The sequence below is a fragment of the Microcebus murinus genome, chromosome 14, assembly GCF_040939455.1.
Source record: "Microcebus murinus isolate Inina chromosome 14, M.murinus_Inina_mat1.0, whole genome shotgun sequence".
Classification (NCBI taxonomy): Eukaryota; Metazoa; Chordata; class Mammalia; order Primates; family Cheirogaleidae; genus Microcebus; species Microcebus murinus.
The window spans coordinates 61636031-61759986 of NC_134117.1; the positions used below are offsets into that span (position 1 = coordinate 61636031).

A 123956-nucleotide genomic window follows, 5' to 3' on the forward strand; every position below is an offset into this window, starting at 1 on the left:
GATGATGGAAATGTTCATTCTTTTAATTGTGGTGACAGTTTTACAGGTGTATACATTTGTCAAAATTCCTCAAATTGTACATTTAGTATGTGCAGTTTATGATATGTCAATTATCCTTCGACAAAGCTGTTTTTTAAAGAAATCAAAGGGCATGTGCTCACATGTGGAATCTGAGAGTGTTTCCTCACACCAGTGGTAAGAATAAGCTACAAAATGGAAGAATCCAGAAGGCAGAAGGGAGCTCTACAGGCTTTTAGAGTTAGTTTTCATAAATTTTAATGTCAGAGAACAATAGAACCGGTTCTTGCTTTGGCCATGGTTATGTCATCCTGTTTCTTTGAAGTCAGCCTACACTTGCAGTGTGGAATTGCCCTGGCAGTTTCTGTGGAAAGATGGGGTTATTTGAAAATCAGTCTAGCTTGCTGGGTGAGGCGAAAGGACAGGTTCTGGCTGCGTTGAGCTGTGGAAGAACTGGCCCCTGAGCCTGCCTTGAAAAGGTCCAGGAGGGCCATGTGCAGTGACTGTGGCTTGGCTCCTCCTTGAAGAGAAGATGTGAGGAAAGAGTATTTCCCCTGAGGCTGTGGAAGGGCCGGGAAGCCTAACCCTGACTGTCCTTCCTCACACAGTGTCTCTGCGGCGTCCTGAAAGCCCTGTACCGCAGCAGACACGGAGGTCGCAAGGTACAATCCTGGGCAGAGGAGCTGGCAGGCATCCTCCTGAAGCAGGTGAGTGCCTCGGCAGTAGAGCCATCCTGGACTCCCCTTTCTCTCTGCTTTGGAGGGGACGGCTTCCCCCGACCAGGGCGCCACTCCACACAGCACAGGTGTCTTTCATGTGGGGATCTCAGCCTTACACAGCTCAGGCTTCCCCGGAACAGTGACATGCCTGGATTGTTTTTTTTTTTTTTTTTTTTTTTTTTTTGAGACAGAGTCTCGCTTTGTTGCCCAGGCTAGAGTGAGTGCCGTGGCATCAGCCTAGCTCACAGCAACCTCAAACTCCTGGGCTCAAGCGATCCTCCGGCCTCAGCCTCCCGAGTAGCTGGGACTACAGGCATGTGCCACCATGCCCGGCTAATTTTTTATATATATATCAGTTGGCCAATTAATTTCTTTCTATTTATAGTAGAGACGGGGTCTCGCTCTTGCTCAGGCTGGTTTTGAACTCCTGACCTTGAGCAATCCGCCCGCCTCGGCCTCCCAAGAGCTAGGATTACAGGCGTGAGCCACAGCGCCCGGCCTTATGCCTGGATTCTTGACACACAGTGGGATCTTTCCCATGAGGACAGTTGGACACATCTGCATGATTCTTGGGGTGAAGGGCCTTTGTTGGACCCCCTGATCTCTGGGAAAAAGCCAGAAGCTCGAGCCTCTCCATCTGCCTGTGGGAAATGCCTAGACTTCTCTGTTATGTAGTAGGAGGAGGACCATCGGTGTTCAGCAAAAGGGTGATACTTTCCTAGTATTTAATTTTATGGCCACTGTCTGTCTCCCTATGGGGAGGGGACTGTGGATTGCTCGGTTGTATTTTCCTGTTTTCCTTATAGCCAGGCACCGTGTCTTTCTTGGCTTCATGCCTCAGTTTCCTCAGCTATGCCCAGGGTCCCTGGTTTTAGTCTGAAGGCCTTGTTCTCCCTATAGATGAGTGACAAAGAGAGCCAGCCACCAGCTCTTTGTGATGAGACGGAAACATTATCCCTGAGGGCATTTAACCTGCTGAGTAAGTCAACACCTTTCCCTAGCCCCAGGGGTGTGTGTGTGTGTGTGTGTCTGCATGCACTTGTGTATGAGTATGTATGTGTACTCAGGACCGTTTTGCCTCTTCCAAGACTGGAATGGGGCCAAAGTCTTCCTGGGGGCTTCCATCCTTTTAGATAAGAGGCAAAGGAGTTCCTGAGAGCTCTGTGTGAAATGAAATGGATCTGAAAGGGCACAGGCATTGGCCCCCCACTCCTTTGGTTTCCAATCACATAGCCTGGGACTGACTTCCCTTTCTTCTGTGGGGACCTGCAGCTCAGAATAAAGTCAAATAATGTCACTTCAGCACTAATGAGCACAATGTGCTGGCCTAGGGCAGGGAATGAGGGGGCAGGGGAGGGCCAAGGTCTGGCTCAGGGAGAGCGTCTGGCACACGGTGATGCGGACAGACACTGGTTCTCTACCTTCCTCCTTCCTTTCTCCATCCTGATGGCCCCTTATTTATCCAGCCATGGCCTTAGTGGTTTCTGGGAGCATGATTTCCTCCTACTTATTCCCTGCCACACACACTTCTACAAGTCTCTTGTCTTCACACCCTCCTGATAGGCCACTTATGCCTGGACACCACAGTCCATGTTCTGAAGAGGGCAATAACCGCAGAAGAGGAGCCCACAGTGCTGGCAGCACTTGAGGCCTTCAGGGAGGTGATCCATGGAGGTGAGTGGGATGGGGTGGAGGCCCTGGGTTCCAGGACTTGCTATTTCCTAGGAGATTTGTTTCTCTGGGCAACAGTCAAGTCTACTAGTTAAAAGCACTGTTTTAAACTCAAAGTGAACTCACTGGGTTCAAATCTTGGCTTTGCCTCTTACTAGCTGTGCAGCTTTGGGCAAACCCTTTTTGATTCTGTGCCTCTATGACTTCTTCTGAAAAACGGTGATAAAAAAATTACCTCTCTTTAGGGGGTTTTAGTGAGGTTAAATGAACTGACAGTATGTGGTGTGCTTATAAGTGCCCTAGCCATGCAAGTGGTTATGGTAGTTTATCTATGACTATGGTCTGGAAGAATGGGCTCCACCTGCAGTCACCTGCTTATGTTAAACACTGTGTGTGCGGGCGACACAGTGCTGGGCACTGAGGCACACACATGAGGATGAATCCTTTCCCGCTGTCCATGAGCTCGCTGGTGGACAGGAAGGTGAGGCTGTTCATGCAGGGGAATGATGCCAGGCCACGTGCACTAAGTTGCTGAAACAGGTGCATGATGATGCTGGGCAGGAATGCAAGGAGGGATCCCTCAGGGGCTGGGATGGGCTCATGGAGGGGATGGACCAATGGTAGGTTAAAGAGTTGTCACCATGGCTAGGAGAGGGAGCTCACAGTGAAGAAGAGCCTGGATCAAGGTCTACAGGCTGAAACACAGAGGGTGGGAGCACAGCTTGGTTGCACAGGGGCATCTGTGTGGGCAGCCACGGGAGGCTGGCAAGGGTGGAGGCTCCAATACCAGCTTGCTGAGAGGACCGCTTCAGGGCACATTTCCATCTAGGCTGGTTGATCTCAGTGCAGTTGGCAGGCAGAGGGGTGGCAGAGACAGACACCATGAAGATGCCACCTGGCCTCTGAAGGCCGAGACTGTACCTGGAAGTCCTCCCACCTGTGTGTCTTATGTCACCTGAAGCAGCAGAGGAGGGGGAGGAAGCTGACCTTTGGCTGCATGCCTGTGTTTTCTCTAGCACCACAAGCGGAAACGCTGAAGAGGGAGGTGCTGGCTTCGGTTACTTCAGTGATACAGAAGGATCGAAGACCAGTGAGCTGAAGGGCTGCGTGTTTGTGCTGGGAGGGCCATTGCCTCTGAGACCTTGTGGTCTTGTTCACGGAGGGGGGGCAGTAAAGGAGGAGGAAGGGAGGGTGGGCTGTCCAAGCCTGTCCTAGCCTCAGGACTTTCCCTCGGGATACATTGGAGTTTTCAAAGCCCAGGAAGAGTTTGAGTGCAGAAAGGTGTTTCCCACCTGCCTCCTTCGGAGCCTTTGCTCTGGGCAGCACTGTGGTGTCCTCAGGGGAGCCATGGAGCTCCAGAACACTCCTCAGTGCCTGGATGCACAGTTTGCTGAGGGAGAAGAGCCTCAGGTGTCATGTGTGGGGTGGGGCTGAGCAGCTGTACTTCGAACAAGCTCCACAGCCAGGGTCGCAGACAGTAGGGACTCCCAGCTCTGACTGTGTGGGACAAAGCATAGGGACAGCAAGAAGATGGTACTGTGACTGTGAGCACCAAATGTAGGACAGTGGCATCATCTTGAAAGACAGGGGCCCAAGTCCCGTTCCTGGACTCAGATTCCCTCTATGTAGACACCTAGGACACCATGTAGACACCATGTGGGGCACATGGTGTGGACAAGCCCTGAGCTCAGAGTCCTCCAGGAGGACGGTGGCAGGGATGTCAGTGAGAACTTCAGGGAGCGTTGGAAGTGTTCAGGTTCAGTGACTGTGCTCTGTCATGGCCACAGAGTCCACTGAAGAGTCCCAGTCGACTTGGACTCGGGAGACCTGAGTTCCTTGAAGTCCTCCGTAACGTGCTGAGGTGCTCTGTGTCCTCACTTGGAACCCAAGGGGTCAGATGGTGTCCCTGAGGTCTGTTGTTGTGTTGCATGTGATGCTCTCTGACCCTGCAGGTACGCATGGCCCTCGTGAGGTTCCTGGAGGCGCTGGGGCAGCGTGACTACCTGAGCCTTCCCGAGGGCAGGGTAGTCATAGATTACCTCCTGAAGCTCAGCCAGTGGGACTCCTCGGTGAGCAGGGCCAGCCCTGAGGGTGCCTGAGGCAGCAGAATGGCTGAGGGGAGGGGAGAGAGAAAGGGCAGGGTGCGGAGCAGAGCAGGGACAGGCGGCTGGGCCGGCAGGACTGGGGTCTGGGGACTTTGCCCTTCCCAAACCTGGTCAGTGGCCCCGGGAAACCTTGTCCCATGCAGGTCAGCGGGCATTGCTTCCAGATTTTAGTTCTTTTTTTCTTCCTCCAGGATGAAGCGGACATTGGACTCATGTCTTTGAAAGTCCTGCAGACGGTACAAATAGCTGGGGTCACACAGGCCTCTGCATTCCTCCTCTCCTGGCTCCCAGCCCACTCCTCTGTCCCCCAGACTGCCTTCTTCTCCCTGCCCTCCATCTCCCCCTTGTCCTCTCTCTTCCACTCCTGTCCACTTCCGTCTCTTCCCGCTCCAGGGCCTGGGCCTCCTCAAGAAGGGGTTCAGGGGAGTACATGATTGTCGCTGGGTGGTGAGTCTGGAGTTGGAGTCCCTCTGCCAGCGTCTGGCTGTGACTTCTTGAGCAAATTGCTCTATGGGCTGACTTTCCCCTTATGTACGAAAGGGGGATATGGTATGCCCTGTCTGCTCACAGCAGCCTCCAAGTGTCCCTGGGGGCCCTGGGAGCTGCTGTGCTATGGAGGGGGCAAGAGGCCAGGGAGGGCCCTGCTGGGAGGTCCTGTCCTCCCTGCAGGCAGCCACTTTCCCTCCCATGAAGCCCTGAGTCCTGACCTCTCGTGTTTCTTCTGCCTATGGAATGTTCCCCAGTGAAGGCAATGACAAAGTCATACCATTCAAAATTTCAAGAAAGCCCTCTGTCTGATCAAGTCCTTCCTGGTGTTATTTTAATAAGGACCATGGTGACATTTTACCAAGATGGGGTGAGAGGAGAGAGAGGCAGGGTCAGAGACAGACAGCATAGGCCAGTCTGGGGAAGAGGCGGCTGCAGGCCTCATAGGTTCCTGCAAGACAAGAACCCAAGGTCATGGGGTTGGAGGTCACGTGGTGGTATGAGTCAGGGCTGGCACTGACCTTCTGGCACATCCCCTCCCAGGTGTCCTTGCCCGTTCTTATCAGCATGCTATGTGAGCCCGGCAACATCTCAGCTTTCGTGGTCTTGAGTGACACAGCCACAGAGGTGGCTCTGAGGGAACAAGCGCTGGGGCAGCCCCCCTACCTCAGCAGCTTCTATGTCAGGAGTAAGTACAGGGAGGGGAGACCACGGTGGGGGGTTGGTCGACCACAGGCACTGGGGCTGCCCCAGGCATGGGAGGGGTAGGCCCAGGTGAATCCTGTGAGCATGAGGGTTTGGGTCTGTGCTGTGCTAAGGCTGGGAACCCCACTCCTCAGTCCTGTTTGCAAAGGGTTAGGGCCACAGCCCGAGCCCATTGGCCCTCAGCAGGGGAGGAAAGGAGCCTTCTTTGCAAGATAGCTGCCCCCCACAGGCCCTCTGGCCTTCCCATCTCATTTTGCAACCCTGGAGGCCAGGAGTGGTAATGATCATGTGCCGCAGTGGGTGTACACAGCATCCCCACCTTGGTGCCTCCGGTGCCCCACCTCTGGCCTCACTCTACACTCCCCACCCCTCACCTTTCATCCCAGTGGAGTAAGGGATGGGGTGAGGGTGTCCGCTCCACACTGAGTGGGTGATGGTTTATTCTGTCAGCTGGAATTGCAGTGTTTGTGCTTCAGGCTGAGTGGCAATGTCCGGGTCTCAAGGCTCACCTTCTCCACGGTGCCTGTGCCCCTCCCCTGCCCTGCAGAGGGTGGGCTGCTGGCTGGGAATGGAGGTGGGACCCCTGGAGCTTACATTGACGCTGTCCTCTTCCTTCATCACCTCTTTGATGTAGCGCCTGAGTTCGTCTCCCCACAGCACCTGCTGAGCCATCTGGTGGTAAGTGATGCCAGGATGGACATCTCCCGCTGTCTACCTGTCTACCGGATTGTTCCACAGTAGCTGCATCCTGCGCTGTCCCAGCCATTGCCCTGGGGATAGAATAAGGAGCTGGGGCCAGGGATCCTGGAGGCCCTGGGCAGGGGCAGCCCAGGCTACAGGGCTTGGAGGGGGCACTGGGCACAGGTGCTGGGGCCCGCGGAACCTGAGAGATGGCAGATGGGGAAAGCCCAGCCATCTCCGTTGCGTCCTCCTTGTGAGCTTCTGTCTGTGAACTTGGGCCAATCCCCGTGCCTTTCCAGAGCTCATTTTCTCAGCAAGTACATTTTTAGTTTCTCTACTGGCCCTGCACTGTGCTAGACATTATGAACCCATGGACAGACAAGGGACAGATGGCCCTTGTACTTGCCCTTGAGCTATTCACAGTGTGAGTGAGAGCGGTGACCCTGGGGATGACCTCGCCATCCAGAGTGAGGAGTGACCGTGCACTAACAGAGGAGCCTATCGGGGAAGGGACTCAGCAGAGCAGTTGCTGTCTGGCCCCCACCCATGGTCGGCGGCAGTATCGCAGAGCAGGGACAGCTGAGGGCATGCAGGGAACACGGGCGCAGGTGGAGAAGAACAGGAGTGCTGAGCTTGGGCTCTGCCGTCCCGTGGGTTTGTTCTCATGCTCTTCCTTCCCTCCCCTTCATCCTTCTGCGTCTCCTGGGGCTTCTCTCGCCTGCCAGCTGTATGCTGTGAAGCCCTATCGCGAGAACACATTTGGAGTCAGCTCCCTGAGGCTCCTCCAAGCCCTGGGTCCCATCACCGCCCTGCGCCTTGTCGCCAGCGCAGACGTGGACCAGCTGTGGAGCACGGAGATCCCCCAGATGTTGCAGATGCTGTATGGTGAGGGACAGTGGGAGCTGGAGGAAGGGAGCTGGGCAGTGGGCTCACTCTCGAAAGGCGGGAGTCCTCAGGCATAGGGCGAGACTCCCTGGGGCGGGAGCACTGGGACCAGCCCCTCTGCCCTGGGTGCTGTCTGGATGGGTGTGCGCACGGGAAGGCCAGAGCTCTGTGGCTCCAGAGTTCCCAGACCAACTGCTGCCCCTTCCAGTGCTGGAGGACCAGGGGAGGCTGGGCCTTGGGACCAGAAAGACCCAGATTCGAATCCTTCTTGGACATTAACCAGCTGTGTGTTTGACTTGTGATTGTTGCTCTCACCTTGGGGCCTCTGAGAAGTGGGACAGCAGTTCTGGTGTAGAATTGTGGTGAGAAGGAGCCGAGAGGCTGGGCTTGTGGCCCCCAGTTTAGTGTTCCAGCATGGGCTCTCTTCTTGCTGGGCCCTTGGTTTGGTAGCAGCCATGCTCTCTCCTGTCACAGAACACACAGAGAAGAGCCTGGATCAGGAGGAGTGGGAGGACAGGCTGCTCCAGGTGAGCCCTCCCTGAGACCCCTCACTCCCCCAGTGTGGCTTCCTCCTCAGGGCCCTTAGTGAGGAGAGTCCCTGGGACCCCACCATCAAGGGACCTCCCTTAGCACAGGAACCTCGCTCTGGCACCTGTGCTCCTGGTGCCTTCAGCAGAGTCTCAGACTCTGCTCTCAGCCCCAACCTCCCTCTTCGCTCTCAAGGCCCCTCCTTCCATGGAGAGGGAAGGGAGGAGCCCTGGTGGGGTGTCCTTGGGCAAGCGGTTTCACCTTTCTAGACCTCAGCTACTCCGTCTGTCATATGGGAATGTTCAGTCCTATCACCAGAAGCAAACAGGATAATATGGGAGAGGGGCTTGTCAACTGGAAAGGGGCCTGCCTCCACGTGCGGGTGGCATTACCTTCCTTGTCACTGTATTGTCATTCTCTGTCCTGACCACACCTTTGCCCCTGGTTTTTCAGCTCTTCCCGTTTCTAGAACTCTTTCTCCCTCTTTCCAGATAGCACCCCCTGTTGCTAGATTCTTTCTTCCCCCACTTCCAGGTGCAGAAAGCCCTTCCACAGTTCTGAGTGGGCCTCTTCTCTCTTCCTCTTCCTCAGTTTTATAGCAGGTCACTGGAGGCCATCAGTGATGACAGCTGGCTGGAGCAACAGACTGTGACCACCCTGGAAAGGATAGAAAATGGCAGTGACGAGGAGGAACAGAAGGTGCGTCTGTGTGTGTGGCTGGGGAGGGGAGGGCCGTGCTTGGGTGGAGCGGGTGGTGGAGGCGCCTGGCCCGAAGGGCTGTGGACGTGCTCATGAGGACAGGCTGTGGAGGAAGAGCACAGCGGAGTCCCCGGGCCCCTAGGCACTAAGGGACAGGAGGTCAGGGAGCTGGTGTGTCACCAGGAACATGAGTAAGCTCGAGCGTGTGACATGTGCATGGTGTTTAGGCTTCTTCAAGCACGGTGCCATCTGTCGTCTTCTCTGGCCCCCAGCTGGTGTGGAGCAGAGTGCAGCTGGCGCTTGCGTGACGTGTTAAGGTTATTGCCCCTCAACTCAGATGCGGAAGTTAATCCCTTAATGTTTGAGAGCATCCCATGGATTAGGGATCGTGCTTGGTGTTGGGGGTCCAGGGCTGAGTAAGAAGCTGGGGAACCTCCCTCTGAGAGCTCGAGGTCTGTGTTGGGGAAGGCCTGGGTCCCGTCCCCAGCTCTTCCAAGCGCTCCGGCGGCAAATGTCCTAAGATCTGGGAGGTCTCAGCTGCCTCCCTTGGGAAGAGGCAGAAATAACTGTTCATCTCAGGAGAGTTGACCAGGATGAAACCGGAGGATCCCTGTGCAGGTGCCTTGTAAAGTCCAAAGGCTAAACGACCCTGTCACTGTCACTATCCTCGTGTCCACAGTGAACAGACAGAATCCGGGGGAACTTAGAGTCTGAAGCAAATGCTTGGTGGGACCGGCACTCGGATGCAGGTTTCAGTTCCTAATCTTGTTTTCCTGTCACTGAGCAACACTTCATCTGGGCTTAGGAAGGGTCTCTAGGAAAGAGTCCTCATTTGTAGGACTGGCTGGTTGCTCTCCTGTTGTTGACAAGGATTTATGAATACCTGGTGTATGCAGGCCTTTGTGGAGGGTATGATTAGAAATGCAAAGTAAAGCAAGCAGGATTCCCCATCTAAAAATTCAGCAATTTGAAACATGCACGGAGTGCCCACGGCACAACAGGCACTGTGCTGGGCTCTGGGTAGCGTATGGAAGACCCAGACCCTGCCTTCAGAAGTCCCTCGTCAGCCTGAGTGCATAGCTGAGTAAATGGCCACAGGGAACTGCTCCTGGGCCTCTGTGTGGCGCTGAACAGAGAAGTTTCCTAGAGTAGCTCACCCGTTTACTGAGGACAGTCCTGGCTTTGCACCAAAAGTCTAGCGTTCTGTGCAGCCCCTCAGCACTGGGCAACGTGGGTAGATTGGCCCCCTGCAGAGGAGTCTATCTGTCTGGGAAGATGAACAGGAATTCGCCAGCCCAGCAGAGAAGTAGGAGCTTCAGGTCAGGCTTTGTGGAGGCAGAGCCTGAGGTGGAGATTCCTGTGCAGTGAGGTCTCTGGGGAGCAGCCTCAGAAAGCTGGAGCAGAGGGAAGGAAGCAGGGGAGGAGAGGGCAGAAGCTGAGCGAGGGTGTCTGCTGCCGTGGGAGCTCTGCAGGGAAGTCGCACTGCAGCCTCTCCTGCCTGGAGCCCAGGGAGGGGGTGTTTGTGCCTACCCTCTCGCCCCCACCCCTGAGCCACTGACTTCTGTGGCTGTTCTGGAGCAAGGCGCGGAGAGGGGGGACTCAACTCCCAGGCAGTTCCGGGCAAGGAGGCCGCCATGGACGTGGGGCAGCGCTCTTGGGAAGGCTGCAGCCACCAGAGAGAAGGACCCTCGGGTCTGCAGGGGCACCAGCAGCCTCTCCCAGAGAGGGGAGAGGCGCTCGTGGGCAGCGGCCTTAGGGGCTGAGCTGAGCGCAGGTGAGACGTCATTGAACCACTGGCACGTCCTGTGAGCGCTGTGTCAGACGCTGCCTTGGGCACTGGTGAAGGGCGAGGCACACGGTGCTCCTGAGAAGCGCTTCTGAGCTCCTTTCCGGTCAGAGATGTGGGGTGGAGAGCCAGGAGCTGACATGACAGATGCAGAAGGGAGATGTCAGTGGCTGTGGCGAGGTCTGAAGGAAAGCGCCTTGCGGTTGCTGGAGAGGAGCCGGGAGCCCAGGGGAGGCTCCTAAGGCAGTGTCTGAGCTGTGAGAGGGACATGGCCCTTTGCAGGCCCAGGGACGGGAGAAGCAGGTGGAGAAAACAGGAAACGCCAAGGCCCTGGGGGGCGAGCAGGCACAGCACACACCTCTCAGCAGTGCAGGGTAGACAGGGCACGAAGGCGAAGGCCCGTCAGCAGGGACAGGGTCATGACACTCAGAGGAGGGAGAGAGAGAGGAGGGAGATGCCCTTATTTGATGATGCGGTGGTGACTTCCACGTTATGCGAATGTGAGGCGCTGTTTCCATTTCTGGCTGGACCTGGGCAGAGTGTGGACAAGGGAAGGTTCCTGATGGCACGAGGCCCCTCCCCTGAGAGGCTGAGGAGTTAGAAATGCAGTCTTCTCCTCCCTCTAGCTTGAAACCCTGCCCTGTCACATTGTGACTTATTCAGAGATCCTGTGGAGACCGGGGGAGGGAGGTGGCTGGCATGGAGGACAGGATGCTGGGAGAGTGAGGGCTGAAGGGTGTGGAATCTTAGGGCCCCCCCCAGCTGCCCTGGCCTCATTCCTCACTATCCCTGAACTCCCCCTCCCACCACCCTAGGCCTTCCTCTACAAATTCTTTGCCTTCACCCTGCGGACCTCAAGCAGTCCGGACCTGGTGCGGAGGATGCTCTCTGCAGTGCTGAACGCCTCCCACGAGGAGCCGCAGCAGAGGGAGGTGAGGTGGAGGTCCCTGGCAAAGAGGGTTGCTCAGTGTTGTAGAGGGAGGATGGCCTAGTGGCCAGAGCGGGACCTGGCAAGGCAGACCGCCTGGGTTGGAATCTCAGCTCTGTCACTTACTCGCTGTGCACCCTGGGGGCTGTTCCTGTGTCTGTGTGTGCCTCTGTTTCCTCCACTGCCAAATGAGGCTTCGGGACCTTCCTCATAGAATATTTTCTAAAATGCCTTTATTTCACTGTTGGAGGAAAGTTACAAAACACGAAAACAAGCAACAGCACAAGGAACTTCTGTAACCCTTCCCCAGTTTCCTGAAATCTTTACATTTTCCCATGAGTGCACCCTCTTTCTCTCTCTCCATGTATATGCACGTTATTATTTTCCTTTGTGACTCATTCCCAGAAGTTGCAGCCATGCATGATTTACCTCGAGTGTGTCCGTGAGTGTTACCTAAAAATGAAGGTATTCTCTCATGTAATGTGAGGACAGTGACCAAAATGAGGACCTTAACATTACTACAGTGCGATGATCTAACTTATAGAGCCGATTCAAAAATTCCCAATTGTCCAAGCAGTGTTCTTTAGGGCAAATGGAAAAATGACTTTTCTGGTGCAGGATCTAATTTACAAGTAGGTAGTGCATTTAGTTGTCCTACCTCTTTAATCTTTTCAAACCTGGAACAGTTCCTCTGTCTTCATCTTTTACGATCTTGCCATTTTCAGGTATAAACCATTTATTTTGTAGAAACTGCCTGCTTTCTGGTCTGTCTCCTGGTTCCTCTTGATGAGATGTGTGTTTTGTGGGAGAAACCACAGAAGATCTGCGTGTCCTAGGGCAATTTTGAGGATGAAAGGTGTAAGGGGACTTATAAAAATGCCTGGCATAGCCCTTACTCTGTGTTGGCTGCAGGTGGAGTTGACAGCAACACCCTCTGACCTCTTATCTGCAGGGCCCCCAGAGCACCCTCCCTCACCACACGCTATGGTCAGCTTGTCCTGAGCCCAGGTAGCAGACAGTGTCACTTGGGAGACAAGACATGGACAGGACAAAACTGCTCACTACACAGGAGGGTCTCACAGAAGGTTCCAGGGGGTCCCTGAGAGACAGAGCTTCATGGGCTGGTCCAGGCTCGTGGAGGAGAACGGGGGACGCAGGTCTTCCTTTGTGACAGTGACATTCTGAGCCAAGACAGAGTAGCAAGAAAGTTTGGGGTGTTCCTAGGGAGCAGTGCATGGTCTGCTTGGACTGGAATGCAGAGTTCTGTGACAGGGAAGTCACAGTGAGCCCTCTGCCAGCACTTGGGGCAGACTGCATGCAGGTATGAGGATAAAGGCAGGAGGTGTCCAGATGTGTCCAGGTTTCTGGCATGTTCTGTGGGGAGGACAATGGTATCTCTCCGAGTCAGGAAATCTAGGAGAAAAGGGGCAGGAGCATGATGCCTTCAGTTTTGGACAGGAGGGGTTGGGGTGCCCTGGGACAGCCAGGGGGAGAGATCCATCGCCATGTGGGGCTCAGATGGAGGTGGATGTCTAGGCTTGGGAACCATTATATTTTCAGTGTCTGTGATATTGGGATGAAAATATCTCCCCAGAGCTTTAGCGAGAGGATCAGTGAGATAACAGGTGCGAGGGTGGCACAAAGCCAGCGCTCAGCTGGCAAGTTATTATGATGGTGACAACCAGGCTTCGTGGAAGCCCTCAGCTAAGCAGGGCATGAGAAGATGGACAGAATAGAACCCCGTGTGATGCTCCACTGGTCCTTGCTTCCTAACCTGGCAAAACCTTCCCTTTATCTACGTGGGGGCCAAACGATTCTGAGTCCCACGAGCACCTCTCTTCATCCTGATGACCTGTGTCCTGGGCCGCTATTGCTGTGCCCATTGTCCCCACACTGCCCCCTCCTGCTGCAGAGTCTTCATGGTGCCACCTCCCATGGGAAGAAGACACCATCTGGTGGCAAACACCAGGTGCCGCACCTATGCCATGGGCGTCCTTTAGCTGGGTGCTCAGCTCCCCTGTGCAGGGAGCTCCAGGCACACTTGGCTGACAAACACTCAGGCAAAGCCCCTGCCAGGATGTGGCCGGGCTTGAGTTAAAGGCTGATCCTGTCAGGGCCTGCCCATCCCCAGGCTGCCTCTCGCTAGGTTGTGGATTCCCACATCTGCCCTTGGAGCCCCAGCTTTCAGTCCCGTCAGCCACTGATGTGTCCTGTCCCTGCATCTCACAGGACGCACCCGGGACTCCTGTTGTTCTCTCCCCCGCCCATGACAGGCCCCCTGTTCTCCCTGACCCTGGGATCAGAGCCCCTGCTGTGCCCTGTCCTCCTAGACCAGAAACACTGGCACCGTCTGGAGTCTTCCGTTTGCCATCTCCCCTCCTCTCTCTGAGGCCCCCTGCCCTGCGGAAACACGCCCCGGGTTTGCGCTTCTCTTCCGTTCCCCCTCAGCCGTCCCCTGAGTTCCTGGTGGGAATCAGTGCTCTCCCTTCTGCAGTGCAGGGCTCTCACCTGCAAGGTTCCCACGTCTGTCACTCTGACTTTCAATGTCTGGATTCCCTTGCTTTGAAAATCTCCTCTTGTACAGATGTTGGCTTCTCCATCTGGATTTTACACAGTTCAAGCCCCGGAGCCAAAATCCCCTGCGTGTGTTTTCTTGCCTTTTCCTCCCCCCTCTGGATCCCTGGTTCTGGAAGCACAGCAGGGGCGGGGCTGTCCTTGTTACAGGGCATCGCCGTGGCACTCGCTATCGTGTCCCTGAGACACCTGAGGGTAGCTCTGGACCAGCTGGAAGTGTACGGCGCGAACCTCACCGACAAGGACAGATCGTGTGTCCTGACACTGACCAAGGTGACGGCATTGGCAGGAGTGCTGCCAGCCTCCCGCACACGGCCTTCCAAGGCCTCCCCTCGCCAGAGCCTCTGCCCTTCTCCAGGCCTTTGATTCCCCCAGAAAGCCTCCTGTCTCCCTCTGATTCTCTCCTGCGCCCGCCCTGTCCCGGGCTCCCCCGTGCCCGGGATTCAGGCCCTGTCATTAGCAGCTCCCTGCCCAACAGTCATTCCTGTTCCCCAGCCCTTCCTCCCTTCTGGTCCCCTGGGCAATCCTCTTCCCTCCGAGCCTCCATGTCCCCATCAGGTGAGGAGGATGAGGAAGGAGAAGGCAAGTCCCCCTTCCCCCCACAGGAACATCAGCACAGGGAGTGGGGGCTGGTCTGTAGCACCGTCTACCTAAGCTACAGGAAGATAATCTCAGTGACTGAAGATGCCCTCTCACTACCTCTCGATTCCATTCTGGCCTTGGCCGTGGAACACTACGGCCACTGCATCGTGGAAAAGGTACTTCCTGCTAACTCTGCTTCGCCCACACCCCAGCCCTGCTGTCCCTCTTTCCTCCATGGGAAAGAGGCCCGGCCTGGGATGGAGCTCGGGGGCAGGGCTCTTGCCGACACTGCCACTCCCACCCCTCTGTCCTCTGTGCCTTGATCCTGCCACTCTGATCCTCTGACTGGCCTGAGGGGACACAGTAATTGGAGGTCTGTTGAAAGTGTCTCCTTACCCCTGGGTGCTCTGTGCCCTGGCTTTGTGCTTCTAGGGAGGGAGGAGCAACACCCAAGTCTCCCAACTCGTCATTAGGGAGTAGCATTCAGGGGACACAGAAGGCGCTCCACGCACCTTTCCTGCCTCTGCTGCTTGTCCAGAGCATGTCATGTGTCCCTAGGGCACGGGCAGCCACCGTTCCGACTCCCTGTCTACCTGCCACCCAGCTGGCCATGCTCAGGGTGGAATGTCCTCAGGGGGGAGATGCTGTCTTGAGAGACAAGGAGGCTATTCCCACCCTAGTGTCAGAGCTCCATGGAGGGGAGCTCCCAAGGGTGCCAAGGAGAGGGGTGGCCCATTCCCCCCAGAGCTGCCACAGGCTGTCCCTGTTTCTTACCTGCATTCAGAGGGCAGATGCAGGGCCTCAGGCTAGGGTAGCCCCTGCTGGGCTTTGCTCCTCATCCCCCGATTGCGTGTGGGTGGATGCCCCTGGCCCCAGGGTCATTCTGGCCCTTGGAGGACTCTGAGCACACTGGTTGGTTCAGGATACGACTCTGACTCTGGCCTACCTGGACGCCCTGACGCAGATGACCAGCTTCCTGGGCGAGCGGCCCATGCCCTTGCCATGCGAGGTTCCCCACAAACTAGACCTTGTAGCCTCCATGGTGGTAAGTGCCTCTCAGGAGGAAGGGGGAGAGCAGAGGTCAGGGAGGGTGGTCTTCGTGGAAACCCTCAACAGGGTCCTGAGCTCGGCCTGGAGGAGAGAAGCCCAGATTTTCCAGTTTCCTCTTCCTGCCGTAGTTCTCCCTGTCCTGTCCTCAAGGTAGGGGTGAGTACTGTGGGGCAGGGATGCGTGGGAGTGGGTGGAGCTTCTGTCCTTCTCAGCCTGCTCATTGGAAGGCCCTGAAGGTTTCAGGTCTCACCTTCTTGTGAGCAGGGCATGGGGTGGGAGCAGGTGGTAGGAAGGCAAGATGAACATGTTCATGGTTCCCCTGGTCTTCGGGGTGGGGCTGTCACAGGAGCTGATCAGGGACGAGCCACTGGGCCGCATCTCCAGCCCCATCCGGCAGAAGGCCATGGCCATCATCGCCGACGTCAGGTAGCAGCGTGCCGCTTCTCTGTCTTCCTTGCTCTGGCTTGATTTCCACTCTTGTCCCTGGTCCCTCCTCACCTCTCATTTCCTGCTTCAGCTTCTTGTATGAGAGTCCCCAGTCAGTAGGGGACGTGTCCTGGACAGTGTGTGCCCTTTCTTTTGTGTCGATTTTGTGGGTGGGATTTCATGCGCACTTGCTTCTCCCCTGTCTGCGGGGCCTTGCTGTCCCCTCTGTCCCAGGCTTCATTCTGCTTCCTGGGCTGTCCCCAGCTTGACCCTCCACGTCCATCCCTGCCCCCTGCATTCCCTATGGACATCTGGGGATCCAGAAAGCAATATGTCACGCCCAGCCCAGATGCCATTGCCTCTAATGGCGGTTCCTGCTCTCACTCCCCTGGTTCCTGTCTTTCCTTTCCCTGGTCCTTGTGCCAGTGGCTGTGGTTTGCTCCCTTTTCCTCTTTCAGTGCCCTTTCTTTCCTGAACGTCCCTGGTTCTTGCTCTGCCTACCATTCTGCCCCCACCACCATCTCCCTCTGCATCGTCTGTCTTCCTTTCCTCAACTGTCATTTCTGGCCACTGCTCGCCGGTCACACTCTGCTCTCCCCTGGGCCTTAGGAATCTCAGGCCGGTCTTGGACGCAGACAGCAGAGAAGAGCTCCTCGTCACGTGCTGGGAGAGTGTGCTCTGCCTGCCCGCCTCCGAGGGCCTGGCCGAGGAGGTGTCTGATCCCAGCGAGGGCCGGGCTAACGTGGTAAGGAGCTGTCTGATGGTCGACCCCTTGTGTTTATCATTTGTTTTTGAGAGGGTGCAAAGGATAGGTTTGGCAGTTTTACGGAAGGGTCTTCCCCCACCTTTAACAGAAACAGATCTTGTCCTAGGAGGAGGAGCTGGCCAGGTCAGGCAGTCTGGGTGAGCCAGGGGATTGGCTCCCTCCTTGGGGGCACTCACTCATGGCCACTGCTACCCCTTGAATATTCTGTCCCAAAGGCGCACACTCAGTCCCGCCCTTTATAACTGTCACCCAGTGGAAACCAGTCTGGAAGGTTCAGTGTGGATTTACTCTCAGCCCACGGATACGGGCCTTCCGGGAATGCCAGCAGGAGGAGATCTGACTCCATGTCCCACAGGGCCCGGGTGTTCCCTAGAGGGAGGGAAGCGGGGTGGGCGTTTGCATCTGCAGGCTCGCGCTCCATGCCTGGGAGCTCTGGCCTGTGGTCTGTTCCTTTCTCTTGGCTGCTTGTTCTTATTTTATGGATGCCACAGTCTCTTGAACTTCTCTGAAGATACTCATAAGAATTTTTTGGAACTATGTTTTCTACTGTTTACTGAACTAGATCGTGTCGAGTGGTCACTTGGCCTATGTGACTTGGGCCTTCTTTGTATCAGATGTCTGGTGACCGTTCTTTGTCAGTTCACAGTAATTTGTGTTCTGAAGGGAAGACGGCCACATCTAGAGAGAGCTCAGTGGGATTTCCTCTGGCTGTGCCCCCCGAGGCATTCCTCAGTGCGGTTCCACTTGGGAATGGGGCATTGGGACAGGGCTGGGAATCCCGCTGCCCAGGAGGAATGGCCTCACCTTGGAGTGGATTTCTTTGGAGCACGTCATTCACCAGGGAGCTGCGTTCCCTTCTTGTCAGTGTGGAGGCCTTGGTATCTTGCAGGAGCCCTCGCAGGCAGCTCACCTACTTTCTTTCTAGGGTTTTACCTTAAAGGCAAAGAGGTACTGTTGCTGGGCAGGCCATGCGGTCTGTGTGCGGGGAAAGGGGAAGGGCACTGCTGCTGTTTGTGAATCGGCTGTGCACAGACGGCAAGGCCAGCCCCCTTCCCTCCGTGGGGACAGCTGGCCACCAGTCATGGCTCCAGACCACAGCACCCCTGGGAGCAGAGCCCCAGAATGTGCACAGTTAGGGAGGGGAGAATGGCGGGGTTAGGGAGCTGCGTGTCAGGGAAATCCCATTCCACTAGGACAAACCACACACCGGGCAGACTGTTCTACTCTGGTCAAAAAAGCAGAGGATTTATTCAAGTCCGCGGTAGGCTAGCAGCACCTGGAAATGCAGGGAAAACATGAGCAAGGGGCCTTTCTGGGGGTGGGGGTACTGAGCCGAGTGTAGAAGGAGGGGCAGGCTGCTACCTCAGTAGTCCTGTGAGTCCCTCTTCATCCATCAGGGCCTGTTCAGCATGACCATGCAGTCTCTCCGGAGTCTCCTGGAGGCATTGGTCACGGAGAAGCCCACTGAGATCCAGTCCTGCTTGGAGGTGAGTGAGGAGGAACCCTTGAAAGTTGGTGTGTTTGTTTCCTAGGACTCCCGTAAAATGGCACAACTGGCTGGCTTGTACAGCAGGAATTTATTCTCTCTCAGATGTGAAGGCATCTTCACCTTCCAAATTCAAGGTGCTGGCAGGGTTAGTTCCCACTGCAGATCCTGAGGGAGAGTCTGTTCTTCCATTCTGTGCCTCTCCCCTGCCTTCTGGTGGTTCCTGCCAACCCCCGGCATCCCTTGCGTTGTACACATGTCGCTCCAATCTCTGCCTCCATTTTCACATGGTGTATTCTCCCGTGTGTGTGTGTGTGTGTGTGTGTGTGCATGTGTGTGTCCTGTGGTGTGTGTGTGTGTGTCTTTTCTTTATAAGGATGACAATCATTGGAATTAGTAGGGCCCACCATAATTCAATATGAACTCACCTTATCTTGGTGACATCCACAAAGACGCTATTTCCAAACAGGATCACATTCTGAGGCTTGGGGTGGATGTGAATTTTGTCACCCCAGTATAGCTGGGAACAGAACGATCGGGGACAGGAGAGAGGCAGAACTGAGGATGAAGGCTGGGTGCAGAGCTTTGTGGGAAGGTGATCAGGGCTCTCTAGATGTGGTGTCTCTTAATTGGTGGGTTAAACATTTATGTTTTAGAAAATTATTGATATGCTTTTAGGTCTACCATTTGATTATTTGTGTTCTGTTAGTTCCCTCTTTTCTTCATCTGTTTCCTCTTTCTTACCTTCTTTGGCTTATTTTCCCATTTTTCATATTATATTTTAATTTACCTATTGTGTTTTCAACTGTGTCTCTTTGTATAGCTTTACAGAGGCCCCTCTAGGGATTATAATACACACACATAGCTTTTCACAGCCCGCCTACAATCAGTGCTTTGCTTTTTCAAGTAGAATGTGGAGACTCGCTGAGCATATAGACACCTGGACTCTTCCCCCACTCATGTTGGAATGGGCACACGTGTTACATCTGCACACATTAAAATGCCATCTGACAACATTATAATCTTTTCTTTGAGCCAGTCAACATATTTCACACAGTTCCATGAAAGAGGAGTTACTATTTTACCCAGATATTTACCATTTCTGTGTCTTCCTTTATTCCTGATGTTCCCAATTTCCTTCTGGTATCATATCTCTTCCTTTAACAGTTTAGAGTCCCTATGTTTATGGTTCACAATTTTGCATCCTTAGTGTTTAAGTTTCTTATAAGTCTCAAGCATCTACCAAACTGGAGAGAAAGGGTTCCGAGCCCCGTGTGCCACCGTCAGCTTCAACGGTCAGCCACGGCCTGTGTCATTTTAATTAGACCCCTCACAGTCCCCAACTTCTTTCCCCTGAGTTACTTGGAAGCAAATACCATGTCATTTGATCCATCCGTATTTTTCCTTTTTTATTTCCTCATTTCATCCCAGTAGAGATTGTTCCATTGCCCATAAACATTTTAGTATGTTTATCAAAGATAGGGATCTGTTAAAATATATAAATATGCTGTCATTATTATATTTAAAATGTAACATTGTTTCAATGTCTCAATGTCATCATTATTCAAACAACGTTTAGTTTGGCCTGCTGGTCTTAGAAATATGTTTTTTAAAAGGTCTGTTCACTTGAATCAGATCCTAAAAGGGTACAAACATTCCCATTGACGGTCACTTAAGTCTCTTCATCTGTAGATTCCCCTTTCATCACATTTTCCTGGAAATGTATTTGTTAAAAGAACCAAGTCATTTTGTCTGTAAATTTTCCACATGTGGGTTGCACTGGTTACATCCTTTTAGGGTCCTGCAACAAATTCCTCTGTCCCATGACTTCCTGTAGATTATTAGATCTAGAGGCTTGATGGGATTCAGAATTACTTTTTAGCAAGATTACTTCACAGGTAAGTCCTGTTGTATCATTGGAATCTAAAATGAATTTTTAAGTATTTGATGTGTCTGGATCAATGAGAACTATTTTTCCTATTAATGCTTTAATTGTCCCATCTTTTGTCAGCGGGAGCCTCTTCAAGTTGGCTCCTGAGTCCTTTTAACATGGCTCTAGGAATCTGCAGGAGCTTCTTTTCTTTCCAGTATAATATTTTGTGGACTTTCCTTCCCTGGCCAGGAATGAACTGTTTTCTGAAGGAACTTGAGTTCCTTTTTGTATCAGCTGGTTAGTAGAAACACAGTGTTGGCTCGGGGATGTCATCAGAGTCTGGCCACAAGAACATATGCAGAGCTCCCACTGGAGGGCCTCCTCTCTTCCGGAAGGGTATTTTGTGTTTGCTTGTTTTTAATCAGTGTAGCATCAATATTGTGTGGAGTCGGTTGTGGAGCTTTTCATCTGCTGCTATTCTTCCTTTTCAGTTCTGAGTTGCCTATTGTTTACCTGCATCACTGTCAGATTAGTGGCTTCCAGCGGACAGGGAGTGATGTGTATTTGGATCAGTGGTATTTGGGGCCTGTCATTTTCCGGTGGTGAGACGCTTACGCATTGCCTTTCAAATAGGAACCACCCAGAACTATATTTCTCCAACAAACTCACACATAATTCACCATTGAATTTGTGAATACAGTTGACACTTTCTTGTTATTGCCAAGTTCTTTTTGTACTGACGAGTGGGAAGAAGTAGGTAGGGCAACTGTGGGGCATGTTGACCCATTGCAGTGAGCCCAGGTCAATATCATCTGAGAGTCTCTGCTTTCACCTGGAAGAAAGCGGCACTAGTGGAGAGATTTCTAGCACCTAGAGAAGGGGCAATTGGGGCTGGTGGCAGACCCACGTACAATGTGCCTCTAGGCCATAGAAATCCTACTCTCACAAGTCCAGCCCTGATACTGTGCAGAAGCCAGGCTCAAGGTTCCCTTCCTACCGCTGGGATGCAGCTGACTGGGCTTCTCCTGTCCTCGTCTCCCTCCAGCTTCTAGAGATGTGGCTGAATTCCAGGAACGACCACGAGCGGGAACGGGCCATGTGGTGTGCTACCTGTCTTCTTGGCTTTACTGTCAAAATGAATAACTTCCAAGTGAGTGGCCACCTGCCCCAGAGCCTGCCCTCACCCCTATCCTTGTCCCCAGCTTCATCACATCTGTGCCCTGGCCTCGGTCACTAGGCCTCAACCTCTGCCTCCACTTCCTCCTGTGTATCCCGTCTGTTCTCTCCTTTCTTCGTCTTTCCTCTCCCCCACCCCCACATCTTCCATGTCATCTTTGTCCATCTGCCAAGTCCATGTGACTCCACATGCTTCAGTCTCCATTCTGATCACCAAGCAGTCACTGGAGACTCGCCGTGGCCAGGCACCGTGCCAGGTGCTAGAGCGGAAATGGAGATGACCAGGACAGTTCCCTCAATGCCCTGATGCACGTGCAAGCCCAGGGAGGTGGGAGGAATATATGGAAACACATGATGCAAGTGAGGGAATCATGGAGAACTTGATAGAGGGCAGGTCTGAGCTGGGCTCAAAAAGGATGGGGGTGTGGAGTGGCAGAGAAGGGGCACAGTGTCAGGTCCCGCCCCAGCTGTGTGGGCGAACGCGCTTTCCATCCGGCCCTTAACGCATTCCTTCCCTTTTCCCTCACCTAGTCTCACAGCTCAGGTCTCTGGCACATGCGTCCCCTCCTCCTAGCTTTTCCCCTCTGACAGCCCCGTCTGGAGCAGTGGCTGGGATAACTTGTGACTTCCCGCTCTTGTCCCCAGGTGGAAACTCCGTTCCCCCGGCTGGGGCACCTGGTGCGGATGCTGGCCATGCACTGCCAGGACCCAGTGGACGGCGTCCGCTCCTTGGCCGCCGAGGCCGTCTACAACCTCTACCGTATCCTCCTGCTGCAAAAGCGTACGCACAGCCCTGTCTCGTCCCCTCCAACCTCCGCACATGCTCGTCCAGAAGAGTGAGGGCCTAGAATTTACCTGAGCACATCATTTCCCTGCCGTGACCTGCCTCGAAACACCTGCAGTGACCCTCTTGGGACAAAATACCTGCTCAGGAAAGAGTTCTTTTGGATCAGTTCCTCCATCTGGCTGAGCTCCATGCTCATACCCAGTTCTGTCTCTGCTCTGAGGAAGCAAAGTGGGGACTCCCTACACAGGAGCCATCGGCATTCCTTATGGTGATGTCCCCTCCTCCCCTGCACACCCCACCAATCCCTAAGCCGGCTTAGCTCTGTAGGTGCCTTGGGCCAGGCCAGGCAGCCTGGGAAGCCTTCTGAGTGCCTGAGGGGTGTGCCTGCGGTCTTTGTTTCAGAGATGACGAGGGAAACACAAGGGCCGTTGGAGGGAGAGGGCACGAGTGAAGCCTACAGTCCCCACAGCTTCTATGACAACACCATTCAGATTGGCAAGGTGAGGGCGTGGGGCCAGACACAAACTGGGGAGAGCCTGGGCCTCTCATTTACGTGATGTTCCAGCCCCCTCGGGTGGGACTCTTGTATCCCACCTGCGTTCCCTCTCTGACTGGCTGTGAAGGTTTCCTTTGGGGGACTGTCCCTTTGTGGTAGAAGGTCCAGTCCTGGGGTTCAGAACACTCTCCCTTGAGCATCCTGGGTCCTGGTCGTTTGTCATGGCCTGTCCCCAGAATTATTGGTTTCATTCTCTTGATGCTTCCTGTGCAATGTGTATCCCAACTCCTGCCTCAGAGTGGTGACATTAAGAACCCTAGCGCCAGCCCCTCTCTCCCACTGCTCAGCCTCTGACCTCTGAGCCCTGCATTGCACCTGAGGTCAATGTTTCAGCCTCCCACCCCGAAAGACTCCGGCTTTGGGACAGTGTCCTCTGGAAGCTCGGCAGACAGCACAGGCCTAGGACAGAAGGGCATCTTGCTCCTGAGAGGGGTTCCCCCTCGTCCCCTTGCCAGGAGGGGTGGTCTGGGCCATCTGAGGCAGGCCATCTGGAAGCTCGGCAGACAGCACAGGCCTAGGACAGAAGGGCATCTTGCTCCTGAGAGGGGTTCCCCCTCGTCCCCTTGCCAAGAGGGGTGGTCTGGGCCATCTGAGGCAGGGTGTCCAGGCAAGCCCAGACTGATGGCCTGTGTTGCAGGTGTTTGCAGAGTACTTCACCGAGATCCAGCTCTGCGACCTGGTGCTGGAGGCCATTGAGGGCCTGACCGACGACAAGGCCAAGTTGTCTCTGGCTGCTGCCCAGCTGATGAATGCTGTCATAGAAGAGCGGGGCAGAGACATGATAAAGGTAGTGTGGCATTATAGCAAGAGCTCTGCCCTATAAGTCAGGAGCCCCGGGCTCTCTCCTGGCTCTAGTACTAACCAGATGAAGGGAAGTCCCTTCTCCTCTGTTGGTCTTACTTCACTCACCTATAAAATGTAGGCTTGCACTTGATTTTCTCTGTGGTCGCACTGAGCTGTGACGTTTGTATTCCTGAGCTCAAATCTGCCTCCTGTGTTGGGATCTGGTTCCTCACTTAACACCAGGACATGTAGGGCGGGCTGTATTAGCTGGAGAATCTACTGGATCCTCCATTTCATGGGGAGGCATTGCTGGGGGCATTCACCTGATTCCCTGGGGTATCAGGGATAAGACTGTGGATTGCAAATCAACAAGCTCATGGGGTGACTCTGACCTTTGTATGTATTGTGTTTTTTTCTTTTTTTAGTTTAACAGGAAAATTTTGACATAAAAATGTTACATCTTCCACTTCAACAACAAAAACATTTTTTTTTTTTAAATTTGGCTACCTAGGGTATCTGTCTGAGTGGACACTGTCCCTTTAAAGGTAGGGCCTGGGCTCCCTCAGACCATCCTACTCTCTGAGCCCCTGAACCCGTTGCCCTCACTCAAATATGTGGCTAGCCTGGCTGGGGCCCGGCGCTGAGGGTGTCGAGAGGCACTGCACTGGAGTGGGCTTCCCATCGCTCTATGTCAGGGACTTGAGGGCCAGGACAGAGCCTGGGGTCCCCACCTTCCATGCCACTTGTCCCTGCAGTGTTGAGGATGGAAAGTTGATCCCAGCTGTTAGGGGAACTCCTCAAGTGTCTGCAGGGCCTTTGCCTTCCGTTCTGGTGGACCCGCACCTCCTGAGTAACCTGGGGAGTCACCCACAATCTTCGGGGCTGTGGCAGGCATTTGTTGCAGTGTCCTTGGGCCTTTGCTGCACCATCTTCTGCAGTTTATTCTGTGGCCCCTGCTGGTCTGGCCTCTGGCACCCTAGAACTCTGCCTTGGGAAGGGTATCACTGGCAGGATTGCAAATAGGCCCCTTGGGTTGGGAGTTGGTAGAGGAGGAAGGTGGGAAGGAAGCATGGAAAGAGTTATGGGGACTTCTGGCTCTGTCCTGTAGGTTGAGGCAATTGTGGAGGGCATCCTTGGACAGCTCAACAAGAATCTGGAGGCCAGGACAGAGGAGGAGACCCTGCAGGCCATGTGCTCTCTGACAGGCAGCAACACCCGTGCTGTGGTCTCCGTGTTGCTCAGCAAGCCCTGGCCCTGGGACAGGTACCGCTGCCCTGGCCCAGGGGCACATTCTGCAGCCCAGGAAGCCCCCTGTGCCTGGCCCCAAGCCCAGATGAAAAGTCACTCCGTAAGGATGTTGTTTTCTTCCCTCGCTTCTCTTTGATTCCAAGCGAGCCTCCTCTTCATGTCCTCTGGCCAATTTCTCTTTGGTCTCCCTTCCTCTAGCCCCTGAGGACTGGCTCTTCATGGGCCTGAGACGAGACTAGTCCTAGGACTGTGATCACCAGAGCCCATGACATTGCTGTCCCTGGATCTTGCAGCTCCACTCTGGCAATGTGGAAGGCATTTGGCGCCCAGTGGGACACCATACTCAGTGTCGTGCAGCTGTTCACAGACATCCTGGAAAAGAAACGCTCCAGAGAGGATGCAGAGGAGCTCGATGCCCAGCCTGTGGCGGTCAGTAGAGGGAGGAGGGGACCTAGGACTTCCTGTTCTGGGAGTCTGGGGCAGAGTTAGGGATCACAGGGCTTGACCTCAGGGGCCAAGCAGGTACTGGGGAGGGGCCAAAGGAGAGGGTTCACACTGGCTCCTCACAGGAACACTTTAACCTCCTTTTGGTGCTTTTGGATCTAAGAATGCATGGTGGAGAAAGGGTGGGGAACCAACTCATTGCACAAATGAGGAAACTGCCACCAGTTTGTGCTCTCTCCTGATTCTGTGGTTGGCATTTTACGGGAAGCCTGGGGGTATGGCAAGGGGCATAGGAGAGGAGGAAGTTTGGTTACCTGGAGTTAGTGTGGACACATATGCCAGAAATGATGTTGTGCTGAGCATTTAGAGTCAATTTGTTTTCCATTTTGAATGTCAAGTGAGCAGAAGAGGAGGCAGATTGCATGTGGGTGGCCCCCTCATTTCCCTAGGGGTGAGGTGTGGGTGTTCAGTCTTTGGATGTTTCTTCCAAGCCTGGCTCAGAGTGAGCTGTGCCCGCTGGGCAGTGACAGGGAGGGACAGAGTGGGCTTCTGGCCCAGACTTTCACTGCCCAGGCCTGGTCCATTCTGACTCCCCCTTCCCCAGGTGACATGTGTCTTGTGTGAGATGCTGTCAAGATCCCTGTGCCTGGAGGCTGTCCAGCAAAACTTCCCACGGCTGTTGCTGGCAGTGCTCTATCATCTCTACTGGGTGACTGAGCAAAATGCTCGCCAGAAGATGGCAGTGTCCAGAGAAGAGGGGACCCTGGACAGCGAGAGCGAGTCCTTTGACCCCGCTAGGTGAGCCTCACCTCCAGGCGGTGGAGAAATGCAACAAGTCAAATCCTGAGAGCCCTGGACAACTAGATGCTGATCTCTTAGGGACGCAGGAAGAGAAGTGTATGACACGGTGTGGGGTCGCAGCACTGTGCACTGGCATAGTCTCTCCGATTCTCAGATTGCTCATTACTCCTTTTGTCCTGTGCACTCTTCTACTGACGTACACCCCCGCTCCTCCCCATGTTCATAATTCTACACGCGAAGAGGTTCAGTTGGATGGTAGATGGCAGGGCCAAGACTGTGTCACCGTCTTCACTCAGGGTTGGCCATTTGAATCAGCCTGTTGGCCTCTGCCTTGACTTCCTCACCAGCTGCCCCATCCTGTGCAAGTGCCTCCTGGAATTCAGTTTTCTCACCTGTGCCATGGGGGTTGGACTCCTAAATAGGTGGCTGACATACTTTTTATTAACCTCAGTACATTTTATTCCAATGAAATCTGAAATGAAAATGAGAACAAATGAAACCAATGGAGGAGGGACACTGTGATTATGTGGGTGTGGAGGTGAAGTTTAAGAGCAAAATTCGGGAAGCCCGAGGGAAGTGTCTTTCAGAGGACTCTGAGGTTGGAGGAGAGTCGGGGTAAAGGGGTGAGTGGACGGGCAATTGGAGACGGGGCTATGAAGTCATGACCTCTTGTCAGCTGCAGAGCAGAACCCAGCTACCAGGTCTGAGAACTGTCTCCAACTTGCCAGCACAGGAATGCGACCCCAGACCTAACACCTTGTCTATCTTTCTGTTTCTTCTCTTTTCACAAACCTGATGGCGGTGTCCTTCAGTTGTGCCCTGGAGGTGGTCAAGTTGGTATTGGCAGCTGCGGACGAGCGAGTGGTGTCCCATGCAGATGACCTCCACTGCTGGGACCTTCTTTCCAGCTCCACGTCTTTCCACACTTGGGTCATGGACCTGACAAGGTGGAACCACTTCCCCAGTGTCCCTGGCACTACTCTGACCCCTGACCCTAGTCTCCCAGGTCCCAGCACTCAAATAGAGTAGCATCCACCCTCCCTCCCCACCCCCTAGCCCTCTGCCCTCCTGAGTCCTCAGCCCGCATGTCTTCCCTGTTGTGTGCACACTGGCCCTGGCCAACTTCAGCCCCAGCCCCAGCAACTGTTTGCTTCTTGTGTCCCATCCCAGAGCAATGGTAAAGACGTGTGACCCCTCCCTCCTTCATGAACTGATGGCCCTTGTGCAGAAGTCCCTCCACAGCGTCGATGAGGGTCGGAAAATCCTGGCCAGGGCTGTCTATGCGCAGGTGAGAGCAGGGGAGAGCCCAACGGGGGCAGCTGTCCCATTCCTGTAGCTGAGGGACTGACTCTTTAATGGGATGTTAACTTACTTGTCCCAGGAAGGAGAAAAAAGGAAAATCAAGCCCTCTGAAATGGGGCTCCTTTCCCTGGCATGTCAGGGGACTGGTTCAAGGAGGCCAGGGTACCTGGGAAGGGGTTAGCAGTTCTAGTCCTCCGAGAAGGATTGGGCTCTCAATTGAAGTCTTACCACCATGACCAACCAAGCCCTTCCCTGTAGTCTCCCCCCTATGTGACCAGATATGCCACTGCTCTCTCTGCATACAGTCCTTGCCTGAGCAGGGGCTTAGGGAGGGCTGGGGGAGCACAGGGTCCGCATGACCACTCCTCTATCCATAACCGTGGTGTCCTGCCCCACAGCTCCTGTGGCACCCATCAGTGGGGCACACCCTGATGCCCCAGTCTCTGGGTACTGTCACCGAGTGGTTCAAGGACCCCGACATCAGCATGGTGGAAATCAGCCTGCGGGGCATCACCAACCTGGCCTTGTACCCGGAACTTGTAAGAGTCAGGGAGGGCCCAGAGGGACCCCCTGGGAGTCCCTGAAGCATTTGGTTTACCCCCTTGGGTCCCGCACTTGTCCCAGGGCTAGTACATCCCCCAGCCTCATCCGAGAGCATCGCAACATCCAGTGCGTGGGCCTCCCTAGGCGCGTCCTCAGGCTGCCTGAGCCTTCATTGGCTCGGCATGTCCAGCCCCAGGTCTCCCACGTCTGTTTCCCTTAGGCGCCATCTGCGTGCTCTAAACCCTGTCCCCAGAGTGCTGCCTGACCCCCAGGTGGTGAGTGGTCTCTGCCTTCTTCCAAATAGTCAGAGGCTCTCGGGAGGCTGGTTCCATACTTACGCGGCTTCCTGAGTGCTGAGGCGCGGGTGGCCGTGCAGGCGCTGGAGGGCCTGCAGAACATCATGCAGCACACGCGGGACAAGGACATCCAGGGAATGTTCTGCAGCATCTGCCAGCACCTGCGTCCCCTCATCAGTGATGTATGTGCCTGCAGCGCTAGGAGCCCTTGGGAACAAGATGAGCTGGGGCTGAGGGTGAACCCTGGGGTTTAACTACAGGTTGGGCTAGGCCAAGGGCCTGTGGCCCAAGGCTGAGATGATGGAAGGGCAGACAAAAGGAGACCTGGCCACGTGGAGCCGTGCACAGGACATGTCCCAAGCATGTTCCCACCACATCCAGATGCCCCACACACGTCCAGTTACTCTGCCCTAGAAATTCCCTGGCGGAGCCACTGGACCCACAATGGAAAGTGAAGTTGGGTTTTTCTCTGAGGACCCAGACTCCACTTACAGAGTGAAGAGGGGAGAGAACTGATGGCTCTACCCTTCTGCCAAATCACACAGGACTTTAGAATGCCAAGGTCCTTGTGAGTCAGAAATTTGCACTAATGGACCAATACCAACTCCCCATCTCTCGTCCTCCTTACAGATCATGGCATCTGAGGGCAGGAGGGAACTCCATGTCCCTGAGACACTAGCTGATAGTAGTCCTATTCTGGCATTTGTAACCTTTTCGGATTGGAAGCTAGTGTTGCAAGAATTTTGATATAGGTCTCATCTCCGCTATGACCCTGGAACTCCTGAATGGCTGGGTCACTGTCTCCCTCATCCATATTTCTGTGACCTTTAAAATTCATCATGCTTACTTTTCTTGACCTAAACAGGCCTAAAGGTAGTGTCTTTTCCCTCCATCCAAACAACATCAAGATGGGAATGCTTTAATTCTGATCACACTTTCCCATGTTAGGCATGAATGTTGTCTAGCACTTTAGTTCCACCTTCTTGTTAGATATGCAATTGTGGTCTTTATATCATCATCATGTTCATGGTTGTTATTAATTTATACAGTCAGTACTTATTTAGAATTACCCACATGTTTACAAATCTCCTTGCTCATCTTTCCTTCTTACAGCTCTTTCCTCCCTCCTGGAGTCTGCTTTCCCCTCCCTTTCGGGTTCCTTGATTGAGGGTCTGAAAGAGGAAACATTTTCAGCCTTTGTATGAAGATGTCTTTATTTTGCCTCATAATTGTCTTTAGTTGTTAGCAGTTTACGATGTCAACATCACGCTATTTCTCGAATGTGGTCCCTTTCTTTTGTAGTGCTGGTTTTCCTCACTGTTTGTGGGTCCATTTCATGCTAGAGATTCTTGGGGGACCCTCTGTGAAAGCAACGCCCATCACGCCCGCCCGATTTCAGTAATCGTGGGGAGCATCGAGGGATAAGGGGACAGTCAGATATGCCAATAGCCAGCCTTTCGACTCCAGGGCTCCCTACACTCCTTGGGGGATATGAAACACCCACGGAACTTTCCTCTCTCTGTGGTGTAGACACCACACTCCCTGCTCTGCTGGGGTGTTTCATGCCCTGCTCCTTGGTCATTGATAAGGGGATATCAGGAGGGGGGAAGCGAAGGAGGTGGCTGACTACACCACCAGAACACCAGCTGTTGGCTGCCCAGGATCATCCCTCCCTCCCTATATCCACAGCCCCTGAGCTTAGAGCAGTCCCGGAACCCCTGCCACCTCCTGCAGTAGGATTTTCTTGCCCACACCCTGGGCTATAATTTCTACCTCAATTCCAATTGTGTCTACTGTTCATCTTTCAGGGATACTCTAGTTCTCTGGAGGGGAATGGAGGAACTCCATCTAATACTTCGGACCCATTATGAGTTGTAAAAACATATTTGCACTCTTTCTCCTAGGGATGGCACGACTGTACAACACTCAATTGCCCATTTGAGCTACTGTGCGTGGGACACAGTTCTCTTTGTTTTTGTCCTTAAAGTACTAATAAGGAATCATCTTTCTGTGTAGCTCTTATATATAACATGCACATCCCACTGGTTGAAAAGTCTCTCTCTGTGTTCAGGAAGTATCTGTCTTGTCCTGCTATGCCTCTATTATTTGGCACTGAGCCTAGCTCAGGATAGATGGACAAAAAATATTTGTTTGATTAATATATAGTATCCTCCTGAAAGTGTAGAAAGCTTTGCTCTTTGTGATCATTATAAGTGCACATAGGCTAATATAGACTTCAACAGTTTCATGTGCAACATAACTAGGGTAAAAATATGCATTTAAAAAATCTTGGCATGCTTGAGGTAAATCCTTAGAAGGGATGGCAGTTATGAGCTGTTGATACGGTCCATGGTAGCATTAAAGCTCGGCTGTTGGTTTCCCTGGCACTGAGTCGTCATGAACTGACTTCTCGGCTCTGGGGATCTGAAGAGAGTTACTGCGAGACACAGCACTGTAGTCTCCACAGGGAGGAAGCGGCGTGGCCAGCGCACTCTGGCCACGCTCACCTCGGTGGGGTTGGAAGGAAGCGTGGCCAGGCAGGGCCAGGGCAACCACCACCTCCCCATCTCCGTTCTGTGCTCCGTGGCAGGAGAGGGAGCCGGTGAGGATCGCAGCCACCTCTGCCCTGGGCCACATGCTGAGCCGGGACATGAAGTACAAGCTGGGAGCCACAATGAAAAGGGAACTGTATACATTTCTGGTCCCGTTGCTGCTGAACATGCAGGAGGAAAACAGCGAGGTGGTCAAGGTACACTGGTTGTCTCTGTCCTGCCAACCCTAGGCCCGCTTGATGTCCCTTTTGTGCCTGAGCAGAGCCCCTTCCTTGGGCTCTTTGTTCATGGGCCTGGCTGTGGCCATACACTCTGCAGCCACCACTGGCATCGTCCTCTGTGCTGGCCCTGAGTACTGTCACCCTCTCTTTGTGATGTGTGAGCTCCCACTCAGCCTCTGGCCTGGGCAGTCCTAAGAGTGGGCTTGGGGGGTTCCCTTCTCTCCACCCATAGGCCTGTGGAGGGGCGCTTGCTGAATGGGCAAAGCTGATTGGCTGGGCATCTCTGACCCACACCTTGCAGCACACCACCCTCGGTGACCGCCTCCAGGTGTTACAGGACACATGCGCCTACCTGGTGAGTGAGAGTCTCAACGTTCATCCCGGGGACAGAACAGCGGGCTCTGTGGATAGTGGGGACAGGTGACACGTATGATCCTTCAGTTACCTGATTCTCATTCTTTAGCATCAGTTGCCTCTGAGGACCCTCCCCTGGCCCTGGTTCTCTGCATGTGAACCTCATGGCATCCAGGTCCCTTCCTCAGAGGTTAGGGACATCGTGCGGAGTTACTGGATGGCCAGAGGACAGAGGTCTTCCGGTGAGCAGGGCAGGAAGCCCTGCTCTTTTTCCTGTTTGTTGGCACTATGCATTTCCCTTTTGCTAATGAATAGTCAAGAACAGGCCAGAGGGCAGGAACCGGGTTGGCAAGTAACCGTGTAAGGGGCTGAGCAAGGAGGTGAGGAAGTGGCACGGTAATTCAGGTGTCATGAGTCCCTTCCACAGGTAGAGCATGTCACAAAGCACTTTTACAGCCATTTCCCCACTGACGCCCGACAGTTACAGGAGGGAGGTTGGGCAGGTTTTCCCTCAACTCTACAGACAGAACTGGGAAGCCAGGATGTGCTGGGGCCAGGATTGAAGCCAGCGTCTCCCTTCTCCCGCCTGTGGCCAGGAACAGCGTTCTCTTTATGGTGGTCCTGCCGCGCCTGTGCTGCTGCGGGGCCGGGAGGGGCCGGGGTCTGCTGTGCAGGGCCGAGCAGTCCACACTGCCTGGAGAGGGATGGCTGCTGCTGTGCTTGGGCTGGGGGTGCGGCTGCTAGAAGGTCTTTAGTGGAATCCCCAGTGGCCCCTCTCTCTGGTCAGCACCACCCCCTCTTTGGCTCCGCAGGTCCACGAGGGCAAATACCAGCTGGTGGGGCAGTTACTGTCCCAGAGCTTTGAGTTCCTGGAGAGCCCGCAGACCTCCCTCAGGGCAGCTGCCCTCAATTTCATAGGTAAGCGGAGGCTTCTGGTGATTCCTCCCTCCTCTCTGCAGCAGGGGCACCCTCTGTGACCTTCCGCTAAAGGCCAGGTCATGGCATGATGAAGCAGGTCACCTCCTGTCCCAGCATTGACCTGATGAGGGAGGTTGACCTGTGGCCAGGCCTCAAATCCTGCTTTGGACAGGCTCAGGGAGGAAGAGGAAGCTGTGTGTCCTAGCTCCGTGGGGGTCTCCCCACTGTCTGGGCTCTGCTTGGTGGGCCCACAGCCATAAGCATTGGAAATGGGAAAAACTATTGCTTTAATTGGGGCCCTATGGGCGTTCCAAAATATTTTGATTTCAATTACAGTAGTAGTGAGTATTAATGTCAGAAAAACTAAAAAATTCTGATTTGCAAAAGGAAGAAAATAAACAATGCCTCAATTTCACCATTTGGATGTAACCACTGCTACCATGCTGGAGTTTTTTCTAAGACTATAATTACATACACAAACAAACACATACACATATACATAAGCACTTTGTAACACTGCAGTTTGATGTATTGTTTTGCTACCCTTGCTGGATCAGAAATATATACCATTATATATTCTTCAACATTATCGTTAATGACTGCATATTATTGATTCGATTTCTATGGATAGACTTATGTGTCAATTTATTAAATCAGATCATAATGTTGAATACACAGACTGTGTCGTTTTTTATTTTTATAAGGAGGGATGCAGTGGTTAAGTCTCTGCATGACATGGTGATTATTTTGTTAAGATAAATTTCAAGTAGAATGGCTGGATCCAAAGTGTATGCACAATTTTAAGGCTTGTGATGCCTATTGCCAAATGCTCTCTGCAATGGTTGACTCATGTTCTACACCCACAGTACTGTCCATGAGCATCCGTTTCTGCAGACATCTGCCAAGCCTGGGTAGTATTTTAAAAATCATTACCAGTTCTATAGGTAAAAACAGTCGTTTTGATTGTTAATATTTGTTGTCAGCGGTAAGGTTAAATCATTTTCCTGTTTGTTGGCATCATGTATTTCCCTTTTGCTAATTAATAGGCGTGTGACCTTTGTCCATCATCCCATGGGTGTGGGGGCACCATGCAGTTAGCATCCTGGGCTCATGCTCTACTTGTCACGTGCTGACAACTATGTCTGGGTCGCAGCCACTCTGAGGTTTGTTGTTTTACTAAGATGCTGCTGTCGAGGCTACAAGTCATCTCTGAGGAACCCTCCTTGCTAGGACTTCTTTAAACATGTCCTTATTGACTAGTGGATGTGAGGAAAGAGGCAGCCCAAAGGTGTAGGAGCTGTGGTGTGATGTTACATCTGCCTTATCTGTAGGATGCACACTGAGAAACATTGATAGGAACCGCATCCACGAGGAGGACCTGCAGGTGATCAGGACTGGTGAGTCTGGGCCTGGAGCCAGGCGTCTGCATGGCACACCTGGGTGGGGTGGGAGAGAAGGCAGCGTGGGTTCATTTCCCAAGGACATGTTTTATCCTTTTCTTTTTACCATGACCAATGTAATATAGAAAAGTAGAAAATGAAGAAAAGTAATAGAAAGAGACACATTTTTCCATTGTCCTACTCGTCGAGAAAACACTGCTAATGTTTTGGAGATAGATCCTTTCCGTCAGTGAACACTTATTATGTGCTGTAGCTGCTTACACTGCAATGGTGTTCAAGACAGACACGGTCCCTGCCCCTGAAAATCTGGTAGTTTTTTGTTTTTATTTTACATTAAACTTTTTAAAAGGAGAAATACACAAATAAACTTTTTGTGTCATAAAAATAAGGAATTAGCAGTAAAGGTAAAGTCCCCTTTACACGCCCTGCCATGTCATACCCGTCTCCCCTCCCACACTGGTTTGCTGTAGACGTCTGTATTCTTTTTCTGTGCGTACATTACGTGTGTATGCGAACAGTTTCTGAAACTTGCTTTTTTCTCCACTATTAGATGGGTATTTAGGGAATGCAGATCTACTGTATTCCCTACACTGCAACGTGATCTTCCATAGTATTGATATACTATAGTTCATGAATCTCCCGTATTCATGAACATTTAAGGTGTTACCAATGTTTTGCTATTAAAATAAAATCTCCCGAAACATTCTTATCTATATTCCTTTATATACACACACACACATACACGCACATATACAGATATATACATGTATCTGGAAAAGTTTCTATAGGCTCCATACCAAACATAGACTGTTGTCATGCATATTGAGCTTAACAGAGTGTAAAGTAAAACCACGTTTTAAACTTCCCTCTTGTCTTGACTTTCATTCCAACCCCTGTCCTTCCCAACTTACAGGCTTTTGTTCACTGATATTTTAGTTCCATTTGTTAACTCAGAATTCATATGCTATGATTGTTGCTGTTCTTCTATGCAAACACTCTAGACTTACATCCATCCCTCAATATCCCATTCTGCGTTTCTGACCATCCTTTGGGGACCATTTGTCTTCATCCTGGAGAATATATTTTAGAAGATTCTTCAGTGCTGGTATCTTGAGGTGTGCTCTCTTGGGATTTGTTTGTAATGATGTTATGTTATTCTCCTTCTTTTTTGCATTTTTTTATTTTAGCATATTATGGGGGTAGAGGTATTAAGGTTATAGATATTGCCCATGGCCCTCCTACCCCCTCGAGTAAGAGCTTCAAGCTTTCATTTTTTATTTAATTTGATTTAGGGGGTATAAGTGGTTTTTTTCCTTACATGGATGAATTGTATAGTGGCAAAGTCAGGGCTTTCAGTGTGCCAGTCACCCAAAGTGTATGCGTTGTACCAGATAGGTAGTTTTTGATCCCACCGTCTTCCCACCCTCCCCCCTTATTAGTCTTCAGAGTCCCTTATAACACTCCGTGTGACCATGTATACCCATCATTCAGCTCCCACTTATAAGGGAATATTGGCAGTATTTCTTTTTCCATGCCTGAGATACTTCCCTTAGGATCGTGGCTTCCAGTTGCATCCAATTCACATTGCTGTGAATGACATCCTTTCATTCTGTGTTATAGCTGAGTAGTATTCTATAGGGTGTGTGTGTATATATTGTTGTTATCTCCTCATCGGTTGCTGGGCACCTAGGTTGATTCCATATCTTTGCAATTGTAAATTGTGCTGCAATAAACACAGAGTGAGTGTGTCTTTTTGATATAATGACTTCTTTTCCTTTGGGTAGATACCCAGTAGTGGGATTGCTGGATTGAATGGTAGGTCTACTTTTAATTCTTTCAGGGGTCTCCATACTGTTTCCTATGGACTTTGTACTAGTTTACATTTTGATCAACGGTGAATGCGCATTCCGTTTTTACCACATCCACGCCAACATCTATTGCTTTTGGACTTTTTAATAATGGCCGTTCTGCCAGGGGTAAGGTGGTCTCTCATTGTGGTTTTAGTTTGCATTTCCCTGATGCCTAGTGATGTTGAGCGTTTTTTTAATATTTTATATTTTTGTTGGCCATTTTTTATCTCTTCTTCTGAAAAATATATGTTTATATAATTTGCCTGCTTTATAATAGGGATATTTGGGTTTATTTTCTTGCTTATTTGCTTACATTCTCTTTAGATTCTGGACACGAGCCCTTTGTTGGATGTAGAGTGTGCAAATATTATCTCCTGTTCTTAAGGTTGTCTACTCTGTGCATTATGTCTTTGGCTGTGCAAAACCTTTGTAGTTTAATTAAGTCCCCTTTGTTTATTTTTGTTTTGGTTGCATTTGTTTTGGGTCTTAGTCACAATTCTTTTTCAAGAAAATGTCTGGAAGAATTTTTTCTAAGTTTCCTTCTGGAAATTTTTTGGTGGCAGGTTTTCCATTTAAGTCTTCAATGCATCTTGAGTTAATTTTTCGGTATGGTTAAAGGTAGCAATCAAGGTTCATTCTTCTACATGTGGCTCTCCAATTTTTCCCAGGAGTATTTATTGACTAGGGCTTCTTTTCGCCAATGTATGTTTTTTGTCTGCTTTGTCAAAGATCAGTTGGCTGTAGGTATGTGGTTATATTTCTGGGTTCTCTATTCTCTTCCATTGATTTATGTACCTACTTTTATGCCAGTATGATTCTGTTTTGGTTACTGTAGCCTTGTGATATCACTGGAAATTAGGTAATATGTTACATCCAGATCATTCTTTTTTTCTTTTCTTTCTTTTTTGTTTTTTTTCATAGCATTGCTTTGGCTATTGAAACTCTTTTTGGATTCATATAAAATTTATGATTTTTTTTCTAATGATGTGAAAAGTGTCATTGGTGTTTTGATGGGAATTGCATTGAGTCTGTAGAACACTTTGGGCAGTATGAAATTTTAACAAGATTGTTTTTTCCAATCCATGAGTATGGGAAACTTTTCCATTTGTGTCATCAACAATTTTTTTCATGAGTGTTCTATAGCTCTCCTTGTAGAGATCATTCACCTCCCTGGTTAAGTATGTTCCTAGGTACTTTATTTTTTCTTTTGCAGCTATTTGGAAATGGTATTTAGTTCTTGATTTGATTCTCATGTTGGGTGTTATTAGTATATAGAAATGCTACTGATTTGTATACATAAATTTTGTAACCTGACACTTTGTTGAATTGATTTATCAATTCTAGGAGTCTTTTGATGAAGTCTTTGGGATTTTCTAGATACATGATGGTACCATTGGAAACTAGGGATAGTTGGATCTCTTCTTTTCTGGCTTAGATGTCCTTTGTTTCTTTCCCTTGCCTGATTGTTTGGGCTAGGACTTCCCATATGATCTCAAATAAGTGGTGAAAGTAGAACACTTGTACTGATCCAGTTTATAGGGGGAATGCCTGTCAACTTTACCCCATTCAGTATGAGCTTGGCTGTGGATTTGTCATATATGGCTTTTACTATTTTGAAGAATGTTCCTTCTATCCCTAGTTTGTTAAGGGTTTTTATCATGAAGGGGTGGGGTGCTGGACTTCATTGAATGCTCTTTCCAAAATCTCTTATGATGATCATATGATTTTTGTTTTTAATCTTGTTTTTGTGATGAGTCACATTTATTGATTTGTGAATATGGTGTGATCATTGTATCCCTGAGATGAAACCGACTTGATCGTAGTGAATGATTTTTTTGATGTCTTGTGAGGTTCAATTTGCCAGTATTTGGTTGACTATTTTTATATCTGTCTTCTTGAAGAATATTGGTCTATAGTTTAGTTGTTGTTGTGTCCATCCTGCTTTTGGTTTCAGTGTGATACTGGCTTTGTACAATGAGTTAGGGAGGACTCCCTCCTTTTCAATGTTATGGAATACTTTCAGTGGGATAGGTACCAGTTCTTCTTTGTAGGTCTGGTAAAATTCATCTGTGAATCCATCTAGTCCTGGGCACTTTTTTTCTTGGGAGTTTTTAAATTATTATTGTTATCGCTGATTCAGTCTCTCCACTTGATATTGATCTGTTCAGGATTTCTATTTCTTCCTGATTTAGGCTTGGTGAAATTTTTATAAATTTATGTATTTCCTCTACGTTTTCTAGTTTGTTTGCAAAGAGATATTTGTCATAGTCTTGGAGGATGTTTAATATATTGACAGTATCAGTTGTAATGCCTCCGGGTTCATTCATGACTGAGCTTATTTCAATTCTCAATTTTCTTTCATTGCATAATCTAGCTAGTGGTCACTCAATTTGTTTATCTTTTCAAAGATACAACTTGATCCTTGTGTGTCGTGTGTGTGTGTGTGTGTGTGTGTGTGTAAAATTCATTTAATTTTGCACTGATCTTTGTTCTCTCTTGTCTTGTGCTGGCTTTCTGTTGGGTTTGTTCTTGTTTTTCTAGTTCTCTAAGGTGTGACATTAGGTTGTTAACTTGTGATCCTCCTGTCTTTTTGATGCAGACATTTAGTGCTATGGACTTCCTTCCTAGCACTGTTATAGCTATATCCTAGAGATTTTGGTAGCTTATGTCACCATTGTCATTCAGTTCAAAATGGGTTTGATTTTTATCTGGATCTCATTATTGAACTAAATATCGTTCAGCAGCTGATGGTTAAATTTTCATGTATTTGTATAGTTTTGAGATTTCTGTTTGGAATGGATTTGTTCATTGATTCCACTGTGGTCTGAGAAGATATATGGTATGATTTCCATTTTTTCAAATTTGCTAACACTTGTTTTGTGGTACAACATATGTTGTATCTGGGACACATTCAATATGTGGGTGAGAAGAATGTATATCCTGGACTTTTGTGGTAGAATGTTCTCTAAATGTCTGTTAGATTCATTTCTTCTGGAGTCCCATGTAAGTCTAGGGTGTCTGTTGATTTTCTGCCTCCACAGTCTGTCTAGTTTTGTCAGCGGAGTGTTGAAGTCTCCTACTATTATTGTGTTGCTGTTTATTTCGATTCTTGGGTCTATTAGTATTTGTTTTATGAATCTGGAACTCTAGTGTTGGGTGCATATATGTTTGGAATCATTATCTGTTCTTGTTGAATTGATTCCTTTATCATTATACAATGAGCACCTTTGTCTTTTTTCACTGTTGTTAATTTAAAGTCTATTTTTTTTCTGATATAAGAATAGCTACTGCTACTCTTGCTCACTTCTGGTTTCCATTTCTTGTACCCTTTTATCTTGAGTGTATGGAACTCTTTATGAATTAAATGGGTTTATTGGGCACAGCAGATGTTTGGGCTTTGTTTTTTTTTTCCCCCAGTCCTTTATTCTATATCCTTTACGTGAGACATTTAGAATGTTTAGATTTAATGAGGTACTGTTCTGGTCATCATATTGATTGTTACCTGCTTGCTTTGTATTCTTCCTTGTGATACTGTTTTATAGGAGCTGTGAGTTGCCACTCTTTGGTGTTTATACGCTGATGCATAGCAAACATCCTTTCTGGGGTTTTGAGCACTTTTCAGTATTTCCTGTAGGGCACTTCTAAGGGTGACAAATCCACTTAGAGATTGCTTGTGTGGGTAGGATTTTATCTCTCATTCATGTATGAAACTTAATTTTGTAAAACATGCAATTCTTAGCTGACAGTTATTCTGTTTAAGATTATTAAAGATGGGGTCTGGATGCAGTGGCTCATGCCTGTAATCCTAGCAATTTTAGAGACTGAGGAGGGAGGGTCACTTGAGAGCAGGAGTTCAAGACCATCTGGACAACATAGTGAGAAGTCAGCACTCTAAAACATCTAAAAGAAATTAGCTGGACATGGGAGCACATACCTATACTCCTAGTTCTATCAGTGACTGGCCTTGAGAATGTGGGAACATTACTTAATCTCTATGCCTGAGTTTTTTTCATCTGTATCACAAAGACAATAGTGCTGATCTTGAAAGTTGTTTTAAGTACTGAATAAAAATATACATAAAACACTGAGGTTTGCATGAGACATAGATGTCCCACAATACATTAGTGTTTCATTGCTTCAGGCTTCTGGGCTACCGCAAGGGATAGTGTTGTTAGTGGCAGGTAGGGAACATCCTGATAGCTGTGGTCAAGTAAAAATGAGTTTCCTGGTGGTTTCTCAGAGAGTAGCCATGCTACATCTAGAACACTGAAAACTAGGCAGCAGTATCTTTTTCCTTTGGCCTCTAACTCTGGTTTCAATTATGACCCTTGACCTTTGGAATGCCTCCAGCCTCTAGAAGTCCAATGTGCTATCCATTGCACCATGGATCCACCTTGACCCTTGATATTCTATACCTCTTAAGCCCTCTGGCCTTGGTTTCAAAACTGAGGTCTCTGCTGCATCTTGTAGACCCCTCAGTCCTCCAGAGATTTCACCTTGCCTTCCCATCGCACCCTGCCTCCAATTTAGATTTTCTAAACCACCTGGACAAGGGGAAGACTTTCCCAAAGAAAGCACTTCTAGTTATCCTGTGCCCTGGGGTCAAGAACCCTGGGGTCAAGAAATCTTTTTTCTAATGCCTTACCTCTTTGCTGTTAGATTCGAAGCCCAGCTCATTTCTTGTGATCTAGGTTTAAATTAACAGGATGCTATAGTCGGATGGGTTTGTAGCCTACAAGCAAAAAGTTTTGTTGAGCCAAGATTCTTTCTGTTGTCTTTCTACTCTTCATGCTAATGAATTTTCTGTCTCCATTTACCATGTTCCCATGCCTATGTAACCCACACCACTTTAACAACCTTCCAACACCCTGTTCCTCTTCTCTGCGGTGTTCTCCACATAGCAGCCAGAGTCTCTGTAAAGATGGGACACTGGATCCTGCCCCTCCCTCACTTTAAACCCTCCGTAGCCTCCCACTGCTCTGAGGCTCACAGGCTGGCCCCGGGGGTTCTGGCCTCTGCCTGCCCCCCCCCCACCTCAGCCTGCATCACTGCCTAATTCTCAGAAGCTACAGCCAACTGGAACTTTGTATAGCATGAATACATCCCTCCCCCACTGGGAATGCTTCTGCCCTCAGGCTGCACATGGCAGGCTCTCAGGCTTTAGATCTAGGCTCAAATGCCACTTTCCCAGAGAGGCATTCCCCAACTGGCCTGTCTGAAGGGGTCCTTCCCAGTGATTCTCTCTCATTAGTCCATTCAGCTTCCTTCTCTGGGCTGAATTCATGTTTCCTGATGATTTTTTCTTTCCCCCACCTGTTAACTGCTTGAGGTTGGGGACTCTGTCTCTATGAGTCACCACTCTATTGTCAGCACCTAGCACAGTGCCAGGTGATAAGAAGTACTCAGTAAAGAGTTGATGACTGAATTCATGATTATTTATATTAATAAAAGTGAAAAATTGCAAATAATCTAAGTATTTACTAGTAAAGTATTCATCTAAAAATATATGCTAGAATCATGTGATTGGATTTTATGGTGTTTAGAGTACTATTTTGTGGGAGGAAAAAATGTTAAAGCTATTTTTGTAAATAAATGTTTTATCCATATTAGGTATTTGTCCATATTAGGTATTTAAATATAGGTACCAAGTTATTAGCAATATTATCTCTGGGGGTGAGAGATTTTTCTTCTTTTCCTTTTGTTAAAAAATAATTTTTATTATCCATATTTCCTACAATGAAGCAAGTATGGCTTTGATAGTGATAAAAATGACTATAAATGCAATCATGTGATAATGACCTGGTGTGTGAGGTGGAGAAGGATGAGGTTGGGCCGACGGTCCTCAGGGTCTGGAGCCTTAGTTGACCTCCTTCTTCTTTCAGCTCTAGAACGTGTAGAAGACGATGGGGACCAAACCATAACATCTTTGGCCCAAGCCTTACTGGAAGAAGTTGGGAGCAATCCTGCCTCCCAGTTCCCCACTCCAAGAAAGACCATACTGGGCATCAGAATCCCACAGAGGAAGACACACCTCTTCAAAAAAGGAAAAAACAACCCTCGTCGAAAGAGCTGTCCCCGAAAAATTCGCGCCTTCTTTCACAGGTGGCGCAACAGACGCGTTATGGATGCTCCACCGTGAGAGGCTACAAGAACTGAGGCACAAGAACATCTCAAGGTCCACACGAGGCCAGGCACGGTGGCATGCCCCTGGAGTCCCAGCCACTCAGGAGGCTGAGGCAAGAGGATCGCTTGAGGCCAGGAGTTCCAGCTGCAGTGAACAACCACCACCACCACCACCACCACCAGAACAACAACAACCAAACAGAAACCTACTGTGTCTGCCAAGATCAAATCTGCCTCCTCAATTGTAATCCAAAGCAGCCCCTTGCCTGGGACCAAAACTAGTCTCACTGACATCTGAACAAACAAGTGGGAGCAGCTTTATCGCCCCGATCTCAGTATTCACAGTGACTCACAAATGGCTTTTAAGCACAAGCAATTCTTTAGGTGGACTCTTATCGTTTTTACTGTTTTAAGTGACACAGTGTTGCCCTGTCACCCATGCTGGGACGTGGTGCACTGTCATAGCTTAGTGTAGCCTGGACCTCCTGGCCTCAAGCGATCCTCCCAGCTCAGCCTCCTGAGCAATTGGGACTCCAGGAACACGGCACATGTCCACCTAATATATTTTTCACTTTATTTTCAAGAATGTGTGTGTGGCTATATTGCCCAGGCTGGTGTCAAACTCTTAGCCTCCAGTGATCCACCCATGTCAGCCTCCTGAGTAGTTGGGATGCCCATACCAAGCTAGTTTACTTTTTACATTTTATTTTTTATATTGTTAAAATACTTTTCCAAACCAAAGTGTCATGAACAGCACAAGGCCACAGATAACAAGGCCAGCACACATTTGTGTTTCTCCACAATTGGAACAAACTGGTAAATATTTGTTTCTCTAAACAAATATAGATTCTACATAGTTAATGTAGAAAAGGCATAGTTAAAATACGGTATGAAAGGCTAAAATGTTACACACATTTAGGACATTGTGATATGATGATGTATATATATTTGTTTTTGTCTCTGGTTCCTGGCTTATAACTCCCATAGCCCTTCTACAGTCTTTTGTTATAATGATGGGGGATTTAGGCCCCAGAAGTAGGACTCTGAAAACAGAAATTTCACTTTGACCCTCTCCCGTCCTCCTTTCACTTGCTGGAGAGAGCACTCTAATCTGCTTGTGGGTCACAAGACCCTCATTCCAGAGAGGGTCCTGCCCCATTCCTAGGCAGAAGGAAAGCTGTGCAACGAGTTGAAGAGGGATCTCTGCACAGGGTTTGCTGGGTTTCCCACTCAGTGTAATAGTGTTAGGTCATATCCTTTTTGTCCGATCACATTTCTACGTGGTTGTCAATCATTCCTATCCAATGAAGTCTCCCTAAAAGGCTCAAAAGGACAGGATTCAAGGAGCTCCCAGACAGTTGGACAGCTGGAGTCTTACAGGAAGGTGAGCCAGAACTCATCCACCCACATGCCAGGAGGGTGGTGCACCCCAACTCCACCAGAAGCTTCAGCACTGGGGACCTTTCCACACTGCAGCCTATGTGTCCCTTCATCTGGCAGTTTATTGGCATCATATAAAATGTCCTTTGTAATAAGTCATCAGGGGCACGTGTTTCCCTTAGTCTGTGAGCTGCTCTTGCAAATGAATGAAAATTACTTAAAATTAACAAGAAGTAATGAGAATAGGTAAAACAAAGTATCAAAAAAATGCCAGTGAAAACTAAAACAATGCACAATATATACCTTGGAGATTACAAGTAGTGAAGACAAAGAGCAACACAGAATGTATAAACAGGCCTCACTGCTGAGTTATAGAAAGCCTGTGTGTGCATTAGGAGGAAAATTATTCTTCCCAGCTCTGAGTTTTGAGAGGAGTTTGTTAAGAAGGTCTTTGAGGTAATTCTATGATGTCACCATCTAGTGTAGTTTAATAAAAATTGCAGGGTCATCCACATTGGGCTAACTTCTGCTTTTACCTTTGTGACTGTTGGGGCTCAGAAACTGATGCCTCCAACTGTGGCACTTTGACAGGCTGAACTGAAGAAGCCTCCAGGTCTCTCTGACCTCACCCTCCCCACTGTCTCCCCCAGAGGAGTGGAAGTTTCTGCAACTGTCTAAGACCCAGACCCGCCAAGGAGAATAATTGTTCCTTTTCTTCCCCTCCCCATGAGACTGGGAGACTCAGCACATCTGCCCAGACTCATTTAGAAGATGATGTTCTGCCCTTAAGACTCATTCAGATTCCACAGAGAGCCCCCTGGGGGTCACTTTCCCTTCCCCAGGCAATCACTCTCCCTAGTAATCATTCATTGCCCCTCCACAGAATCCTCTTCTTCCCATCCCATAGCCTTTTCTTCCAGGGCCCAGGCCCCGCCCCTTCAGTCCCCTCAAGGTGGTGTGGAAGTGTCTGTGCCTCCCTGGGGTGGGGTCTCCATCCTGAAGCTGCTGTGTATGCAGGTCAAAGACATGTGTTTGCCTTTTCTCCTGTTCATCAATCTGCCTCCTGTCAGTGCTTGTCCCTGAACCTCCAGGAGGCCAAAGCCCTTGGCCCTCACTAGGCCCAGCCTGAGTCCAGTGTTGGCAGAGTGGCTGTCAAAACACAAGCCCCTGGGGGGGAGACAGGGGAGGCAGGGACAGGACTCACAGCCTGGTGCTAACTGCCTCTGTCCTGTCCCTTCCTACTGCCTCTTGTGCTCCACTTCCCATGGCATTGCCTGTTTTCCTGCATGGGCTAACTTGTTTGCTTTTTTTCTCATCTCTTCCCCCCAAACCATCCTTCACACTGTTTCTGGCTTAGTGTTTCCAACACGTTGCAATTTGATCCCTCTGTTTGCAATGTTCTCATGACTTGCCAGTTTCCTACAGTGTGAAGTCTAAACTCGATGGCTTGCTGCTTAAAGCCTCCCACAGCCAGCCCCGGAAGGACCCAACTGACCAGCTTAAACTGGAGAGTCACAGCCTGGGACTGTGGGGGGATTTGAAGCAACTGGGTAAAACCTGCTGTATCTTCTATTCTGGAGGTGTCCTTTTACCAGACAACAATTACTTTAAAATGTTATTTTGTATACTAAAGCACACACAGATGTCATAGGGTAGATTGTAACATTTACATGGATTTTAAACTTAAAGTTAAGATGTTAAAATGCCTTTTTAGGATTTTGCTGAACCACATTCCAAGACCCAGAAGGGTGCCAGTTCATTGTAGGCTCCAATCTGCCACAGTCAGTGGTAGTTGTAAGCAGATGACAAAAACCTGAGCCTGGGATCACCTTTTGTCCACTCCCACTTCCGATCTTTTAGACAGCTTGTAACACTGATTGTAGAAATTATTTACATTAACACTTGATGAGTAGTTTGCCTTTGCCTGAGACTCCAGTGGAAAATTCTCTACTTAGCAGTGGAGATGGGTGTGTGGTTCTCATAGCAGTCTGTTGTAAAATAATTTGTTCCGTCCCTGACTTCCTTGCATGTCTTTGTTTCCCAAGATGTGCTACCTAGACGTGCCATACACGTATATATCCAAATGAACTTTGTTCTGCCTCCTGGTTATTGAGACTGTTAATTGAGCCATGTTTTCAAAGGAGCTATCTAAACATTTTTGTTCAAACATTGACCTAATCTCTGGCTGTCATTATCTTCCCAATCATGTCTTTAGTGTGTCAGCCGTGTTTAACTTGAACTCCAGCATAGTCCAGTTATTAATGGATGTTCTCTTTTTGCATTCTTCCTTTAGCACCTGAATATGTCCTAGCGGCTCTGACATGCGAGTATACTTCCAAGGACACATGGAAAAGGTCAACAAGAAATTTTGAAATGGTATCTAAATAAAATAAATACAGTTTGATAAGCATAAGTCTAATTCTACAGTATAAACATTATTATATCTGTAAAATGGCAAAATATCCATCGACCCTGTTTCTGGTCCTCATATGATAAATGTATTAAAAGACCAGTTTAGTTTTATGTCCTTTTCCACCATTTACACATCATTTTACAAGTCTGTTCCTTAGTGTATATTGAAGAGAGTCTATTGCTTTGAATTCTGATTCCAAAGAAAGGTTTCTTTTAGAGTACTGAGACAGATAATATTTGAAGATCACACACACACACATAATATATGTTTTTATTTTTTGCATATATCTCTAACTTTTATTTTAATAAAAATAAATTATTTGTTTGTAATTTTAGTTTGAACTACGCTACGCATAGTTTCTGTAATTTTTTTCTTCACTTAGCAATAGACCTTGAACAGCCTTCTCCGTCATTGCTTTGTGGCAGAGTAATTGCAATGGCTGCACAGTGTGTGTCTGTCCATTCGTGAATACTTATGTGTCTCCAGGCAGGAGGTAGGCACAGGAGATACAGCAGTTAACAAAATAAAGTTTTGGCCCTCTAGGGTTGGCTTTTGTTAGAGTAAAAGACTTAAAATTTCTGATAAAAATTATCACCAGGATAAAATAAAATTGAACATTTCTCAAGTTGCAGAAGCAGAGAAGACTTTGGGTGGATAAAATCACAAAATAAAAGATTTATGGATTTATTTTATTATTTTTTTAAATGTTTTTTGTTTCAAATCTTAGGAGAGTACAAATGTTTTTGATACATAGCTTGAGTCAGGGCTGTAAATGTGCCCGTCACCTGAATAGTGTTCCTTGTACCCGTTAGGTGGATTTTCTTGCCCCCTTCTCCCCTTCCCCTGCTTGATTCCTGTGACGTGTACTGTCATCTGTGCACCTGTGTGCCATCGGTTAGTGCCATTTTATTAGAGTGTACATGTGGTGTCTGTTTTTCCATTCTTGACACATTTCACTTAGGATGGTCTCTAGTTCCTCCCAAATTGATGCAAGAGGCATTAATTCATCCTTTTTTATGGCCGAGTGGTACTAAATGCTTAAAAGATGAGTCTAAAAGACAGAACAGTAGAAAAAGTTCCAGAAACAGCAGCTCGTGACAAGGTCAGTTTGGGGACAAGAAAAGAGGAAAGCAAACCATAATACAAAACCTGTGGAACTGACTGGAGTAATAAATGAAGCTCTTACAGATGCAGTATTTCAAAGGTGGCTGGATCAATTCAAAAATTAAATACATTTCCTACCATAAAGGCAGGTTTTATGTGCAAAGTGTTTCAGCATGTAATTCAGAGAACAGGATGTTATCTGTGAGTTTGCTGTTTCTGTGAGTGGTTAGCCTAGTAAGGATAAAGGGCATATCTGGCCAAGCACAGTGGCTCATGCCTGTAATCCCAGCACTCTGAGAGGCCAAGGCGGGAGGATCCTTGGACCTCAGGAGTTTGAGACCAGCCTGAGCAAGAGCTACCCCCATCTCTATATTTAAAAAGAAAGAAAAAAGAAAAACAGAAAAGATAAAGGGCATATCTGAAGTTTCTAATTCATATTAGGTAGCTCCACATTGCTTTTTCCTCCATAAACTTATCTAAATTTAAGCATGTTTGTGATTTGTCCCAATACCCATTTTGGTGGCATTTTTGGGCTCCTTTCCCTAAGAATTTTAATGAATTAAGTTTCTTTGAGTTTCAAGGTAAATATTTTAACTTATAGCTCAGAATAGCTGTTTTCTTTTTTCCTTTGTCATGTGAGTTCTTTGTGAAGTGCTTTGTTTTAGCTGTTTTGGACTTTTAGTGTTATGTTGTCTTTTTACATTAGCTGTTCATCCAGAAATCACAGCTCGAGGTCCTATTGGCTTTTCTGGGACAGAGTTGGAGAATCCTGTGAACCAAACTGCATTGAAGGCCACTGTTGATAGAAAAGAAATGGTTACCATGAAGAAACTTGATTTTTCCAAAGACAAAATGCTAATGGGTAGGTTTTCTTTATGTTTTTTTCTACCTTTACTTTTCATTTATTAGATAATAAATTATTTTCTTGGCAAATATGCTATTTAGACAGCGAAAGCTGTGTTGAATCTCATCTGAATCTAAACTTAATCTAAAACCTTCCTGCCTGAGTACATACATGTTGCAATAAATAACTTCACGCAGCCCTGGCGTTGGCCTGAGATCCGAATGGTGGAACCGCCGCTCCGAGACGCTCCCTGAGGTGTCCTGAGCCAGGCTGGTCCCTTCTCTTGCTGGGCTGGTCTACTGGGCAGCCATGAGGGGGACAGGTGCCCAGGAGGAGGCCTGAGGCCTGTGGCTGGACACCGCGGTGTTGAAGAGACAAGAGTGCAGGTGGGACACTGGCAGGTGGCAGGCCCTTGGGCGTTCACAGCGTTACGCCCATTAGTTCTTCTTAGAAGACCTTTTCATCTGACTGAAGAGAGAGGTTAAAAAAGGAAAGGTTATCGGAACATGAAAATATATTCTTGAAAACGACAAAATTAGGCTTCTTAAAGAGCAAATATATTCCGGTTGTTTATATAATTATACTTGTGACCAGGCACGGGGTCCCCAGGCATTTCCTCTTGTCCAATATTGCCGTTAGAAAGGCTGGCTAGTTTTAATTATTCTTTCTTTAATTTTTATTTTAAATTTCAGATTGTCTTAACAGCTGCTTACATAGGACTTTCTTATTAAATAGTAAGTTTATTTTATAAAATAGAATTATTCCATCCCTTTCGATGTAAGGATTAAGATGATAGTTCTGACAGCTGTGGTTTGTAGTTGCAAATTGTTATAGTTTGCTGTGTTGTGGAGTGAATTCTACCCATTTTCTTTTTCAAAAACCTTTACTCTGTTCAAAATATTTATGAATAATATTAAATTATGTTACTCTAAAATGACTTTAAGGAGAATGATTTTTTTTAAGATTAATCCCATATCAGATACATTCATCCATCCCTCAGTATCTGTGGGAGGGACTGGTTCCAGGAACCCCTGTGGACACCAAAATTCAGGGCGGCTCAAGTCTCTTATGCAGAGTGGCAGACTTTATGTATATAACCTCTGCTCATTCCCCCCAATTCATTACATCATCTCTAGATTGCATATAATACCTAATACCATGTAAATGCTGTGCAACTTGTTGCTATCCTGTATCGTTCTTTTATTTGTATGTTTTTTACTGATTTCCCCCTATATTTTCAATCCCCAGTTGGTTGAATCGATGTATGAGGAACCCATGGATAAGGAGGTCTGACTGTATTTGATTTGCAAAGGAAAATGGGTTTCATTGATTGAAATGCTCCCTTTTAATGCAGTATTTTGCTCAATTAAATATTTAGCAGAGGGTCTGAGGGAGGAAGTGTGGAAATTGATAACCAAAATCAAACCATCACACCAATCTGGTGGTGCTATTATTGCATATTGCACAGAAGATGCGACACCTATCAACAAAGCTACAACCATGACATGAGGGCCAACCGTTGGACATGCAAATTTTTTGTAGTTTCTTGTTTTGTTCTCAAATCAAGCCCTCCAGAAGGTTATGTAGGCAATTGCTGATAAAAACATTTATAAAAAGAATTCACCTACTTCTTATGTTTTTAAATACCTTCTTCTTTAACTTCCTTGAAGCCTCTTGAAATCACATAGAGGCATTTGTGGATTTTTTTTCTCTTAATAAAGAGTATTATTTAGACTTATAATATATATTATATGTGTTGTGGAGTGATTTCTGCCCATTTTCTTTTAAAAATGTTTTAAAGTAATATATATTAAAAAGACTATTATAAGGATTTAATATATTTCATGTTACATATGTGTGTTACAAAATTTAATTGATTAATGGCAGCAAGCTATAAGGCTTAAATGTCTAAATGCTCAATTCCCCCAAAAGAGAGAAATTATGTGTCCTAGTAATGGATTCAATAGTTTTTCTAAGATTTTTCTCACTTAGTAAAGGTTTCCTCATCATGTCTTTCCAGTTGTAAATATCTTAAACATTTCTATATAACTAAGGAGAAGACAGTGCTATTGCCATATTATGCATTTATTGTTTTAAAAATGCATTTTTGCTATGTAAGCAATTATTTTTTGTTGTCTACATTGCTTGTTTTGCCATCAGTCATCTGATAGTCATTTCTCTTAGTGTCTTTCATTAGTCAGCATTATGGTAGTAAGTGTTTACTTTAGTGAGAGCCAAATGATCATTGTGGTTTCCAATGTCACTATTTCAGAACTGTACGTGAAGGTCCTTCTTTAGTTATCATCTGATTATTTTTCAATTATCCAAGTCCTTGTGTTGCCTGAGCATGACAGATGGAATGCTGTTGAGCCCAGCTGCTTGCACAGACATGTGTCAGCATGGGAGAAAGAGTGGCGGACGAGCTTGTGTTTGGAATGGACCCCATGACCACAGGTAGCTGGAAAGAATGGCTTTAGTTCAAAAATAGTGTTTGTAGGTTTAAAGACATTATTTAAATTGAGTTATTTGTTTTGAAATTTATTTTACTTTAGGTGCTTCCAGGGATTTTGATAATGCACCTAAAATAGTAAAGCAGATGCTAACCGGATTTGGAAGCAGTGAAAAGGTAATAGCTAATTTTCATCCTTTCCACGTGTGAAATCATGGGTCAAGTGTCTCTTTCAGAGATGCTTCTGATTGTAAGTTACTAGCATTTACTTTTGCTTGTCTTATTTCAGGTAGAACTGAAGTGATTTATTGTAAATAGTATTCTAAATGTTATTCTCTGAATAACAAAAATAGAGCATTCTCTTAGGTCAGAATTAGCTTGTGAGATGTTAACTATGACTTCATGAGTTCAGCAAGTGCCGAAGTAAATTCTTAGCCTTTTCACATGGGCTAAAAAAGAGCCTACTTTCTGAGCTTGCTTACTTTACGCTGTCCATGAATTTCAGACTCCCACACTGTCATGGTTGCTCCTTGAAGCACTTCAGTACTCTGGACTGTGGATTTCTGTATTTAGAGTGGCTCACCCAGGTTCTCCAGGGAGTACTCAGAACTAGATTAAAATGATTTTAAGTTTTCTCTCTTGCTCACACATTTCCTAATTGATTTCAGTCTTCCTTCTTTCAGAGGAACAATGAAATTTCTTGGGGCTTAAAAGCAATTTTCTATTGTATTTCTTCCATTTCAGCCAGGATATTTATTCCTTTATATATTAGATTGTACTTTCTCTGTTAAATGTTGGTGTTGGGAGGCTTTTCTGTTCCATTAGTTTCATCATTTGGGTTATAGCTTGAAGTTATGATCTACAGTAATACAGGGAAACTGAGTCCAGACACTCAATCTGCCATTGCATAGGAAAGAAGAGTCCTTCTAAGGATAATGAAAATATTGTTCTATGTTTATTTTTTCATTTATTAAAATAAGATAAATATATAATATTCCTAAATAGGCACTTGAAAATGGTAAAAGCTGTAGGCCCTCTGTTCACCAGAAATATCCCTCCAAGAAAGAAAGATAATATCTCATGCCTGTCATCCTAGCAGTCTGGGAGGCAGAGGCAGGTAAGTCATTTGAGTTCAGGAGTTTGAGACCTGAGCAAGAGCAAGACCCCATCTCTCCTGAAGAAAATGGAAAGAAATTAGCCAGACAACTAAAAATATATAGAAAAAAGTAGCTGGTCATGGTGGCCCATGCCTGTAGTCTCAGCTACTTGAGAGACTGAGGCAGGAGGATCGCTTGAGCCCAGGAGTTTGAGGTTGCTGTGAGCTAGGCTGATGCCACGGCACTCTAGCCTGGGGAACAGAGTGAGAGACTCTGTCTCAAAAAGAAAAAAAAAAAGAAAGAAAGAAACATAATAGATGCATCATTATAGCAGTGCTTTAAATATGTCAGTGAGACACTTTGATCATCAACTGGGTCTTCATTTTATTCTAACCATGAGCTAAGAACAGTTATATTTGTGGCGATAAAAATTCAATATTGCTTTGTCTACAAAACCACAACCAGTGGTATAAAGGGGAAGATTGTTTACTCATTCCCTGTGTCGCTGGTTTCCCATTCTGACATGTGTTTTTTCAGGAAATATTACAGATGATTTGCTTTGCACCCACCAGTGTGCATGTGCTAAGAATTTAGAATAGGCAAAACAAGTGTTCCTTTGGGTACAATACACATTACAGCCTAGGGTGAGAATAGTAAGAGTAGATTCAGTGAGATGAGTTAGTAAGCACTGCAGTAGTCCAGGCATGATAGAACAGACGCTTGAATGAGCTTGGTGAAAGTAGGAATGGAGAAACATGGTGAGTTCAAGAGATGTGTATATTGTAGAATCAATGTGTTTTTGTGATGTTCTGGTTGTGAGGGCTGAGGGAAGTTAAAGGTCTTTTTAAGATTTCCACCTCATGCATGTACAATTGTTGGTGCCACTCCCTGAGGAACCTGGAGACTAAGCTGGGCTAAGGCTGGCAAGTAGGGAGATCATGAGTTCAAGGGGAGGGTTGTTTTTAAATGTTTTTTAGAGCTGGAGTCTTGCTATGTTTCCCAAGCTGGATTTGAACTGCTGGGCACAAGTGATTCTCCTGCCTCAGCCATCGGAGTAGCTGGGGCTCTAGGCATGTACCATCATGGGGGATCCATGAATTCTGTTTTGTTCAGGTTGGATTTGAGGTACTTTGGTAAAGATTTCAAGTTAGATGTGTGGGTGTGGAGTGTGGTGGAGAGGTTTGGATGTTGAAGTTCCCCATTCATTAAGGCAGGGCTTGGCATGAAGAGGAAGACCAGGGTCAGTTCCAAAGTCTTTGGTGAATGGGAATATAATGAGGGTATTTGTTAGATGGCACATGAAGGGACTTGGATAGGTCTCTAGTCAAATGGTTCTGGACTTGGAAGGAATAGCGCTTTAGACAAGAGGTGGGGTTAGACATGGTCTGGGAGTGGTGGTGGGAACAAAGAGCTCACTTCTTCACCCTGAAACAGCTGGGGTGAGAGTGAATAGATTACACCTGAGAGGACTTAGGGAAAGCAGGATCAGCAGGAGAGAGCCAGGTTTTGACTAATTCAGAGGAGTAGAAGGAATGCTTTAGAGCAGTTGAGGACATGGAAAGTTTCTATAACGGAAAAGGTCTAGACCGTGTTTGAGACGAAGAGCTCTGTCCCTTCACTGAATGTTTATTCTCTTGTTCTGAATATTCATGTTATGATGTACAGATTCTCTCTACTGTAGAACCAAGCTTTTAAATGGGGTTATATGCCAATAGATTTTCCATTATCTAGGTACATAACATTTTTATATTTTCTCCCATTGACTGTGGTTTTATGCCTCTCCTGCATTTTCTACTTCTTACATATCTGCTTTTTATTTGGGACTCATATGAAAGAGCAAAATGTATCTTGAAAATTCATGCAAAAGAGCACAAGAATCGAGCAGAACCTTGACTGACCTATGAGACTTGAGATGCCAAAGAATTCCAATTGTTCTTGAGGGGAAGAAATTGGAAGTGAAATGACGTGGAGAAACTGTAACTTTACACTTATAGTTATACATCTTTTGCAGTATTTCTTATAGTCTGCCTTTTCTCTTTTATCTTTTTTTTGTGGACACATACTCTCACTGTGTCAGCCCAGTAGAATGCAGTAGCATCATCATAGCACACTGCAACCGAAACTCCTGGGCCCAAGCAATCCTCCGGCCTCAGCCTCCCCATTAACTGGGACTACAGTCACACACCACCATGCCCAGGTAATTTTTCTGTTTTTTGTAGAGATGGGGTCTTGCTCTTGCTCAGGCTGGCCTTCAACTCCTGAGCTCAAGCGATCCTCCCACCTTGTCCTCCTAGAGTGCTAGGATTATAGGCAGGAGCCATCAGGCTTGGCCTGCCTTTTTGACTATGTTCATTCTATTGAATATTCTGTGAAGGGAGAGAGCTCTTCTATTGAATATGAAATGGCATCTTATATCATTGACATTTAAATTCTTCTTGCCAAAATGTTAATGCCATCCCCATTAGATCATTTTCCTAGTGACTGGTCATGTTGAGCATCTTCTCCTGTGCTATTGGTCATTTGTATATCTGCCTGAGAATTGTGCATTCAAATATTTCTCCTCCCTTTCTTAGTTGACTTGAGTCAGTGGAGTCTAGTCTGCACTCTCAGCATTTGTTTTTGCAAAGAATATTTGCATGTTTACAGATGACCAAATGCTGGTCAAGTGCAAAAGAGCAAGAGAGGCATTGTGGGGATGGGGTACTTATTTGAGATCCTATGACAAAGGCCCTGTTAAGGGTGTAAACAGGCTTCAGAACAGGACAAGCCAACGTGGGCCTCTGGTGTCCTTAGGAGCTCAGAGGAAAGAAAGGCCAGAGTGCAGGGCATTTGCTCAGGCCAAGGTCGTTGCAGGTGGGAACAGGGGTGGGCACGGAAGAGCCCCTGAGAGGGGCAGCTCTAAAACGAATGCCATATCCAAACTGCTGAAAATCACCTCACAGCAGTGCCAGGCAGATAAGAACTCAACCACTCTCTGCCCTTGTGACCGTGGCAGGATCAGAAACCATACCACCACGTTTAGGCTGCTGAGGGAGGACGTACGCAATGAAGCAGGGAAGAAGAAAAGGAGCATGTCTGCTGTCCACCCTCCCCGCAGGTGGCCGGCCTGCAGCACTGCCCAGCTGACTGACGCTGACTTTCGGGCATTTATATGATTGTATTGGGCTGGCATTCTGTGTCATGGCTTTGTCAGTTTAAGCAACAGCACAGCTTTTTATAACTCGAGAATCATGTTCCCAGCCTGGGGCAGATGAGTACATGAATATGTAATTGAAAAGTTACAGTGAGAGATAATGTTGCATTCTGATTACAACCCATGAGTCAAAGATAGTGGTGACATTTATTAATACATTATTATTTGAACATTTTGTTATTGATATAATTCCATTCCTATAAATTTTAACATCTCAAATATTTTTATAATCTCCATCACAGCAAACATGTATTTGATATGTGTGTGAATATACATCACATTTAAATTATGTTTATTATTTTAACCAAAGTTCTCTTGTCTTGGTATTTATTTCTTTGATATAATTTTTTATTGTACTCTATGGCTCAGTTTGCCTCTTAAAATTTCTATGCAATTTAGTCATGTTATTTTTCCATAAACTTTACTAAAAATCATACTGCTAATACTGAAAGAACGAATCTATGGGTTTAGTACAATTATCCACACTATTGCTAAACTGATAACTAGAATAAGATACAATCTCATCTGGTAACTGCGTTTAGTCAAGTAGAGCTCCTATTTCCCCTTTTAGTCTATTGAAATCGTTTCTATAGATTATTCTATTGAAAGTGTTTCTATATGATTGTGTTAAAATTCAGGAATGACCTTGTGAGGTCCTTATTCTTTGCTGTCCCCGTCATGCTGGTTCACTGTGGTGCCATGTCCTTGGTTATTTCCCTACCTCTCCATGGTCCTCCTGTCCATGTTGATGCTTCTTAGTCTCTCCCCCGGCCCTTTCTGTTCAGGATGCATCTGCAGTTGCTTTCTCTGCTCCTCCCCAGCATTTCATTTGCACTGTGTAAGAAGCTACTGTCTAGTTTATTATTTCTGTGTCTGCCTTGCCCTACCTGATGAGTTCTAGAAAACTTGAACAGCTTCACCTCTCTAAGGCTCACAGAATGCTTTAGAGGTAGCACCTACTACATGTGAATATTACAGATATTCAGCCGATTAACTACCCTAATTCCCTCACCATCAGGCAGAGCACTTGAACACATGAGCCAGACTCTCTGAAGAGTGATAAAATGCTGTAGAGAATGGGAATGTTAATGACTTTATTCATCTCTGATACCCTGGTGAGTATCACAGTCAAAAGACTGGAGGGATGTCTCCTTGTAGCGAAATGCCTGATTTCTTTTTAAGAAGAAAAAATACAAGGTAGGATAGTGACCCAGGATAGCAGAGTATCTGCCACATCAAAGGATCTGTCAGGGGGACACAAGGATAAATTTCAGATCTCTAGCATGGGAGATTCTGTGGGGTGTTCTGGATTCATTTCACTCAAGAAGCACTTTATCTTTGCCCAGCCAGTCACTGCCATTCAGGGTCAAAATCATATATGTTGCATAAATGCACTACTAATTTCTTACTAAAATTCAACCTCGTGGGATACAGAGTTACATGGATCTTTCATATGTCAATGTTTTAATGCCGGAAGCCTTCAGACTTCATTGCAAAACTAGAAGAGGTTGTTGATGGGCTTACAGGGACTGGGGCAGATGGAGAAACAGTGAAACCGAACTCGTGTTTAATGATTTCTAGTCATTAATCACATCCATGTCAACTCCCTTCCACACCAAGCTTGCATAAGTAAAACCCACAGTTTCCCCCTATTATGAGATAGGACAATATAGTTAAAAATGGGTGGCCATCACTTTGCCTTCCCTTAGGAAGGAAGTAGTAATGCTGGGCTTTCTTTACTAGGTACCTAATAAAGTTTTCCAGTTGAATTGCTATCCAGTAGCAATCAGATGCAGATTTTTGGACTTATAATAATGAAGTAGAGTATTTCATGTCATCAAAAGTGGAAAATTATCTCATATTTTCTATTTTCCAGATCTCATGTTTGTCTTGTTTCATGTATGTTGTTCATGTTTCTCTTTGTATACTGTGAACCTAACAAATGTTCAGATCAAAGGAGGACAGTTTTGTTTTTGAGTAGATGGGTATGTACTGAGCAGGGTCTACGTTTAAATAGGAATATTATGATGTAAAAAGGAAGAATGGATCACATGGCCTCTGAGGGAGATGGACATATAGAGGGAGCCTGTCTTTAATGGCCCTTTCCACTGAAGAAGTCCGTGAAAGTGGACACATTTCACGTAAATGTGCTTATCTCTTAGGATTTCTCTTTAGTGCTCTACAGCAGTGGTCCCCAAGCCCTGGCCATGGACCAGTTTGGGTCCGTGGTCAGTTAGGAACTGGGCTGCACAGCAGGAAGTGAGTGGTGGGCTAGTGAGCAAAGCTTCATCTGTATTTTCAGCCGCTTCCTGTTACTCTCATGAGCGCCTGAGCTCCGCAGCATTGGATGCTCTCAGGAGCACAAACCCTACTGTGAGCTGCACGTGCGAGGGATGCAGGTTGCGTGCTCCCCATGAGAAGGTAATGCCTGATGAGCTGAGGTGGAGCCGAGGCGGTGATGCTAGTGCTGGGGAGCAGCTGCAAATATAATGAATGCAATGTACTTGCTTCATCCCAAAGCTATCCCACTCCCCAGTTGGAGAAATAAAATTTGTCTTCCATGAAATTTTTCCAAAAAATTTTGGAAATGGAAAAAAATGTTTCCATGAAACCAGTTCCATTTTTCCATGAAACCAGTCCCTAGTGACAAAAGGTTGGGGACCACTGCTCTACAGCAATGATTTTGGATACTCATCTCATATTTTGCGACGATTGTTCTGATACATATTAAGAACCAGTTGTTTTATCCTAAACCTGAGAGGCTAGTTATTTCTGTATAATTTCCTAGATACTATGAGCCAGATGATGAAAGAGGCAGAAGTGGGAGAAGATGGAGGACGAAGAGAAAAAAATGACAGTGGCAATTCAAGAAACTGGTTGTTAAAGGATTTCCAAGAAGAAATAAAGGACTGTTTATATTATTTTGAATAATCACTATTTGCGGTTATTTAAACACAAAACCAAAATCAACCACAGCCACAAAAATGAAATGACTGAATGGCTGTAAGAAATTTGTCAATCATGCCATGCAAAGGCTTGCATAATGTGTTCATGAGTACAGAGAGCATAGCACAAGCCACGGAGAAATGGCATGTTTAAAGTGTAACTATTAGCTCTGCTATGCCCAAAGTCTCATAATCGTTTCTTCTTTTTCATTTGAGGAAGAGCAACATGTTTAATATTGTTATAGCACAAAGAAAATACACTTGTTTTCAATTGTGCACACCTAATTTCACATAAGGTGTATGGATGGACATATTGATCGTTACATTATGTAACCACAGGGCATCTTTTCCTGTTTTGGAAGTTGGCACAAAAGCGTGTCCTTGCCTGTGTCTGCACTCTGTGTACTTTCCGTGTGCTTTTTCATCCTCATGTGATTTGAAGATTCTTAAATGAACAGTGCTCCTTAGTGTTGCAAAATGTCCTCGAATCCTCTCACATAAAACTTGAAGCAAAAAATGGCTGATAGAGGAATATGTAGAATGTAAGAAAAGGTCCTTATTGATAAAGTTTTATACAAATTACACTATTTTCAGCTGGACATAGCACTCTGTACATTTGTCCCATGTATTCAGGAAGCTGAAGACAGAGGTTCAAATGAGCCCAGAAATTCAAGTCCAGCCTGGGCAACACAGAAAAGCCTCATGTCTGAAAATAATAAAAATGAAAAATGAAAAGTAAAGAATATATTTATCATATATTCATGGGAAAGGACATATTGACATGCAGTCAGCCATATTAGGTGACATTAAAACCATCATACAAGGAAAGCGTTTTAAAAATAAATGAGTTACAAAAAATGAGATGTTACTATGAGGCTCTGATACTTAGTACCACTAAACACACATTTTGTTGTATCCACCAAAATTTTGTTCACTATGAGAATTGATTGTGTTGTTAACATTATGCTTTGTAAATGACATGTGATACCAAGGTGATATACTGAAGTTGTGTTTAACTGTGGAGAAATATTTCTGTTTCTCCTTTTGTGATGTAAATTATAAAACAGTGGGGAAAGAAATGTTTACTAGGAGAAAGAAACTACCTCCTATCTCCTATGTGCCTAATACTGATAGCATGAAGTTCCTCATAGAATGCAAATGTGATCACACCTGTAAGTTGGTGAGAACACTAAGGTGCGAGTGAATTAAACGATGACACAAAACTGAAGAGCAAACGTTCTCTTCAGGTAAGAGGGTGAGGCTGAACACTTGTCCCTCTAAGATAAGCCCAGAAATCTTCTGGTCCTGGTGGGTGCCGTGTGAAGTGATTCCATCCTTTAACTGTAAACACACAAGAATGCTTTTAATAGTTTTGAATGTTAATGCTTTTTCCTATATTTTGACTAAGTTTACTTGACTATAAGTCTCTGCGGCCAAATGTATTGAGATTTTCTTTTGTAACTTTCATTGTTATTTGTTTGAACAATCTTCTACCACTTACCAATAGTATAACTATTTATTTATATTTTGCTCTAAAAAGGTTAGTGGTATGATAGCTTCATTAAAATGACTGAATGCTTTTTCCACTCTGGAGGTATTTGGGTGTATGTGTTGTGCGATGTGTAGTTATATTCTTTTCACTAGTTCACTTCCCGCTAAGCATGTCTTGAAGAAACAGTATCACATCTCAGTGGTTTGTATAGCTTCCGTGATGTTAGTAAGGCCTTGACCTCTGTATTGTTTTCCGCTGATGGGCCTATTCCTCTATTGGCAACCTAATATTTAATAATTATATATTTTGCATTTATTATATCTTTACTATTTTAATTCTGCTACATAAACCCTTATGTTAATTTCATTTAAGCATATTTAAAGATAGTTTATTATTTTAACTAGAAATAAGTCACTAAGGTTTATGCAGAAGCAGCATATTTTCATTACTGAAAAGTTAAAAGATACAAATAGGAAAATAAATATGAAACAAGGGAGACCTTAGTAGTCCAAGTGGATGTAGGTATAGCTCACTTTACTTAGATCAGATCCACCAAATGCAAGGTTCTGAGAGCTAATAGCAAGTTTTGTCTACCTCTTTCCCATCCAAGGACTTCTCGGAGTCCATTTGTGTCCCAAGTTGAAAACTGAGCCACTTAATTTGCTTCCATTGAAAAAACTTTGACCACAAGGAGGATGGCTATAATCATATTCTGTGGGCACATCTCCCTATGAAACTTAGAGATGCTGTGTTTGGCACAGATGCAGGAACAAATCAAAGAGACTTAGGACTTTATAAAGTAGAAATGACCACTCATGTTTCTGTCGAAGGTGAGAAGTGCATTGAGTGGCTGACTGGAACCATAAGAAAATGAGCTTGGAACCAGTATTTGCTTTTCCCATAGTGGAAACAGAGACCCTTGTGGCAAGAGCTAAAGTAGGCATGTTGCTAGCCAGTGCTCCAAATCTCATGATGAGAAGGGTCAGGGACGTAGCAGTTGGCCCAGATTCTTTATGGGAGAAGTGTGGAAGTAAAACAAAGGACTAAATTGGAAACTTCGCACTCTGTCTAATCTGGATGGATCGGGAAGGGTGGGGAAATGGGCTCCAGGGTAGGTGGTGAGAATGTCTTCTAGCCGTAAACTGTCACCATAAGCAAAAATCTATTCCAAGAGGGCGTCACAGAGATAAGAAAGATGTTGGGCGTGAAGGTGCTCACATCAGGTCTCCAATCTCAGGGATAGGGTGACCAGCTATCCCAGTTTTCCCAGGGCTGTCTTCGTTTTAAAACTGAAGATCCTGGGTCAGATCAGGGAGGCTACTTAGGGCACACGGTAGACAACCCAGCTGCTGCCCTTGGGGATCCACATGTGTATGGTGCTGAGACCAAGCCTCCTACGAACTGCTCTCAGCCATGGACCGGCACAGCAGGGATTCTAATACAGGTGTATTCCTGTGAGAGGCAGGATTTCTGGCTTGGGGACTCCACATTGGCCTGGCCAGAAACATTCTTGGAAATGTGCTGCTGACCTAGACTCCCTCTGCCCAGCCCTCTCTGCTCCCGTGCCCACGCTCCTTAACGAGGGCCAGACCGGCACTGCTGTCCTCAGCTTCCCCCCATTCTTTCCAGCCCCTCCCTGTGCTGGTTTTCTAGGACTGCTGGAACAAATGGCCACAAATACAGAGGCTGCTGGTTTTCTAGGACTGCTGGAACAAATGGCCACCAATACAGAGGCTGAAAATAGCACACATTTATTTTACCATTCTGGAGATCACAGGTCTGAAACGGCTCTCACTGGGCTGAAACCAAGATGATAGTAGGGCCTTGCTACTTTCTGGGGGCTCTAGCGGAGACTCTGTTCCCTTATCTTTGTCAGCTTCTAGAGGCCAACTGAGTGGAGGCCCTTGGCCCCTTCCCATTTCAAAAAGGAATTTTGCCAGGACATGGCCTTGGAACTTGAATTGCACCATGACCTCTTCCCTGAGTCTCTGGCCTCATGTCCTACCTGGCGCAATTGGGACCTGTCAGCTTTTATACACACATGAGGGAATTCCTTAACATAAATCTCTGTTCTCCCTCCTCTCTCTCTCTTTCCCTCTCTCTTTCTCTGTCTCTCAAACTCTCTCTCTCTCTCTCTCTCTCCACGCACACACACACACACACACACACACACACACACACACACCCTATTGGTTGTTTCTCTGGAGAACCCTGACTAAGACACAAGGTGCAAGGGACTGAATGTGGGTGTTTCTCCAAAGTCCATATTTTGAAATTCAAACCCCCAAGGTGAGGCTGTTGAGTGGTGAAGCGTCTGGGAGGTGTGTAATTCATGAGAGCAGAACGCTCGTGAATAGAATTCAAGCCCCTATTTAGGAAGCCCAGAGATCCCGGCACCCTGCGACCATTTGAAGACGCGGCGAGAACGTCCAACTGATGAACCAGGATGAGGGCTCTCACCAGACAACACATCTTCCTTCATCTTGGACTTTGCAGCCTTCAGGACTGTGAGAAAGTTTTTGTTTTTTATAAGCCACCCAGCTTAGGGCATTTTATTATAGCAGCCCGGACGGACTGAGACACTGGCCATATGGGTCATCTTCTGTGTCAGTAGAGAAGTGACGAATCTCTCCGATGAACAAGGTGCAGCTAGTGCAGGTAGGTGAGATAGCTGGAATGTTAGAGGAGAAATGCTCTCCTGATTTTAGTTTCTGAAACCAAAATCTGAGCCTGTCAATGCTTTATACAATCATGCATCCTTTCATGACAAGAATATTTTTTGAGAAATGCATCATTAGTTGATTTCATCATTGTGAAAACAACACAGAGGGCACTCACACCAAACTGGATGGTGTAGCCACTACATACCTTATATGCTGTAGGCAAATGCACCTGGGATATTGTAACAGAGAGAATGGCCTGAGAAAAATGGCAAAAATATTTTCCATCTCTTGAAAACCTCCTCCACTCCTTTTTGAGAACTAAAACCTGCATCCCTGCTTCAGCACAGGGGTTGGGAGGGGCAGGTGAGTGGTTTTTCTTTGTGTTTCAGGAGCTCCCACAGATACCCCAGGCTGGCACCAGCTCCCCAGGTGGGTGGAGAGCGCAGGCTTTGTCTTAGGCAGAGGTGGACAATGAGTAGAGTTAACCACAATAGCCAAGCACTGAGGGCCCTCCCTTTAAAAGCTCTGCTCTCTGTTCTGCTGGTGTGGAGGAAACTTGGACTTTGAGATGAGAATGTCTACCCTTTTTCCTCCTTTGTTGGCAAAGTAATGAACTTCTCTTTCTTTCTGTCAAACCACTGTTCTCATTCTTCTGTCAGGGCCTCGAGGTCAAGTGCTGAGCTTTCGGTAACACCATGAGCCTGTGCAGCATGTTACTGTCCTGAACACTACAGGCAATTGGAGCACAGTGGTAAGTATTTTGTCTCTGGACATATCTGGAGTTGGAAAAGGTATAGTTGAAATATGAAAGGTTCAAAAGTTACACATCTATAGGACACTGTGATACTATGATGTGTACCTGTCGCTTTCTGTTCCGGATTCCTGGCTTGTGGCTTCCAAAGCCCTTGTTACAGTCTTTTGTTACAATGTTGGGGGATTTAAACCCCAGAAGTAGGCCTCAGGAAACAGAACCTCCCTCTCCCTGACCCTCTCCCGTCCTCCTCTCACCTGCCAAGGCAGGATGCTAATCTGCTTCTCAGTCATAAGACCCTCATTCTTAGAGGGTCCAGCCCCATTCTCAGACAGAAGGAAAGCTGCCCGGAGAGCCGAGTAGGATCTAGGAACAGGCTTTGCTGGGTTTTTCCACTCATTCTAATAGTCTAGATCAGATCCTTCTTGTCCAGTCACATTTTTCCATGGTTGTCAATCATGCCTGTCCCATGAAGTCTCCCTTGAGTCTCAATGAAGAGGCTCAAAAGGACAAGGTTAAGGGAGCATATGGATAGTTCAAGGCTTCCAGGGAGATGAATCAGAATTTACCCACATGCCAGGAGGGCGGCTCACCCCAACTGCATCTGGACAGAAGCTCCTGTGCTTGGGATCATTCCAGGCCTTGCCCTATGTATCCCTTCAGCTGGCTGTTTATTGGCATCATATAAAACGTTCTTTGTGATAAGCCAGCAGGGTCACGGGTTTCCCCGAGTCTGTGAGCTGTTCTAGCAATTAATGAAAATTTACTTAAAATTAGCAAGAAGTAATGAGAACAAAAAATCAAAGTATCGAAACATGCTTGCCAGTGAAAACTAAAACAATGCACAATCCATAGCTTGGAGATTACTAGTAGTGGACGCAAAGAAGACAGAATATATAAACAGGCCTCACTGCTGAGTTATAGAAAGCCTGTGTGTGCATTAGAAGGAGAACTGTTCTTCCCAGCCCTGAGTTTTGAGAGGAGTTTGTTAAGAAGGTCTTTGAGTTAATTCTATGATATCACCATCTAGTGTAGTTTAATAAAAATTGCAGCAGTCGTCCACTTTGGGCTAACTTCTGCCTTTACCTTTGCGACTGTTGAGGCTCAGAAACTGATGCTCCAAACTGTGGCACTTTGACAGGCTGAGCTGAAGAAGCCTCCAGGTCTCTCTGACCTCACCCTCCCCACTGTCTCCCCCAGAGGAGTGCAAGTTTCTGCATCTGCCTAAGACCCAGACCCGCCAAGGAGAATAATTGTTCCTTTTCTTCCCCTCCCCAGGAGACTGGGAGTCTCAGCACATCTGCCCAGACTCATTTAAAAGATGATGTTTTGCCCTTAAGACTCATTCAGATTCCACAGAGAGCCCCCTGGGGGTCACTTTGTCTTCCCCAGTGAATCACTCTCCCTGGCAATCATTCATTGCCCTCAACAGAATCCTCTTCTCCCATCCCATAGCCGGTTCTTCCAGGGCCCAGGCCCCGCCCTTTCTGTCCCTCCAGGTGGTACAGAAGTGTCTGTGCCTCCCTGGGTGGGGTCTCCATCCTGAGGAGAATGTGCTCGCACATCTGCGTGCGCACTGAGACACGTGTGTCCCTTGTCTCCTGGTGCTCAGTCTGCCTCCCGCAGTGCTGCTCCGTGACCTCCCAGGGCCCAGGCCTCCCAGTGCAGAGCCTCGTGTGACGCCAGGAGTTCAGCTCTCCGCATAGAAGCCTCTGGGGTGGGGACAGGATCTGGATTCCGAGCCCAGGATTCGCTGCCTCTGTGCTCTGCATTCCCACTGCCTGTGTGGCAGTGCCAGCGGGCAGGCCTGGTTCCTCCCGAGGGTGCTGAGGGAAGGGTCTCTCAGGCCCCTTCCTTGGCTAGTGGGTGGCCGTCTCCTCCCTGTGTCCCATCACATGCCATCCCCTCCCCTTCCTCCAGTGCACCTCTGCATCCTTTGTAATAAGGACCCCAGTCCTTATCAAGGACTAGGACCACCCTAGTGGCCTCATCATAACTGAGCACATCTGGGGTGACCCTATTTCCAAATAAGGTCCCATTCTGAGACATAGGGATTAGGACTTCAACATAGGCACTGTGAGCAGATACAGTTCAACACATATCAAGGACCCACAGGGAAAATTCTGGTCTTTCAGTAAGAGTAGTGTTCTCAGAGCAATTTGTTTGCTTTCAAAACTTGTAAACACTGGCACTCATGTGACTGGCATGCTCTGTGTGCACATGGGCTGGGTGACGCTGAGAGCCCAGGGTGGCTCCCCCTGGCAAGTAGGTGGGGTCCCATGCTGGACAGTGTTTGGCTTTATTTCTTGGGGGTGGCTGTCTATCCACCTTCTCACCTTGTTCTCATTGTTAACTGGCAGCGTTTGTCTATAACCTGACAAACCACTTACATTTCTTTTCAGAACGGTAAGCTGGGCGGCCCTGGGAGACAGGGCTGGTGTTCGCCCTGGGGCATCTCTGAAGGAGCAGCACTTCCGCTTTGGTGGCGCCCCTTGCTGGGACCTTCTGCCTCCTTTCTGGCCCAGACCGCAGGCCTCAGATCTGTTGGCTTCTGGGGAAGGAGCTCCGTCCTCCTCACGTGTCATGGAGAGCCCAGGCCTGTCGGGGGCTCAGTAGATGCTCAGTGACCGTCTGCGCGGCTGCCCCGAGTGTGCTGGGCCGTCCACCCTGGGGAGAGGGCCAGGGTCGCTCCGGCTGCTTCTCACCCTCCAGCTGAAGAAGGATCTTCTGGCTCAGGGACTCTGTGGCTTCCCAGACCCAGCCTGGTCCCCGTGGCTCCCCTGGCAGGCTGGGCCCTGGGAGGCCTGTCCTGGGAGCGAGGCCCCGGCTTGGCGCCGGGCACTGAAGAGCAGCCACGCTGTGCGAGGCCTGGGCTGGTCCCTGTTCGGCCGGTGCTAGTGGGGCGTGGGGAGGACGGGCAGAGGCGCCGCCCTGCCACTCTCGGTGCTTTTCTCTGCGTTTCCGTTTGCACGCAGTGCTGTGACTCATGGCAGCCCTGACGCGTCTCAGATTTAAACATATTTGTTTTTATTCATTTAAGCCTTTTGTTTTCTGTTAAAGGAAGGTATTTCCCCTATTTTCCTCTTCTCCAAGCCTAAGAGCAGCAGAGAGAATCTTTAGCTGAGTCCTGCTCTCCCTTTGGGTGTGTGTCACGCCCCCTCCCCAGATACCCCCGTCCCCAGACTGGCAGAATCTTCACCCTTAGAGCCCCCACCCAGGGAACACACGCTTTCCCTAGGTCGCCAAACCCTCCTAGCAGCCGGATCAGAGGCTGAGTCCGGCTACGGGAAGGAGCTGCCTCCTGTGGGTGTTCCCTGGCACTGCTGGAGCCGCAGGACACTGGGGGCGTCCCTGGCCCCTGGTTAGAGGAGACCTGACATGAGATGTAGTCCTCCTGCTCGGGCTGGTTTGTCGCAGTCACTGTCCTCGTGCCCTCAGCGTCTTAGGCTGCGGCGCCCCAGTGCGCAGGCGCATTCGAGTCCCCTCTGTGAAACGCTGTCTGTTCCATGAGCAGGTTTTGACTGCGGTTGGACACACTCCCTGCGGGCCACCTTATGCACAGAGTACACAGGAGTCCCTTCGGCAAGGACATCCCGATGTTCCCCTCGGCTCTCGGCAGGTGGAGAGCAGCAGAGTGTCAAGGCCCAGGAGGCATCCGCTCTGTTCCCTGTGCCTTCGTCTTCCTTGTCCAGGCCCAGAAAGGCGCTGGGCGTGGGGCCGGCTGCGCAGCCCTCTAGGCCTGAGCGGTCAGTCACTGGAAGGAAAGGGAGAGGCGGGTGGGCTGGGCCAGGAGGTCTGGGCGGTCGCTTGTGTGTCGCTTGGCAGCACCGAGTCTTCGCCCCTTCCCTTCCCCTGCCTCGTAGAGCCTGCGTGTGAACAAAGTCAGGCAGGGCCTGGGTGCGCGCAGCTTGTCCACGCTGCTGTGTGCAGACGCGGAGAAGCCACACGCAGCCACGCGCCCCGGGTACAGCCGCAGGACATCTGGAGACACTGAGGACAGGGCTGGATGTGACCAAGGATCTGGGGCCATGTGGGCCAGGGATGTGGGAAATGAAGACCACCTGCGTCTCGAAAGGGAGAAACGGCAGAGCAGATCCCGGTTTCCTCCAGGGGACCCTCTCCTTAGGAAAGGAGTTCCTGCCTTTGGGGTCAGTGTCTAGTCCTGTCCCTGCCTTGGAGATGATTTCATAGGCCCTTTATGGAGAACATGAGGTCACATCCCAGAGTTTCCTGATGGGACCACAGTGAGCAACACGTGGAAGAGTTGTGTCGCCCCAACCCCTGGAAATGGGTTTCAACATGACAAAGCGACTCTTGGCCCCACGGACAGCCGCCGTCCTCTGTGCTCTGCTCCCTGTGCCTGTGCCAGCTTCAGAGAAGAAGAATGAAGCTGAGGGGAGGCGCCAGAGGGAAGGAGGCAGGAGAAGCAGGCTGCCTGCCCCTTCTACAACCATGAGCACAGGGACAAGAGCCTGGCAGAGGGGAAGTCCCTGGGCAGCTGGTGGCCCTTGGGAAGAGGCCTGGGCCTGTCCCTGTTCCGGTGGCTGGGTTGCCATTCCGGCAGCCTGGGTGAGAACTCTGGAGGTTTGGGGAGAAGCCCTTGGTTCTGACTGAGACCTAGCCCATGGGGGATTCTTCCTGACGCTATGATTTAGGAGGATGCCACCCGCAGTGGTTAGACTGGCAGCCACACCACAGGCAAATGGCACCAACTCCATTCCCCCCTAGTGCATGGGTTCGACGAAGCCTTGGATCCCTGGTGGTTCTGGGTTGTGGGGCCAATTGTCATTGGGGACAGCAGATAGGAGCCAGGAAAGAGTGTGCATTCGTCATGAAGCCTCAGTCACAGGAGGGCAGAAACTGAGAAGAGAGCAGCAAGTGTGCCACAGAGCACGACTACGTTTCCAAATGGCTTTTCAGCTGCCACCCCTACCTGCGGCACAGCACAATACTGTCTTCTTTGACCTCCCATGGCTTTCACCTGGCCACACTTTGGGGGATCCAGGAATCTGTAGCTGGGGGTCTGCTGGTGGGCTCAGGTCTGAAACCCCTGGTGTGTCATGGCCCGAGGTCGCAGGTCCTTGGGGAGACTCCTACACATGTAGGATGTAGGATTCCGTTCTGGGGCGAGTGATGTCCCAAGGGGCAGGAGAGCGAGGCAGGGCCCAGGTGTGCTGCTGGGAGTCAGGGTCACTGCTGTGGCGGTGACTGAGAAAGGCTCGTATCAGAGATGCAGGAGGATTTATGGGTGAAATGTGTGATATCTTGAACTTGTTTTAAAATCCTCTGTCCAAAAACATGGAAGAGATAGATGACATAATACTGATAAAAATACTAATAAAAATGGCTAGGGCTTGGTCATGGCTTCAGGGAGTTTGTTACACTGTTGATTCTATTTTTGTGTACATTTGAAAATAATGAACAATGAAAAATTAAACAGAAATTTAAAGAAAAAAAAAAGCTGCCTCTCCTGCTGCCTGCTCCCCTCTCAGCATTCCTGTCACTGCACTGGGGCGTTTCTCTTTCCCTGGGAACATCACTGGGGTGTCTGAATCTTTGTGTTCCCTGCACCCAGCCTGGGGACCGGCACAGTGTAGGTGCGCAGTGACTGAGATTTTGGTAAAAATGTGGATAGATGTGTCAAGGGTGGGCGTCCCTCCTGGCCGCCATGACCAAGAGCTCCAGGGTCGGAGCTGCCCAACCCGAGCAGGGCCTGGTGGGCTGTGCTGATGGGGCATGGTGCATTACATGGGCAGATCTGAACCCCGGGACCTTCCGCCAGGGGACAGTGTGTGTGCTGGGTGCTCACCTGCTCTCAGCCCTCCCCTCCTGCCCAAGGTCTCGCTCCTCTTAGGTTGCTGTGCTCTCACTTTTCTCAGCATCTAAACCTCTTAGGAAAGGACGAGGAAGGTGTGAGTGACCAGTCACACTTAACCACACCCCTGGACGTTTTGCATTTAAATAAGGGACAAGGCCTATGTTAAGGCAATGGGCCTAACTGGTGGCACTGTAGACTCTGATTAGCAGTCAGAGAAGTGTGGGGAGTGAGAAAGTCTCCCTGGCCCTGAAGATATGTCCGTTCACCACTGTACGTTCCTCTTGCACATTGTGTCCTTCCTGAATTAGAACCAGAGAGGGGGCTGAGATGAACGACTAAGGCAAAAGCACCATCCTCACTCCCGTGTTCTCCAGGGATCGTGGGTGCAGAGGGGGCCAGGTAGAAAGGCCACGTTTCAGCCATCTCCATTCAGGACTTCAACTCGATTTCTGCTCCACTCAACCCAGGGGAGGTTGCAGCTGGAGTGACTGTCCCCCTCAACCCTGGCTGTGCCCTCTGCTCCCTCCCTGCAGGGTCCCCGGGGTGCCCTGCAACCCACCAGCACCGGCACCCTCTTAGCCCAGGAGACCTGTGGACACAGCCCCAATCCCCAGGGACAATCCCAGGAAAGACCGGGCATTCTCAGTGCTTGTCTTCAGCTCCTCCAGCCCTGCCGTCCAGTGCCCTTCCCCTCCCCAGACCCAGCACGTCACAGGGTCTCTCCCCTGCGTCCAGCCCTACTCTGCAGAGACAGCAGCAAACTTGCAGATGGAGGTGTCAGTGGCCAGTGGGGCTTCCCCTGTGACTGCCCCGACATGTGTGCATGGTGGCTGCCCAGTGAGAAGAGAAGCCGTTCAAAGGCAGAGAGCAAAGTCACACCTGGGAACAAAGGGAAGCCGCCTAGCAAGGCAGGGCAGGGGGCGTTTGCAGGAGACAGCCTGGCCGGGTACAGGGGCTACAGGTAGGACACAGCTGAAGGCCCACCAGCCACTGATGCTACCACTGACAGGGGCCACCTGGGGGCCTCTTCAGGGTGGGTGCAGCAGGTGGCCACAAAGCCATGTGAGGAGGGCAGACAGCTGGCGTGGGTATGGGGGGGAGCTGGAGGGGAAGGGCGAGGGCCAAGGAGGGTGTGCACGAGGGCGGGCATGCTGGGAGCTCTGGGAGTCCCAGGGGAGAGCTGGGAGCAGCAGGAGATGCAGGGAAAGGGGGCGGGGTCAGTGAGAAGAGGGCGGGCATGGGAGCCTGGCCACACTGCAGACTTGACTTCAGTGAGGAGGGAAACAAAGGCAGGCCCTCTCTGCCAGCGTCCACGGATCAAAGGGCAGAGACAGAGGGCACGTGGGGACAGGCTGGCGTCCTCCCAACTGTCCTGCAGGTGGTCATGTCTTCAGCAGGAGACGAGATGCTAGGCGACTGAGGGGTGAGGCAGTGGGGGGGGGGGGGCGTTTGGGAGGTGAGAAGCAGTCACTGTGGGACTGAAGGAATCTCACCTGTAGGGGACACCCGGCATGCACATCTCAGACACTTTGAGGGACTGCAGACCTGAGTGAAGACTGCCCTGGTCCCTGAGCGTGGGACCTGTTCTAACCACCCGTGTACAGACCAGGAACGCGTGTGCCCCAGCCAGAGGCGGTGTCCACCCTGCTCCGCCTGCCTGTCAGGACCCTCCGGGAAGCGCAGACCCCTGACTCCCCGCAGCAGACGCTACTGGGTTCCGCCACTGGGGCTCGCTGTGTGGCCACGATAATCGGCCAGCTCAGCCTGCAGGTACAGGCGTGTGCGTGCGTGTGTGCGCGTGAGAGAGTCAGAGAGAGAGATTGAGAGAGAGAGCGCTTGGAGAGTTTGAGAGAGAGAGCGGCAGCGCCAGCAGGTGCCCCAGTCTCAGTGGGTGGGAGTGAGGGCTGGTGTTGGGGAGAAGGGGAGAGGGTGCACAGCTGAGAGGAAGGCCTCTTCCACGGGTGCCCGACAGGGCACAGGGCCCAAGGGCTTGTGTGCTTCGAGCCTTTCAGGGTGCCTGAGCCCGCCCAGCTGGGCATCTGCTCTGCCTGGCAGGAGGCTGCAGGTTCCCTGGGAGGCGCGTGGGCTGGAACCGTGAGCACTGGGGGCGTAGGGTGGTGCAGCTGCCCCTCCCAGTACTCTCCTGCCTCTCCGTGTTTTAAACAAACATCTCCAGGCTCCAGAAAGGGGACATCAAGTCCAACAGTAGGAAAGTGACAACAAATGGGTATGAAACAGCTATATATTGGAACAGTCACCTTCCTTTGGATTCTGTGACTCTGCAAACATTGACGTTTTAAAATAAATTTTTAGCATCAGTCTAATTATCACGTACAGCAGGGGATAATCGTCTGTCACACTGCTTCCCCGTCATCTCAGCCCCAGGCCTCAAGAAGGCTCTGGGGCACTGAGGCAGGAAGACCCCTGGGGATGAGGTGCAGGAGACGCCCCTCAGGACCAGTGCCCGCTGCCCCCTGCCCCGCGTGCACCTCTGCAGACTCGGCCCCTACTGGTCTCTGAGACAGCCTGAGCCCCGCCCCTCCCCTTCAGGGCCTCTGGACTATCTGGTGAGCACCCACCCAGGGCCACCTGCTCTCAGATCCCACGACACCTTCCGAGGGTGCCCTGCAGCCCCAGGGTAGCAGGGAAATACAGAGGGAAGGGTCAGGATTTCTGGTTATAATAACTGGATCCAGCAATCCAGGATCGGTAGCCTGGGCCGGTGTCTGGCGCTGCACCCCCAGGACTGGGGTTGCTGGCTGACCCTGTGCTCTGCAGGGGCTGCATGTCCCCGCAGACACCCATCCTCTTTAGTGCTTGGCCCACCTTAGACCCTGGAACCCACACACTAAAGGCTTAAAGAGGAGAGACCTGCACCTCCTCCCCACATCTGAGTAGTTGGGGACCCATAAGAAGTCTTAGGAGTCACTTGTCCCCCCCAAGGTTTTCATGGTTGCGGGGGACAAGGTCAAATTAGATGGGACAAGAGTAGCTAGAAGGGAGCCAAGGTCTACAAAGCAGAGTGGTGGGTCCCCCTCGGTTCAGGAAAGAGCTGGAGTTAACTTCAAAGAGCCCTGGATGCTGCCCCGAACTCTGGATGCCCTCAGGTAACTTCCTGGACCTCTCTGGGCCTCTGTTTTGCCATCAGTAAAAGAGGATGGTCACTCTGGCTAACAGAACTACAGGTGGACATGACATGATGGCGGTGGCAAGGGCCTGGCAGAGCCTTGGAAAGTGCCCTCCATAAGGCAATCACTCTGCCACCCTCACCAAAATCTTATTTTCAAAGAGCTGCCCTCAGGCATGGACAATTTCAGGGTAACTTGGAGCCCTCTCCTGGCCCGTTCCGCCTGGGGCTTCCAGAAGACAAGCTTGTGTGAGGCAGCCCTGTTCCATGGGCTGAGGTCATTTCTCTCAGGACCAGGGCAGGCCTTGGCCCCATGTCCAGGGCGTCCCAGGCAACTATCTGTGACAAGCCGGGGCTGAGGTGTGGTGGAAGCCCAGGCTCTCCATGGCCTGCTATTGCAGGGACCGAAACTGCCCTCCCCTGGCTCACGTGATGACGTCCGAGGCAAAGGGAACCTGCCCAAAGGCAGGATCATGGGGCTCTCACATGTTGGGGTTCCTCAGAGACTGGGCGTGTTTGGGGGCCCCAGGGCCGGGTGGCAGGGATCACTTACCTTCCTGCTGCACAGACAGCAGAGCCCAGAGCAGCAGCGGCACAGCAGGGGGGATGAGCCAGTAGCAGTCCTGGAAAAGGCTCTGGGGGAGGGGAACATCCCTGACAGTCCAGCAGATAAGGCAAATGTCAGCAGCTGGGGGGCCTGGGGGGCCTCTTCCCCACCAACTGCCACCCATCTGCCCGCACTCCCTTGGCCCCAGACAGCCTCACCTAAGGGGCCACAGTGGGCAGGAGCTGGGGCTGGTCTCCACCTTTCGGGGATCAGCCACTACCTGCGCCACCACGTGGGAAGCCAACACTGCAGAAGAGTCTGGCTGCACCCGCGGCAGCGCTCTAGTTTCCTGAGAGAGGGAAGGGACAGCAGAGGAGTAGGGACGGCCCCTGACAGCCCTGCTGGGTCTCAGAATGCCCTTCCCACGGAGCGTGCTGCCACGACTCACACACGTGTAAACACGCACACAAGTGTAAACACACACACTTGCACACAGATACACCTGTACATTGGCCAACACAGACACACTCGGAAACACACACACATTTACTACACACGTACACACAGGCATGTGCAACGTGCACACGCACACGGGGCGCGCCAGTGGCTTCAGGGAGCTTTTCCTGGGTTGAGGCGCCATGCTGTGAAAGGGAGGTAGCAGGTCCTGACCCCACAGTTGCACCAACTGCCCAACTGCCCTTCAGTTCACCTGCATCTAACCTTCTCCCTGAGAACTGCCTTTCTGCCAAGCCCTGACTGTGTAGCCCGGGCTGTTTCTGAGATGTGTGAACACGCTAATGGCCACAGTCCCTGCTAAAAGGCGGAGTACATTTTAATATGAACGTCTTTCATCCTTGAATAACACAAAGCTCTGAAAGAATTAGGCTCAGGTTTTCACATATCAACCCAAAAATATTTTGGACTAACTCCAAAATAAAAACATTCACCTGGGGAAGAATTTTTTTCCCAAAATATAGACCACCACGGAATAGAAGCGCTACTTCACAGCCCTAAGCGGGACTTGGGCACCGCCAGGCTCCCCTGTGCACGGGGAGGAGGAAGCTCAGGGAAACGCCTGCTTAGGCGGGTGGCGCTGATGGGGCAGAGCTGCCACTTTACATCCATTTCCAGCTGCCCTGGGCAGAGCTGGGACAAGTCACTGAACGCTGAGTGCTCTGCTGGTACCCAGGTTTCTCCTGAGTCCCACACTTAGCTGTGGTGGAGAGCCAGAGCCGCCATCCCTCCCTCCAGAGCCCAGCAGCTGACTGAGGGGAAGGAGTCTGAGATGAACCAAAGGTTTTCTGTCAGGGCTTGGCTGACAGGATGGCTTCCTGAGTGCGCAAACGGGGGCGTGGCCTCGCGGTCAAGGGAGCAGCTGTGCTCACGTGAGAGCAAGTTGGCAAAGGGGCGGGGCGAAGCAGAAGAGATAAGGGTCAGGAACCGCAGGGGCGGAGCCAGTGTCTGATTGACAGTCGAGAGGCCAATGAGAGAAGGCAGGCCACACCAAGGAATGCGCCACCTTCAGTTAAACTGTCAGTGTGCATGAGAAATTTAACTGGTATTGCCTGTCAGGTTCTTACCTTCCCCGGGCTTGGCCTAGCGCTCTCAAAACTGACCTTTTCTGGCGGTCTTAGAACCCATTCGTGGACTCTCTCCTCCGTCGTCTGTAGGTTTCTCCACAGGCGCTGGTGAGCACTATTACCACGTCCATTTCACAGGTGCGGCAGCTGAGGCTTAGAGGTAGGAACCTCAGCAAGGCCACAGCTGGGATCCCACTCTTGGCACCTGACCCCAGAGCCCATCCTGTCCAGCGCGCTGCAGTTCCACTGGCCCGGACACCTAGGAATCAAGGCGGAGCAGGGCCGGTAAAGGGACCCGGATGAGTGCAGTTGAGCAGATTGCTGGCGGCAGTGTCCTCGGAGTGGACGTAAATAGTGATAAGTAGCTGTTGGGTCCCACACGGCGTGAGAGCTCAGAGGATGCAGATGGGAGGGGAGTCAGGAGACAGGAAGGTGAGAATGTGGGTGTCATGGGCCAGGCTGTCCCCCAGCTGGCAGAGCCTGGCAGCACTGCAGTCTGATGTGGCTTTGGGTTACCCCCAGGTGCAGAAAAGCTGTTCCCTCGGGGCTGTGGTGTTTCCCAGGTGTGAAGTTCAGCATTTAGGAGCACAGCAGTACTACAGTCCCTAGGAGACAGTTGCCTCTGTCTACTAGGGCTGCGACTACAAAATACCACAGAGAAGGTGGCTTAGACAACAGATTTCTTTTCTCATAGCCCCAGAGGCTGAGAAGTCTGAGATCAGGGTGCTGGCAGGTGTGGTTCCTGGCCTGGCCTCTTTCTGGCTTTCAGAGGGTCAGCTTCCATCTGCGTCCTCACATCGTGGGAGGACTCTCCTCTCTCTCTCTCTCTCTCTGTCTCTCTGACTCTCTGTCTCCTTATAAAGCCAGCCATGCTGTTGATTATGACGGCACACTTAGGACTTCATTTAATCTTAACTGCCTCGTTGAAAGCGGTATCTCCACATAGACTCACAATGGGGGTTAGGCCTTCAACACATGGCTTTGGGCAGACACAGTTCATTCCATAACAACGGTTCTTACTCAGTAAGTATGTAATACTGATAGTCGAGCACTGAAGAAATTGAACAGTTTGACAACTCACATGTAACTGAAGTTCTTTCACAAATATTAGCTGGTATAATGCGCATGACATTCCCTGTGCCTGGGTGAGCCTTAGCCGTGGGGGAAAATTCTGAGGAGAACTTGTTTGGGAGCTCATGGTTATCTTCCAGTAGTCACCACCAGAAGGTCTGAGAAAGTTACACCACGTGCCCTTGATGGGCCTTAGTGAATCCATTATTCTCTGATTGACCTAAACATTTCTTGAACTGTCATTTAGCTGGTGCAGCTTCTGGAATAATGAGATCCCTAATGAACACCCCAAGTAAAGGAAAATAATAATGATGTTTATTTTGTATTATTTAATGTTGTCCTTCTAGCTGAAGATACAAGGTAGAGAGATGAAAATTTGAGGTAATCATAAACTCTGAGCCAGCTGAAGAAGTCGGATTGTGGCTCCGTCTCGCACCTGCCTGAGAAGGAGATTGAAAAGACAGGGCATTTACCCGTCAGTGAGGTTCCGGGAGCTGTCTTGAAATCCAAGCCACCTCGCAGTTCTAGTCTGCAAGAAGTCCCACCTTGTCATCAGCTTCTGTTCTTGGTGTTCCCAGACAGTCTCAGTTCTTAACTTTTACCACGTACACTTTCAGCATAACTCCCTTTTACTTTTGCTAGTTCTCCCCTGCAAACAGAGCACTTGACTGGAACAGAGTCATGTGGACCTGGGTTTGAACCCTTGGCTCTTCCCTCATTAGCTGTGACTGTGAGCACAGTTGAGCATCAGTACACAGCTGATCCTTGTGGTGTTGTGGAGATCCAAGGAGAGCCTAAAAGGAAAAGGGCCTGCAGAGGGTTTAGCACCTAGCAGGTGCTCAGAATGTGTGACGTCCCTTTATTCTTCCCCTTTCTGTCATGCTTAAATGACTTTTCAATGACATATTCCTCTCTCAGGATTGAATTCTCCTAGTGTTTTCAAGTCATCTTCCTTATGGTAATCCCTCCACCTGTGTGTGTCTCTGGTCATTTCAATGTCCCCTAAACTATAATTGGAAGAACATAATAGCAACTACCTTCCCCCTTCTAAATGGATTGACACTATCACTTGTCTTCGTGAGGCCAGGTTAGTAAGGATGAATGATGGATCTATTAATATTAACACAATTGGTTTTAAAGTTGTGAACATTTGTCCTTAGATTGACATGGAAATAGCTTGCAGTGAGAGAGGTGTGGGGACCAGGATGGTAGAGTGTGTCTTCCAGATGGTGACTGAAGGAGGAAAGTGGGAGATAAAAGCCCTCTCAGAGAAAATAGGTTCATAAGAGGGGACAAAATATGCTATAAAAATGGAGCAGAAGTTCTTTGCAGACCTTGGTCTAGCAGGGAAACAGAAATAAGGTCATGTCGGGATTGGGAAGCTGTTCCAGGCAAAGCTCAGTGTCTTTGAAGACAACTCTGTAGTCTGGAGCCAAAGAGAAAGCTGTTATTTCCTCAAGACAAAACACTATGGCAGGGGCTCTCCTCTGTACTGGAAATGGGGGCCAGGGAAAACTAAGAAGCACACTAAAGGTATCTGTAAGGTATGGGTGTGTATGCTCCCCTGTGTATGCTCACTCTTACAAGCTGTGCTCATGCTTCTCTGCCTGAGTGCCATGATTTCCACGTGTCCACAGCGGTGTAAAGTGGAGCAGCTGTGGCATGCAAATGCTGCCTTGCAGAGACATGGGAGCAGAATGCTGCAAAGGTCCTCACAGATACCCTCCCTGACCCCAGAGGCGGACATCTTCAAGAGCACATCTGCAAACCTTTCATAGGTGCATTAGAGTGGGATCCAAGCAGCAGGAGAGTGGTAGTACAGGTTTGGTTTTGGGGCTCTCCTAGGCTCCTTCTTGCTATAGCCCCCACATATATCCCTGGATGGGCTGCATGATATTGGCATAGCTTCAAGTGGGCATGGAACGGATGGAGAGGACATGATCTCTGCCTTCCAGGAAATGTACAACCAAGGAGAAACTTGGTAACAAGTATGAAGACTGCTCTTGATTTCAATCCCCTTCTTCCTGGCTCACGAGAGAGCTACAGTATTTATTTTTTTCCCAGGACCATGGTTGATAGAACCCAGTAAGTTCATGGCATTGATTTTGCATTTCCCTTCGTGCCCTATTCCATCCTGAAAGGCTTCCTGGAGGAGCTGCTATTCCAGGCTTTGGAGGTGGCCAAATGGAGATATTTGAGAGTCCAGTGGGCACTATGTGTGTGAATAGTGAGGGAGCGTGATTACAGCAACTGAGAGGTGGTCTTGCTCCCTGTGACTGGTTGCTTTTGCAGAGATTTTCATGTTAGAAGTTAGGCAAAGTAGCCTGTGAGTTTATCTTTCTTTGTAGTAGTCACTTTGTCTATGAAAGTGTTAAACACAGCTGGAGGCTGTGAGGTCAGTTAGGCTCAAGGCAAATGAGGATGTGAATGGCTGTGGACGCCATGCCCCACAGCACTGAATCTTTCCAGATTTCTCTGGACACACCAATGCTTTAATGTTGAGAAACACAGAAATAACTGGCTTCTTCACAGATTCAGCATTCTGTCTTAATCTCCAGGAAGTAGTTGACTGAGCACTGGAGGAATGTGATCAAGGGCCCCTGAGTCTTTCCTCCCTGGCTGGGAGTGAGGGAGGCATTTATTCCAGGTTGGCCATGGAGGAGAGGGGGAGGGCTGTGGCAATGGCCCCCAGCATGTCTCCTGTGTTTATTTCGTTTTATAGGAAGTACTGTGTGCTGGTGAAATGAGTATGTTTCTGTGCGGGGATCTCCTAGAAGACAAGGACCTGTACATCTACATCAATGAGATGATGAAGGAAGAGGACAGCTTTAGCCCCAGCTCCAGGGGTCCCACCTCCAGCCCCAGCCAGAAGCCCACCCTCTGCAGGGCAGGGCAGGGGCACAGGCATCGTGGAGAAGGTGAGCTGGGAGACCTGGACATTGCCACTCAGCCTGAAGCACAAACACTGCCATTCTAGCTGACAGAATAAACTGTCACCCACACAGAGTGAAGCGGACATCCTCACCCCGTCCCTCACCCCACTGGGATGACAGGTCAGGGGTGGGGAGTGTAGACTGAGGCCAGAGCTGGGGCAGGGGAGGCACTAAGTTCGGGATACTGTGTGTGTCGTCTGTGGCACTTGGTCATTACCACTCCTGGTGTCCAGGGTTGGAACGTGAGGATCGAAGGCCAGAGGGCGTGTGGGGGACGGCTATCTTGCAGAGAAGGCTCCCTTCCACCCCTGCTGAGGGCCAAAGGGCTTGGGTTGTGGCCCTAACCCTTGGCCAACTGGCCTAAGGCGTGGGGTTCGCTGCCTCAGCATAGCACAGACCGAACCCTCATGCCCAAGGGGTCTCAACCTGGGCCCCCCGTACCATGCCTAGGGCAGACCCAGTGCCCTTTGGCCCCCCAACCCCCATGGTCTCCCCTCCCTGTATTCTCGCCTGAGGTGGAAATTACAAGTAGGGGGGCTGCCCCAGGGCTTGTTCCATCAGAGCCACCTCTGTGGCGCTGTCACTCAAGACCATGAAGGCTGAGGTGTTGCTGGGCTCAGATAGCAGGCTGATCAGTCTGGGCAAGGACACCTGGGAGGGGATGTGCCAGAGGGTCAGTGCCAGACCTGACTCAGCACCACCACGTGACCTCCAACCCCATGACCTTGGGTGTTTGTCCTGCAGGGACCTATGAGGCCTGCAGCCGCCTCTTCTCCAGACAGGTCTATGCTGTCTGTCTCTGACCCTGTCTCTCTCTCCTCTCACCCCGGGTTGGTAAAATGTCACCATGGTGCTTATTAAAATAACACCAGGAAGGACTTGGTCAGACAGAGGGCTTTCTTGAAATTTTGAATGGTGTGACTTTGTCATCGCCTTCACTGGGGAACATATGAACAGGCAGAAGAAACACCAGAGATTAGGATTCGGCTTCATGGGAGGGAAAGTGGCTGCCTGTAGGGAGGACAGGACCTCCCAGCAGGGCCCTCCATGGCCTGTTGACCCCTCCATAGCACAGCAGCTTCCCGGGCCCCCAGGGACCCTTGGAGGCTGCTGTGAGCAGACAGGGCATATCATATCCCCCTTTCGTACATAAGGGGAAAGTCAGCCCATAGAGCAATTTGTTCAAGAGGTCACAGCCAGACGTTGGCAGAGGGACTCGAACTCCAGACTCACCACACAGCGACCATCGTGTGCTCCCCTGAACCCCTTCTCAGAGGAGGCCCAGGCCCCAGGTGGGAAGAGACAGAGGGAAGAAGGGTGGAAGAGAGAGGACAAGGGGGAGATGGAGGGCAGGGAGAAGAAGGCAGTCTGGGGGACAGAGGAGTGGGCTGGGAGCCAGGAGAGGAGGAATGCAGAGGCCTGTGTGACGCCTGATGTTTGTACCGTCTGCAGGACTTTCAAAGACATGAGTCCAATGTCCGCTTCATTCTGGAGGAAGAAGGAAAGAACTAAAATCTGGAAGCAATGCCCGCTGACCTGCATGGGACAAGGTTTCCCGGGGCCACTGACCAGGTTTGGGAAGGGCAAAGTCCCCCGACCCTAGTCCTGCCGGCCTAGCCTCCTGTCCCTGCTCTGCTCCACACCCTGCCCTTTTTCTCTCCCCTCCTCTCAGCCTTTCTGCTGCCTCAGGCCCCCTCAGGGCTGGCCCTGCTCACTGAGTAGTCCCACTGGCTGAGCTTCAGGAGGTAATCTATGACCACCCTGCCCTCGGGAAGGGTCAGGTAGTCACGCTGCCCTAGCGCCTCCAGGAACCTCAGGAGGGCCATGCGAACCTGCAGGGTCAGAGGGCATCACATGCAACACAGCAACGGACCTCAGGGACACCATCTGACCCCTTGGGTTCCAAGTGAGGACACAGAGAACCTCAGCAAGTTAGGGAGTACTTCAAGGAACTCAGGTCTCCCGAGTCCAAGTCGACTGTGACTCTTCAGTGGACTCTGTGGCCATGACAGAGCACAGTCACTGAACTTGACCACTTCCAATGCTCCCTGAAGTTCTCACTGACATCCCTGCCACCGTCCTCCTGGAGAACTCTGAGTGCTGGGCTTGTTCACACCGTGTGTCCCCACAGGTGTCTGCATAGAGGGAATCTGAGTCCAGAAACAGGACTTGGGCCCCTGTCTTTCAAGATGATGCCACTGTCCTACATTTGGTGCTCACAGCCAGGGTGCCCCGTTCTTGCTGCCCCAACGCTTGTCCCACACGGTCAGAGCTGGGAGTCCCTGCTGCCTGCGACCCTGGCTTGGAGCTTGTTCAAAGTACAGCGGCTCAGACCCCACGCCACACATGATGCCTGAGGCTCTTCTCCCTCAGCAAACTGTGCATCCAGGAACTGAGGAGTGTCATCTGGAGCTCCATGGCTCCCCTGAGGACACCACAGTGCTGCCCAGAGCAAAGGCTCCGAATGAGGCAGGTGGAAACACCTTTCTGGTGCTTTACTCTTCCTGGGCTTTGAGAACTGCAATGTATCCTGAGGGCAAGTCCTGAGGGTAGGACTGGCTTGGGCAGCCCACTCTCCCTTCCTCCTCCTTCACCAACCCTCTCCCCCTCCGTGAACAAGACCACAAGGTCTCAGAGGCAATGGCCCTCCCAGCACAAACATGCAGCCCTTCAGCTCACTGGTCTTCGATCCTTCTGTGTCACTGAGATGACCGAGGCCAGCACCTCCCTCATCAGCCTTTCTGCCTGGGGTGCTAGAGAAAACACAGGCATGCAGACAAAGGTCAGCTTCCTCCCCCTCCTCTGCTGCTTCAGGTGACATAAGACACACAGGTGGGAGGACTTCCAGGTACAGTCTCGGCCTTCAGAGGCCAGGTGGCATCTTCATGGTGTCTGTCTCTGCCACCCCTCTGCCTGCCAACTGCAGTGAGATCAACCAGCCTAGATGGAAATGTGCCCTGAAGCGGTCCTCTCAGCAAGCTGGTATTGGAGCCTCCACCCTTGCCAGCCTCCCGTGGCTGCCCACACAGATGCCCCTGTGCAGCCAAGCTGTGATCCCACCCTCTGTGTCTCAGCCTGTAGACCTTGATCCAGGCTCTTCTTCACTGTGAGCTCCCTCTCCTAGCCATGGTGACAACTCTTTAACCTGCCTTTGGTCCATCCCCTCCATGAGCCCATCCCAGCCCTTGAGGGATCCCTCCCTGCATTCCTGCCCAGCGTCGTCATGCACCTGTTTCAGTAACTTAGTGCACGTGGCCTGGCATCATTTCCCTGCAGGAACAGCCTCACCTTGCTGCCCACCAGCGAGCTCATGGACAATGAGGCCTGAGTTGTACTCATGTGTGTGCCTCAGTGCCCAGCACTGTGTCGCACACACAGACAGTGTTTAACATAAGCAGGTGACTGCAGGTGGAGCCCATTCTTCCAGGCGACAGTCAAAGAGAAACTACGGTAACCACCTGCATAGCAAGCGCTGTTCTAAGCTCACCACATACTGTCAGTTCATTTAATGATCACTTAAACCCCCTACAGAGAGGTAATATTTTTATCCCCATTTTTCAGAAGAAGTTATAGATGCACAAAATCAAAAAGGGGTTGCCCAAAGCTGCACAGCTAGTAAGAGGCAAAGCCAAGATTTGAACCACCTGAGTTCACTTTGAGTTTAAAAACGTGCTTTTAACTTCTAGACTTGACTGTTGCCCAGAGAAAGAAATCTCCTAGGAAATAGCAAGTCCTGGAACCCCAGCCCCCCACGCCATCCCACTCACCTCCAGGGACCACCTCCCTGAAGGACTCAAGGGCTGACAGCACCGTGGACTCCTCTTTTGATGGGATTGCCCTCTGCAGAACGTTGACTGTGGTATCCAGGCATAAGTGTCCTACCAGGAGGGTGTGAAGACAGACTCCTGGGGATTTGTGAGTGGCAGGGAATAAGTAGGAGGAAATCATGCTCCCAGCAACCACTGAGGCTATGGCTGAATAAATCAGGGCCATCAGGATGGAGAAAGGAACGAGGGAGGTAGAGAACCAGTGTCTGTCCGCATCACCGTGTACCAGATACGGTGCCAGAGGCTCTCCCTGAGCCAGATCTTGGCCCTCCCCTGCCCCCTGCATTCCCCGCCCTAGGCCAGCACACTGTGCTCATCACTGCTGAAGTGACATTATTTGACTTTATTCTGAGCTGCAGGTCCCATGGAAGAAAGGGAAGGCAGTCCCAGGCTATGTGAGTGGAAACCAAAGGAGTGGGGGGCTAATGCCTGTGCCCTTTCAGATCCATTTCATTTCACGCAGAGCTCTCAGGAACTCCTTTGCATCTTGTCTAGAAGGATGGAAGCCCCCAGGAAGACTTTGGCCCCCCTCCAGTCCTGGAAGAGGCAAAATGGTCCTGAGTACACAAACATACTCATACACAAGTGAATGCAGACACACACACACACACACACACACACACACACACACCCCTGGGGCTAGGGAAAGGTGTTGATTTACTCAGCAGGTTAAATGCCCTCAAGGCTAAGGTTTGGGTCTCTTCACAAATTGGTGGTGGCTGGCTCTCTTTGTCATTCATCTGTAGGGAGAACATGGCCTTCAGACTAAAACCAGGGCCCCTGGGCATGGTTGAGGAAATGTAGGCATGAAGCCAAGAAAGACATGGTGCTTGCCTATAAGGAAAGCAGGAAAATGCAACCCAGGAATCCACATTCCCCTCCCCATAGGGAGAAAGACGGTGGCCAAAAAGTCAAATAGCAGGAAAGTATCAATTTTGCTAAATTTTGCAGACTGAAATCTGATCTTTTTCTTTTACTCAAAACTCCTTCCTAAGAAGGCCAGCTGAGTCAGGCTGACAAATGGTAAATCCCCACTAAGCATCTTTTGTTAACCAAATAAAGGGGTCATTTACTTCCTAACCTGATTCAGCTATAGCATTAACATCACCTAAAAGATAAAAAGCCCCTATCTTAACTCAAGAATCCTAGCAGATGCCTATCTTAAACTTGAAACATTCTTCTGTCTGGACCTCCCAGAGTGCTCACACCTTTATCTTAAATTAAGCATATCCTTTCTGGTCTTTTAGATAAAGCCTAACTCTCTCAGCCAATTGCCAGCCAAAGAATCTTTAAACCCACCTATAACCTGTAGGCCCACCTTTTTGGACCAAACCAATGTATGCCTCCCAAGTACTGATTTATGACTTTACCTATAATCTTTTCTCCCTGAAATGTATAAAAACCAAACTGTATCCAGCCTCAGCCAGTCCACTTGCCCAGGGTCTCTTGGCAGTGGCTCTGGGTTATGGTCCTCAAATTTGGCTCAGAATAAATCTCTTGAAAACTATTTTACAGAGTTTCGCTTTTTTTCCATTGACAACACCAATGGTCCTCCTCCACTCCATAACAGGGAAGTCTGCACATTTCCCACAGGCAGATGGAGAGGCTGGGGCTTCTGCCCTTTTCCCAAAGTTCAGGGGGACCAACAAAGGCCCTTCACCCCAGGAAACATACAGATGTGTCCAACTGTCCTCACTGGAAAGATCTCATTTTGTGTCCAGAATCCAGGCATGTCACTGTTCCGGGGAAGCCTGAGGTGTGTAAGGCTGAGATCCCCACGTGAAAGACACCTGTGCTGTGTGCAGTGGCGCCCTGGTGGGGGGAAGCCGTCCCCTCCAAAGCAGGGAGAAAGGGGAGTCCAGGATGGCTCTACTGCCGCGGCACTCACCTGCTTCAGGAGGATGCCTGCCAGCTCCTCTGCCCAGGATTGTACCTTGCGACCTCCGTGTTTGCTGCGGTACAGGGCTTTCAGGACGCCGCAGAGACACTGTGTGAGGAAGGACAGTCAGGGTTAGGCTTCCCGGCCCTTCCACAGCCTCAGGGGAAATACTCTTTCCTCACATCTTCTCTTCAAGGAGGAGCCAAGCCATAGTCACTGCACATGGCTCTCTTAGACTTTTTCAAGGCAGGCTCAGGGGCCAGTTCTTCCACAGCTCAACTCAGCCAGAAACTGTCCTTTCGCCTCACCCAACAAGCTAGACTGATTTTCAAATAACCCCATCATTCCACAGAAACTGCCAGGGCAATCCACACTCCAAGTGTAGGCTGACTTCAAAGAAACAGGATGACATAACCATGGCCAAAGCAAGAACCAGTTCTATTGTTCTCTGACATTAAAATTTATGAAAACTAACTCTAAAAACCTGAAGAGCTCCCTTCCGCCTTGTGGATTCTTCTGTTTTCTGGCTTATTCTTACCACTGGAGTGAGGAAACAGCCTTAGATTCTACATGTGAGCACATGCCCTTTGATTTTTTTTTTAAAAACCATCATTGTGGAAGGATAATTGACATATAATAAACTGCACATACTAAATGTACAATTTGAGGAATTTTGACCAATGTATATACACCTGTGAAACTGTCACCACAATTAAAAGAATGAACATTTCCATCATCCCCAAGAGTTGGACCTTTCTCTGTGTAATCCCTCCTTTCCTGCCCTACCCCAGGCCACCAGGGCTCTGCTTTCTGTCAATGTAGACCTGTCCCTTGTATTTTACCAAACCACCAAATTGTTTTCCAAAGTGGTGTTCCCATTCATTCTAATAGATGTGTACTGGAGTCTCAAATATTCCCATTTTCTTAGGACTTTTTCAATGTCTCACAGCAATGATAAGTGAACGCTAGGACGGAACGCACAAACCTCAGTTTACTCAGATTTACAATTCTTGGAAACAGTTTTGGGGTCACATTCCAGTTTAGATTCTTGCTCGCTGACCAGCTAATGTGTGGTGATACTTGTCCATCCCCAAGGAAACCAAGAAACAGAGGGAGATGGCGGATGTCCATAAAGTGACAGAAATGAAGACTATATCTTCCCACAGCCTTTTTTTATTAAGAGAAAAAGGACTTTAATGCAAGCTGAAAGGAAGTGAAAATAGACTGCAAGGTGCAGAGTGGGCCATTGTCTGCATGGTCTCTGGTCTTCTGACTGCCTTTAAACTCCCTAATTTCTGCCAGCTGATAAGGAGCTAATCTGCTAAAGTAATCTGTCCTAATTAGGCAAGGAGTGTAATGAGTCATTAGGTAAGGCAAGGAAGGGATATCAAGGACCAGATAAGGCACCTTAGGTAAGGAGCTAGTTTTGGCCACTGTAAACTTAAGCCATCATTCAGTCTTCACTGGTGGGTGGGTGGCAGTCTCTACTTGTTCCTGCAGAATCCTAGCCATGCCTCATTCTTTATCCAAATTGCTGTCTGATTTAAATGGCCCTTCTAAACCTAGTGGCTAGTTTTGGAAAATCTTAGCTGCTGATGTCCATCTTCAGCTGCCCTTCCTGTTTGTGCCCCTCTCCCCCCCCCCTGGCAAATTCGCAACAGCTGCCTCTTGTGTTCCTGGGCTTCATGCCATCTATGAGACACCTATAGTGAGACCCAACCCTTTGACTAGCCGACTCACTGGGTGGAGATGGTTTGGAGAACCAAGAATGATTTTCGAAGTGGTTGTGACAGAAAATGTTGAAAAGAAAAGCTCTGGTTCACCAGTCTGGTCTTATTCCCTTGAGCAAAGTTGAGTAATTTGTTGAGTCATCCTGGGGTTTGTTTAACTTTTTACAAAAACTTTTTAAAAAGTCTACTTTTTGAATAGATGATGTGTGCACCATTCTGAAAGGACTAAAGGTACATTGAAAGGTAAGTCTCATTGTGCCCCAGCTCTCCTCCTAGGAGGCAGCCACTGTTTGCTACCTCAAGTATCTTTTCAGGGATATTCTATACATATACGTCAGATCCCACAAGTTGAAGGCTCAGTCCCACAAGACTGAACACCCTCCCCCCCCAATCAGTTCCAAGTCTGATCAGAACTTCTGACGACTGGGTTCCAGTTGGGGTTCCACAACCCCCCTTTGTGTTCAACTAATTTTCTAGAGCAGCTCACAGAATTCAGGTAAACGTGTTTACCAGTTTATTACGAAGAATATTACAAAGAATACAGATGATGCACGTGGAGAGCTTTGGAGGAAGGGATGCAGAGCTTCCATGCCCTCTCTGAGAGCGCAACCCTTGAGCAACCTTCACGTGTTCAGCTCTCTGGAAGCTCTCTGAACCCTGTCCTTTGGGGTTTTGTGGAGGCGTCATTACATACCGTGTGACGATTGATTAAAGCACTGGTGATCAACTTAACCTTCAGCCCCTCTCCCCTCTCTGTAGGTTGGAGGTGCTGAAAATCTCAACCCTCTAATCCATGGTGAACTTTCTGGTGATCAACCCTGTCCTGAAGCTACCTAGCCATCAGTCAACTCATTAGGATACAAAAAGGTGTCACTTTGGACATTAAGGATTTTAGGAATTGTATGCCAGGTTTTGTAGAGGGGTGTGGGGATCTCCATGTGTTGTCCAGGTGGATCTGAAACTCCTGGCCTAAACAATCCTTCTGTCTTGGCCTCTCAAAGTGCTGCGATTACAGGTGTGAGCCACTGCACCTGGCCGTCTGCTTTTAAATGTTTGAAATTTTTTACCCTGAGGTCAATAAACAATTGCAAAATAAAATAGTAAAAACATTTAAAAGATTACTGGAAATTTCAATAGTCACACGTTGATATTCAGAAACTGGCTGGGCATGGTGGCTCACCCCTGTAATCCTAGCACCTTCGGAGGCTGAGGCAGGAGGACTGCTTGAGGTCAAGAGTTCCAGACCAGCCTGAGCAAGAGTGAAACCCCCTTTCTACTAAAAATAGAAAGAACTTAGCTGGGTGTGGTGGTGCATGCCTGTAGTCCCAGCTACTCAGGAGGCTGAGGCAGGAGGATCACTTGAACCCAGAAGTTTGAGGTTGCTGTGAGCTAGGCTGACGCCATGGCACTTTAGCCTGGACAACAAAGACAGACTCTGTCTCAAAAAAAAAAAAAAAAAAAAGTTACTAAGAAGGATGATAATGACATGCCTATATAGGTTATTTTTCAAGTACATCATGACGTCGAAACATGGTTATATTTTTACAGCAGCCTTGTTAATCATTTTAACAAAGTCTTTGTTTCTAGAGATATATACTGGGGTATATATAGGTTTATATATAGGTTAAAAGGATATAATGTCTGCAATTTGCCTCAGAATAATCCAGTGGAGTGGTGGGGAGTCAGTGAGAGTATTAAAGAAACAAGATTGTCTATGAATTGGTAGTTGTTGCAGTTGGGTGATGGATCCATGGGTTTATCTTTACTTTTGAATAAGCTTGAAAGTTGCAATAATCAAAAGTTAAATAAAATGCCAGGGCTTAATCTGGGTATGTGTGACTCTAGAATGTTAACTTTTAACCGTTATACCATTGTTTCTCATAATATGGTTTCACCATACAAGGAGATTTCTGTGGCACCTAGAAAGCATTTTTTTATTTTAATATTTATGTATTCATTTTAGTATTACCATCTATTTGTGGCAAGAAACCTATGGTAAGTTCTCCATTTATGCAAGTGGTATGAAACAAATTTAAGTTAAATATTAATCTGCTTAAAGAAAAATATTAAATAGTAGTACTAATAAATTGAGGTATGACAAAAATTGTGTGGTATGACAAGGAATTTGGAACTTTTGCTATACCAACTCCATTAGCTCAAATGGAGCTCAAATGGTGAAATGAAGAAGTATTTTATAAGGTTCTACCACCAGTATCCTCGTTTTAGTACCTGACAGACTCTTTGGAAAGAAGGAATATTTTGCATAAAACCTTGTGTTGTGTGTCTATCTGTATATCTTCAAAATCCTTAACCCTTATAGGAAATTACAGAGGACATGTTTTATTGCTACAGAATGTGGTACCCAGGCTATCCTCCTACAGGCTACCCACCTTTCCCTGGATATCCTGTAAGTATTGCCGCTTATAATATTAAAATAACTCATGTCCTCGAGTTATGAGTTGTTAAATGAGTTCTTAAAATAACTCATGTCCTCCTATACACTACCTCGAAACAGGTGGTGTATAGGAGTAGCCCACTACTGCTCTTACAGATATGCTAGATCAGAGGTACTGTGTAGAATAAGTGAGTGAAGGCAGGGGTTATGGGGGAACTCAGAAGCACTCGCCTCATCCACACCCAGCTGTAGCTTGATTCGGCCGTGCAGGGAGGCCATCCCAGTGTTGCTAGATACTCTAATTCTTCAGGTAAAGCCAGGAACCTGATTTTATGCAAAATTGCCCCAATTTTGTTTTCTTTTGGTGGAGGTGCTGGGGATTGAAACGGGAGCCTCATGCACCAAATTTTTTAAAATGTGGAAGTTTTTAAAAATGTTAAGTGCTATATGAGCCAATAAGACATTTATGTAAGCTAAGCACATGCCATGAATCACTGGGTTTTAGCCTTCGTGTTGGAAGGTTATTAAAATATTTAAAAAGGGCTTGACTTAGAAACAAACTACAGTGGATCAGAGGGCCCTGGATTTTGTGGTTCTGAGATTTTTAGTATTTGGAGTACATTTTATAAATGTGCTACAGACTTCCACCTTGTTGATAGCTGTACTACTGTGAGGACTCAACTGAGAGCTGAGGCATAGTAAGAATTAAGCATTTCAGTTTCATACTCTTAAGTATGAAGTGCTGTTATCTAACACTGGGAGAATAGAAAGAGGCCTATACAGGTTAATGATAATATGTGTATACTCATGCAAAGTGAATAGATAGCTGTTGTGAATTTATCATAGGAGAGATGAGTGCTATGAATATGTTCCCAAGTCCCTGTGGACTAAACTGGACTCTGGCAACCATTTCAGTCAGTGTAGTTGCTGAAACAGACAACCCCCAAACCTCAGTGGCTCATCACAATAAAAACATGTTTCTTGCTTGCTTCAGTCTCCTGGAAGTTAGTGGTGCGGTAGGAGTTGGGTGGGAGGGGGCTTTGTTTCATGTAGTAGTTCAGGTTCCCAGACTCCTCCTTTGTTTGATTTTATAATACCACCCTTTGGTGCCTTAGAATCTTCCACTGCATCCTCTACGTATAGCTGACAGATGAAGGAAGAGAGTGAGCATAGAGGATTTTTTTTTTTTTTTTTTTTTTTTTTTGAGACAGAGTCTCACTTTGTTGCCCAGGCTTGAGTGAGTGCCATGGAGGCAGCCTAGTTCAGAGGAACCTCAAACTCCTGGGCTAAAGTGATCCTCCTGCCTCAGCCTCCCGAGTAGCTGGGGCTACAGACATGTGCCGCCATGCCTGGCTAATGTTTTATATACATATATATATATATATATATATATATATATATATTAGTTGGCCAATTAATTTCTTTCTATTTCTAGTAGAGATGCGGTCTTGCTCTTGGTCAGGCTGGTTTTGAACTCCTGACCTCGAGCAGTCCGCCCGCCTTGGCTTCCCAGAGTGCTAGGATTACAGGAGTGAGCCACCTTACCCGGCCGAGCATAGAGGTTGGGCAGAGGTTTTTAGGGGCTAGGCTGGAAGTGGTGTACATCACTTCTCTGTATGTTTATTCACTGCTATTCAATCATGGTCCTACCCAACTATTAGGGGGTCAGGGAAATGTAGTGTCTCTAGCTTTATGGCCTGGGAAGAGAGAGTTTAGTGAGCAGGTAACAATCTCTGCCACTCTTAGTCATTTTGTGGTTTGAACCGTGAAGTCCAAAATGTCACACTCTGTTTGTGACTCAGGTCATCTTTTCTTTTTTTTTTTTTTTAAACATTATGCAGCAAATCCAGGTATGTTGCAAGCAAGCTATGAATTCCTCTTTTTTTTGAGACAGTATCTCGCTCTGTTGACCAGGCTAGAATACTGTGGTGTCAGCCTAGTTCACAGCAACTCCTGGGCTCACATGATCCTTCTCTTTGAGCCTCCCGAGTAGCTGGGCCAGAGGCTCACACCACCACATGTAGCTAATTTTTTTCTATTTTCAGTAGAGACAGGGTCTTGGTCTTGCTCAAGCTGGCTTTGAACTCCTCACCTCAAGCAATCCTCCCGCCTCAGTCTACCAGAGTGCTAGGATTGCAGGCGTGAGCTACCACACCGGCCGCTGAATTCCTCTTTAGGGTAGAGAGAGGAGGATCTTTCTCATGTTTCCAGATGCCTGGAAAATGAAGGAACTGATGAGGTTTGTTAGTTGTTCCTGCCGCCTTGAGGTTTGTAAAGAACCTGGTTCCAACTGCCAAATAGAGAAAAAAAGAAAAAACAAAAAACCTCTTTGCCTGACCCAAGTAGAATTAAATTTAGCCTTATTCTGGCAAACAAGTGTCCTGAGAAAGTAGTATACCTATGAACCAGAATAAGACCCCAAGATTTCTCATAGGACTTTAAAAAAGTTAAAGAACAAGCTATTCCTTAATAGTAATCTCTGTTCTTTATTTGTAGATGGGTCATATTTCTTTATGATCACATTCATTTAAAATTATTCTCATTTTCAGCCTGCAGGTCAGGAATCATCTTGTCCCCCTCCAGGTCAGTGTCCTTATCCTAGTGGCTTTCCTCCAGTGGCAGGAGGTGCTTACCCACAAGCGCCCAGTAGTGGCTACCCAGGAGCTGGAGGCTTCCCTGCACCTGGAGGTTCTCCATCCCCTGGAGGCTGTCCTGGTGCCCCACAGCCAGGGGGAGCTGCATCCTATCCCGGAGGTGAGTTCTGGCTGTGGCACTAGTAATGATTTGGGACAGTTGTAACACTTTCCTTCTGTCCTCGAATCCTGTTCATTCTTGCTTGTTTTGTCTGAGGTCAGAGTCGCTCTTAACTACCCTTAGACAGTAAGGGACCTAGCTGGCACAATAGGGATAAAGTTCTCAGGGGGCACGAAAGCTGGGAGCAGTTTGCGAAATTCCGTTGTGAAGGGAAATGCAATAAACTTAATGGTAATAAAGGACCAATATATAATCCTTTGGTTATTTGTAACCTTTTTTGGTTTGTTTGTTTGTTTGTTTTTTAAATGGAGAAGTGGTTGCTTCATATGGTTATTTGTAATCTTATGACCTGTTAAGACACTCGAATTAACATGACTCTGGCCTTTAGGACAGCTTTATCCAAATGTTAAAAACACAGACTTCATGCTTTTGTATTGTAAATTAATAGGAAGATGAATGAAATAAAATTTAAAAATTTTTATCTTTTACTGAGGAAGGGATTGGTGAGAAGTTGAAGTTCTGAGTTTACACAAAAAGGGACTGCTGGTACAGCTTTAATCTCATATTTGTCCATTGTTAACAATAGAAATTTTTCTAAAGTTATCTCTTTAATCATGGAACTGTCACTATAGTCGATCACACTGTTCTTTTCTCTAGTTCCCCCCGGCCAAGGATTTGGAGTCCCACCAGGGGGAGCAGGCTTTTCTGGCTACTCACAGCCACCTTCGCAGTCTCAAGGCTGGGCCAGCACAGGTCCTGCTACCTGGTAGGTACCAGCTGACCACAAAAAACGACATCATGAGATTTTGAGTTTTCAGTTGCCATCGAGCTATACAGAGATAGGGTAAAGATTTGATATAGGAAATCAGAAATGTTTCCCAGTAGGGCTACTAAGAAATCAAGACCTACTGGTTACCATGTTTAAAGACCTACCAATTACTACAGGGACATAAAGATAAAACAGATACATCGGAGTCCTAAAGGAATAGTGAGAGATAAATATATGAGAAATGAGAAACAACTGAAAGCACATATAGGGTACTTAGTGATTCGTGAACATTAGAAAACCTTACTCACTTCACTGCTATAATCCAAAGAAACAGGAGAGAAAACAGGATAGGAAGGAAAGGACTCTGTATTGATCTGAAAGAAGGGTGGAAAGTATAAAGGTAAAAGTGGAAAACAAAAACCACCCTTCATAAACCACTGCCAGAAATCCAATCAACAAATTGCCCAAGTTCATAGTTATAACTGCTAGTAAGGGCAAGGCAGAGGTAATACAACCAAAACCAATGCCAAGAGCCAATGTGAATCTCTAGGATAAACTATGAGCATCATCACCTGTGAGAAGGACCTATGCTTGTCTTATCAAAATCATCAGGACCGTATTTAACCACTTTGGTACGAGCGTCGACTGTAGTCAACAGCCACAGATGAACGCGCACAGCGACTTTAGCCGACAGCCGTGAGATGACTTTTCTAATTTTTCATTTATCAAAATAAAATTGTGAACATCTAAAAATAATGTAATGAAAGCATATGTTTATGTTACCGATTCTGATTTATATTACAAGTAAAGCTGCCTGTGAAGTAAAACAAGCTTTCAGTGCTTTAAAGCTTTCCTCATCACACAAGAGCAAAACAGATTCGCCGTGAATGCACAGCACCAACTACCGTGCGGACTATGAGTGCCAGCTGTGGGCAAGGTTTCGCGGCGGTGAGCGCCGTACCGAAGTGGTTAAAGCAGATCGACTAAAGGGGGCACAAGTTCTATCAGAAGCAAAGATTAAAGTGTTATGTTATTGTCACAGACTGTTTCCTCTGCTTCATGGAAACCTCTCATGTCAGCAAAGGAGTGGTGCCCTTCTTGGGCATTATCCATTTACATAGACTGAACTGAAATGGCAGGATTATGCCAAACATGGTGGTTCATGCCTGTAATCCCAAAACTTTGGGATGCTGAGGCAGGAGGATTGCTGGAGGCCAGGAGTTTGGGACCAGCCTGGGCAACATAAAGAGACCCCCTGTCTACAAAGACATTTAAAAATTAGCCAGGCATGATAGCATGTGCCTGTACTGCTACTGGGAAGGCTTAGGTGAGAGGATCACTTCAGCTCAGGAGTTCAAGCTCACAGTGAATTGTGATTGCACCTCTGTATTCCAGCCTGGGTGACAGAGTAAGACTGTCTCAAAAACAAAAACAAAAAAAGTAGGAGTGAACATACCTGACCAGGGAAAGGAGCTTGTCCTCCAGGATACTGTCCTCCAGGAAAGCCACCTATGTGTTTTAAAAAAAAGTATAACAAATAGGGATTACATAATCGAATTTTTGAAAACAGCATTATAAATATGGAAACATAAGAACATTCACACTGTTTATTAAGTAGGATCATTTTTAAAATATTATAATTAACTGACTCTAAAACAAGCATTGGTCCTAAAAACTCTTTTTTTTTTTTTAGACAAGGTCTCACTGTCACCAGGTTGGAGTGCAGTGGCATCATCATAGCTCACTGCAACCTCCCACTCTCGGGCTCAAGTGATCCTCCTGCCTCAGCCTCCTGAGTAGCTGGGCCTACAGGAGCGTACCACCACACCCAGCTAATTTTTCCATTTTTTGTAGAGACAGGGTCTCGATATTGCTCAGGCTGGTCTTGAACTCTTGACCTAAAACAATCCTCTCGCCTCGGCTTCCCACAGTGCAAGGATTATAGGCATGAACCATCACACCCGGCCAAGAACAGTTTTAATATTCCATGTTCTACGTAAGATCCTAACAAACAATACTTATTCCCCCCACACGCACACTTGAACCAGATTAAATTCTGATTCCATCTGGAATGGTTATCAGGATATAATTCTGGCGGTCATTTCATCTGTGGTACAGGATTCAGCAGAGAAGTGAAAGTTCCTGAAGGTTTTTCTTTTTGGCCTTGGGACAGATTTTTTAATAGTAAAAGGGGTCCTTACTTCATTTTCCTGATTACGCTTTTCCATCAAATTAATATATTTCATGAAAACATATATTTAAAATTACTTGTAGAAACACATACACATTTACTGAAGACCATCCCAAACATAAACTAAGTTCTCTCGATGGCAACTGAAAACTCAAAATCTCATGATGTCGTTTTTTGTGGTCAGCTGGTACCTACCAGGTAGCAGGACCTGTGCTGGCCCAGCCTTGAGACTGCGAAGGTGGCTGTGAGTAGCCAGAAAAGCCTGCTCCCCCTGGTGGGACTCCAAATCCTTGGCCGGGGGGAACTAGAGAAAAGAACAGTGTGATCGACTATAGTGACAGTTCCATGATTAAAGAGATAACTTTAGAAAAATTTCTATTGTTAACAATGGACAAATATGAGATTAAAGCTGTACCAGCAGTCCCTTTTTGTGTAAACTCAGAACTTCAACTTCTCACCAATCCCTTCCTCAGTAAAAGATAAAAATTTTTAAATTTTATTTCATTCATCTTCCTATTAATTTACAATACAAAAGCATGAAGTCTGTGTTTTTAACATTTGGATAAAGCTGTCCTAAAGGCCAGAGTCATGTTAATTCGAGTGTCTTAACAGGTCATAAGATTACAAATAACCATATGAAGCAACCACTTCTCCATTTAAAAAACAAACAAACAAACAAACCAAAAAAGGTTACAAATAACCAAAGGATTATATATTGGTCCTTTATTACCATTAAGTTTATTGCATTTCCCTTCACAACGGAATTTCGCAAACTGCTCCCAGCTTTCGTGCCCCCTGAGAACTTTATCCCTATTGTGCCAGCTAGGTCCCTTACTGTCTAAGGGTAGTTAAGAGCGACTCTGACCTCAGACAAAACAAGCAAGAATGAACAGGATTCGAGGACAGAAGGAAAGTGTTACAACTGTCCCAAATCATTACTAGTGCCACAGCCAGAACTCACCTCCGGGATAGGATGCAGCTCCCCCTGGCTGTGGGGCACCAGGACAGCCTCCAGGGGATGGAGAACCTCCAGGTGCAGGGAAGCCTCCAGCTCCTGGGTAGCCACTACTGGGCGCTTGTGGGTAAGCACCTCCTGCCACTGGAGGAAAGCCACTAGGATAAGGACACTGACCTGGAGGGGGACAAGATGATTCCTGACCTGCAGGCTGAAAATGAGAATAATTTTAAATGAATGTGATCATAAAGAAATATGACCCATCTACAAATAAAGAACAGAGATTACTATTAAGGAATAGCTTGTTCTTTAACTTTTTTAAAGTCCTATGAGAAATCTTGGGGTCTTATTCTGGTTCATAGGTATACTACTTTCTCAGGACACTTGTTTGCCAGAATAAGGCTAAATTTAATTCTACTTGGGTCAGGCAAAGAGGTTTTTTGTTTTTTCTTTTTTTCTCTATTTGGCAGTTGGAACCAGGTTCTTTACAAACCTCAAGGCGGCAGGAACAACTAACAAACCTCATCAGTTCCTTCATTTTCCAGGCATCTGGAAACATGAGAAAGATCCTCCTCTCTCTACCCTAAAGAGGAATTCAGCGGCCGGTGTGGTAGCTCACGCCTGCAATCCTAGCACTCTGGTAGACTGAGGCGGGAGGATTGCTTGAGGTGAGGAGTTCAAAGCCAGCTTGAGCAAGACCAAGACCCTGTCTCTACTGAAAATAGAAAAAAATTAGCTACATGTGGTGGTGTGAGCCTCTGGCCCAGCTACTCGGGAGGCTCAAAGAGAAGGATCATGTGAGCCCAGGAGTTGCTGTGAACTAGGCTGACACCACAGTATTCTAGCCTGGTCAACAGAGCGAGATACTGTCTCAAAAAAAAGAGGAATTCATAGCTTGCTTGCAACATACCTGGATTTGCTGCATAATGTTTAAAAAAAAAAAAAAAGAAAAGATGACCTGAGTCACAAACAGAGTGTGACATTTTGGACTTCACGGTTCAAACCACAAAATGACTAAGAGTGGCAGAGATTGTTACCTGCTCACTAAACTCTCTCTTCCCAGGCCATAAAGCTAGAGACACTACATTTCCCTGACCCCCTAATAGTTGGGTAGGACCATGATTGAATAGCAGTGAATAAACATACAGAGAAGTGATGTACACCACTTCCAGCCTAGCCCCTAAAAACCTCTGCCCAACCTCTATGCTCGGCCGGGTAAGGTGGCTCACTCCTGTAATCCTAGCACTCTGGGAAGCCAAGGCGGGCGGACTGCTCGAGGTCAGGAGTTCAAAACCAGCCTGACCAAGAGCAAGACCGCATCTCTACTAGAAATAGAAAGAAATTAATTGGCCAACTAATATATATATATATATATATATATATATATATATGTATATAAAACATTAGCCAGGCATGGCGGCACATGTCTGTAGCCCCAGCTACTCGGGAGGCTGAGGCAGGAGGATCACTTTAGCCCAGGAGTTTGAGGTTCCTCTGAACTAGGCTGCCTCCATGGCACTCACTCAAGCCTGGGCAACAAAGTGAGACTCTGTCTCAAAAAAAAAAAAAAAAAAAAAAAAAAATCCTCTATGCTCACTCTCTTCCTTCATCTGTCAGCTATACGTAGAGGATGCAGTGGAAGATTCTAAGGCACCAAAGGGTGGTATTATAAAATCAAACAAAGGAGGAGTCTGGGAACCTGAACTACTACATGAAACAAAGCCCCCTCCCACCCAACTCCTACCGCACCACTAACTTCCAGGAGACTGAAGCAAGCAAGAAACATGTTTTTATTGTGATGAGCCACTGAGGTTTGGGGGTTGTCTGTTTCAGCAACTACACTGACTGAAATGGTTGCCAGAGTCCAGTTTAGTCCACAGGGACTTGGGAACATATTCATAGCACTCATCTCTCCTATGATAAATTCACAACAGCTATCTATTCACTTTGCATGAGTATACACATATTATCATTAACCTGTATAGGCCTCTTTCTATTCTCCCAGTGTTAGATAACAGCACTTCATACTTAAGAGTATGAAACTGAAATGCTTAATTCTTACTATGCCTCAGCTCTCAGTTGAGTCCTCACAGTAGTACAGCTATCAACAAGGTGGAAGTCTGTAGCACATTTATAAAATGTACTCCAAATACTAAAAATCTCAGAACCACAAAATCCAGGGCCCTCTGATCCACTGTAGTTTGTTTCTAAGTCAAGCCCTTTTTAAATATTTTAATAACCTTCCAACACGAAGGCTAAAACCCAGTGATTCATGGCATGTGCTTAGCTTACATAAATGTCTTATTGGCTCATATAGCACTTAACATTTTTAAAAACTTCCACATTTTAAAAAATTTGGTGCATGAGGCTCCCGTTTCAATCCCCAGCACCTCCACCAAAAGAAAACAAAATTGGGGCAATTTTGCATAAAATCAGGTTCCTGGCTTTACCTGAAGAATTAGAGTATCTAGCAACACTGGGATGGCCTCCCTGCACGGCCGAATCAAGCTACAGCTGGGTGTGGATGAGGCGAGTGCTTCTGAGTTCCCCCATAACCCCTGCCTTCACTCACTTATTCTACACAGTACCTCTGATCTAGCATATCTGTAAGAGCAGTAGTGGGCTACTCCTATACACCACCTGTTTCGAGGTAGTGTATAGGAGGACATGAGTTATTTTAAGAACTCATTTAACAACTCATAACTCGAGGACATGAGTTATTTTAATATTATAAGCGGCAATACTTACAGGATATCCAGGGAAAGGTGGGTAGCCTGTAGGAGGATAGCCTGGGTACCACATTCTGTAGCAATAAAACATGTCCTCTGTAATTTCCTATAAGGGTTAAGGATTTTGAAGATATACAGATAGACACACAACACAAGGTTTTATGCAAAATATTCCTTCTTTCCAAAGAGTCTGTCAGGTACTAAAACGAGGATACTGGTGGTAGAACCTTATAAAATACTTCTTCATTTCACCATTTGAGCTCCATTTGAGCTAATGGAGTTGGTATAGCAAAAGTTCCAAATTCCTTGTCATACCACACAATTTTTGTCATACCTCAATTTATTAGTACTACTATTTAATATTTTTCTTTAAGCAGATTAATATTTAACTTAAATTTGTTTCATACCACTTGCATAAATGGAGAACTTACCATAGGTTTCTTGCCACAAATAGATGGTAATACTAAAATGAATACATAAATATTAAAATAAAAAAATGCTTTCTAGGTGCCACAGAAATCTCCTTGTATGGTGAAACCATATTATGAGAAACAATGGTATAACGGTTAAAAGTTAACATTCTAGAGTCACACATACCCAGATTAAGCCCTGGCATTTTATTTAACTTTTGATTATTGCAACTTTCAAGCTTATTCAAAAGTAAAGATAAACCCATGGATCCATCACCCAACTGCAACAACTACCAATTCATAGACAATCTTGTTTCTTTAATACTCTCACTGACTCCCCACCACTCCACTGGATTATTCTGAGGCAAATTGCAGACATTATATCCTTTTAACCTATATATAAACCTATATATACCCCAGTATATATCTCTAGAAACAAAGACTTTGTTAAAATGATTAACAAGGCTGCTGTAAAAATATAACCATGTTTCGACGTCATGATGTACTTGAAAAATAACCTATATAGGCATGTCATTATCATCCTTCTTAGTAACTTTTTTTTTTTTTTTTTTTTGAGACAGAGTCTGTCTTTGTTGTCCAGGCTAAAGTGCCATGGCGTCAGCCTAGCTCACAGCAACCTCAAACTTCTGGGTTCAAGTGATCCTCCTGCCTCAGCCTCCTGAGTAGCTGGGACTACAGGCATGCACCACCACACCCAGCTAAGTTCTTTCTATTTTTAGTAGAAAGGGGGTTTCACTCTTGCTCAGGCTGGTCTGGAACTCTTGACCTCAAGCAGTCCTCCTGCCTCAGCCTCCGAAGGTGCTAGGATTACAGGGGTGAGCCACCATGCCCAGCCAGTTTCTGAATATCAACGTGTGACTATTGAAATTTCCAGTAATCTTTTAAATGTTTTTACTATTTTATTTTGCAATTGTTTATTGACCTCAGGGTAAAAAATTTCAAACATTTAAAAGCAGACGGCCAGGTGCAGTGGCTCACACCTGTAATCGCAGCACTTTGAGAGGCCAAGACAGAAGGATTGTTTAGGCCAGGAGTTTCAGATCCACCTGGACAACACATGGAGATCCCCACACCCCTCTACAAAACCTGGCATACAATTCCTAAAATCCTTAATGTCCAAAGTGACACCTTTTTGTATCCTAATGAGTTGACTGATGGCTAGGTAGCTTCAGGACAGGGTTGATCACCAGAAAGTTCACCATGGATTAGAGGGTTGAGATTTTCAGCACCTCCAACCTACAGAGAGGGGAGAGGGGCTGAAGGTTAAGTTGATCACCAGTGCTTTAATCAATCGTCACACGGTATGTAATGACGCCTCCACAAAACCCCAAAGGACAGGGTTCAGAGAGCTTCCAGAGAGCTGAACACGTGAAGGTTGCTCAAGGGTTGCGCTCTCAGAGAGGGCATGGAAGCTCTGCATCCCTTCCTCCAAAGCTCTCCACGTGCATCATCTGTATTCTTTGTAATATTCTTCGTAATAAACTGGTAAACACGTTTACCTGAATTCTGTGAGCTGCTCTAGAAAATTAGTTGAACACAAAGGGGGGTTGTGGAACCCCAACTGGAACCCAGTCGTCAGAAGTTCTGATCAGACTTGGAACTGATTGGGGGGGGAGGGTGTTCAGTCTTGTGGGACTGAGCCTTCAACTTGTGGGATCTGACGTATATGTATAGAATATCCCTGAAAAGATACTTGAGGTAGCAAACAGTGGCTGCCTCCTAGGAGGAGAGCTGGGGCACAATGAGACTTACCTTTCAATGTACCTTTAGTCCTTTCAGAATGGTGCACACATCATCTATTCAAAAAGTAGACTTTTTAAAAAGTTTTTGTAAAAAGTTAAACAAACCCCAGGATGACTCAACAAATTACTCAACTTTGCTCAAGGGAATAAGACCAGACTGGTGAACCAGAGCTTTTCTTTTCAACATTTTCTGTCACAACCACTTCGAAAATCATTCTTGGTTCTCCAAACCATCTCCACCCAGTGAGTCGGCTAGTCAAAGGGTTGGGTCTCACTATAGGTGTCTCATAGATGGCATGAAGCCCAGGAACACAAGAGGCAGCTGTTGCGAATTTGCCAGGGGGGGGGGAGAGGGGCACAAACAGGAAGGGCAGCTGAAGATGGACATCAGCAGCTAAGATTTTCCAAAACTAGCCACTAGGTTTAGAAGGGCCATTTAAATCAGACAGCAATTTGGATAAAGAATGAGGCATGGCTAGGATTCTGCAGGAACAAGTAGAGACTGCCACCCACCCACCAGTGAAGACTGAATGATGGCTTAAGTTTACAGTGGCCAAAACTAGCTCCTTACCTAAGGTGCCTTATCTGGTCCTTGATATCCCTTCCTTGCCTTACCTAATGACTCATTACACTCCTTGCCTAATTAGGACAGATTACTTTAGCAGATTAGCTCCTTATCAGCTGGCAGAAATTAGGGAGTTTAAAGGCAGTCAGAAGACCAGAGACCATGCAGACAATGGCCCACTCTGCACCTTGCAGTCTATTTTCACTTCCTTTCAGCTTGCATTAAAGTCCTTTTTCTCTTAATAAAAAAAGGCTGTGGGAAGATATAGTCTTCATTTCTGTCACTTTATGGACATCCGCCATCTCCCTCTGTTTCTTGGTTTCCTTGGGGATGGACAAGTATCACCACACATTAGCTGGTCAGCGAGCAAGAATCTAAACTGGAATGTGACCCCAAAACTGTTTCCAAGAATTGTAAATCTGAGTAAACTGAGGTTTGTGCGTTCCGTCCTAGCGTTCACTTATCATTGCTGTGAGACATTGAAAAAGTCCTAAGAAAATGGGAATATTTGAGACTCCAGTACACATCTATTAGAATGAATGGGAACACCACTTTGGAAAACAATTTGGTGGTTTGGTAAAATACAAGGGACAGGTCTACATTGACAGAAAGCAGAGCCCTGGTGGCCTGGGGTAGGGCAGGAAAGGAGGGATTACACAGAGAAAGGTCCAACTCTTGGGGATGATGGAAATGTTCATTCTTTTAATTGTGGTGACAGTTTCACAGGTGTATATACATTGGTCAAAATTCCTCAAATTGTACATTTAGTATGTGCAGTTTATTATATGTCAATTATCCTTCCACAATGATGGTTTTTAAAAAAAAAATCAAAGGGCATGTGCTCACATGTAGAATCTAAGGCTGTTTCCTCACTCCAGTGGTAAGAATAAGCCAGAAAACAGAAGAATCCACAAGGCGGAAGGGAGCTCTTCAGGTTTTTAGAGTTAGTTTTCATAAATTTTAATGTCAGAGAACAATAGAACTGGTTCTTGCTTTGGCCATGGTTATGTCATCCTGTTTCTTTGAAGTCAGCCTACACTTGGAGTGTGGATTGCCCTGGCAGTTTCTGTGGAATGATGGGGTTATTTGAAAATCAGTCTAGCTTGTTGGGTGAGGCGAAAGGACAGTTTCTGGCTGAGTTGAGCTGTGGAAGAACTGGCCCCTGAGCCTGCCTTGAAAAAGTCTAAGAGAGCCATGTGCAGTGACTATGGCTTGGCTCCTCCTTGAAGAGAAGATGTGAGGAAAGAGTATTTCCCCTGAGGCTGTGGAAGGGCCGGGAAGCCTAACCCTGACTGTCCTTCCTCACACAGTGTCTCTGCGGCGTCCTGAAAGCCCTGTACCGCAGCAAACACGGAGGTCGCAAGGTACAATCCTGGGCAGAGGAGCTGGCAGGCATCCTCCTGAAGCAGGTGAGTGCCGCGGCAGTAGAGCCATCCTGGACTCCCCTTTCTCCCTGCTTTGGAGGGGACGGCTTCCCCCCACCAGGGCGCCACTGCACACAGCACAGGTGTCTTTCACGTGGGGATCTCAGCCTTACACACCTCAGGCTTCCCCGGAACAGTGACATGCCTGGATTCTGGACACAAAATGAGATCTTTCCAGTGAGGACAGTTGGACACATCTGTATGTTTCCTGGGGTGAAGGGCCTTTGTTGGTCCCCCTGAACTTTGGGAAAAGGGCAGAAGCCCCAGCCTCTCCATCTGCCTGTGGGAAATGTGCAGACTTCCCTGTTATGGAGTGGAGGAGGACCATTGGTGTTGTCAATGGAAAAAAAGCGAAACTCTGTAAAATAGTTTTCAAGAGATTTATTCTGAGCCAAATTTGAGGACCATAACCCAGAGCCACTGCCAAGAGACCCTGGGCAAGTGGACTGGCTGAGGCTGGATACAGTTTGGTTTTTATACATTTCAGGGAGAAAAGATTATAGGTAAAGTCATAAATCAGTACTTGGGAGGCATACATTGGTTTGGTCCAAAAAGGTGGGCCTACAGGTTATAGGTGGGTTTAAAGATTCTTTGGCTGGCAATTGGCTGAGAGAGTTAGGCTTTATCTAAAAGACCAGAAAGGATATGCTTAATTTAAGATAAAGGTGTGAGCACTCTGGGAGGTCCAGACAGAAGAATGTTTCAAGTTTAAGATAGGCATCTGCTAGGATTCTTGAGTTAAGATAGGGGCTTTTTATCTTTTAGGTGATGTTAATGCTATAGCTGAATCAGGTTAGGAAGTAAATGACCCCTTTATTTGGTTAACAAAAGATGCTTAGTGGGGATTTACCATTTGTCAGCCTGACTCAGCTGGCCTTCTTAGGAAGGAGTTTTGAGTAAAAGAAAAAGATCAGATTTCAGTCTGCAAAATTTAGCAAAATTGATACTTTCCTGCTATTTGACTTTTTGGCCACCGTCTTTCTCCCTATGGGGAGGGGAATGTGGATTCCTGGGTTGCATTTTCCTGCTTTCCTTATAGGCAAGCACCATGTCTTTCTTGGCTTCATGCCTACATTTCCTCAACCATGCCCAGGGGCCCTGGTTTTAGTCTGAAGGCCATGTTCTCCCTACAGATGAATGACAAAGAGAGCCAGCCACCACCAATTTGTGAAGAGACCCAAACCTTAGCCTTGAGGGCATTTAACCTGCTGAGTAAATCAACACCTTTCCCTAGCCCCAGGGGTGTGTGTGTGTGTGTGTGTGTGTGTGTGTGTGTGTCTGCATTCACTTGTGTATGAGTATGTTTGTGTACTCAGGACCATTTTGCCTCTTCCAGGACTGGAGGGGGGCCAAAGTCTTCCTGGGGGCTTCCATCCTTCTAGACAAGATGCAAAGGAGTTCCTGAGAGCTCTGCGTGAAATGAAATGGATCTGAAAGGGCACAGGCATTAGCCCCCCACTCCTTTGGTTTCCACTCACATAGCCTGGGACTGCCTTCCCTTTCTTCCATGGGACCTGCAGCTCAGAATAAAGTCAAATAATGTCACTTCAGCAGTGATGAGCACAGTGTGCTGGCCTAGGGCGGGGAATGCAGGGGGCAGGGGAGGGCCAAGATCTGGCTCAGGGAGAGCCTCTGGCACCGTATCTGGTACACGGTGATGCGGACAGACACTGGTTCTCTACCTCCCTCGTTCCTTTCTCCATCCTGATGGCCCTGATTTATTCAGCCATAGCCTCAGTGGTTGCTGGGAGCATGATTTCCTCCTACTTATTCCCTGCCACTCACAAATCCCCAGGAGTCTGTCTTCACACCCTCCTGGTAGGACACTTATGCCTGGATACCACAGTCAACGTTCTGCAGAGGGCAATCCCATCAAAAGAGGAGTCCACGGTGCTGTCAGCCCTTGAGTCCTTCAGGGAGGTGGTCCCTGGAGGTGAGTGGGATGGCGTGGGGGGCTGGGGTTCCAGGACTTGCTATTTCCTAGGAGATTTCTTTCTCTGGGCAACAGTCAAGTCTAGAAGTTAAAAGCACGTTTTTAAACTCAAAGTGAACTCAGGTGGTTCAAATCTTGGCTTTGCCTCTTACTAGCTGTGCAGCTTTGGGCAACCCCTTTTTGATTTTGTGCATCTATAACTTCTTCTGAAAAATGGGGATAAAAATATTACCTCTCTGTAGGGGGTTTAAGTGATCATTAAATGAACTGACAGTATGTGGTGAGCTTAGAACAGCGCTTGCTATGCAGGTGGTTACCGTAGTTTCTCTTTGACTGTCGCCTGGAAGAATGGGCTCCACCTGCAGTCACCTGCTTATGTTAAACACTGTCTGTGTGTGCGACACAGTGCTGGGCACTGAGGCACACACATGAGTACAACTCAGGCCTCATTGTCCATGAGCTCGCTGGTGGGCAGCAAGGTGAGGCTGTTCCTGCAGGGAAATGATGCCAGGCCACGTGCACTAAGTTACTGAAACAGGTGCATGACGACGCTGGGCAGGAATGCAGGGAGGGATCCCTCAAGGGCTGGGATGGGCTCATGGAGGGGATGGACCAAAGGCAGGTTAAAGAGTTGTCACCATGGCTAGGAGAGGGAGCTCACAGTGAAGAAGAGCCTGGATCAAGGTCTACAGGCTGAGACACAGAGGGTGGGATCACAGCTTGGCTGCACAGGGGCATCTGTGTGGGCAGCCACGGGAGGCTGGCAAGGGTGGAGGCTCCAATACCAGCTTGCTGAGAGGACCGCTTCAGGGCACATTTCCATCTAGGCTGGTTGATCTCACTGCAGTTGGCAGGCAGAGGGGTGGCAGAGACAGACACCATGAAGATGCCACCTGGCCTCTGAAGGCCGAGACTGTACCTGGAAGTCCTCCCACCTGTGTGTCTTATGTCACCTGAAGCAGCAGAGGAGGGGGAGGAAGCTGACCTTTGTCTGCATGCCTGTGTTTTCTCTAGCACCCCAGGCAGAAAGGCTGATGAGGGAGGTGCTGGCCTCGGTCATCTCAGTGACACAGAAGGATCGAAGACCAGTGAGCTGAAGGGCTGCATGTTTGTGCTGGGAGGGCCATTGCCTCTGAGACCTTGTGGTCTTGTTCACGGAGGGGGAGAGGGTTGGTGAAGGAGGAGGAAGGGAGAGTGGGCTGCCCAAGCCAGTCCTACCCTCAGGACTTGCCCTCAGGATACATTGCAGTTCTCAAAGCCCAGGAAGAGTAAAGCACCAGAAAGGTGTTTCCACCTGCCTCATTCGGAGCCTTTGCTCTGGGCAGCACTGTGGTGTCCTCAGGGGAGCCATGGAGCTCCAGATGACACTCCTCAGTTCCTGGATGCACAGTTTGCTGAGGGAGAAGAGCCTCAGGCATCATGTGTGGCGTGGGGTCTGAGCCGCTGTACTTTGAACAAGCTCCAAGCCAGGGTCGCAGGCAGCAGGGACTCCCAGCTCTGACCGTGTGGGACAAGCGTTGGGGCAGCAAGAACGGGGCACCCTGGCTGTGAGCACCAAATGTAGGACAGTGGCATCATCTTGAAAGACAGGGGCCCAAGTCCTGTTTCTGGACTCAGATTCCCTCTATGCAGACACCTGTGGGGACACACGGTGTGAACAAGCCCAGCACTCAGAGTTCTCCAGGAGGACGGTGGCAGGGATGTCAGTGAGAACTTCAGGGAGCATTGGAAGTGGTCAAGTTCAGTGACTGTGCTCTGTCATGGCCACAGAGTCCACTGAAGAGTCACAGTCGACTTGGACTCGGGAGACCTGAGTTCCTTGAAGTACTCCCTAACTTGCTGAGGTTCTCTGTGTCCTCACTTGGAACCCAAGGGGTCAGATGGTGTCCCTGAGGTCCGTTGCTGTGTTGCATGTGATGCCCTCTGACCCTGCAGGTTCGCATGGCCCTCCTGAGGTTCCTGGAGGCGCTAGGGCAGCGTGACTACCTGACCCTTCCCGAGGGCAGGGTGGTCATAGATTACCTCCTGAAGCTCAGCCAGTGGGACTACTCAGTGAGCAGGGCCAGCCCTGAGGGGGCCTGAGGCAGCAGAAAGGCTGAGAGGAGGGGAGAGAAAAAGGGCAGGGTGTGGAGCAGAGCAGGGACAGGAGGCTAGGCCGGCAGGACTAGGGTCGGGGGACTTTGCCCTTCCCAAACCTGGTCAGTGGCCCCGGGAAACCTTGTCCCATGCAGGTCAGCGGGCATTGCTTCCAGATTTTAGTTCTTTCCTTCTTCCTCCAGAATGAAGCGGACATTGGACTCATGTCTTTGAAAGTCCTGCAGACGGTACAAACATCAGGCGTCACACAGGCCTCTGCATTCCTCCTCTCCTGGCTCCCAGCCCACTCCTCTGTCCCCCAGACTGCCTTCTTCTCCCTGCCCTCCATCTCCCCCTTGTCCTCTCTCTTCCACCCTTCTTCCCTCTGTCTCTTCCCACCTGGGGCCTGGGCCTCCTCTGAGAAGGGGTTCAGGGGAGCACACGATGGTCGCTGTGTGGTGAGTCTGGAGTTCGAGTCCCTCTGCCAACGTCTGGCTGTGACCTCTTGAACAAATTGCTCTATGGGCTGACTTTCCCCTTATGTACGAAAGGGGGATATGATATGCCCTGTCTGCTCACAGCAGCCTCCAAGGGTCCCTGGGGGCCCGGGAAGCTGCTGTGCTATGGAGGGGTCAACAGGCCATGGAGGGCCCTGCTGGGAGGTCCTGTCCTCCCTACAGGCAGCCACTTTCCCTCCCATGAAGCCGAATCCTAATCTCTGGTGTTTCTTCTGCCTGTTCATATGTTCCCCAGTGAAGGCGATGACAAAGTCACACCATTCAAAATTTCAAGAAAGCCCTCTGTCTGACCAAGTCCTTCCTGGTGTTATTTTAATAAGCACCATGGTGACATTTTACCAACCCGGGGTGAGAGGAGAGAGAGACAGGGTCAGAGACAGACAGCATAGACCTGTCTGGAGAAGAGGCGGCTGCAGGCCTCATAGGTCCCTGCAGGACAAACACCCAAGGTCATGGGGTTGGAGGTCACGTGGTGGTGCTGAGTCAGGTCTGGCACTGACCCTCTGGCACATCCCCTCCCAGGTGTCCTTGCCCAGACTGATCAGCCTGCTATCTGAGCCCAGCAACACCTCAGCCTTCATGGTCTTGAGTGACAGCGCCACAGAGGTGGCTCTGATGGAACAAGCCCTGGGGCAGCCCCCCTACTTGTAATTTCCACCTCAGGCGAGAATACAGGGAGGGGAGACCATGGGGGTTGGGGGGCCAAAGGGCACTGGGTCTGCCCTAGGCATGGTACGGGGGGCCCAGGTTGAGACCCCTTGGGCATGAGGGTTCGGTCTGTGCTATGCTGAGGCAGCGAACCCCACGCCTTAGGCCAGTTGGCCAAGGGTTAGGGCCACAACCCAAGCCCTTTGGCCCTCAGCAGGGGTGGAAGGGAGCCTTCTCTGCAAGATAGCCGTCCCCCACACGCCCTCTGGCCTTCGATCCTCACGTTCCAACCCTGGACACCAGGAGTGGTAATGACCAAGTGCCACAGACGACACACACAGTATCCCGAACTTAGTGCCTCCCCTGCCCCAGCTCTGGCCTCAGTCTACACTCCCCACCCCTGACCTGTCATCCCAGTGGGGTGAGGGACGGGGTGAGGATGTCCGCTTCACTCTGTGTGGGTGACAGTTTATTCTGTCAGCTAGAATGGCAGTGTTTGTGCTTCAGGCTGAGTGGCAATGTCCAGGTCTCCCAGCTCACCTTCTCCACGATGCCTGTGCCCCTGCCCTGCCCTGCAGAGGGTGGGCTTCTGGCTGGGGCTGGAGGTGGGACCCCTGGAGCTGGGGCTAAAGCTGTCCTCTTCCTTCATCATCTCATTGATGTAGATGTACAGGTCCTTGTCTTCTAGGAGATCCCCGCACAGAAACATACTCATTTCACCAGCACACAGTACTTCCTATAAAACGAAATAAACACAGGAGACATGCTGGGGGCCATTGCCACAGCCCTCCCCCTCTCCTCCATGGCCAACCTGGAATAAATGCCTCCCTCACTCCCAGCCAGGGAGGAAAGACTCAGGGGCCCTTGATCACATTCCTCCAGTGCTCAGTCAACTACTTCCTGGAGATTAAGACAGAATGCTGAATCTGTGAAGAAGCCAGTTATTTCTGTGTTTCTCAACATTAAAGCATTGGTGTGTCCAGAGAAATCTGGAAAGATTCAGTGCTGTGGGGCATGGCGTCCACAGCCATTCACATCCTCATTTGCCTTGAGCCTAACTGACCTCACAGCCTCCAGCTGTGTTTAACACTTTCATAGACAAAGTGACTACTACAAAGAAAGATAAACTCACAGGCTACTTTGCCTAACTTCTAACATGAAAATCTCTGCAAAAGCAACCAGTCACAGGGAGCAAGACCACCTCTCAGTTGCTGTAATCACGCTCCCTCACTATTCACACACATAGTGCCCACTGGACTCTCAAATATCTCCATTTGGCCACCTCCAAAGCCTGGAATAGCAGCTCCTCCAGGAAGCCTTTCAGGATGGAATAGGGCACGAAGGGAAATGCAAAATCAATGCCATGAACTTACTGGGTTCTATCAACCATGGTCCTGGGAAAAAAATAAATACTGTAGCTCTCTCGTGAGCCAGGAAGAAGGGGATTGAAATCAAGAGCAGTCTTCATACTTGTTACCAAGTTTCTCCTTGGTTGTACATTTCCTGGAAGGCAGAGATCATGTCCTCTCCATCCGTTCCATGCCCACTTGAAGCTATGCCAATATCATGCAGCCCATCCAGGGATATATGTGGGGGCTATAGCAAGAAGGAGCCTAGGAGAGCCCCAAAACCAAACCTGTACTACCACTCTCCTGCTGCTTGGATCCCACTCTAATGCACCTATGAAAGGTTTGCAGATGTGCTCTTGAAGATGTCCGCCTCTGGGGTCAGGGAGGGTATCTGTGAGGACCTTTGCAGCATTCTGCTCCCATGTCTCTGCAAGGCAGCATTTGCATGCCACAGCTGCTCCACTTTACACCGCTGTGGACACGTGGAAATCATGGCACTCAGGCAGAGAAGCATGAGCACAGCTTGTAAGAGTGAGCATACACAGGGGAGCATACACACCCATACCTTACAGATACCTTTAGTGTGCTTCTTAGTTTTCCCTGGCCCCCATTTCCAGTACAGAGGAGAGCCCCTGCCATAGTGTTTTGTCTTGAGGAAATAACAGCTTTCTCTTTGGCTCCAGACTACAGAGTTGTCTTCAAAGACACTGAGCTTTGCCTGGAACAGCTTCCCAATCCCGACATGACCTTATTTCTGTTTCCCTGCTAGACCAAGGTCTGCAAAGAACTTCTGCTCCATTTTTATAGCATATTTTGTCCCCTCTTATGAACCTATTTTCTCTGAGAGGGCTTTTATCTCCCACTTTCCTCCTTCAGTCACCATCTGGAAGACACACTCTACCATCCTGGTCCCCACACCTCTCTCACTGCAAGCTATTTCCATGTCAATCTAAGGACAAATGTTCACAACTTTAAAACCAATTGTGTTAATATTAATAGATCCATCATTCATCCTTACTAACCTGGCCTCACGAAGACAAGTGATAGTGTCAATCCATTTAGAAGGGGGAAGGTAGTTGCTATTATGTTCTTCCAATTATAGTTTAGGGGACATTGAAATGACCAGAGACACACACAGGTGGAGGGATTACCATAAGGAAGATGACTTGAAAACACTAGGAGAATTCAATCCTGAGAGAGGAATATGTCATTGAAAAGTCATTTAAGCATGACAGAAAGGGGAAGAATAAAGGGACGTCACACATTCTGAGCACCTGCTAGGTGCTAAACCCTCTGCAGGCCCTTTTCCTTTTAGGCTCTCCTTGGATCTCCACAACACCACAAGGATCAGCTGTGTACTGATGCTCAACTGTGCTCACAGTCACAGCTAATGAGGGAAGAGCCAAGGGTTCAAACCCAGGTCCACATGACTCTGTTCCAGTCAAGTGCTCTGTTTGCAGGGGAGAACTAGCAAAAGTAAAAGGGAGTTATGCTGAAAGTGTACGTGGTAAAAGTTAAGAACTGAGACTGTCTGGGAACACCAAGAACAGAAGCTGATGACAAGGTGGGACTTCTTGCAGACTAGAACTGCGAGGTGGCTTGGATTTCAAGACAGCTCCCGGAACCTCACTGACGGGTAAATGCCCTGTCTTTTCAATCTCCTTCTCAGGCAGGTGCGAGACGGAGCCACAATCCGACTTCTTCAGCTGGCTCAGAGTTTATGATTACCTCAAATTTTCATCTCTCTACCTTGTATCTTCAGCTAGAAGGACAACATTAAATAATACAAAATAAACATCATTATTATTTTCCTTTACTTGGGGTGTTCATTAGGGATCTCATTATTCCAGAAGCTGCACCAGCTAAATGACAGTTCAAGAAATGTTTAGGTCAATCAGAGAATAATGGATTCACTAAGGCCCATCAAGGGCACGTGGTGTAACTTTCTCAGACCTTCTGGTGGTGACTACTGGAAGATAACCATGAGCTCCCAAACAAGTTCTCCTCAGAATTTTCCCCCACGGCTAAGGCTCACCCAGGCACAGGGAATGTCATGCGCATTATACCAGCTAATATTTGTGAAAGAACTTCAGTTACATGTGAGTTGTCAAACTGTTCAATTTCTTCAGTGCTCGACTATCAGTATTACATACTTACTGAGTAAGAACCGTTGTTATGGAATGAACTGTGTCTGCCCAAAGCCATGTGTTGAAGGCCTAACCCCCATTGTGAGTCTATGTGGAGATACCGCTTTCAACGAGGCAGTTAAGATTAAATGAAGTCCTAAGTGTGCCGTCATAATCAACAGCATGGCTGGCTTTATAAGGAGACAGAGAGTCAGAGAGACAGAGAGAGAGAGAGAGAGAGGAGAGTCCTCCCACGATGTGAGGACGCAGATGGAAGCTGACCCTCTGAAAGCCAGAAAGAGGCCAGGCCAGGAACCACACCTGCCAGCACCCTGATCTCAGACTTCTCAGCCTCTGGGGCTATGAGAAAAGAAATCTGTTGTCTAAGCCACCTTCTCTGTGGTATTTTGTAGTCGCAGCCCTAGTAGACAGAGGCAACTGTCTCCTAGGGACTGTAGTACTGCTGTGCTCCTAAATGCTGAACTTCACACCTGGGAAACACCACAGCCCCGAGGGAACAGCTTTTCTGCACCTGGGGGTAACCCAAAGCCACATCAGACTGCAGTGCTGCCAGGCTCTGCCAGCTGGGGGACAGCCTGGCCCATGACACCCACATTCTCACCTTCCTGTCTCCTGACTCCCCTCCCATCTGCATCCTCTGAGCTCTCACGCCGTGTGGGACCCAACAGCTACTTATCACTATTTACGTCCACTCCGAGGACACTGCCGCCAGCAATCTGCTCAACTGCACTCATCCGGGTCCCTTTACCGGCCCTGCTCCGCCTTGATTCCTAGGTGTCCGGGCCAGTGGAACTGCAGCGCGCTGGACAGGATGGGCTCTGGGGTCAGGTGCCAAGAGTGGGATCCCAGCTGTGGCCTTGCTGAGGTTCCTACCTCTAAGCCTCAGCTGCCGCACCTGTGAAATGGACGTGGTAATAGTGCTCACCAGCGCCTGTGGAGAAACCTACAGACGACGGAGGAGAGAGTCCACGAATGGGTTCTAAGACCGCCAGAAAAGGTCAGTTTTGAGAGCGCTAGGCCAAGCCCGGGGAAGGTAAGAACCTGACAGGCAATACCAGTTAAATTTCTCATGCACACTGACAGTTTAACTGAAGGTGGCGCATTCCTTGGTGTGGCCTGCCTTCTCTCATTGGCCTCTCGACTGTCAATCAGACACTGGCTCCGCCCCTGCGGTTCCTGACCCTTATCTCTTCTGCTTCGCCCCGCCCCTTTGCCAACTTGCTCTCACGTGAGCACAGCTGCTCCCTTGACCGCGAGGCCACGCCCCCGTTTGCGCACTCAGGAAGCCATCCTGTCAGCCAAGCCCTGACAGAAAACCTTTGGTTCATCTCAGACTCCTTCCCCTCAGTCAGCTGCTGGGCTCTGGAGGGAGGGATGGCGGCTCTGGCTCTCCACCACAGCTAAGTGTGGGACTCAGGAGAAACCTGGGTACCAGCAGAGCACTCAGCGTTCAGTGACTTGTCCCAGCTCTGCCCAGGGCAGCTGGAAATGGATGTAAAGTGGCAGCTCTGCCCCATCAGCGCCACCCGCCTAAGCAGGCGTTTCCCTGAGCTTCCTCCTCCCCGTGCACAGGGGAGCCTGGCGGTGCCCAAGTCCCGCTTAGGGCTGTGAAGTAGCGCTTCTATTCCGTGGTGGTCTATATTTTGGGAAAAAAATTCTTCCCCAGGTGAATGTTTTTATTTTGGAGTTAGTCCAAAATATTTTTGGGTTGATATGTGAAAACCTGAGCCTAATTCTTTCAGAGCTTTGTGTTATTCAAGGATGAAAGACGTTCATATTAAAATGTACTCCGCCTTTTAGCAGGGACTGTGGCCATTAGCGTGTTCACACATCTCAGAAACAGCCCGGGCTACACAGTCAGGGCTTGGCAGAAAGGCAGTTCTCAGGGAGAAGGTTAGATGCAGGTGAACTGAAGGGCAGTTGGGCAGTTGGTGCAACTGTGGGGTCAGGACCTGCTACCTCCCTTTCACAGCATGGCGCCTCAACCCAGGAAAAGCTCCCTGAAGCCACTGGCGCGCCCCGTGTGCGTGTGCACGTTGCACATGCCTGTGTGTACGTGTGTAGTAAATGTGTGTGTGTTTCCGAGTGTGTCTGTGTTGGCCAATGTACAGGTGTATCTGTGTGCAAGTGTGTGTGTTTACACTTGTGTGCGTGTTTACACGTGTGTGAGTCGTGGCAGCACGCTCCGTGGGAAGGGCATTCTGAGACCCAGCAGGGCTGTCAGGGGCCGTCCCTACTCCTCTGCTGTCCCTTCCCTCTCTCAGGAAACTAGAGCGCTGCCGCGGGTGCAGCCAGACTCTTCTGCAGTGTTGGCTTCCCACGTGGTGGCGCAGGTAGTGGCTGATCCCCGAAAGGTGGAGACCAGCCCCAGCTCCTGCCCACTGTGGCCCCTTAGGTGAGGCTGTCTGGGGCCAAGGGAGTGCGGGCAGATGGGTGGCAGTTGGTGGGGAAGAGGCCCCCCAGGCCCCCCAGCTGCTGACATTTGCCTTATCTGCTGGACTGTCAGGGATGTTCCCCTCCCCCAGAGCCTTTTCCAGGACTGCTACTGGCTCATCCCCCCTGCTGTGCCGCTGCTGCTCTGGGCTCTGCTGTCTGTGCAGCAGGAAGGTAAGTGATCCCTGCCACCCGGCCCTGGGGCCCCCAAACACGCCCAGTCTCTGAGGAACCCCAACATGTGAGAGCCCCATGATCCTGCCTTTGGGCAGGTTCCCTTTGCCTCGGACGTCATCACGTGAGCCAGGGGAGGGCAGTTTCGGTCCCTGCAATAGCAGGCCATGGAGAGCCTGGGCTTCCACCACACCTCAGCCCCGGCTTGTCACAGATAGTTGCCTGGGACGCCCTGGACATGGGGCCAAGGCCTGCCCTGGTCCTGAGAGAAATGACCTCAGCCCATGGAACAGGGCTGCCTCACACAAGCTTGTCTTCTGGAAGCCCCAGGCGGAACGGGCCAGGAGAGGGCTCCAAGTTACCCTGAAATTGTCCATGCCTGAGGGCAGCTCTTTGAAAATAAGATTTTGGTGAGGGTGGCAGAGTGATTGCCTTATGGAGGGCACTTTCCAAGGCTCTGCCAGGCCCTTGCCACCGCCATCATGTCATGTCCACCTGTAGTTCTGTTAGCCAGAGTGACCATCCTCTTTTACTGATGGCAAAACAGAGGCCCAGAGAGGTCCAGGAAGTTACCTGAGGGCATCCAGAGTTCGGGGCAGCATCCAGGGCTCTTTGAAGTTAACTCCAGCTCTTTCCTGAACCGAGGGGGACCCACCACTCTGCTTTGTAGACCTTGGCTCCCTTCTAGCTACTCTTGTCCCATCTAATTTGACCTTGTCCCCCGCAACCATGAAAACCTTGGGGGGGACAAGTGACTCCTAAGACTTCTTATGGGTCCCCAACTACTCAGATGTGGGGAGGAGGTGCAGGTCTCTCCTCTTTAAGCCTTTAGTGTGTGGGTTCCAGGGTCTAAGGTGGGCCAAGCACTAAAGAGGATGGATGTCTGCGGGGACATGCAGCCCCTGCAGAGCACAGGGTCAGCCAGCAACCCCAGTCCTGGGGGTGCAGCGCCAGACACCGGCCCAGGCTACCGATCCAGGATTGCTGGATCCAGTTATTATAACCAGAAATCCTGACCCTTCCCTCTGTATTTCCCTGCTACCCTGGGGCTGCAGGGCACCCTCGGAAGGTGTCGTGGGATCTGAGAGCAGGTGGCCCTGGGTGGGTGCTCACCAGATAGTCCAGAGGCCCTGAAGGGGAGGGGCGGGGCTCAGGCTGTCTCAGAGACCAGTAGGGGCCGAGTCTGCAGAGGTGCACGCGGGGCAGGGGGCAGCGGGCACTGGTCCTGAGGGGCGTCTCCTGCACCTCATCCCCAGGGGTCTTCCTGCCTCAGTGCCCCAGAGCCTTCTTGAGGCCTGGGGCTGAGATGACGGGGAAGCAGTGTGACAGACGATTATCCCCTGCTGTACGTGATAATTAGACTGATGCTAAAAATTTATTTTAAAACGTCAATGTTTGCAGAGTCACAGAATCCAAAGGAAGGTGACTGTTCCAATATATAGCTGTTTCATACCCATTTGTTGTCACTTTCCTACTGTTGGACTTGATGTCCCCTTTCTGGAGCCTGGAGATGTTTGTTTAAAACACGGAGAGGCAGGAGAGTACTGGGAGGGGCAGCTGCACCACCCTACGCCCCCAGTGCTCACGGTTCCAGCCCACGCGCCTCCCAGGGAACCTGCAGCCTCCTGCCAGGCAGAGCAGATGCCCAGCTGGGCGGGCTCAGGCACCCTGAAAGGCTCGAAGCACACAAGCCCTTGGGCCCTGTGCCCTGTCGGGCACCCGTGGAAGAGGCCTTCCTCTCAGCTGTGCACCCTCTCCCCTTCTCCCCAACACCAGCCCTCACTCCCACCCACTGAGACTGGGGCACCTGCTGGCGCTGCCGCTCTCTCTCTCAAACTCTCCAAGCGCTCTCTCTCTCAATCTCTCTCTCTGACTCTCTCACGCGCACACACGCATGCACACGCCTGTACCTGCAGGCTGAGCTGGCCGATTATCGTGGCCACACAGCGAGCCCCAGTGGCGGAACCCAGTAGCGTCTGCTGCGGGGAGTCAGGGGTCTGCGCTTCCCGGAGGGTCCTGACAGGCAGGCGGAGCAGGGTGGACACCACCTCTGGCTGGGGCACACGCGTTCCTGGTCTGTACACGGGTGGTTAGAACAGGTCCCACGCTCAGGGACCAGGGCAGTCTTCACTCAGGTCTGCAGTCCCTCAAAGTGTCTGAGATGTGCATGCCGGGTGTCCCCTACAGGTGAGATTCCTTCAGTCCCACAGTGACTGCTTCTCACCTCCCAAACGCCCCCCCCCCACTGCCTCACCCCTCAGTCGCCTAGCATCTCGTCTCCTGCTGAAGACATGACCACCTGCAGGACAGTTGGGAGGACGCCAGCCTGTCCCCACGTGCCCTCTGTCTCTGCCCTTTGATCCGTGGACGCTGGCAGAGAGGGCCTGCCTTTGTTTCCCTCCTCACTGAAGTCAAGTCTGCAGTGTGGCCAGGCTCCCATGCCCGCCCTCTTCTCACTGACCCCGCCCCCTTTCCCTGCATCTCCTGCTGCTCCCAGCTCTCCCCTGGGACTCCCAGAGCTCCCAGCATGCCCGCCCTCGTGCACACCCTCCTTGGCCCTCGCCCTTCCCCTCCAGCTCCCCCCCATACCCACGCCAGCTGTCTGCCCTCCTCACATGGCTTTGTGGCCACCTGCTGCACCCACCCTGAAGAGGCCCCCAGGTGGCCCCTGTCAGTGGTAGCATCAGTGGCTGGTGGGCCTTCAGCTGTGTCCTACCTGTAGCCCCTGTACCCGGCCAGGCTGTCTCCTGCAAACGCCCCCTGCCCTGCCTTGCTAGGCGGCTTCCCTTTGTTCCCAGGTGTGACTTTGCTCTCTGCCTTTGAACGGCTTCTCTTCTCACTGGGCAGCCACCATGCACACCTGTCGGGGCAGTCACAGGGGAAGCCCCACTGGCCACTGACACCTCCATCTGCAAGTTTGCTGCTGTCTCTGCAGAGTAGGGCTGGACGCAGGGGAGAGACCCTGTGACGTGCTGGGTCTGGGGAGGGGAAGGGCACTGGACGGCAGGGCTGGAGGAGCTGAAGACAAGCACTGAGAATGCCCCGTCTTTCCTGGGATTGTCCCTGGGGATTGGGGCTGTGTCCACAGGTCTCCTGGGCTAAGAGGGTGCCGGTGCTGGTGGGTTGCAGGGCACCCCGGGGACCCTGCAGGGAGGGAGCAGAGGGCACAGCCAGGGTTGAGGGGGACAGTCATTCCAGCTGCAACCTCCCCTGGGTTGAGTGGAGCAGAAATCGAGTTGAAGTCCTAAATGGAGATGGCTGAAACGTGGCCTTTCTACCTGCCCCCCTCTGCACCCACGATCCCTGGAGAACACGGGAGTGAGGATGGTGCTCTTGCCTTAGTCGTTCATCTCAGCCCCCTCTCTGGTTCTAATTCAGGAAGGACACAATGTGCAAGAGGAACGTACAGTGGTGAACGGACATATCTTCAGGGCCAGGAACACTTTCTCACTCCCCACACTTCTCTGACTGCTAATCAGAGTCTACAGTGCCACCAGTTAGGCCCATTGCCTTAACATAGGCCTTGTCCCTTATTTAAATGCAAAACGTCCAGGGATGGGGTTAAGTGTGACTGGTCACTCACACCTTCCTAGTCCTTTCCTAAGAGGTTTAGATGCTGAGAAAAGTGAGAGCACAGCAACCTAAGAGGAGCGAGACCTTGGGCAGGAGGGGAGGGCTGAGAGCAGGTGAGCACCCAGCACACACACTGTCCCCTGGCGGAAGGTCCCGGGGTTCAGATCTGCCCATGTAATGCACCATGCCCCATCAGCACAGCCCACCAGGCCCTGCTCGGGTTGGGCAGCTCCGACCCTGGAGCTCTTGGTCATGGCGGCCAGGAGGGACGCCCACCCTTGACACATCTATCCACCTTTTTACCAAAATCTCAGTCACTGCGCACCTACACTGTGCTGGTCCCCAGGCTGGGTGCAGGGAACACAAAGATTCAGACACCCCAGTGATGTTCCCAGGGAAAGAGAAACGCCCCAGTGCAGTGACAGGAATGCTGAGAGGGGAGCAGGCAGCAGGAGAGGCAGCTGTTTCTTTTCTTTAAATTTCTGTTTAATTTTTCATTGTTTATTATTTTCAAATGTACACAAAAATAGAATCAACAGTGTAACAAACTCCCTGAAGCCATGACCAAGCCCTAGCCATTTTTATTAGTATTTTTATCAGTATTATGTCATCTATCTCTTCCATGTTTTTGGACAGAGGATTTTAAAACAAGTTCAAGATATCACACATTTCACCCATAAATCCTCCTGCATCTCTGATACGAGCCTTTCTCAGTCACCGCCACAGCAGCGACCCTGACTCCCAGCAGCACACCTGGGCCCTGCCTCGCTCTCCGGCCCCTTGGGACATCACTCGCCCCAGAACGGAATCCTACATCCTACATGTGTAGGAGTCTCCCCAAGGACCTGCGACCTCGGGCCATGACACACCAGGGGTTTCAGACCTGAGCCCACCAGCAGACCCCCAGCTACAGATTCCTGGACCCCCCAAAGTGTGGCCAGGTGAAAGCCATGGGAGGTCAAAGAAGACAGTATTGTGCTGTGCCGCAGGTAGGGGTGGCAGCTGAAAAGCCATTTGGAAACGTAGTCGTGCTCTGTGGCACACTTGCTGCTCTCTTCTCAGTTTCTGCCCTCCTGTGACTGAGGCTTCATGATGAATGCACACTCTTTCCTGGCTCCTATCTGCTGTCCCCAATGACAATTGGCCCCGCAACCCAGAACCACCAGGGATCCAAGGCTTCGTCCAACCCATGCACTAGGGGGGAATGGAGTTGGTGCCATTTGCCTGTGGTGTGGCTGCCATTCTAACCACTGCGGGTGGCATCCTCCTAAATCATAGCGTCAGGAAGAATCCCCCATGGGCTAGGTCTCAGTCAGAACCAAGGGCTTCTCCCCAAACCTCCAGAGTTCTCACCCGGACTGCCGGAATGGCAACCCAGCCACCGGAACAGGGACAGGCCCAGGCCTCTTCCCAAGGGCCACCAGCTGCCCAGGGACTTCCCCTCTGCCAGGCTCTTGTCCCTGTGCTCACGGTTGTAGAAGGGGCAGGCAGCCTGCTTCTCCTGCCTCCTTCCCTCTGGCGCCTCCCCTCAGCTTCATTCTTCTTCTCTGAAGCTGGCACAGGCACAGGGAGCAGAGCACAGAGGACGGCGGCTGTCCATGGGGCCAAGAGTCGCTTTGTCATGTTGAAACCCATTTCCAGGGGTTGGGGCGACACAACTCTTCCACGTGTTGCTCACTGTGGTCCCATCAGGAAACTCTGGGATGTGACCTCATGTTCTCCATAAAGGGCCTATGAAATCGTCTGAAGGCAGGGACAGGACTAGACACTGACCCCGAAGGCAGGAACTCCTTTCCTAAGGAGAGGGTCCCCTGGAGGAAACCGGGGTCTGCTCTGCCGTTCCTCCCTTTCGAGACGCAGGTGGTCTTCATTTCCCACATCCCTGGCCCACATGGCCCCAGATCCTTGGTCACATCCAGCCCTGTCCTCAGTGTCTCCAGATGTCCTGCGGCTGCACCCGGGGCGCGTGGCTGCGTGTGGCTTCTCCGCGTCTGCACACAGCAGCGTGGACAAGCTGCGCGGCACCCAGGCCCTGCCTGACTTTGTTCACACGCAGGCTCTACGAGGCAGGGGAAGGGAAGGGGCGAAGACTCGGTGCTGCCAAGCGACACACAAGCGACCGCCCAGACCTCCTGGCCCAGCCCACCCGCCTCTCCCTTTCCTTCCAGTGACTGACCGCTCAGGCCTAGAGGGCTGCGCAGCCAGCCCCACGCCCAGCGCCTTTCTGGGCCTGGACAAGGAAGACGAAGGCACAGGGAACAGAGCGGATGCCTCCTGGGCCGAGACACTCTGCTGCTCTCCACCTGCCGAGAGCCCAGGGGAACATCGGGATGTCCTTGCCGAAGGGACTCCTGTGTACTCTGTGCATAAGGTGGCCCGGAGGGAGTGTGTCCAACCGCAGTCGAAACCTGCTCAAGGAACAGACAGCGTTACACAGAGGGGACTCGAATGCGCCTGCGCACTGGGGCGCCGCAGCCTAAGACGCTGAGGGCACGAGGACAGTGACTGCGACAAACCAGCCCGAGCAGGAGGACTACATCTCATGTCAGGTCTCCTCTAACCAGGGGCCAGGGACGCCCCCAGTGTCCTGCGGCTCCAGCAGTGCCAGGGAACACCCACAGGAGGCAGCTCCTTCCCGTAGCCGGACTCAGCCTCTGATCCGGCTGCTAGGAGGGTTTGGCGACCTAGGGAAAGCGTGTGTTCCCTGGGTGGGGGCTCTAAGGGTGAAGATTCTGCCAGTCTGGGGACGGGGGTATCTGGGGAGGGGGCGTGACACACACCCAAAGGGAGAGCAGGACTCAGCTAAAGATTCTCTCTGCTGCTCTTAGGCTTGGAGAAGAGGAAAATAGGGGAAATACCTTCCTTTAACAGAAAACAAAAGGCTTAAATGAATAAAAACAAATATGTTTAAATCTGAGACGCGTCAGGGCTGCCATGAGTCACAGCACTGCGTGCAAACGGAAACGCAGAGAAAAGCACCGAGAGTGGCAGGGCGGCGCCTCTGCCCGTCCTCCCCACGCCCCACTAGCACCGGCCGAACAGGGACCAGCCCAGGCCTCGCACAGCGTGGCTGCTCTTCAGTGCCCGGCGCCAAGCCGGGGCCTCGCTCCCAGGACAGGCCTCCCAGGGCCCAGCCTGCCAGGGGAGCCACGGGGACCAGGCTGGGTCTGGGAAGCCACAGAGTCCCTGAGCCAGAAGATCCTTCTTCAGCTGGAGGGTGAGAAGCAGCCGGAGCGACCCTGGCCCTCTCCCCAGGGTGGACGGCCCAGCACACTCGGGGCAGCCGCGCAGACGGTCACTGAGCATCTACTGAGCCCCCGACAGGCCTGGGCTCTCCATGACACGTGAGGAGGACGGAGCTCCTTCCCCAGAAGCCAACAGATCTGAGGCCTGCGGTCTGGGCCAGAAAGGAGGCAGAAGGTCCCAGCAAGGGGCGCCACCAAAGCGGAAGTGCTGCTCCTTCAGAGATGCCCCAGGGCGAACACCAGCCCTGTCTCCCAGGGCCGCCCAGCTTACCGTTCTGAAAAGAAATGTAAGTGGTTTGTCAGGTTATAGACAAACGCTGCCAGTTAACAATGAGAACAAGGTGAGAAGGTGGATAGACAGCCACCCCCAAGAAACAAAGCCAAACACTGTCCAGCATGGGACCCCACCTACTTGCCAGGGGGAGCCACCCTGGGCTCTCAGCATCACCCAGCCCATGTGCACACAGAGCACGCCAGTCACATGAGTGCCAGTGTTTACAAGTTTTGAAAGCAAACAAATTGCTCTGAGAACACTACTCTTACTGAAAGACCAGAATTTTCCCTGTGGGTCCTTGATATGTGTTGAACTGTATCTGCCCACAGTGCCTATGTTGAAGTCCTAACCCCTATGTCTCAGAATGGGACCTTATTTGGAAATAGGGTCACCCCAGATGTTCTCAGTTACCATGAGGCCACTAGGGTGGTCCTAGTCCTTGATAAGGACTGGGGTCCTTATTACAAAGGATGCAGACGTGCACTGGAGGAAGGGGAGGGGATGGCATGTGATGGGACACAGGGAGGAGACGGCCACCCACTAGCCAAGGAAGGGGCCTGAGAGACCCTTCCCTCAGCACCCTCGGGAGGAACCAGGCCTGCCCGCTGGGACTGCCAGACAGGCAGTGGGAATGCAGAGCACAGAGGCAGCGAATCCTGGGCTCGGAATCCAGATCCTGTCCCCACCCCAGAGGCTTCTATGCGGAGAGCTGAACTCCTGGCGTCACACGAGGCTCTGCACTGGGAGGCCTGGGCCCTGGGAGGTCACGGAGCAGCACTGCGGGAGGCAGACTGAGCACCAGGAGACAAGGGACACACGTGTCTCAGTGCGCACGCAGATGTGCGAGCACAGTCTCCTCAGGATGGAGACCCCACCCAGGGAGGCACAGACACTTCTGTACCACCTGGAGGGACAGAAAGGGCGGGGCCTGGGCCCTGGAAGAACCGGCTATGGGATGGGAGAAGAGGATTCTGTTGAGGGCAATGAATGATTGCCAGGGAGAGTGATTCACTGGGGAAGACAAAGTGACCCCCAGGGGGCTCTCTGTGGAATCTGAATGAGTCTTAAGGGCAAAACATCATCTTTTAAATGAGTCTGGGCAGATGTGCTGAGACTCCCAGTCTCCTGGGGAGGGGAAAAAAAGGAACAATTATTCTCCTTGGCGGGTCTGGGTCTTAGGCAGATACAGGAACTTCCACTCCTCTGGGGGAGAGAGTGGGGAGGGTGAGGTTAGAGAGACCGGGAGGCTCCTTCAGTTCAGCCTGTCAAAGTGCCACAGTTTGGGGCATCAGTTTCTGAGCCCCAACATTCGCAAAGGTAAAAGCAGAAGTTAGCCCAATGTGGATGACCCTGCAATTTTTATTAAACTACACTAGATGGTGATATCATAGAATTAACTCAAAGACCTTCTTAACAAACTCCTCTCAAAACTCAGGGCTGGGAAGAACAATTCTCCTCCTAATGCACACACAGGCTTTCTATAGCAGTGAGGCCTGTTTATATATTCTGTCTTCTTTGCCTCCACTACTAGTAATCTCCAAGCTATGGATTGTGCATTGTTTTAGTTTTCACTGGCAAGCATGTTTCGATACTTTGATTTTTTGTTCTCATTACTTCTTGCTAATTTTAAGTAAATTTTCATTAATTGCTAGAGCAGCTCACAGACTCGGGGAAACCCGTGCCCCTGCTGGCTTATCACAAAGAACGTTTTATATGACGCCAATAAACAGCCAGCTGAAGGGATACATAGGGCAAGGCCTGGAATGATCCCAAGCACAGGAGCTTCTGTCCGGAAGCAGTTGGGGTGAGCCGCCCTCCTGGCATGTGGGTAAATTCTGATTCATCTCCCTGGAAGCCTTGAACTATCCATATGCTCCCTTAACCTTGTCCTTTTGAGCCTCTTCATTGAGACTCAAGGGAGACTTCATGGGACAGGCATGATTGACAACCATGGAAAAATGTGACTGGACAAGAAGGATCTGATCTAGACTATTAGAATGAGTGGAAAAACCCAGAAAAGCCTGTTCCTAGATCCTACTCGGCTCTCCGGGCAGCTTTCCTTCTGTCTGAGAATGGGGCAGGACCCTCTCTGGAATGAGGGTCTTATGACTGAGAAGCAGATTAGCATCCTGCCTTGGCAGGTGAGAGGAGGACGGGAGAGGGTCAGGGAGAGGGAGGTTCTGTTTCCTGAGGCCTACTTCTGGGGTTTAAATCCCCCAACATTGTAACAAAAGACTGTAACAAGGGCTTTGGAAGTCACAAGCCAGGAATCGGAGACAGAAAGCGACAGATACACATCATAGTATCACAGTGTCCTATAGACGTGTAACTTTTGAACCTTTCATATTTCAACTATACCTTTTCCAACTCCAGATATGTCCAGAGACAAAATACTTACCACTGTGCTCCAATTGCCTGTAGTGTTCAGGACAGTAACATGCTGCACAGGCTCATGGTGTTACCGAAAGCTCAGCACTTGACCTCGAGGCCCTGACAGAAGAATGAGAACAGTGGTTTGACAGAAAGAAAGAGAAGTTCATTACTTTGCCGACAAAGGAGGAAAAAGGGTAGACATTCTCCTGTCAAAGTCCAAATTTCCTCCACACCAGCAGAACAGAGAGCAGAGCTTTTGAAGGGAGGGCCCTCAGTGCTTGGCTATTGTGGTTAACTCTACTCATTGTCCCACCTCTGCCTAAGACAAAGCCTGCGCTCTCCTCCCACCTTGGGAGCTGGTGCCAGCCTGGGGTATCTGTGGGAGCTCCTGAAGCACAAAGAAAAACCACTCACCTGCCCCTCCCAACCCCTGTGCTGAAGCAGGGATGCAGGTTTTAGTTCTCAAAAAGGAGTGGAGGAGGTTTTCAAGAGATGGAAAATATTTTTGCCATTTTTCTCAGGCCATTCTCTCTGTTACAATAGCCCAGGTGCATTTGCCTACAGCATATAAGGTGTGTAGTGGCTACACCATCCAGTTTGGTGTGAGTGCCCTCTGTGTTGTTTTCACAATGATGAAATCAACTAACGATGCATTTCTCAAAAAATATTCTTGTCATGAAAGGATGCATGATTGTATAAAGCATTGACAGGCTCAGATTTTGGTTTCAGAAACTAAAATCAGGAGAGCATTTCTCCTCTAACATTCCAGCTATCTCACCTACCTGCACTAGCTGCACCTTGTTCATCGGAGAGATTCGTCACTTCTCTACTGACACAGAAGATGACCCATATGGCCAGTGTCTCAGTCCGTCCGGGCTGCTATAATAAAATGCCCTAAGCTGGGTGGCTTATAAAAAACAAAAACTTTCTCACAGTCCTGAAGGCTGCGAAGTCCAAGATGAAGGAAGATGTGTTGTCTGGTGGAGCCCTCATCCTGGTTCATCAGTTGGACGTTCTCGCCGCGTCTTCAAATGGTCGCAGGGTGCCGGGATCTCTGGGCTTCCTAAATAGGGGCTTGAATTCTATTCACGAGCGTTCTGCTCTCATGAATTACACACCTCCCAGACGCTTCACCACTCAACAGCCTCACCTTGGGGGTTCGAATTTCAAAATATGGACTTTGGAGAAACACCCACATTCAGTCCCTTGCACCTTGTGTCTTAGTCAGGGTTCTCCAGAGAAACAACCAATAGGGTGTGTGTGTGTGTGTGTGTGTGTGTGTGTGTGTGTGTGTGTGTGTGTGTGTGTGTGTGGAGAGAGAGAGAGAGAGAGAGAGAGAAAGAGAGAGGGAGAGAGAGAGAGGAGGGAGAACAGAGATTTATGTTAAGGAATTCCCTCATGTGTGTATAAAAGCTGACAGGTCCCAATTGCGCCAGGTAGGACATGAGGCCAGAGACTCAGGGAAGAGGTCATGGTGCAATTCAAGTTCCAAGGCCATGTCCTGGCAAAATTCCTTTTTGAAATGGGAAGGGGCCAAGGGCCTCCACTCAGTTGGCCTCTAGAAGCTGACAAAGATAAGGGAACAGAGTCTCCGCTAGAGCCCCCAGAAAGTAGCAAGGCCCTACTATCATCTTGGTTTCAGCCCAGTGAGAGCCGTTTCAGACCTGTGATCTCCAGAATGGTAAAATAAATGTGTGCTATTTTCAGCCTCTGTATTGGTGGCCATTTGTTCCAGCAGTCCTAGAAAACCAGCACAGGGAGGGGCTGGAAAGAATGGGGGGAAGCTGAGGACAGCAGTGCCGGTCTGGCCCTCGTTAAGGAGCGTGGGCACGGGAGCAGAGAGGGCTGGGCAGAGGGAGTCTAGGTCTGCAGCACATTTCCAAGAATGTTTCTGGCCAGGCCAATGTGGAGTCCCCAAGCCAGAAATCCTGCCTCTCACAGGAATACACCTGTATTAGAATCCCTGCTGTGCCGGTCCATGGCTGAGAGCAGTTCGTAGGAGGCTTGGTCTCAGCACCATACACATGTGGATCCCCAAGGGCAGCAGCTGGGTTGTCTACCGTGTGCCCTAAGTAGCCTCCCTGATCTGACCCAGGATCTTCACTTTTAAAACGAAGACAGCCCTGGGAAAACTGGGATAGCTGGTCACCCTATCCCTGAGATTGGAGACCTGATGTGAGCACCTTCACGCCCAACATCTTTCTTATCTCTGTGACGCCCTCTTGGAATAGATTTTTGCTTATGGTGACAGTTTACGGCTAGAAGACATTCTCACCACCTACCCTGGAGCCCATTTCCCCACCCTTCCCGATCCATCCGGATTAGACAGGGTGCGAAGTTTCCAATTTAGTCCTTTGTTTTACTTCCACACTTCTCCCATAAAGAATCTGGGCCAACTGCTACGTCCCTGACCCTTCTCATCATGAGATTTGGAGCACTGGCTAGCAACATGCCTACTTTAGCTCTTGCCACAAGGGTCTCTGTTTCCACTATGGGAAAAGCAAATACTGGTTCCAAGCTCATTTTCTTATGGTTCCAGTCAGCCACCCAATGCACTTCTCACCTTCGACAGAAACATGAGTGGTCATTTCTACTTTATAATGTCCTAAGTCTCTTTGATTTGTTCCTGCATCTGTGCCAAACACAGCATCTCTAAGTTTCATAGGGAGATGTGCCCACAGAATATGATTATAGCCATCCTCCTTGTGGTCAAAGTTTTTTCAATGGAAGCAAATTAAGTGGCTCAGTTTTCAACTTGGGACACAAATGGACTCCGAGAAGTCCTTGGATGGGAAAGAGGTAGACAAAACTTGCTATTAGCTCTCAGAACCTTGCATTTGGTGGATCTGATCTAAGTAAAGTGAGCTATACCTACATCCACTTGGACTACTAAGGTCTCTCTTGTTTCATATTTATTTTCCTATTTGTATCTTTTAACTTTTCAGTAATGAAAATATGCTGCTTCTGCATAAACCTTAGTGACTTATTTCTAGTTAAAATAATAAACTATCTTTAAATATGCTTAAATGAAATTAACATAAGGGTTTATGTAGCAGAATTAAAATAGTAAAGATATAATAAATGCAAAATATA

The 123956-nt window shown here is 49.1% G+C and overlaps 2 protein-coding genes, 4 long non-coding RNA genes and 1 pseudogene across 6 annotated transcripts; 6 read left to right on the top strand and 1 right to left on the bottom strand.

Annotated features, from left to right (window-relative positions):
* Positions 1-4709: 4709 nt before the first annotated feature.
* On the top strand, positions 4710-15835 carry LOC142875659 (maestro heat-like repeat-containing protein family member 1). The gene is made up of 10 exons (XM_076010386.1): positions 4710-4749; positions 5543-5687; positions 6339-6382; positions 7111-7270; positions 7745-7797; positions 8390-8497; positions 11099-11215; positions 13936-14058; positions 14391-14543; positions 15290-15835. Exons 1-10 carry the CDS (start codon positions 4726-4728, stop codon positions 15569-15571), a joined length of 1209 nt encoding a protein of 402 aa, XP_075866501.1. The 5' UTR covers positions 4710-4725; the 3' UTR covers positions 15572-15835.
* On the top strand, positions 15716-30831 carry LOC142875388 (maestro heat-like repeat-containing protein family member 7). The gene is made up of 16 exons (XM_076009658.1): positions 15716-15843; positions 16453-16588; positions 18007-18096; positions 21014-21118; positions 21790-21925; positions 22334-22431; positions 23125-23274; positions 24379-24618; positions 24834-24947; positions 25567-25760; positions 26576-26710; positions 26934-27051; positions 27464-27604; positions 27913-28086; positions 30495-30653; positions 30775-30831. The coding sequence occupies exons 1-16, from the start codon at positions 15716-15718 to the stop codon at positions 30829-30831; spliced, it is 2175 nt and encodes a 724-aa protein (XP_075865773.1).
* A 119-nt stretch (positions 30832-30950) lies between these two features.
* Positions 30951-41873, top strand: LOC142875660 (uncharacterized). Its single transcript, XR_012922978.1, has 4 exons — positions 30951-31032; positions 31844-31949; positions 33281-33346; positions 41082-41873. It is a non-coding gene; the product is annotated as an uncharacterized LOC142875660 (long non-coding RNA).
* Positions 41874-41974: 101 nt separating this feature from the next.
* Positions 41975-47075, top strand: LOC142875661 (uncharacterized). The gene is made up of 3 exons (XR_012922979.1): positions 41975-42138; positions 44996-45078; positions 46926-47075. It is a non-coding gene; the product is annotated as an uncharacterized LOC142875661 (long non-coding RNA).
* Positions 47076-47372: 297 nt separating this feature from the next.
* On the top strand, positions 47373-52573 carry LOC142875389 (ATP-dependent zinc metalloprotease YME1L1-like; annotated as a pseudogene).
* Positions 52574-52659: 86 nt separating this feature from the next.
* On the top strand, positions 52660-57384 carry LOC142875662 (uncharacterized). Its single transcript, XR_012922980.1, has 3 exons — positions 52660-52806; positions 54821-54917; positions 56591-57384. It is a non-coding gene; the product is annotated as an uncharacterized LOC142875662 (long non-coding RNA).
* Positions 57385-92523: 35139 nt separating this feature from the next.
* LOC142875663 (uncharacterized) lies at positions 92524-96035 on the bottom strand. Its single transcript, XR_012922981.1, has 3 exons — positions 95978-96035; positions 93236-93440; positions 92524-92578 (listed from the first exon to the last, which is right to left on the bottom strand). It is a non-coding gene; the product is annotated as an uncharacterized LOC142875663 (long non-coding RNA).
* Between the last annotated feature and the right edge of the window lie 27921 nt (positions 96036-123956).

Excerpts from the sequence above, each read along its gene's own strand:
- LOC142875388 (XM_076009658.1), top strand. The coding sequence starts at position 15,716 with ATGAACATGTTCATGGTTCCCCTGGTCTTCGGGGTGGGGCTGTCACAG. Across the intron at positions 25,761-26,575 it reads GAGTCCTTTGACCCCGCTAG|TTGTGCCCTGGAGGTGGTCA; the intron begins GTGAGCCTCACC and ends GGTGTCCTTCAG. Across the intron at positions 30,654-30,774 it reads AAAACAGCGAGGTGGTCAAG|CCACCACTGGCATCGTCCTC; the intron begins GTACACTGGTTG and ends TACACTCTGCAG.
- LOC142875659 (XM_076010386.1), top strand. The coding sequence starts at position 4,726 with ATGTCTTTGAAAGTCCTGCAGACG. Across the intron at positions 11,216-13,935 it reads AGGAGCCGCAGCAGAGGGAG|GGCATCGCCGTGGCACTCGC; the intron begins GTGAGGTGGAGG and ends TCCTTGTTACAG. Across the intron at positions 14,544-15,289 it reads GCCACTGCATCGTGGAAAAG|GATACGACTCTGACTCTGGC; the intron begins GTACTTCCTGCT and ends TGGTTGGTTCAG.